The 144,179-nt window shown below is 38.0% G+C and overlaps 5 protein-coding genes and 1 non-coding gene across 9 annotated transcripts; all 6 read right to left on the bottom strand.

The window, feature by feature from the left end:
- Nucleotides 1-10,918: 10,918 nt before the first annotated feature.
- Nucleotides 10,919-11,024, bottom strand: LOC118484634. Its single transcript, XR_004873737.1, has one exon. It is a non-coding gene; the product is annotated as a small nucleolar RNA R71 (small nucleolar RNA).
- A 58,241-nt stretch (nucleotides 11,025-69,265) lies between these two features.
- Nucleotides 69,266-76,339, bottom strand: LOC110889820 (ADP-ribosylation factor GTPase-activating protein AGD5). 2 transcript variants are annotated; one of them, XM_022137380.2, is made up of 11 exons: nucleotides 76,008-76,339; nucleotides 74,736-74,794; nucleotides 74,552-74,642; nucleotides 74,380-74,434; nucleotides 72,973-73,063; nucleotides 72,695-72,887; nucleotides 72,097-72,283; nucleotides 71,806-71,984; nucleotides 70,715-70,969; nucleotides 69,797-69,855; nucleotides 69,266-69,717 (listed from the first exon to the last, which is right to left on the bottom strand). In XM_022137380.2, the coding sequence occupies exons 1-11, from the start codon at nucleotides 76,056-76,058 to the stop codon at nucleotides 69,513-69,515; spliced, it is 1,425 nt and encodes a 474-aa protein (XP_021993072.1). In that variant the 5' UTR covers nucleotides 76,059-76,339; the 3' UTR covers nucleotides 69,266-69,512. The 2 variants fall into 2 exon arrangements, with proteins under 2 accessions (XP_021993072.1, XP_021993073.1); XM_022137381.2 differs by having other exon boundaries at nucleotides 70,715-70,966; nucleotides 76,008-76,262.
- Nucleotides 76,340-81,653: 5,314 nt separating this feature from the next.
- Nucleotides 81,654-83,459, bottom strand: LOC110889821. The gene is made up of 6 exons (XM_022137382.2): nucleotides 82,868-83,459; nucleotides 82,648-82,725; nucleotides 82,461-82,495; nucleotides 82,313-82,368; nucleotides 82,058-82,156; nucleotides 81,654-81,972 (listed from the first exon to the last, which is right to left on the bottom strand). Exons 1-6 carry the CDS (start codon nucleotides 83,258-83,260, stop codon nucleotides 81,914-81,916), a joined length of 720 nt encoding a protein of 239 aa, XP_021993074.1. The 5' UTR covers nucleotides 83,261-83,459; the 3' UTR covers nucleotides 81,654-81,913.
- A 1,651-nt stretch (nucleotides 83,460-85,110) lies between these two features.
- On the bottom strand, nucleotides 85,111-88,933 carry LOC110889822 (transmembrane protein 184C). Of its 3 annotated transcripts, none has more exons than XM_022137383.2 (5): nucleotides 88,785-88,933; nucleotides 87,476-87,770; nucleotides 87,267-87,389; nucleotides 86,182-86,472; nucleotides 85,111-85,472 (listed from the first exon to the last, which is right to left on the bottom strand). In XM_022137383.2, the coding sequence occupies exons 2-5, from the start codon at nucleotides 87,722-87,724 to the stop codon at nucleotides 85,275-85,277; spliced, it is 861 nt and encodes a 286-aa protein (XP_021993075.1). In that variant the 5' UTR covers nucleotides 87,725-87,770; nucleotides 88,785-88,933; the 3' UTR covers nucleotides 85,111-85,274. The 3 variants fall into 3 exon arrangements, with proteins under 3 accessions (XP_021993075.1, XP_021993076.1, XP_035835557.1); XM_022137384.2 differs by having other exon boundaries at nucleotides 88,709-88,892; XM_035979664.1 differs by having other exon boundaries at nucleotides 87,476-87,786; nucleotides 88,785-88,892.
- A 21,048-nt stretch (nucleotides 88,934-109,981) lies between these two features.
- On the bottom strand, nucleotides 109,982-110,890 carry LOC118483988. Its single transcript, XM_035979824.1, has one exon. It carries the CDS (start codon nucleotides 110,888-110,890, stop codon nucleotides 109,982-109,984), a length of 909 nt encoding a protein of 302 aa, XP_035835717.1.
- Nucleotides 110,891-121,354: 10,464 nt separating this feature from the next.
- LOC110887907 lies at nucleotides 121,355-123,083 on the bottom strand. The gene is made up of 2 exons (XM_022135466.1): nucleotides 121,937-123,083; nucleotides 121,355-121,824 (listed from the first exon to the last, which is right to left on the bottom strand). The coding sequence occupies exons 1-2, from the start codon at nucleotides 123,081-123,083 to the stop codon at nucleotides 121,355-121,357; spliced, it is 1,617 nt and encodes a 538-aa protein (XP_021991158.1).
- Nucleotides 123,084-144,179: the final 21,096 nt, after the last annotated feature.

The following is a 144,179-nucleotide window of genomic DNA, read 5'->3' as shown; positions in this document are numbered from 1 at the left end:
AACTTGAGGTTATATCTTGAGCATATTGCGTTTTCTTGGTTTGATATGTTAGACACATGCCATATTTAAGGTTTATCTTGAATCATATGCTTGCCATGAGGAATTGATCACACTTTTTAACTTATGCTATGTACGTACCAAACTTGTATACTCGCCTTTGCTTTTGCATTGAATTGTATTTTTAAACATGTTACAGGTTGATGATGATCAAATGAAAACGGATAGCAAAGATGCCTAAATACTCACTTAGACGTTTAGGTTTAAAGTGTTGTATCAATTTTGTTTATGTTATGTTGAACAATGTTGTTATTTGCTTTTCTTGTAATGTTTTGACATTTATTTTGGAAATGAAATTTGGATTATTAAATTATTGTCACAAATAGCGTTATGATGTCTCGAGCAATCTTCACACTTCGTCTCATCCCGATGTTTCCGCCATTGGTTGGGGTGTGACAGATTGGTATCAGAGCCATAACTATAGGGAATTAGGGAAAGTAGGAATGCTTTAGCCTAGTCTATAGTTTTAGAGATTTATTCTTATGTTTTGCTTGAAACTACTTGCATGCTACCTTATTTGTTCTTATTTATTCCTTTTTTTTATCTTTTAAGCATATATGTCGCTTATGTGTTAACACTTGGCATGCTATATTTGCTTTATTATGTGCTAATACATGTTTTATTGTCCCATTCATTATGTGCTATTCTTAATATGCTTCATTGTGCGTTTAAATTTGTTTGTTTATTCCTTTAACATACTCTTTCCCTCATGCATTTTACTCGACTATTCTAAATCCGTAAACACTCGAGACGAATTCACCAAAATAGGCGTGAAACCCACAATTTGGTGAACGACTCTCAATCTACCTATTCTTTTTTTTACACGAGATATCGCGATTAAGCTAGGAGTGAAATCCACATCTTAATGGTAAATCTCAAATTTCAAGTTCTAGTGGACCCTCGTCAACACGTCGAAATTAAATTTTGACCCGACGAGTACCAACCACACTTAGGATACGAAATCGTCAAGTTAGGGGTGAAACCCGCACCTTGTCGACTAGTTCCACTCCTTGGCATTTTTTTCATAAATCCCGCCAAGTCTCGAAATTTCGATTGATTTGGGACATGTAGTAACCGGAAGGGTAAATACCGTTAACCGACTTGTCGGCGAGAGTATTTTACCTATTAGGCCAAAGCATGCTCCTCAAATTTAGAAGACTTTTCGACCACTTTGGTTAGTCAAAGTTCCGTTTGGAACACTCCAAACTTTGGTCAAACATGTGTTTCTATTGTTCATTTTATACGATGCAATCTTTCAACCTCGAGTTTACCTTTGATTTCTCTTTTCACACGCACAACATATCGAACCGTTTCGATACACTTATATATGCATGATTTTCATATAATTTAAATTCATATTCCTTGTAACAACTAGTGGAGATGTATCATCGAGATTGGAGTGACTTCCTTACCTTGACGATTGACTCCACCCCTCTTCCCCTAAAACGACCTCACCAACGAGTTAGGGGTGATTCCCTTACTTAGGTGACCGTTATCAAAACTCCTCTTTCAAAATATTTTATTATGCAAACTCGATCATGTTTTATACCTAAATCATTTATCATTATTCAAAATACCTACTTATACCGATTTCAAAATACATTGTTTATCAAACGTACTTCTTATTCTACCATCCATTTTCACTCAAATCATATACACGAGATTCTTAATCAGGTCTTAAAACATTTTATTTCACGAATTTCAAAACCTTATGAAATGCTACCTATCAATTAATCGGTCTAATGAATCTCTTGCCCATGAACTTCATATCCGACTTATTAACTAAAATACGCTCACATTATATCATCATACTAGAGACTTCCATTCTTAATCGAAATCAACCTAACCTTTCTCAATTACTTATAAGATCTCATGGATGTTATATGATCGTTTTACCAAATACTCTTTTCAACATCAATAAATCATTTGTTAAATTTATTTTTTTAAACAATCACTAAGTCCTTTTACTAAATTTCTTTTCTAAGGGTCGACGTTTTCACAAGAACTTTCAAAGTCCAAAATTTTCATGTTTTGATGCAAATGAAACAAACCCGTTATTTAAAAAAAAAAAAAAAAAAAAAAACCTTCTCTACAACGCTTAACTCGTCATCCAAATTTCAAAACACGTGGGCTAGAAGACTTCATGGGGACCGACAATTTTCAACATACGTGAACTCCTTTTTTTTAAACAAAAGTAGCATTTCAATCATTACAAAATACGTTAAGCATGACCAATGAGTACTTTATGTTCCTTTACATATACAAACTATATTCTACCTTTCAAACCAAGCTCAATCTAATTTTGATTCGACAAACTCAACGTTTTGTTTAAACAACTATACATGCACATAATCATACACATTTTAGTCGATATTTCGCGATAACATCATTTATATCGTTCGTATCTACATACTTAACCTTTTTTTTTCTCCGCAATGTCTCAACGTACACCATATACGCAATATTTATTTTTCATACCTACACCTATGTTCATACGTTTTATGCTTGTACTCATACACATACTACTTATACGTTTTACGCTTCTGCTTGTACACATACTACTTACACGTTTTATGTTTATGCTCATACATACATGCGTATTCATACTTAAACTTATGCTCATACTTTCATCCTTACTCATGATTCGTACATTCGTACCTATACGCGAGCGTAATCCGAGGGATTCGCTTACGTGGGTCCCATACATGCTTAAACATAAACATGCTTACATACGACATTCTTCTACGTACACATTCTTATTTTCAAATTCATGTATACCTTGATTCATACATAACTAGTACAAGCTATGTGGATCATACGACAATCAGTATAATCGCGGGTGCACACGGGATTATAGTGATAGACGTATGAGAACCATAGAGTGTACTACTGTGTATGGTAAGACACGGAACGTAACATGACCCCAAGTAACGAAACGGACGTAATGTGGTTAAAACATGGTGGATACGCCGCTGGTACTTCCTATATATAAGTGTTTTCACCATGTTACCAAACTTTCGTAAAACGTGCCATGAGAAATTCAGTGTGTTGCAGACCTTTTAGACCTAATACAACTTCACGCAACTCACAAACGCATTATATCCGATTATTCATGACGAGACTTCATCCTTAACACACTACGTTCATCTATCCAACACTTATTCTATTCACATACTTGTACTCTTTAAGAGTCATTCGTTCATTCTATACTCGTATTATTTTATACAAAACTCGTTCGCAATCCAGCTTGTTTAAACATTTGAGTCCTAACTTACCTCGTTACCTATAAAATAGCCTCCCTATTCTTGATTCTTGTGAAACTATACTTAGTATACCTCTATTGCTTTATTTAAAGTAACAAACCTTTTCGTTCCTCTCAATAAACAGGTTTTACGAAAGTATGATTTTTTTATACTATCCTTAAAAACTTCCCCTTGCAAATCTACCTTGACGTTCTCCAAAATTTGGTACTTTTCAAAACTTTCAAACTTCCCAAGTTTCAATTCTTAATGATCACCTTTATGCCAAAAACTCTTTCAAGCCTTCCTCTTGAATAAATTTCGGGACGAAATTTCCTAAAGGAGGGGAGACTGTAACGCCCTGCGTTTTCAAACATCCTACATTTAGAAACCTTACGTGAAATTCTATCTTTGGAAATCTTGTGTTCTTATAACCATTCTTTCATCGTAATCGTTGTAAAATACGGAACTTGCTTCGTAAATAAAACTTGTACATTACACTTTTTACCTAATTAAATCATGTTTTATTTCATATTTCACCTTGTTACAAGTTAGGGGAAACATTGTTGCATATTATTACACAACTTAATTAACAAAATTACTCATTATAATGTTTTAAAAAAATAAAAAAATAAAGAAATATGGCAGCCCAATTCAGCAAAATTCAGCCCCATATAGTTGGGTTTTGTGGGCTAGTTTCAAGGTGTAACCCCTTCTAAACACTTCCAAAGCCCAACCCATTGAAACCCTAATCCTTCCCCCTATAAATACCACTTATAACCAGCCTCCCTACCACTTTTGCAACCCTAAAAACTCTCAAAACATCCTCCAAACCGTAGCTGAAAGCAAAGGTTCGAGTAGATTGACACCCCTTCACGAAAATGAGCATAACTCACTCAATTCTTATCCGATTCACTCGATTCTTTTTCCTACTTGCTTGTATAATCATGGGGTTCGATTCCTAGACTTCTCCTTGGAGAAATCAGACCTGGAAATGCCCCGAAATAGTCCATAAACTTTCTGTTTGTTTTTATGTTCATCAAAAACTTGTTTAAATCTATGCAACTTGTGTCCAACACATCTCATACCTATGTCCTAATGCTTACAACTTATCCCATGGTTGGTTAAGCTTAAAAACAAGGTTGAGACATCTAAATCAGAGGTTAAAACCTCATAAACTTTCTGTTTTTAATTAGGGTTTTACCCACAAGTAATGTTCAAGTGTGAAACTTGTTGAATGTGTGATGGTTGGATTAGCTTGGGCTATCCTTCATAAGAATCCACTCATTACTTGATGTTTTGCTATAGATTAGTTGTTGTTAATACCTTGATACTTGTATGTTCATGACCCTCCTTGTTGTTTATAACAACAAGTGTAGTGGTGAACAATAGAGGTGCCTAAATGGAAGCTTGTTCTTCCTACCTCATGTATGTATTCTATGACACAAAGAGGTACCTAAATGGAGACATTAATCTCCTACCTCATGCTTGAATCATAAGACTTGTAAACTATATAATATCTAAGTTATTCTATATGTATACATCTAAGTAACTAAGACTTGATGATGACTTAATAGTTATTTGTTAAGTGGACGTTACATCATCTATGACCATGCCCTTGTTACGACTCTAATGGATCTTAGAATCCATGAAATCATACCAACTCTTTTGAGTTTCAATAGTGTCAAGAACAAGAGTTATGCGTACAAGATGATTATTTTCACCTATGTTACTTTCTATATATTAAAAACTCCGAATCTATAATCTTCCGTTATACGCCAAACTCACACACCTACGTTTCCTTGTGTAGAAGGACAAGGTGCTCCGAACTAATTCATATACAAACTTGCTCTCGGAATTTCAAGTCACCACTTGTAAACCGTGAGTATACTCGTATTTCCCCCTTTTTACTTTTACCACTTTTGGGGTGTAACATGTTTACCTATTAACTTACACATGAACACTTTGTTAAACACATGAACGTTCCTATAACATGCTTGTATACGTGATGACTTGATACTTTAAACTTGGGTTATTCTTATGTGTTGAACTTATCATTAACTTCGTACGAGCCAAACCTTGACATATGTAGCGCTATAGGATTAACGACCCGCCCGTAAACTTGAGGTTATGTCTTGAGCATATTGCGTTTTCTTGGTTTGATATGTTAGACACATGCCATATTTAAGGTTTATCTTGAATCATATGCTTGCCATGAGGAATTGATCACACTTTTTAACTTATGCTATGTACGTACCAAACTTGTATACTCGCCTTTGCTTTTGCATTGAATTGTATTTTTAAACATGTTACAGGTTGATGATGATCAAATGAAAACGGATAGCAAAGATGCCTAAATACTCACTTAGACGTTTAGGTTTAAAGTGTTGTATCAATTTTGTTTATGTTATGTTGAACAATGTTGTTATTTGCTTTTCTTGTAATGTTTTGACATTTATTTTGGAAATGAAATTTGGATTATTAAATTATTGTCACAAATAGCGTTATGATGTCTCGAGCAATCTTCACACTTCGTCTCATCCCGATGTTTCCGCCATTGGTTGGGGTGTGACATGAAGACCATCAGATTTAGTTTTGAGCTGATTCACGTTAGCGCCAAGAACTTCTACAGATAGACTACCTTCATTAGCTGACGAATACTGAGCTTCACGAATACAAGCATGCAGATCACTAGAGATACGAATAGCCTTAAAATGAGTTTTACGACTAAGAGCGTCGGCCACTACATTCGCCTTGCCAGGATGATAGCGAATTTCGCAGTCGTAGTCGTTAAGCAATTCCACCCAACGTCTCTGTCGCATGTTCAGTTCCTTTTGGTCAAAGATATGTTGAAGGCTCTTATGGTTGGTGAAAACCACACACTGTGTACCATACAGGTAGTGTCGCCAGATCTTTAACGCAAATACAACTACACCAAGCTCCAGATCGTTACTAGTGTAGTTTTTCTCATGTACTTTGAGTTGACGAGAGGCATAAGCAATAACCTTGTCTTGCTGCATGAGCACACAACCCAATCCACGGTTCGAGGCATCACAATATACCACGAAATCGTCACTCCCATTAGGTAGAGTAAGTACAAGAGCGTTACATAAAAAGGTCTTAAGAGTCTGAAAAGATTCCTCTTGCCCGGGACCCCAAGCAAAAGGTCTCTCTTTTTGGGTCAATTAGGTGAGAGGGACAACGATCTTAGAAAAGTCCAAGATGGATCGACGGTAATAACCCGCCAATCCTAGAAATGAACGAATCTCAGATGCAGACTTATGCGTACTCCAATTCTTCAGTGCTTCGATTTTAGACGGATCAACATGAATACCTTGCTGACTAACGACATGACCAGGAAATTGCACTTCATCAACCCAAAACTCACACTTAGAAAATTTAGCATACAATCGTTCACCACGTAGAAGTTCAAGTATCAAGCGTAAATGTCGAGCATGATCAGCTTTAGACGTAGAATAAATGAGAATATCTTCAATAAAGACTATCACAAAACGATCCAAATAGGGTTTACAAACACGATTCATGAGATCCATGAACACAGCGGGTGCGTTGGTCAATCCAAAAGGCATGACCACGAACTCGTAGTGTCCATAACGGGTGCGAAATGCGGTTTTGAGCACATCATCCTCGAGTACACGAAGCTGATGATAACCAGAACGAAGATCGATTTTTGAGAAACAGGACGCGCCTTGTAGTTGGTCAAATAGATCATCTATACGAGGAAGAGAATAACGATTTTTAACGGTAAGCTTATTAAGTTCACGGTAGTCGATACACATACGAAATGAACCATCTTTCTTCTTGACGAATAGCACGGGAGCACCCCACGGAGAGGTACTTGGGCGAATGAATCCCTTGTCGAGTAGTTCCTGTAGTTGGCTGGATAACTCTTGCATCTCGGAAGGTGCAAGACGATAAGGAGCCTTGGCGACAGGAGTCGCACCAGTTATGAGATCAATACGAAAGTCGACAGATCTAGGAGGAGGAAGACCAGGAAGATCTGAAAGACATCAGGGAAATCACACACTACTGGAACGTCGCTTATGTTCTTCCCCTTGCCCTTTTGTTCCACCACGTGGGCCAAGAAGGCAAGGTTCTATTTACGTAAGCATCTGTTCACTTGGGTGCATGACATCAACTTCAGTCCCTTCGAAGATCTTCAGGAAAAACATCAGGGAAATCACACACTACTGGAACGTCGCTTATGTTCTTCCCCTTGCCCTTTTGTTCCACCACGTGGGCCAAGAAGGCAAGGTTCTGTTTACGTAAGCATCTTTTCGCTTGGGTGCATGACATCAACTTCAGTCCCTTCGAAGGTCGGTCTCCATAGACATGCAAAATATGTAACACCCGTCATGATTTAATCGCGATTATAATAATATACTAAGCATTTTACATGGAAATGCGTCTATTCAAAAACTTCTAAGAGTTATTATACTTATATATTTAAACATTTCAAAAGATAATATCATTTGTCTACATAAGTCGTTTTAAACATAAATATATGACATCATTACGGAAGCTTCAAAAGAAGAGTGTTCGGTTCTTGACACTTGGCTTGACCATCATCCGGATGCAAACTATGTTCACCTACATTCAAAACCAACCTATAAGTTAGATTTGATATCTTTAAAACAGGTTAGAACGGGTACCATAATCAAAACAAGCGAAAATCAAACTTGTTTCAGCATTTTGGGTCCTCGCGGGCCGCGTAGGAGATGCCATGGATCCGTCGTGGGTCGCGACCACTATCGCGTGACGCGACGGTGTTTCTGATTCGGTGTCGCGCAACGTGACGCCTTGATTTCAATATCTACAAGGCGGTTAGATTAGTCATTAACAATCATGACTATTCCACCTTACTTATTTTCTATGTCGAAACTACTATTCGACTTCATAATTAGTTAACTTAACTTATCAAAAGTTAACTACTTTCGATCACATGATTTGCACAATTAAGTCTAAATCAACATGATATTTAGAGCTTTTATCGTTTCATATTTCGCATAATTTGCCATATTATTCAAATGTGCGCTTCACTCGAAATTTCAACAATTTAGCTTTCGTTTGGGCATTGACGGGTGGTCCATTGGACAACCCTTTGCGATGCTAAAACACAAGTTTATCCCCCATTTATGCGCGTAATTATCTTGAATTAGGTAACTACTGTTGTCTATGTCTCAGGTACGGCTTGGAGGCTTAAAGAGAGAAAAATGCAGCTTTGGAAGCTCTCGAGTCGAACGGGTTGGAGGTGCGGAGCAAAAGAAGAACAAAGCACAACATTCAGGCTGCCACCGTAAATTACGGTCCCACCGTAATTTACGGTGGACCTGAAACTCATTTGGTCTCCACCGTAAGGCAGTCTCTTTGGGCCGTAATACTTTGAAACTCACCGTAAATTACGGTGATGCCGTAATTTACGGTGGAACCTGACGGAAAAAGTGTAACTGCCACATTAAGTGTATTTTGATGGTGTCTTTTCATCATTCCTCATCATTGGACGTTTGTGAAACACTTTGGGGGCGATTTTGGTTGTCTTGGCTTGGTTCTAAACAATTGCTAACATTCGGTTTGGGTTTTCGATTTGTATGAACGTTGAATTGCTTGTTATGATGATTCACCAAGCTATGAGTGGCTAGAACTTTCGGTGATCATCTTAGGTGCAGGTTTCCTTTGAACTTTTGTGTGTTTATTTCTGAATTTCTAGAATGATAACTTGTGTTTGCTTGTTTATCATGGTGTATGCATAATTGTTTGTAGCGTGTTAATTGATATTGCAATTTCTAGTCTCAATCGTACGTTCTTGGTGCCGTTGGCAATCGAGATATCACGGGAAGGGTTAGGGTTGGTTATTGATTAATTGGTCATCGGGAAACAACCTCGCGTTTATATAATCCGAGTACTTTGTTCCCTTTTTATCACAACAATTATCTATACACGAGTTATGTCTATGTAACTCTTTCTAGTTAGAATTACACACAATTGTTTAAAGAAACTGAATCCTAAGATGGTCATTGTTTTCCTAATCTGTTAAACAACCAATTCAATTTGCTCTTAGTTATTAATTTAGTTTTCCAAAACCAATCAACTCTTGAATTTTAATTTCTGCAATTTTAGTTTAATAGTAGTTTAAGTACAAAGCTATACACTCGACATACTTTCCACTTACTCCCTGAGTTCGATACCCTCTTACCACTATCTATAGTTGTTTTGTGGGATTAAATTTGACTGTGACCACGACATCACGTCAAATTTTGGCGCCGTTGCCGGGGAGTAGTGCGCAACGTGTGTTAGTTTAATAGTTTTGTTTTGTTATTTTCGGGTTTACGCTGGTTGTGTTTAGTGTGCAGGTACTTCAGGTGTATGCATACTAGGGGCTCTCACAGGTCATCACCGCTATCGTTTGATCCGGAAATTGAAAGAACGCTAAGACAAAACAGAGTTTTAGTACGAGAAAACAAGATCATTGGTTCACCCACTTCACCCATCACACCGAGAAACATCATGGCTGATTCTCAAATTCCACCTACAACGGGTCAATCATCCTCATCCTTTATACCTACTTCCACCCAACCATCACCAAACACCACATTACCTAATACCACCGCTGAATTCACACCATCCAATGTCACCCAACCAATCACCACTCAAGCTGAACCCGCCATCACCTACAGCCCATCCACCACAATCCCACCATTATCCCACTTCTTTCCCCCAACTACGGATCAATCATCATCCACTTTCACAATTGCACCAAATTCAACCATTGTGCATACTACTTTTTAGACCACAACAATCGGGTTTTCAGTATTCGACCATCCCATTTGGGCAAACTTCGGGAATTCAAGGAGATGGTTATGATGAGGGATTTGAAGATTTTGAGGGGTATGATGATGATGGTTACGCTTATGGAGGTTATGGTGATCAAGGGGAGTTTGGGTATGTGCAAAGTCAATCCCAAGGGATGGCAAGTGTTGGTGGAATGCCTCAACAACAACTTATACCACAACACATTCGGCCAAGACCACAAGGGCCACCAATACAACAACCTATCCCATTGCAACAAGTCCGGCCACAACATGTACAACCACAATTCCAAAGACCACCTCAACGCCCACCGATGCGACAACAACAGTTTCAACAACCAATCGCACCACAAGGGCAAGTACCAAGGCCAAATGGTCCTATTATTCCAAGAGGTAGGTATGGTGTACCAAGGAGACACCTTAGAGAAAATGTGAGGGGCATCGAAGCACATTTTCGGCCGGTAATCACTCAAAACCCTTCACCGGTAGTCATTCCTCATAATGATCAAGGGCGAACATTTGAAGTAAGGACCAACTCTTTGCAAAGTTTACCAAAGTACAAGGGGTTGGCAACGGAGGAGCCTTACTTTCATTTAGAGGCTTATGACTCGATTTGCAACACTCTTGGGAGTCAAGGGTTTTCGGCCGACGATATTAAATTGGTGTTATTCCAATTTTCCTTGGAAGAGAAGGCGAAAAAATGGTTCTACACGTTACCTTCGGCATCCATATATACATGGGGGGAGATGCAACAAACTTTCTTGGATGAGTTTTACACCGCCCAAAAGACCAACGATGCCAGAAAGGGGTTGAGAAGCTTCCAACAACAACATGGTGAGATGTTTCATGAGGCATTCGAGCGTTTCAATATGATGATTAAAAATTGCCCTCACCATGGAATTGAATTGTGGGAGTTGATGAATGCCTTTCACGAGGGGTTGAGTGCCGAAGATGCACGTGACTTGATGTCTATTACCGGTGGGACTTTTGGAACAAATTATGAGAACGATGATTGGGAGTTCTTGGAAAGCATGGCAACTACATCAAAGAGGAAAGCTCAAGCCTCAAGAAGAGCCCGACCGATCACTACCCGACCTCAAGTGCACGCCATAGATGATGGTAATGTTCAAACCACTAACCAAATTTATGATGTTTGTGCTTTGTGTAATGAAATAGGTCATGCGGCTGAAAATTGCCAAGGGATGTTGGAAGGGCAATACGAAGAAGTCCATGCGGTTCAAGGTCAAGGTCAAGGAGGAGGTGGTAGGAATTACAATAACATGAACTCTAACACCTACCACCCCGGGTTGAGGAACCACCCGAATTTTCGATATGGGAACCCTTCAAATCAAGCAAACCCGAATTTTCAAGGTAGCCAAGGTAACTTTGGTTCACGCCAATCTTACAATAACCAAGGTGGATACCGAGGCGGAAATAACCAAGGCTATCAAAAACAATATCAAACGGGTCAAGAACAAGGGGGGTCTTCGGGTGGAAACGAGATGATGGAGATGCTAAAGAGCATGCAAATGGAGATGCAAAAACAGAACCAACTTGATGAAGTTCGAATGCAAAAGGATGAGGTTCGTGACAAAAGCATCCAATCACTAACAACCCAAATGGGTCAATTGGCAACCGACGTGGCGGAATTGAAGAAAGGCAAGGGTCAACTTCCAAGCGACACTAAGGTAAACCCTTCGCATGGTTCGTCACGAGGTAATGTTAATATTAATCATGTTAGTGTTTTGAGGAGTGGAAAAGAATTTAAAGCCAATTTGTCACCCGAATTGGTTGAGGGGGTAGTTGAGGATATCACGGGTAATGAAAGTGATGATGAAATTTCACCGGTTAAACCAAAAGAAACAATTGTTATAAAACCGGGTTTGGGTGAAGACGAAAAGAATGAAAAAGTTGAGGGTGAACCGAGTCAAGTCCCGTTTCCATCGGCCTTACTTGACCCGGGAAAGAAAAATTTTATTGTGTCGAGAGGTCCTCAAAAAGAAGAGATGTGGGACATGTTTAAACAAGTGAAAATAAATCTCCCACTTCTCAATGCAATAAAACAAGTCCCCGCTTATGCAAAATTCTTAAAAGAACTATGTACACAGAAAAGGCAAAACAAAAAGAAAGTGCCTAAGCGAGCGGATTTAACCGGGCAAGTGAGTGCGGTTTTAAATGGGGAGCTTCCTCCTAAGCTCCAAGATCCGGGCACGCCATTGATTAATATACAAGTTGGAAATTTTCAAATGGCTAAGGCGTTGCTAGATCTTGGAGCCGGAGTTAGCATTTTACCGGGGGGCTTATATGACCAATATGACTTTGGTCCGTTAGCAAGGGTGGAGACAACGGTTGTTTTGGCCGATTTGTCTCATAAGTTACCTCGGGGTATGGTTCAAAATGTAATTGTGAAAATTGATGAGTTTTATTACCCGGTTGACTTTTTAGTCTTGGATTACTCATCGGCGGACCCTAAGCAACAACAAAATATAATTTTGGGTCGGTCGTTTTAAGCACCGCACATGCTATTATTGATTGTAGATTTGGTACAGTTGATATGGCTTTTGGAAATAGAAAAATGCGTTTGAATGTTTTTACTAACAATTCTAATGCTAATGGTGTTGATGAGTGTTTCATGGCAGATATCGTTGACGGATGCAACCCGCATGAGTATGAGGAGGATGGTTTGGATATTTGCCTGTGTGATTTTTCTGAACAGGTACATGCTTATGCACTTCGGGTTGAAGAGGAAGCGCAAGATGCGATGGCGTTGAAAGAAGGTAGACCACCATGGACCCACCAGTTCGAGGGTCTACCGGTGGAGATTGATTCGGGTACGAAACCATCATTAGAGGTACCGCCAAAGTTGGAGCTCAAAGACTTGCCTAGCCACTTGAAGTATGTGTTTTTAGGGGATAATGACACTTTACCGGTCATTATTGCCTCTAATTTGGAGTTGACACAAGAGCAAGCGTTGATGGAGGTGTTAAAAGAGAACAAGGGAGCTATTGGATGGACGATTGCCGACCTCAAAGGAATTAATCCATCCATTGTCATGCATAAAATCATTACCACTGAAGATCCAAAGCCGACACGAGAGGCTCAAAGGCGATTGAATCCGAACCTACGGGAGGTAGTTAAAAAAGAGGTAATTAAATGGTTGGATGCGGGAATTATTTATCCAATTTCGGATAGTGATTGGGTGAGTCCCACCCAAGTTGTGCCTAAGAAGGCCGGCATTCAAGTAGTCAAGGATGAAAGTGGTGAACAAATTGCCACCCGACCGGTTACCGGGTGGCGTGTATGTATTGACTACCGAAAATTGAATGCCGCCACTTCTAAGGATCATTTCCCGCTACCATTCATTGATCAAACCATTGAGAAACTATCGGGTCAAAAATACTATTGTTTTTTAGATGGGTATTCGGGTTACAATCAAATCGCCATACACCCGGATGACCAACACAAGACCACCTTCACATGTCCATATGGCACTTTTGCTTTTAGGCGAATGCCATTTGGCTTGTGCAATGCTCCGACAACTTTCCAACGATGTATGATGAGTATTTTCTCGGACATGGTTGGAGAGTCGCTCGAAGTATTCATGGATGATTTTTCCATTTTTGGCACTAGTTTTGATGCTTGTCTCAACGAATTACAAAAAGTGCTAAAAAGATGTGTTGAGAAAAACTTAGTGTTAAGTTGGGAGAAAAGTCATTTCATGGTGCAAGAGGGCATTGTGTTGGGCCATGTGATTTCTGAAAGGGGGATGGAGGTGGATAAGGCAAAAATACGGGTAATATCATCTTTGCCACCTCCGAAAAATGTTAAGGGTGTAAGGTCGTTCTTGGGACACGCGGGTTTTTATAGACGTTTCATTAAGGGTTTTAGTGTTATCACCAAACCCTTATGCAACTTGTTATTAAAAGATGTCCCATTTGATTTTACTAACGAGTGTATGCAAGCTTTCACTGTTTTGAAGGAACACTTGGTCAAGGCCCCTATTTTGCAACCACCAGATTGGTCAAAGCCGTTCGAGATAATGTGTGATGCGAGCGACACCACTATTGGTGCAGTTTTGGGTCAACGGGTTGACAAGAAACCGGTGGCTATTTACTATGCAAGCAAAACTTTATCCGAAGCGCAACTTAACTACACCACAACCGAGAAGGAATTACTAGCGGTGGTGTATGCTTTGGATAAGTTTCGCTCGTATATTTGGGGAAGCAAAGTGGTGGTTTATTCGGATCATAGTGCGGTCCGGTACTTGATGGAGAAAAAGGACGCGAAGCCTCGCTTGATTCGGTGGGTATTATTGTTACAAGAGTTCGATCTAGAAATCCGAGACAAAAAGGGAAGTGAGAATGTAGTGGCGGATCACTTGTCTCGGATTCCGGTGGAAGGGACCGACGATGTGAGTGAAATTAATGAAAGTTTTCCCGACGAGCAACTTTTAGCCGTTTCCACTTTCGTTGCACCGTGGTATGCTCATTATGTCAATTACTTAGCCACGGGTGCCATCCCAAGTCATTGGACCAAAAAGCGTCGACAACAATTCATGGTTCAAGTGAAGCAATACATTTGGGATGAACCGGATCTCTTCAAGATTGGACCGGATCAAGTTATACGAAGGTGTGTGCCCGAAACAGAAGTGTTGGAAATTTTGACCCATGCCCATTCGTCCGCATGTGGGGGTCATTTTAGTGGGCATAAAACAGGCTATCGGGTTCTTTCATGTGGGTTTTATTGGCCCACCATTTTCAAGGATGCGTGTGAATTTGCTAGAAATTGTATAAATTGCCAAAAGATGGGTAGTATATCGAAGAGGGATGAGATGCCATTACAACCAATCTTGGTTGTTGAGATATTTGATGTATGGGGTATAGATTTTATGGGTCCCTTCCCGAATTCGAATGGCTTCTTATACATTTTGGTAGCGGTGGATTATGTCTCGAAGTGGATTGAGGCTATTGCAACACGAACGAACGACCATTCGGTTGTTTGTAAATTTGTTCAATCCAACATCTTTTCTCGCTTTGGAATCCCACGGGTTATTATAAGTGATGGTGGTTCGCATTTCAAGAACTTCAATTTCGGGAAATTATTGAAAAGGTATAGCGTGAACCACCGAGTTGCCACACCTTACCATCCGCAAACAAGTGGACAAGTCGAAGTGTCCAACCGTCAAATCAAAGAGATTCTCATGAAGACGGTATGAACGGATAGAAAGGATTGGTCGAGCAAGTTAGACGATGCATTGTGGGCATACCGAACGGCCTACAAGACTCCTATTGGCACAACGCCTTACCGGATGGTGTATGGTAAGGGTTGTCACTTGCCAATGGAGTTGGCGCATCGGGCACATTGGGCGATTAAGACGGTCAACGCGGATTATGATGAGGCGGGTAAGTTGAGAAAGTTGCACTTGAGCGAGATAGAAGAGATTCGAGATGAGGCGTATGAATGTGCATCGGCGTATAAAGATAAACTAAAAAAAGTGCATGATGCAAAATTGAGAAAGAAAACATTTGAAGTGGGGCAAAAAGTTTGGTTGTATAACTCAAGATTGAAAATGTTCGCGGGCAAGCTTAAAAGCAAATGGATGGGTCCGTACGTCATTCGGTGAGTTGGGAGATTTGGTGATGTAGACATCCGAGACGAGCAAACATTGAAACAACAAACGGTGAACGGTCACCGCTTGAAGCCATACTTGGAGGGGAACGACATCAACAACTTGGAGCTTGACAAAGCGGGCTACATCTTGCGCCCGGTCGATGAGGAACAACCATAAGAGGCCCAGGTTTGGTAGTGTACATAGTAGTGTTTTATTTTGCTTGTTTTGTATAGTTTGCACAATTGCCGTATTTCCTCGAAATCCGTGTTTGAAACAAGTGTGGGGACGTTCGGGTCACGAATTATTCTAACATTGTGTTGAGGACAACACCGGATTTTTGAGGGGGTAGGGTGATTTTTATAAGTTTTTGAAAAATTAAAAAACATAAAAAAAAATCGAAAAAATTAAAAAAAAAATATAAAAATTTTTCACTTAAAAACTCAATTTTTGGCGAAAGCAAGTTTGCCCAGTTTCCACCGTAATTTACGGTATTCCCGTAATTTACGGTGGGAATGGGAAAATTTGGGGCTTTACGGCATAAACCTACTGCTTTACGGCGGAGAATTGAAGTCCAGGTCTCACCGTAAATTACGGTGAGACCGTAATTTACGGTACGGTGAAAATTCCTTTCCGTCGTTTGGGGTTCCGTCTTATACATAAAAAAAATATATTTATATAATAAAAACACAAAATCACGTGAGTATACCCTGGCCACACAATCTTACTCTCTCTATCACCATCCATCTTCATCTCTCAAGATCCACAAGAACTTCTTCTTCCCCAACCTTCAATCCTCTATAACTCCTTCAATTCTTGTCCAAACCAAGTGAAATCGGAGTCTATCTTGACTAGTTTTTCACCTAGTTTCTGATTTTGACAAGAGATTTACAAGAAAACGCTGTTTTTGGGTCCGAATCCCAAACCCTAGTTCGAAACTTTTTGGGGGTTTTTGGAGTTTTTGTTTCACAAGCACTTGTGCATCTTCAAAACAAGGTATGGAAGTTTAATTTGTGTTTTTGGATGATGCATTGTGAAGATTGAGGTTATTAGTGATGTTTGTCATACCCTCTTGCTTGTTCATAGTGTTATTTGCTAATTGTTCTTGAACATGAATATGGTTGTAGATGTAGGATGTTTAGTAAAGTAGTGAACTTTTGGGGGATTTCTACATTGTAGAGTCACCATGCCCAAATTTTTGAAAAACTTATACATTGTAGTTCACTAACATCTACAACCTTAGTAACAAGCAAGTGTGGGGATGTTTTGGAGGAAGGAGCCTAATTTTGTTGTTTGCTTTTGTTGATTGTCTAATGTGTGTAGGAAAATGGTTAAGACAAAAGAAAAAGCGGGGTCTAGTTCATCATCATCGAAAGGGAAAGGCAAACAAGTGGAACAACAACCGCGAAAAAGGCAATATGTGGGTCGGATAAGTGAAAGCGAGAGTGGGAGTGAAGAAGAGATGGAGTTGGATCCACATGATAAACCGGTATGGGACTCGGGTCCTCTGGATGATCAACCCGAGGAGTGGCAGCCAACATTATATCATGATAGAATGAATAAGCTCAAGAACAAGGCAGCGGCCTTCATTTGTGAACGAGAGGTTCGGGAAGTGGAGTTCCAACAGCTTGGGGTGTTTGATAAGTTTCGGGCGCTAGGATGGGAATCGGCGCTTAAATGTTTCGATAAAGACAAAAGCAACTTGTTTATGACCGAGATACAAGAATGGATGGCGACCTTGAAATGTCACAATTTTAACAAGCCGTCACAGATGAAGTTGATTGGTGAGGTGCACGGGGTACCGGTGGAGCTGTCATTTGACACATTGAAGAAGCTCGGGAAGTATGATAATCTCCCGGCTCGTGATTACATGGTTCCCACTCTCGATGACCTCTTGCTTAAACCGGAGAAACATGTTCGATGGAATGATATGTTGGCAGCAATATTTTTACCCGGTACATACAGTGGTATTCTATACCGGAAGAATTTGAAGATAGAAGCTAAGTTGTTGCTAGCCATTTGTGTTCTCAATGTTATTCCGCGCAGAGGAGATAAGGAACAGGTGAGATATCCGGAGGTACCTGTCCTCTATTCGCTAATGCATGGGTCTCCACGTTTTCCGATACGCCATCTGATTATGCACCACCTATGGATATGCCGAAACAAGTATGGGAAGGACATTGTCCCATATTGTAGAATCATCACGGGGTTGATGAAACAGCAGAAAGCTCTTACTTCGGAGGATCGAGGGGTAACAAAGAGGCACCAACCATTTACGTTAGACAAAATGGGAAGTGGTTGGACATATACCCAATCGGAGCGGTATCACAAGTTAAAATCCGAGGGTCAAAGATGGAGAGCTCTTAAGGCGAATGCGAGAGATTTGTTACCGGGTGAAGAGGATGAACCCGAGAGTGAAGCAGAGATCCCAAGCGGGGATGAAGATTATGAGGAACAACCGCAAGGTGGGGTGAACTTGAATGTGGGTCAAGGGGGTCATGGTGGAGGTTACGGTGGTGTGTTTTACGATTATGCGCAACAGTCTTATGAGCCGGGTTGGGCTTATAACGGTACAATGCAAGAAGTGATTGAAAGTCAACGTCCTCCGGCATCTTTTTTGATACATGGTCGGGGTCGGAGAGGACGTTGTATGATCAAAACACGAGGAATAGTGCAAGTATAGAGCGGTCGTTAAAACATAGCTTTGATCGCCAAGAGTCGTGGAACCGCACATTGGTGTATTCCCGAGAGGTGGAAACGAATAATAGGTACTTCGACGATCAAGCGAGGAGGATGCATGCAGATTGGCATGCCGGAAGGCCGGTTGTTGAGGATCCACAACATGTGGATTATGCCTCATTACCGCCTTATGATGGTAGTGTCTCATATCCGACTCCACCACTTCACCACTCACAATGGATTGACCCGAGGCAGCAAGAGGGAGCCCAACAACAAGGAGGGAGTAGCAGCGGCGCGTTTGGATTTGGAGAATGGAATGACATGATGTCTTCCATTTTTGGACCTCCAGGACCGCGCTACTATTAGTCAGGTGGTGTTCTTTCTTTTGTATAATTTGTGCATATTTATAGTTTTATTTTGATTATGGTTGGGCGGTTGGGTGGTGTTTGATTGTTTTGTTGAGTTTGGGATGGTGCTCGTTGGTGGTGTCATGTGTGTTTAAAAAAAAGTAAAAAAAAATATAAAATGAAAAAATACAAAAAGAAATTTGTGGTTTGAGTGAAGAAGCTCTTGTTGATGTTGAATGATTTAGTGATCAAGCCTCCTAAAGATATACATTGGGGTCAATGTATCCCAAGTGTGGGGATGGGGGGAATTTTTGAAGATTTTGAAAAATTTGAGCCAAGCGAAGCGATGTAAAAATTTGAACGCCCTAATTTAACCCCAAATAATGCACCGGCAACCCTTGATACCTTTTTCATTCTTGGTGAGAATTGTAGCCACACTTGTATATAAATAATGCTTATCTTTGATGAGAGTGGCTACGGGTGGGGGTACATTAGAACTTGTGCTTGAATGCGATTTGTGTCCTTAGTTAGACATGAATGTAGAAAGGATAAGGGCATTTAGGTAGCCTCATCATTGGTGTGAGCGAGTGTGGGATTTGGGGGGTTGGACCTCATAAGTTTTATATATGAGCATGGTAGTGAGAGGGGCGGGGGTTTGGACATTTAGTTGCCCAATTTTGTGCCTTAAAGCCTATCATTTGCTACCCCTAGCTACTTACCTAAAACATTTGCCAAATTTGACCCGGTCTTTTAGTATTAGTAGTAGTTGTAGTAATGTGATGTAGATATATGATGCTTTATTGCATGGTTATTTTCTCTAAAAAGAAAAAAAAAACAGAAAAATAAACGAGAAAAAAAAAGAAAAAAAAAAGAAAGAAAAGAAAAAAAAATATGAAAAATGAAAAGAAAGGATGTTAGTTGTCTTGTATTTAGTAGTTAGTTTGGTAGTTGTTATTTTGTTTATTTGTGTAACAAAAAGACCGGGCCAAATTTTCGCTACTTCATATATATCCCATTTCCTACCTATACACCTAGCCACGTTACAACCTTGAAGTCCCTTTGATTTGCATTCATGTTTGGCACTTATAGGAGAAGGATCGATTTAGGTACAAGCCTATGATTGTGCAACCACCCGTTTGCCTATTGTGTGTCTAGCTTATCATTGCTAGTATTCAATTGTAGCCGAGAGGAGAGATTTAGAGAGGGGTGCATTGGTTGGGTGTTAAAAAGGGGTTAGTAAAAAGATTGCTTGTTTTGCTTGGTTTACTTTGATCACTTGTTTAGAAACTGATTCGATGAGTTGCTTTGGGACAAGCAACGGTTAAGTGTGGGGATGTGACGGGTGGTCCATTGGACAACCCTTTGCGATGCTAAAACACAAGTTTATCCCCCATTTATGCACGTAATTATCTTGAATTAGGTAACTACTGTTGTCTATGTCTCAGGTACGACTTGGAGGCTTAAAGAGAGAAAAATTCAGCTTTGGAAGCTCTCGAGTCGAACGGGTTGGAGGTGCGAAGCAAAAGAAGAACAAAGCACAACATTCAGGCTGCCACCGTAAATTACGGTCCCACCGTAATTTACGGTGGACCTGAAACTCATTTAGTCTCCACCGTAAGGCAGTCTCTTTGGGCCGTAATACTTTGAAACTCACCGTAAATTACGGTGATGCCGTAATTTACGGTGGAGCCTGACGGAAAAAGTGTAACTGCCACATTAAGTGTATTTTGATGGTGTCTTTTCATCATTCCTCATCATTGGACGTTTGTGAAACACTTTGGGGGCGATTTTGGCTGTCTTGGCTTGGTTCTAAACAATTGCTAACATTGGGTTTGGGTTTTCGATTTGTATGAACGTTGAATTGCTTGTTATGATGATTCACCAAGCTATGAGTGGCTAGAACTTTCGGTGATCATCTTAGGTGCAGGTTTCCTTTGAACTTTTGTGTGTTTATTTCTGAATTTCTAGAATGATAACTTGTGTTTGCTTGTTTATCATGGTGTATGCATAATTGTTTGTAGCGTGTTAATTGATATTGCAATTTCTAGTCTCAATCGTACCTTCTTGGTGCCGTTGGCAATCGAGATATCACGGGAAGGGTTAGGGTTGGTTATTGATTAATTGGTCATCGGGAAACAACCTCGCGTTTATATAATCCGAGTACTTTGTTCCCTTTTTATCACAACAATTATCTATACACGAGTTATGTCTATGTAACTCATTCTAGTTAGAATTACACACAATTGTTTAAAGAAACTGAATCCTAAGATGGTCATTGTTTTCCTAATCTGTTAAACAACCAATTCAATTTGCTCTTAGTTATTAATTTAGTTTTCCAAAACCAATCAACTCTTGAATTTTAATTTCTGCAATTTTAGTTTAATAGTAGTTTAAGTACAAAGCTATACACTCGACATACTTTCCACTTACTCCCTGAGTTCGATACCCTCTTACCACTATCTATAGTTGTTTTGTGGGATTAAATTTGACTGTGACCACGATATCACGTCAGGCATTTTAACAAACACCTAATGGGCATAATTTTACACCTTTACTAACTAGTTCATAACTAATCATTTTTACCAAGATTAACATCAAATTCATCCTCTATCATGTATGATCAAATACTCAAACTTGCAAATTGTTCAAGTGTCTTCCTTCAACTATCATTTATGATGATTTCTAGCACAAACATATCATCACCTTCACTATTTAGTCAAAACCCACTTTCTAGTTTACTTGTTAATCATCTTCAAGTAATATTACATCAAATTTTTCCGAACTCCTAACTAACAAAATTAAAAATACATAGACATTCAATTTCGACTTTGGATCATAACCCAACCATCTATTTGCAAGTAACCTACTTGTCTAAATTTTCAACTTTAACCAATCTAGGTTTTATGACATACCTTGTGATCCCCATGACTAGGTGATCGTTTCTATGTATTCATGCATCGATTTTGGCCTTGAATCAAGCTTCAATTTGATGATTTGTTGAGTTTTAGGGTTTGAGCTCTTGGGAGCACCCTCCTGGTCGATCTCCACACACGCACACACTCACCTTAAGTGTGTGTTGTGTTATATTATTTTTTGTTTATAAAACCCTTTTTCAAGTTATCCAACTTTGGTCCCTCATGTTTTGGTTTGTTATTAAGTAGGCTACCTATTTCAAGTTTCTTTATTATTTTAACAACACTCATTTAACTAGGTTGATATTCCTAGTTACTTAGTGGCTTCGGGGAAGTTATAACCCGTTTTTGTTTTAAGTCCCGTTAGCCCGGACCTTCTGTATACTTTGTTTTTCTCAAAGTATTTATCCTCCTTTTAATTAACATCAAGTTTATTTATTTAAATTCTAATATTTACCGGGTTAATTTTTACCACTAACGGTATTTTACCCGTCGTTACTGTCAACGTGGTTTGATTACCAAACCTGTTTCTGGGGTGTTACAAAATATCTCCGGACGGAAGAGGTAGACGAACAAACTTCTCGTGACAGGCAATCTCGGCATGGTTCTTACGCAACCAATCCATACCGATAATGACATCAAAACTACAAGTCGTTAAGAGTCAAAGAACAACCACAGAGTATAGAATCAACTAGAATAGACTTCCCATCGGCAATCTCCACCGAAAACGACTTAGGTAACCTAAAGCGTGCAGAGTTTAACAAAGATTCAAATTCCACGGACACAAAACTTCTATCGGCACCAGTATCAAATAGAATCGAAGCGTAAAGGTTATTCAAGAGAAACGTACCATTAACGACGTCATTGTCGTTACGAGCTTGATTGGGTTTAAGATTGAACGCTCGCCCACGGGCGGCTGGCTGCTGGTCCTGGTTCAGCTGAGGACACTGGTTACGGAGGTGAGTAGTATCTCCACGCTTGTAGCATGCACGAACAGCATTGGCTGGTCTTGGATTCTACTAAGGAGCGGGAAGAGCTGGTAGGGCTGCCTGAGCTGGGGCTTGCTGGGCTGGTTGAGCAGGGTTAGCTTGACGGTAATAGGGAGTCGTGTGACCATAGCGATTACAGTTGGTGCACAGACGACATGCAGAGGCAACAGGATGATGAAAGTTGCAAGTTGTACACTTGGGGTAAGACCCAGAGTACTGCTTCTTGACTTCAGGAGCTGCAGCGTTTGGAACAGCAGCAGCAGGAGTAGGTTTAGCAGCAGGGTTTGCAGTAGGAACAATAGCATTGCATCCTAAACCCTGAGACTTTTGCCTCTGGTTCTTGCTGCCACTTGGTTGCTGGGTAACTTGATGTGCAGACTTGGAGGGATCAGAGTTAGCAAACTGCTTATCACGAACGCGGTTGTTGTTGAGACTAGCTGCAAGACGGTAGACTTCTTCAATAGTTTCGTGTTGAGCTGCTTCGATAGAATCACGCATAGCAGGTGGTAGACCATTGGTGTACTTGGTTATCATTCGCTTAGGAGTAGAAACCAAGTGAGGAACGATCAAGCTGAGCTACTTGAAACTGGTAGTATAAGCAAGATTATCATCACCAATCTGCTTCAAGTGCCAGAACTCTTCTTCAAGCTTCAATTGTTCATGGGGGAAGGCAGAACTCGAGCATCATAAGCTCTCGCACCTCAGCCCATGGAAGAGCATAGGCTTCTTCATTCGAACGGATGTTCCTCTCATTTTCCCACCACTCCAACGCTCTGCCTTGAAACATTCCAGCCGCACTCCTAGTCTTTAGATGATCTAGGCACTCACTGTTGATAAAAGTGACCTCAATGCTGTCAAACCACTCAAGTATCGCGGTCACCCCATCACTGCCCGTGAAAGGCTTAGGGTTGCAAGAGCTGAACTTTGTAGGCTTTAGCTTCTCGGCCTTCGAGTCCATAGAGGATGGAGGAGTGTTTGATCCTTGGATCTCAGAGACGATCTTTGGCACGACTCGAGCAATCTGGTCGGCCATGAAGGACATCATCTTTTTCTGAGACTTTACCCTGGATCTTTTGAGAGTGTCGGATAGCTTTCGAGAAGAAATCTAAAGATCCAACAAGAGGATTGTGTAAGTCTAGATTCACAAAGCCTCACAATATAGATTCACTGTTGGTGCATATGTCTGTTGACTTCGTCTTATGTCTTGTATCGAGTCTTATAATAGAATAGATAGACCAGGACACGTTGTTCGAGAAAAACGGGAAACAGGGTTGAACAAGTCACTTCGCTCGAAGTGACCAGTTCGTGCGAAGTGGACCTTTTCATGCGGACTGAACCAGGTCGTGTGGATCAGTTCATGCGATCTGGTGTTCCCTATAAATAGTGGTCTTGGGTCTCTCATTTGTAACATTCTGATTCCAGAGACGAAGTGCTGCGAAGTTTCGTATGATCTGTAATAGCTTTCAAATCAATCTAAACGACAGTTAAAGTGATTCTAAGTGTTAAACAAGCTGCATACATGTCCAAATCATTGAATTCCGCCTCTGGTTTGGATTAGAATTCTTCTGATCGACTCATTAGGTCGAGTCCTCGATCTTACAAGTGGTATCAGAGCTCAGGAGGAGGAGTTCTTACCATTTCAGCTTGATTTTGAAATCGTTCGAGAATCACACCAGGTCGTGTGAAAGTCTGGCAGATCACACGGTTTGACCTCCAGTTCGCACGAAGTGAACACCAGGTCGTACGAAGTGAAAACCAGTTTGCAAAGTGTGGTTATCAGGTCGCACGGGGTGCTTGAAATTGTCTCAGGTCGTTTGGGATTGTTTAGATCGTTTGAAAATAGATCCAGGTCTCACGAAGTGACCCAGGTCGTGTGAAACATCTCAGATCCTGTGAACATTTCTAGGTCGTACGGATTGAAACATCTTATCAGATCGCACCAAAGTGATCCAGGTCGTTTGAAACCAGATCAGATCGTTTGAACCAGTTTGTGTGAATCTCAGTTCGTTTGAACCTCCAGCTCGCTTGAACATTGTGATTTTGGAAACCTTTTTACCGAAACATGGATAACGAGTTTTACAACGCGTTTGCTACTACTCCAGCTGCTCCAGTTACCATTGCTGAGACTGTTGGAATTGAAAATGAAACAGGAACTTTCCAAAAGCCTCTAAAGCTTATGTACATTGAAGACTTTAAAGGATGGCAAGATCGTTTTGAAAACTGGGTGCAAGCTAATAAGTTTGATGCATGGGTTTTGTTAGAGAAAGATTATACTTTACCGAAAGATGATCTTGAAAATAAAAAACCATTAAGTCAATTTACACCGGAAGAAAAATTAAGATACACCAGTGAAAAGATGATGATTAGCATTCTCCAACAAGCGGTAAAAGAAGATATTTTCGTTTTGCTTCAACATAAGGGAACTGCTAGATCAATCTGGAAAGCGTTGATTAAAAAGTTTAAGGGTAGTGCTGATATGATAAAAAAATAAACGTGCATTACTAAAAAAATCATTTGATATGTTTACAGCTTTTGAAGGTGAAACAACAAGAATGATTATTGAAAGATATTGTCATCTTGTCATGGAAATGAAAAGATTGGACATCAAGAAAGAAAATGATGGATGGGTTGATAAGCTAGCAGATGCGTTACCACAGAATGAATGGGGAACATATTTGTTGATTTTAAAGCATAACAGACAATTTGAAGATATAAATTTGAGCAAGTTTATCCAGAAGTTGGAAGAACATGAGCTAGCAATGCGAAAAACTGCTACAATGAGAAGTCCGAGTGCTCAACAAGATGTGAGTTTATACTATAGAGGAAGAAAAGTTGAGACCACTCCGAGTCCAAAGATTCAGACTGCGTTCAGTGCTGATGGTACTTCCGGAACAAATGCTAACAATACAAATCAGAGCAGTGGTTATTCAAGTTTTGAACCAAATTTTTCCCCACCAAGTTCTCAACAACAAAGTTCAACAAACTGTAATGGTCAAGTTTTGCAATGGAATGTTACATTGAATATTCAAAATGGTCAAAATTTCTCTCCAGATATTGCGAAGCAACACATGGCGTCACTTGCTACCATGTTAGAGTCGTATGAAAGCTTGGTTGCTGGACGAATTGGCAATCCGATGCTCACTAAAGAGGATTATGACCAGATTGATTCTGAGGAATTTGAGTTGATGGACATCAAGTGGTGTTTAGCTAGTGATTTGAGAAGAGCAGAAAAATTCAAACAGATCACCAGAAGAGATGATCTTCGTGAAGCTGCTACATCTCAGCTAGGTTTTGACAAATCGAAGGTTACTTGTTTTCGTTGCCGAGAAAAAGGGCATTTTAAGCGAGAGTGTACAAACAGAGAAGCAACCGGAAGACAAGATCCATTCGGAAACAATGATTATCATAAGAAAGCAATTTATCATCAGGTTGCTCAACAACCACGTACTATTGAAGAATCAAAGGGAAAAGCTTGTTATGGTCTGATAGACCAAGAAGATGAAAGAATTCCAAAAGATTTCAACTGGGATGATTATGATCCTTCTAGACCTTCAGTTTCTAAAGCATTTGTTGCTCGAATGTTTGAAGAAGAATCAGTCAAATCTAAGAACAGTCCGAGAAGAATACCGATTTTTAAATCATTAGGAAGTGATGTAGACACTGATGATGAGGAAGAGTATATTAATAAAGCTAGAAAACAATTGGATTCTTATAGTTTTAATTTGTTTTTTGCAGATAAAATTGAGATGTTGAAAGAGAAAAGGGCTGCTAGACTGAAGAGAGAATTGGAAGCAAGAAGGGTTGCTGAAGAAAAGGTAAAACTTGAAGAAAAACCGACACAGAAGGTTGAGGTTGAAGAGAATGAAATAAAGGTAGAATTTGATAAAGAACCGATGGTGATTGAAAAGGTGGTGGAGAAAATAGTTGAAAAAGTTGTTGAAGTAGAGAAAATAGTCGAAGTTGAAAAGATAGTTGAAGTTGAAAAGATTGTAGAGGTTGAAAAATCTTGTGCTAAGTGTTTAGAACCTTGCAAAGATTGTACTGAGAAAGATATAAAAATGGCTGAATTGGAAAAGCTCAAAGAGAACTTACTGCACAATGTGAGGAGCATAAAGGAGTCATATGATCTCCTAAGCAGCAAAGTGAACTTGTACAAAGGAGCTTGTGATGAAGATAATTAGATGAAAAATCTTTTGAAAGCAACAGTTCTTCAAAAGCAAACTGCAATCAATGGTATATTGAGATGAATGCTGAGCTGAAACAAGAATTGGTAGCAATGAAGATTGAAACCGAAAGAGTGAACAATTTACTTCGAAGTTATCAAAGTTCGGAGTATGTTATTGATCGCATCTATCCTGCCATTGCAGCTCATAAGTTTGCAGTTGATGAAGGAAATTCTGGTAAGAAAACTGGTTTGAGTTATAACATAGTACCAAATCCAATGTGGGATGGCTATACCCAAGGTGGCTGAAGCACTCAATCCGAATCTGAAATCCGAGTCTATCAATGGATTACCATATGATATTGATGTCACCTTCACAGCGTCTGACACTAATCATGAGTCCGAGTTAATTAAGAAAGTGGTCGATCAGGTGTTGGATAAAGATGAAGAGTCAAAGTCAGAGTCTAAATCTGAAAATTCGAGTTCATCGGACAAAAGCTCGAATTCACCAGTCAAAAGGGTTTACAATAAAGGTTTTCTTATGTCAAAAAATAATTTGAATGACGAAGCATTCAAAGTAGCATATACTTTGAATGATTCCGACAAATTATATTCTGATGAAGAATTTCCAATAAGAGGTGTTAAAACTGAAATGATTAACAAGGTTTTCAAATTAACTGAAATTAATATTTCTGTAATAAAAGATGTAAATCTTACTGAAAACCCTAAAAAATACACCTCAAGAGTTTAACAAAGATTAAACAAGAAAAAAGGTTACAATTCTGGTTCGGGTTATCGAAAGAAACCAAACCGTAACAGTAATTTCAAAAAAAAAAGGATTAGGTTTTGTTCCACCTGAAAATCATAAAAATGAGAAAACTTATAAACCAAAAACTAAATTTGTTTCTGGAGCAAGTTCTGAAGAGGAGATGGAGAAACCGTTCTGGAGACAGTCAAAAAAGGAGTTTCTCGCTGAAAGGAAAAAGAATATGTTGAAGGAATCTGAACAAAGAGTTGAAAGAAGAACCTGTTTCAGATGCCAAGAGGTTGGACATATTGCTTGGAATTTCCCAAAGTCCACCAACACAAAACAGGGAGTTTCTTCTAACTCGAAATCGAAAGGAAAATGTGTTGATAAAAAGGAACAACCAACAGAAAAATTTAAAGATTTCAAAAATTCGATTTTTGAAGTTGGTGAAAGTTCGAAACATTTTTATAAAGGAAGAGCCAATTTAAACAAACAAAAATGGGTTGTCAAGAATTCAGATGATAGTTCTGGCAATGAATCTGACTCGTCAAAGTCAGAGGAGCCACTTGCTGTGCAAAAAGATGAGAATTCCGTTCCAACAATGGATGATGAAAACTTTCCACCATTGTCAAATGGAAATTTGAAATCAAAAGTTGGTAAGATTGAGATTTCAGATCAATTCTTCGCTGAAAAGGAAGAATTTGATGCTGAAAAAGCTTTTAACGGAAAAGTGCTACATATTTTTGGGAAGATGGTTGATGGGAAGGTAAAGGGAGTGAAAGAATTTTATGAGTAAAAAATTGTTAAACCAGATGAGGATGGTTCACCCATGATCGATCAGGCATGGGTGAGATTCTTTAAAAAATGAAATCCTGACTTGCCGGAGCTCCCAAGTTGGTAATCGTGGAGCATGAATCGGCATCATTCTTGAAAATTAGTTTTGTTGATTTAACTTGAGTTAACTTTCATACAAGTGGTGAAAGAAAAGGAAAAGTGAACTTACAAGTGGTATTTTGAAAACAATGTGATGAAACCCCATGTTTGTGAAATAACAAACAAACTAATTTTCTGGAAAAACCATTTTGATTAAAACAAACTTAAGTGTTTTGAAATCATAATGGGAAAATTGTGACAACTGTCACTTTTCCGTACATTCCGTACACTAGCTGAACAGTAATCTATACTTAAATAATTGTGCATGATCTAGTTTACAAGACAAATGAAATTTTTATTACTGTTATATACATACAATGGCATTTCATAATACAAGGCTTTATTCGTTGCTACATGCAACACGAGATAGTTCAGATGATACACAGAACAAAATTGGCACCATTATTAGACAATATATATATATATATATATATATATATATATATATATATATATATATATATATATACTGACGATGTTCAGTACATAGACAGGCAATATTTTGAGGCCCTGTATGAGCTAGAGATGACGTATTACATTAGTATAGTGTGTAGGGAAGTAAGGACCACAAAACTGCATGCTTAAGTGATAGACAAAGTGCCGGAAAGTGCCTAAAACACACTAAAAGTGCAGAATTCTGCAGAAAATAACTAAAATTCAGCTATTTTCAGCATTTAAACATCTAATTATAATGCAGAAAAATGGTTTAATGGTCCAGAATACTTTCCTAAGTGTCGGGAATCGAAACTATCATAAAATATAACATAAAGCTCACTAAACTACGCTATTTAGCACTCTAACGAACCGGTAACCAACCGAACAACCGGACTTTACCCGGAACACTAAAATGTTACTAGAAACATTGTTTTAGTGTTACAAAGCTAGTTATGATACCCAAACATCATAACACCCCATACAAAATATCTAGAAACTAATACATGTAACATACACTTGAAATCTAACCAAATTCCCTAAATTACCATTACAACCTAATCAAGACCCCCCCCCAACCATACGGTTAGACAAGGGTGACCAACACATGATTTTTTTTTTGTATATTTTAATAGATATGTCTTGTACTTGGTGAACACATTAACCAAAGGATGAAGACTCGTTAGAAGTTTATTTGTTTACCCACAAGTGCATACCCATTCATTTCTTCATAGCTCACCAACACAAAAACTCCATCTTCTTCTTCTCCTTGGTCACGGCCGAAACCACCACCATAAACACCACCATTTTCACTTCACTCCCATCCATTCCCAAGTGATAACAAGGTGTAAGAAGCAAAATTAGGAGGTGTGGAAGCAACGGAACTTGAAGGACCTCTCTCTAGTGCTTTTAACCACTTCATCTTCATCTAGTTTCTTCCCTAGCTTCAAGCTAGTAGTAAGATCATCTAAACCCTTGTTTACTTCTATTTTGCTTGGTTAAAAGAAATATTATGTTGAAAATCATAAGAACATCAAAAGACATGAACAAGAACCATGATACATAAGCTTCCATATGATGAAACCTTGTGAAGTAATGTTGTTTAGTACATAAATGATATTGTTTAGTATGTGAATAATATTTTCTTGATGATGTCTTGAGTTGATGATGTTAATCACCACATGAATCTTGCTAGATGGTGATTTAACACCCAATCTAGCAAGTAGGAAGATGGTTATGTAACAACATCTTCACATATGGACATGAACTTGATAAACAAAATGATTTCTTGAAAAATAATCATTAAAGTGAGTTAATAAACTTGTTAACCCTAGATTTGTGAATGATTTTCTAAAAAGAACCAAGTTCAAAATATGCTTTTTTTAGAAGATCATGATTTTACATAAACCTATATTATTTTTGGTGGAAGAGCAAGTATAAGAACACTAGAAAAACAAGAAGGTTTAACAAATAAACATTTTTGTAAATTATGTTTACAAGTTGTAAACACCAAATCTTTTCAAGAATGAGATTTTAAAAGAAGTAAACACACTTTGGAGGGTAACTAAACCCACTAAACACCTTACCAAAGTACTACGTGTTTTCGTGAAATATCAAGTTCATGTTATTAAGTAAAGTGTATAGTTTATACACTTGATAAGTGAAATATTGTTTAGAGGGTGATTGTTGATTGTTTGAGTGATTTTCGGAAAAGAAATGATATGCTTGAAAGCATGGAAACCTCCATTTTCAGGGGAAACTATGGCAAAATATTCTAAAAAATACCAACACTTAGAAAATATTTTCTAAACAAGTGTTTACAAGTGTATTTTTAACTATGATTTTCCATATAAACTTTGCCATAGATTTTTGTAACAAAAATACAAGCATTGGAGGTTGGTTTTTACAAATAAAAATGGGTAAATATGCATTTAGGATATATATTTACATTAAAGACATTGTGTGTGATTATGTGAAATAGTTATATTATTTTAGGGAAAATAATATAACTTATAAATACCAAGAACTTACAACACTAAAATAATACCAAAAATTACATGGAATGAAATAAATAAGTTACACACTTGATATTGAAAAACCAAACGCAATAACGTAACTTACGAAATATTCCGAGAAGTACCGTTACGATATATTTTGGTAAATATTATTTTGGATACAAAAGAAACGAAAGTAAAATTTTTTTATTACAAAGTATGTCATATTTTCGTCAAAGAGGAAATATATTACCTTGGAAGTAAAAATATATTTTCTTAGAATATTTTAGAAGATATATGATTTTTGAAGAAAAATATATATTTTCTTGACGATACATTATTTTTGGACAATACAAGTCTACATATATTTTCTAAGTGAAAATATATTATTTTTACAAGAATACATGTATGAAATACTCCCATCCTTGGGAAGGAAACACGAAAACAAATACTTGAAAAGTATTATAACTCCCGATGACGTAAAGACATAAAGAAAACGTAACTTAAAACATGAATACAAAGGCAAGGCAAGGCACGGCCCGCTCGTCTAATAGACCCTAGCACATTGTAGGTAGTCGCATTGCTGACGAGACTTGAGTTACGAGTACTGAAGACGCAAAACTGTGAGTTCATGCTCCCCCTTTTCTTTAACTGTTTTTGGTTTTATAACTCTCGGGGGTGAAATACATGTTACAAATGCTTAAACGGTATGAAACGCCTATGAAATACTAGATCATGTGAGCATAGACTTAATACTAAAAATGCCATAAAGTCTTGGTGAAAACTAGTACCAAGCCATTAAAAACATTCATTAATTAGGGACGAGCGTTAGATCTAACGGGTACGGCCGAACCCCACTCATGGTCAAAACTAGTACCTAGTAGTGCTTCGGAGTCCTAGTTGAGGTTAATCGACACAGTCGAGGTTAAATCGACACAGTCGAGGGAAATCGACACAGTCGAGGGTAATCGACACAGACAAGGAATCAGAACGAGTATTCCGACAAGGAGTCATAACAAGTACTCCCCATGTCCTCACATGCCTTAAAGTTCTCGTAAAACATTCATGTTCATACACGTTTTTCATACCTGGTTACAAAAGAGTCTCTCAAAAATTTACAAGAATTACAGTACACAAACTAGACGCATGAACTCGCTCAACTTTATGTTGATGTTTTCCAAAATGACATGTATTTCAGGTAGCAGGATGGATCTTGGACGCCGGTGTCGTAACTAGAAGCTTAGATGTCATCCACTTTCGTTGTTTTGTAACCTAGTCGAAGGTTGTGTTTTAAAAACTTGAATAAACAATGTTTGTAATACTTAAATTTTATGAATGGATGAACATCGTTTCGATCATGTAGTTGTTTATTACGATTGAATGCAATGATATTAAACCAGTCACACATCATACGCTTCCGCAAAAGTCAGGGTGTGATAAAAATAGTTTGTTGTCATGGGGATTTCTGATTGTTTATGCCAAATGAATAGAGAATTGAAGCATTTCGCATCAGTTTGTCATTGTATTTGTACAGTTTATTGCTTTCAATTTCAAATTTTCCTTGAAAATCAAAAATTGAAACATATTTTTGATTTTAAGGGGAGTAAAAAATTTTAGAAATTTTGAAAATTTGAAAATTTGAAAAATCCAAAAAACATGATAAAATCTAAAAAGCCAAAAACATCGAAAAATTAAAAATGAGTTTTGTTGTGAAAAAGAGGAAATGATAGTACATCAGTAGACAATCACAGCATGCTAAAGAAATGGAAAGTCAAATGTGATAAACGGTCTCACTGACGATATGCCAGTAGATTTTTACACATTCAATAGAGTGTTTTCGAGATATAAATCTAAATAACGAATATCTTACTTATCTCGTGGGGAACATCTCTCGGATATATGGGTAACCCCCGAAATCTTGTTTAAAATATTTTCTATTTCTGACATACTAGGTCTTTGTGCGTGATGATGTATGGGATATTATACCGGGACTTCTAATTTTGCGGAAGCAATAGCCTAGTCCTCGTATAATATTCTGCACTGCTTTAATCATAAAGCCCACCCTCAGCATAAAGTGATGAAACATTGAAAATGCTAATCATGTGCTGTTGAAGAAAAGATCCCCAAACGGGACAGACCTAAAGACGAGCCATCATCTCTTTGTCTGAACGGAAGTTCTAACCGAGCTCTCATGGTCTCGCATTACCCGTTTACATATATCATTAGTGTACATTCACCTGTAAGACTGAATATAGGAGTCTGGATACAGGAGTATATTCTGAGGTGGGACACGCGAATAAGTTTAAGTGGTTAAAACACTAATCTCGTATCTCGAAACAATTGAACTTTGTGTGAAAATTTAAGTGGATAAGTATACTGACAATCTAAGTGAATCGTTTAAAACTTAAAGGGTTTAAAGCTCAACGGTGTTAGTGTTTTGTCTCAAAAACTGATATGATCCTCTTACACAAACTCACAAAAATATTGTCTGTAAATATTTCTTTACTGCTTTTCATTAAAAAAAAATCCAAAAAGAATGTGTTTTAGCATAAAATTTTGAAAAATCAAAAAGATTTTATTTCATCTTGTCACACCCCAACCGATGGCTGAATCATCGGGGCGCGGCACTGAGCGAAACAGATTGTCCAGAAGTTTCCATAACAATTATCATTACCAATCAATTTAAAGTAACATGTCCCATACCATGCCTCAAAAGGTAAACAAATTATTACAGACAAATTCTAGGCAAGTAGTGCTATTCCGACAACTCAGATTTTCAAATAGAGCAATTGTTTATCTGCTTCTAGAGACTCCTGGTTACATTAGTACAGACAACTATTTGTTGGCCTCTAGAAACTTATTATAGCCTCGTTTTCCTAGCAGATTAGCGTCCTAATTACCTGTCACATACGTTAAAATAAATGTCAATACACATAGTGTAAAGGTGAGCATACAAGTTTGATAGTAGCATATAGAGTTCGAAAATAGTTTACGCATAACTAGCACGTACACAGAGGAAAACAAAACATGTTAATTATCGACATGGATCTATCGATACCAATGATTGCGGGTTGACTGCCCAAGGCAGTTCGTACATGATCACCACTGTAATCCATGCAAATAATTGTCCTTAACAACTCCCGTGTGAACGGGTGCTGAGTCCAAACTATAGTACTATCATCGTTAAGGCAGGTAAACAGCATTCCACGTGTAAACATAACAACAAGCATTCATTTAGTCACGTAATACATGCAGTAACGGTTAGCATTTAAAGTATTACGTAGTGTGTTTGATTTTAATTTTGTATATGTAACGTATGTAACACCCAAAAGTGCATAAAGCAAAAAGGGGTCGAGTATACTCACAGCGGTTGGATGGATTGAAGGGAGCGCTTGAGAATAAGGTTAGCCTGAATTGTTCGATAGCATAATGGTAAGTGGCACGTAAAACGGGAATAAGCGTTGATGAGTCGAATGGTAGTTCGGTCGAATGGTAATCCGATCGGACGACCAATTCGTGCGGATGATAATCCGTTCGGATGGTTATCCGGTCGGACAGTAGTCCGGTCGGATGACTATTCGAGTGGATTGTTTCTTCTTATGAGAAGGATGTGTTTGTGTATGATGGTTTGACTTTTGAAGTTTTTGTTGTAGCATTTGAAAACATTGAAGTATCTCTACCTTTCAGGTCGGTCGACCGGACGGTAGTCCGATCGGACGGTAATCCGATAGGTTGACACTTCTGTGAGAACAAGTTCACTGCAGGTTGTCACTCGATCAGACAGCAGTCCGGTCGGGTGGCATCACTAGTGCATTGAACATGTTGAAAAATCGATTAAGTGTTAAAGTCAAGTATCTCATGATTCGAAGAGTAATCTGGTCGGATGACAGTCCGATCGGATAGCAATTCGTCAATACTCAACTTTAAATGAGGTTGATGAAGTGTGGGACCCAAAGTGTCGGTCGTTCGGGCGACCGGTCGCTCGGATGGCTGTCCGGACGGATAATAGTCCGGTCGAACAGTCACTCCGTGATGGTCGTTCCGTCTGTCTTTCCCTTGGTCATTTTGATCGTTTGTAGTTTTATCGAAACGCTTTGACAACGTGTCAACCAACAGAACCCCGTCTCGAACCTGGTAACCTGACCGAACAGGAATCACCCAACGTTCAGCCAGTTAACCGGTTCAAGTCGGTCGTTCTTGATTAACCCGAAATCGGTGGTCTCGCGGATAGGATTCTGGTCTTGAGCCAATACATTACTAGGAACAAGTCGAGGTTAGAACTAGGTCTGAGCCTACCGGTTTTGAGTGAACTGAGTGTAAAAGAGTTGAAAGAAAGTTGGAAAAATTTCTTTCAATCCCTTTCACCGTGAATATGTTTAGATCTATGAAAGATCTTTGTTTATTTATGTGGAAATCGGTTAGATTCAAGTTGTTCTTGAAAGATTGAAGCCCAAAACATGAAATTCTTCAAGAACACATGATGACATCATCCTATAACCCTTGAATCTTGGTGATTTCACGGTTAAAAGTGAAGATCTAAAAGATAGAAAGGTGTAGGAGTGCGTGTAGATCAAGAAAGTACAAGATTTATTGAGAGATCTTACCTGGTTTGAGAGAAATCGAAGAAAAGGTGAAGAACACGTGCTGCTCGGACAGAGGATTTCCAAAAGTAGAAAGTTTGAAAGTGACATGGGTATTTATAGGCTTCCATAAGAGGAAAGGGTGGGTCGGCCGGATGGCACCACACCCGGAGGACAGGTCGGTCGGATGGCACACCGACCGGATGGCAGCCCGGTCAGATGGTAATCCGGCCGGCTGGCATCTGGTTTGAGCGCGCGGCACGACGATTTTAGATATTTCGATTTCAATTGCGAGCGATGCGAATGCGCCTATTCAAATTACTTTTAATCCCAACTACTCATATCGGGCACTGTCTCTTCTCCACTAATTATCAAACTATATCAACATACAATCATCCTTAATTCGTGTTCGTTTTGCGATTGCGATTCGATTGCGATTGAGTTTGATTGCGATTCGATTGATTACCACACATAACATAAATAAACACGCACAAGTAACACATAAGACACACACACACGTATAATAATCACCAAAATGCATAATTCAAGGTTGCGAGCGCGATGTTGATTAGATTAGATTGATTAATGTTTAATTGACTTTATCGCATTGTTACTTCCTATTATTCACAGTCGTAAAGCGATTCGTATTGATAAATATACTTCAATTACTGCGATTACAATTACTTACTCCACATAATACAACTAACGTAACATAAAATAGACTATATACAGTCAAAGAAGTCAAAACAGGAACTGACCAATGAGAGATAGATTGCAATTAGCAATCTTTTCTTCCTTTGACTTAAATCTTGACTTTGACTTTGACTTCCGAAACACTGGGGTGTTACATATCTTATTTTCGACAACTGATGTTGAAAAGCTGATTTTCAAAATTCCGAGTACTAAACATGATGAACAACAGTGTGTTGGAAGAGATTGTTTAAAATGAGAAATGTTTTGAAGCTGATTTTAGTGTTAGTTAATCAAGGTCATTAATTTGAACTTGATATAACTATTATTAATGTTGAACGTTATCTACAAGTGGTTTCTAAATTTGTTAAATCTTAACAATTGTGAAATTTACTTTTGGATAGAGATTTGTGCAGATCCACGTGTCTGATCCTGTTGCCACGGAGAGCCAGGAATCATTCCTAAACCTGTGAAAGTGCTATGTCAAATTGCAATCCCGGAACAATTTAAGGGGGAGTCTGTTAGCAAAGGGGAGTCTGAAGACGTAAGAGCCAGTTTCCGATCCTGGAACAAAGCTCAAGATAGAAACTACTGATGCTGATAAACAAGAAGAAGAGAAAGAGAAAGATTGAAGGATGCTTATAGTCTAAGATACTTTGGAAAGAGCGAAGACCGATCAAGACTGAAGACTCGTCAACATCCAAGGGGGAGTCTGTTGGTGCATATGTCTGTTGACTTCGTCTTATGTCTTGTATCGAGTCTTGTAATAGAATAGATAGACCAGGACACGTTGTTCGAGAAAAACGGGAAACATGTCTGAACAAGCCACTTCGCACGAAGTGACCAGTTCGTGCGAAGTTGTGACAACTCGAATTTCCAAGATTTCTTTTTCGCATTTATTGCACGTTCATTGTTTGTGTAGTTACTTATTTGCACAATTAGTTGCTATGGAATTGTATACGTTTTGATACAATGAAGTGTGTTGTGTGTTTGTGCATGGTTATGTGTTAATTGTGAAAGACCTGTCTAATACATAAACTTGGTGGTGAAACTGTGAAATTGTTTGAGATGGTGCACTATTGTAAAATATAATAATTAAGGGTGTATAGAGTTATTAGTGAAACCTAAATTATACTTAACCCTAAATCATTCACTAAATCTCACACAAAAATCCAAGCACGTACTTTCACTTCTTTGGTTCTCTGGCAATCATCACATCATCATTGGCAAGCTATTCATCACTTTCGATTCCACATTTTCTCTAGAATCAACACAAGGTAAATGCTTATTGTTTATTGATTGCTTGATTATTATCAATTCTTGATTCTTGATTATGTGTTCATGAAAACCCTAGTTCCTCATATAATATTCTGTGATTTTGATTTGATTCTGGATAATTGTGATTATGATGATGATTAGTTGCATGCTTGATAGATTATTCTTGTGATGATTGTTGTTGTTAAGCATTGGTCGATTTGTTATGAATCTGCCGTCGATATGAATGAAATTAGGGTTTGCTTGAACATAGAAAGCGTAACTGTTATAATCGCAATGAACTTACGATTAATTGTTTGTCTGAGTTTGTGAATGATATAATGCATGTCCGAGTTTTAAAGAATGTTGTCTGAGTTTTGAGGTCCGAACTATTAAACATGAGGATGTAGTCTGAGTTTTAAAAAGGGACATGCTTGATCCGAATTTCGTATAAACTATAATCTGAGTTTTTATTAAGTGTTGTTGGTCCGATTTTTATTGAATGGAGTGACTTGTCCGAATTTTTGAAAGGTAAGGGGTCAAGTCCGATGTTTATGTTTGTAAGGTTGTCTGAGTTTTGGCCCAAGATCTTGTCCGAGTTTTATGTGAGTTTCTTGGCCACTCCCATAGTCCGACTTTTATCCCTAGAACACAAGGGGTCCGAGTTTTACCCATACCCTTGTCCGACCTTTTACACCTTGTAGGGGTCCGAGTTTCTTGCTACACTTGCGTGTCCGAGTTTTAAGATAATGGTGGTCCAAGTTTATGAGCCCACCCTCACTTGGTCCGACTTTTGAACCCCCCACACTTCCTGTCCGACTTTTGAACAGGGGAAACCCCCCCCCACACACTTGTCTGAGTTTTAAGAAGGGCAAGGCCCTGTCTGATTTTGTGTGTGTTAATATGAGGCCCTGAGATGTATGTTATATAATGTTCAAGCTGTAAAGATGTGTATGTCACTTGTTTAAGCCGCAAACTCTATTAAACCTGTTAAGCTTATTAACGATGATAACATGTTAAGTATGTTAACAGTGGCAACTAGGTTAACATCCACGTTAGATTAAACTGTGTAATCAAAGACGCGATGCATGAATTATGTGAATACGATTAACTGTTTACGTGATGTATGATTCTGTATATGATCGTATGATACTGAATGCAACTGTATGATCTTGCATGCATGAATCGGTCTATGTGATATCATCCTGTACACAATAAGCACACTAAACACAGTTGCTTGAATATCAATGACTTACAAACCCTAATTTGATGCAAACACTTACATCGTATCATGTGCAACATATCCTAGGTCGTGTGTAACGGACTTAGACATTTGATAAACCCTAAAGCATAGCATACCGAGCAAACCAAGGTGAGTTCACACAGCCAAGGCATGGGGTTCCCAGGGTGGGAATGGGATTGATTTATTTATTTGTACTTCTCTAGATAATGGAACGTAGTGATATGATCCTCGGGTGAGGAAGGTGATTGGTTAAGATACTGCTAGACTAGTGATGCTTATAGAACTGATCTTCGCACACACGCCGGGATTGGCTGCGATAATATGACTGATCTTCGCACACATGCCAGGGTTGGCTGTGATAATATGACTAATCTTCGCACACATTCCTAGGAAGGCTGCGAACTATACACTAAAACTTCGCACAGGTGCCGGGTGGCCGCGATACAAACATACCTAGTCTAGAATACTTGAGAATTTTCCCTAATCTTCGCATACATGCCTAGAGGGCTGCTATACGAACTAATACGGTACATGACTTAATGAACGAACACAAGGCTTACTATACCATTACAATTACTGAACTATAAACTGTGAACTCGCTCAACTAGTTGTTGATCCTCTGTTACATGCCTTGCAGGTCGTTAGATACATGGAGCTTGCACAGGGAGGAGCAGGTCGTTGTGGAGCATGGATCGTGGATGCCATGTTAAAACATTTAAACATTTGAACTTATGTTATACATTGGGTTTTCATACTTATGCTTCCGCTACACTTTGAAACTATAATTATGTTTTGAACACCTATCGTATTGAATGATTGGTTTGCATTTATTTGACTTGATATTAATTACATGTTCAATATGATTGGTGGCTTGATCCTGGTCCGTCATGCTCCCAAGCGGTGATATTCCGCGTGTGGATTTTGGGGGTGTGACAGATTGGTATCAGAGCCATTGGTTATAGAGAACTTGGTTTTAATATGGGAAAACATTTTTATTAAAACCAGACTATAACCAGAACAGTGCTCTCAACGATCCACAACGACGCTTCGCTCCACGTGCAAGACTCAACATCCTAGGTAATAAGGTTTATGTTTATTGCCTACATGCTAGAATTACATAGAACTTTGCTCGTAGTATGCTTAAATTACATTGCTCACTATTTGTTATTGCTTGAGAACACCTATGTGCTTACACTCTTCTGTCATCGCACTACTCGTGAACCATTCTCACTTACACTACTTTTACTATGAAGATCATGTCTGGACGTGTGAACATGACTCAAGACCAGTTGACGGCACTTATCAATGAACGAGTAGCTGCGGCACTTGCAGCTGCAAACGCAGGAGGTATACCCTGCAGTCGTAACTCATCCTAGGATCTTTAGATCCTACGTTCCTAAACAACTCTTATGTTTAACCTCGTTCTGTTCCTACACATTAGGTCAACACGCTCATCAGCCCGTTTGCACTTTCAAGAACTTCATGGACTGTCGTCCAAGCACATTCAGTGGCACCGAGGGGGCAGTGGGACTCCTCCATTGGTTTGAGAAGCTAGAGTCAGTATTCGAAATGTGTGAATGCCCTGAGGCTCGCAGGGTGAAATATGCCACCGGTACTTTGGAAGGAATCGCGTTAACTTGGTGGAACGCGTAAGTACAGATCCTAGGGTTGGCAGCTGCTAACGCCACCCCTTGGAATGATTTCAAGGAACTGATCAAAAGGGAATACTGCACACGGGAAGATATTCACAAGTTGGAAGATGAATTTTACCATTTGAAAATGACTGGGTCAGAAATTGAAGCCTATACTAAACGGTCGAACGAGCTGGCCGTGTTGTGTCCCACTATGGTGGACCCTCCAATTAAGCGCATTGAGTTGTACCTCAAGGGATTAGCGCCAGAGATCCAGAGCCATGTGACATCAGCTAATCTTGATAACATCCAGGCTATTCAACGCCTCGCTCATCGCATCACAGATCAGGCAGTGGATCAGAACAGGCTGCCTAAACGTATCAGCGCTACTGCTACCGTTACCACTTCTGCTACGCTTGCTACTCCCAGTGACAACAAGAGAAAATGGGATGGGGATTCTAGCAAGGGATCAGCTTCAGTTCAGTCACAGGTTCAGCAGCGAAAAACTGACAGTTATCAGAGTCCCAGTCAGCACTCTTCGGGCAATCAGGGGCAGGGTGGATATCGAGGAGTTCACCCATTGTGTAATAGGTGCAACAGACACCACAGTGGACGGTGTCGTAAGGAGCGTTGTCAGAGATGCCTCAAGTTAGGGCATGAAGCTAAAGACTGCAGGAGTTCGCGACCTGCAAATCAGAATCAGCAACACCCACCACCAGCTCCACAGAACCAGCATCAGCAGCAGCAACAGCGGGGCAACAGGGGATGTTTTCAGTGTGGGGCTGAAGGTCACTTCAAGAGTGATTGTCCCCAGTTAAACCAGAACCAGAATCGCAACAACAACAACAATCAGGGAAATGGCAACAACAACAACAATGGTGGGAACAACAATGGCAATGAAGCAAGGGGTCGTGCATTTGTGTTGGGGCAGGGTGATGCCAGAAATGATCCCAACGTAGTCATGGGTAAGTTTCTTCTTGGCGACTTTTATGTTACTGTATTGTTTGATTCGGGTGCGGATACAAGTTACGTGTCATTGAAAGTTAGCCAAATGTTAAAACGTGCACCAACTCCCCTAAACACCAAACATGTCGAAGAGTTAGCTAATGGTAAAAGTCTAGAAGCAACACATATAGTTCAGGGTTGTAATCTTATCCTCGCTGGTCAGACTTTCTCCATCGACCTTATTCCTATAGTTCTGGGTAGTTTTGACATCGTCGTCGGCATGGATTGGTTATCCAAGCAACAAGCAGAGATCCTATGCAAGGAGAAGATCATTCGTATTCCTCGTTCGGGTAAGGAACCTCTCGAAGTTCAGGGCGACAAGAGTGGTGCTGTGGTTGGCATCATCTCTTTCTTGAAGGCACAGAAATGTTTGCGAAAGGGTCACACTGCCATTTTGGCACTAGTTACGGATGCATCGACAAAAGAGAAAAGAATAGAGGATATCCCAGTTGTACGCGAATTTCCTCAAGTGTTTCCTGAAGATTTACCTGGTCTACCGCCTCATCGTCAGGTCGAGTTTCAAGTCGAGCTAGCTTCAGGAGCAGCACCTATAGCTCGCGCACCATATCGTTTAGCTCCAACTGAACTGGAAGAACTTTCAAAGCAACTACAAGAGCTCTTGGATAAAGGCTTCATTCGTCCAAGCTCTTCGCCTTGGGGAGCTCCAGTATTATTCGTGAAAAAGAAGGATGGCACTTTCAGGATGTGCATCGATTACCGCGAACTGAATAAGGTCACAGTGAAGAATCGCTATCCTCTTCCTCGTATAGACGACTTATGCGACCAGTTGCAAGGGTCGAGTTACTATTCCAAGATTGATCTAAGGTCAGGGTACCATCAGTTGAGAGTCCGGGATGAGGACGTCTCCAAGACAGCATTCAGAACTCGCTACGGTCACTACGAGTTTCTAGTCATGCCATTTGGGCTTACGAACGCGCCTGCAGTTTTCATGGATCTTATGAACAGGGTGTGCAAACCCTATCTTGACAAATTCGTCATTGTCTTCATCGACGACATTCTGATCTACTCCAAGAGTCAGGAGGAACACGAGCAGCATTTACGTCTTATCTTGGAACTTCTTCGAAAGGAACAATTGTACGCCAAGTTTTCTAAATGCGAATTCTGGCTTCGAGAAGTCCACTTTCTAGGCCATGTGGTGAACAGGGATGGGATCCATGTCGATCCATCCAAGGTAGATTCGATCAGGAACTGGCCTGCACCGCGTACACCAACAGAAATACGCCAATTCTTGGGTTTGGCGGGATACTACAGACGGTTCATCAAAGATTTTTCAAAGATCGCACAGCCGCTTACTATGCTGACACAGAAAGGTGTCACCTACCGTTGGGGAGATTCCCAGGAAACCGCTTTTCAGTACTTAAAGGATAGGCTTTGCAGCGCGCCTATTCTCTCATTGCCAGAGGGCACGGACGATTTTGTGGTCTATTGTGACGCATCGATACAGGGGCTTGGTTGTGTATTGATGCAGCGGGATAAAGTTATTGCCTATGCTTCGCGGCAACTCAAAGTTCATGAACGGAACTACACGACACACGATTTAGAGCTGGGAGCTGTTGTTTTCGCGCTCAAGATATGGCGACACTACCTGTACGGTACCAAGTGCACTATCTACACCGATCACAGGAGTCTCGAGCATATCTTCAAGCAGAAGGAATTGAACATGCGTCAACGACGATGGGTCGAGCTACTTAATGATTATGAATGCGCCATCAAGTACCATCCAGGCAAAGCCAATGTTGTGGCTGACGCTCTCAGTCGAAAGGACACTCTACCTAGACGCGTACGAGCCTTGCAGCTCACTATTCAGTCCAGTCTTCCTGCACAGATACGAACTGCTCAGATGGAAGCATTAAAGCCCGAAAACGTCAAAGCTGAAGCCTTACGCGGCTCAAGGCAACGAATGGAACAAAAGGAAGACGGCGCCTACTATGTAACGGGGCGTATTTGGGTCCCACTTTTTGGCGGTTTACGCGAGCTGGTAATGGACGAAGCTCACAAGTCACGCTACTCGGTACATCCAGGGTCGGATAAAATGTACCACGACATCAGAACTACATACTGGTGGCCTAGCATGAAAGCCCACATCGCTACTTACGTCGGCAAGTGTTTGACATGTGCAAAAGTTAAAGTGGAGTATCAGAAACCAGCGGGCCTACTTCAGCAACCCAATATACCGTAATGGAAATGGGAAGAAATTTCCATGGATTTTGTTACAGGCCTACCCAGATCCCAGCATGGGAATGACACCATATGGGTGATCGTGGATCGACTCACCAAGTCTGCACACTTCCTGGCTATAAAGGAAACGGATAAGTTCTCCACTCTCGCAGACATCTATCTTAAAGAAGTTGTTTCGAGGCATGGGGTGCCCACCTCCATCATTTCGGATCGAGATGCACGATTCACGTCAGAGCTATGGCAAGCGATGCATAAATCTTTCGGCTCACGGTTAGACATGAGCACAGCGTATCACCCTCAGACGGATGGGCAGTCTGAGCGAACGATCCAAACTCTTGAAGACATGCTTCGGGCATGTGTTATTGATTTCGGCAACGGCTGGGAAAAGCACCTCCCTTTGGTGGAGTTCTCATACAATAACAGCTATCACACCAGCATACAAGCCGCTCCATTCGAGGCATTGTACGGGCGTAAATGCCAGTCACCTCTCTGTTGGGCAGAGGTGGGGGATAGTCAGATCACGGGTCCGGAGATTGTAGTGGACGCTACAGAAAAGATTGCACAAATACGACAACGCATGGCGGCAGCACGCGACCGTCAGAAAGCATACGCGGATAAGCGTAGGAAACCGTTGGAATTTCAGGTCGGGGACCGGGTTTTACTAAAAGTCTCACCCTGGAAGGGTGTGGTTCGTTTTGGCAAACGGGGCAAACTAAATCCGCGGTATGTCGGACCGTTCGAGATCATTGAGAAAATAGGCAAAGTGGCCTACAAGCTAAACCTACCGGCTGAACTCCGGTGCAGTTCACAACGTATTTCACGTGTCGAATCTGAAGAAGTGCCTGTCAGATGAGACCCTCATAATTCCTTTTAAGGAACTCACTATCGACGAGCGGTTGCAGTTCGTCGAGAAACCTGTAGAAATCACGGACCGGGATGTTAAGGTCCTCAAGCACAAGAGAATCCCTCTTGTTCGAGTTCGTTGGAACTCCAAACGTGGCCCAGAGTACACCTGGGAACGCGAAGACCAGATGACAGAAAAGTACCCCCAGTTATTCGGAACCAATGCAATCACTACTGAGACTGAAGCTACTACTGCGGAATTTCGGGACGAAATTCCAAATCAACGGGGGGATGATGTGACACCCCAGGAAAATCAGTAAACGATACAACTCACCTAGCTTCCTCAGTAACCGCATGCTAAATTTCGGGACGAAATTTCTTTCAAGTTGGGGATAATGTGACAACTCGAATTTCCAAGATTTCTTTTTCGCATTTATTGCACGTTCATTGTTTATGTAGTTACTTATTTGCACAATTAGTTGCTATGGAATTGTATACGTTTTGATACAATGAAGTGTGTTGTGTGTTTGTGCATGGTTATGTGTTAATTGTGAAAGACCTGTCTAATACATAAACTTGGTGGTGAAACTGTGAAATTGTTTGAGATGGTTCACTATTGTAAAATATAATAATTAAGGGTGTATAGAGTTATTAGTGAAACCTAAATTATACTTAACCCTAAATCATTCACTAAACCTCACACAAAAATCCAAGCACGTACTTTCACTTCTTTGGTTCTCTGGCAATCATCACATCATCATTGGCAAGCTATTCATCACTTTCGATTCCACATTTTCTCTAGAATCAACACAAGGTAAATGCTTATTGTTTATTGATTACTTGATTATTATCAATTCTTGATTCTTGATTATGTGTTCATGAAATCCCTAGTTCCTCATATAATATTCTGTGATTTTGATTTGATTCTGGATAATTGTGATTATGATGATGATTAGTTGCATGCTTGATAGATTATTCTTGTGATGATTGTTGTTGTTAAGCATTGGTCGATTTGTTATGAATCTGCCGTCGATATGAATGAAATTAGGGTTTGCTTGAACATAGAAAGCGTAACTGTTATAATCCCAATGAACTTACGATTAATTGTTTGTCTGAGTTTGTGAATGATATAATGCATGTCCGAGTTTTAAAGAATGTTTTCTGAGTTTTGAGGTCCGAACTATTAAACATGAGGATGTAGTCTGAGTTTTAAAAAGGGACATGCTTGATCCGAATTTCGTATAAACTATAATCTGAGTTTTTATTAAGTGTTGTTGGTCCGATTTTTATTGAATGGAGTGACTTGTCCGAATTTTTGAAAGGTAAGGGGTCAAGTCCAATGTTTATGTTTGTAAGGTTGTCTGAGTTTTGGCCCAAGATCTTGTCCGAGTTTTATGTGAGTTTCTTGGCCACTCCCATAGTCCGACTTTTATCCCTAGAACACAAGGGGTCCGAGTTTTACCCATACCCTTGTCCGACCTTTTACACCTTGTAGGGGTCCGAGTTTCTTGCTACACTTGCGTGTCCGAGTTTTAAGATAATGGTGGTCCGAGTTTATGAGCCCACCCTCACTTGGTCCGACTTTTGAACCCCCCACACTTCCTGTCCGACTTTTGAACAGGGGAAACCCCCACACACACTTGTCTGAGTTTTAAGAAGGGCAAGGCCCTGTCTGATTTTGTGTGTGTTAATATGAGGCCCTGAGATGTATGTTATATAATGTTCAAGCTGTAAAGATGTGTATGTCACTTGTCTAAGCCGCAAACTCTATTAAACCTGTTAAGCTTATTAACGATGATAACATGTTAAGTATGTTAACAGTGGCAACTAGGTTAACCTCCACGTTAGATTAAACTGTGTAATCAAAGACGCGACGCATGAATTATGTGACTACGATTAACTGTTTACGTGATGTATGATTCTGTATATGATCGTATGATACTAAATGCAACTGTATGATCTTGCATGCATGAATCGGTCTATGTGATATCATCCTGTACACAATAAGCACACTAAACACAATTGCTTGAATATCAATGACTTACAAACCCTAATTTGATGCAAACACTTACATCGTATCATGTGCAACATATCCTAGGTCGTGTGTAACGGACTTAGACATTTGATAAACCCTAGAGCATAGCATACCGAGCAAACCAAGGTGAGTTCACACAGCCAAGGCATGGGGTTCCCAGGGTGGGAATGGGATTGATTTATTTATTTGTACTTCTCTAGATAATGGAACGCAGTGATATGATCCTCGGGTGAGGAAGGTGATTGGTTAAGATACTGCTAGACTAGTGCTGCTTATAGAACTGATCTTCGCACACACGCCGGGATTGGCTGCGATAATATGACTGATCTTCGCATACATGCCAGGGTTGGCTGCGATAATATGACTAATCTTCGCACACATGCCTAGGAAGGCTGCGAACTATACACTAAAACTTCGCACAGGTGCCGGGTGGCCGCGATACAAACATACCTAGTCTAGAATACTTGAGAATTTTCCCTAATCTTCGCATACATGCCTAGAGGGCTGCGATACGAACTAATACGATACATGACTTAATGAACGAACACAAGGCTTACTATACCATTACAATTACTTAACTATAAACTGTGAACTCGCTCAACTAGTTGTTGATCCTCTGTTACATGCCTTGCAGGTCGTTAGATGCATGGAGCTTGCACAGGGAGGAGCAGGTCGTTGTGGAGCATGGATCGTGGATGCCATGTTAAAACATTTAAACATTTGAACTTATGTTATACATTGGGTTTTCATACTTATGCTTCCGCTACACTTTGAAACTATAATTATGTTTTGAACACCTATCGTATTGAATGATTGGTTTGCATTTATTTGACTTGATATTAATTACATGTTCAATATGATTGGTGGCTTGATCCTGGTCCGTCACGCTCCCAAGCGGTGATATTCCGCGTGTGGATTTTGGGGGTGTGACAGAAGTGGACCTTTTCATGCGGACTGGACCAGGTCATGCGGATCAGTTCATGCGATCTGGTGTTCCCTATAAATAGTGGTCTTGGGTCTCTCATTTGTAACATTCTGATTCCAGAGACGAAGTGCTGCCGAAGTGTCGTATGATCTGTAATAGCTTTCAAATCAATCTAAACGACAGTTAAAGTGATTCTAAGTGTTAAACAAGCTGCATACATATGTCCAAATCATTGAATTCCGCCTCTGGTTTGGATTAGAACTCTTCTGATCGACTCATTAGGTCGAGTCCTCGATCCTACATTCACACACGATAGATTAAGACTCAAGATTCAGCAAGATTCACATAGATTAAAGTTTCAAGTTTCACATAGATTTCCAATAGACTCAACACCACAACCCATGACCTTCGCATGGCACGTTGTACGAAGTTTGGCAACATGTCAAAAACGCTTATATATAGGAAGTACCAGAGGCGTATCCACCATGCTTCGGGCACATCGTTTCCGCCTCATACTCGGTGTCATGTTACGTGTCGCAAAACACACTCATCATCATCATCATAGATTCACATAGATTCCAATAGATTCCAATAGATTCAATAGTTTCACATAGATTCCAATAGATCCCAATAGTTTCACATAGATTCAATAGATTTCAAAAGTTTCATATAGATTCTCGTAGATTAGTGTTAACAATCCACAAACAACGAAATCCCGCATGGCATGTGCTACGGAAGTTCGGTAACATGACGGAAGCACTTATATATAGGAAGTACCAGCGGCGTATCCACCATGTTTTGGACATGCCACTTTCCCTTCGTATTCTATGCCATGTTACATTTAGTGTCTTACAACCACAATAACACATAGATTCATCAGATAGCTTCACATAGTATCATAGTCGATTAAGATTCCCACATATATTAATCATCATGAATAAAGCTTCATAAATTTAGTTTGATCCTGAGTTTAGAGTTAACGTTTTAGATTGCGGACAAACGTGCGTATTCGTGTAAAAAGTCTCAAAATAAACAAAGAATCAAGATAACCGAAGAATCAAGTTTAAAACCACACATAAAATCGTGATAACATAAAAGATAGGCTCATAAAACATAGGATTGTTCCGGATAGAGGAATGGTGACTAACCAAAGTGATTCGAACCCCTTTCGAATTGAGGTAACGTGTCTTGACTTACTTAGACAAATACGTCATCGATGTTAGCCTACGATATTCGTCCTTTTGGTCATTCCTCGTCCCTAATTGATTGGGAATTTCGAGACTTTGGCGAAGCATAAAAATATCAAGGAGTGGGACTAGTTATCAAGGTCTGAGTTTCACTTCTAACTTGACAACATCGTACCCTAATAGCGTTGGTACTTATCCGCAGATAAGACCTACTAGAATAATATGGAGATTTTCCATCAAGGTTCGGATGTCACTCCTAACTTGAGGGCAAATCTTGTGCAAAATACAAACACTGGTTAGCAGTGTTTTCAAAGTATCAAGTGTATATTGTATCAGCCTTAGGAAAGGCGTGTAAGTTTAACAGGAAAATGTGATGATGAAGCAGATACGGTAGAATGTATAAGTCTTAAACAGCAGATAAGAATCAAGATTCCTAGAACTATAGACTAGGCCAAGTATCCCTACTTATCCTAATTCCCTATAGTTATGGCTCTGATACCAATCTGTCATACCCCAACCGATGGCGGAAACATCGGGGTGCGAGCTCTAAGCGTTCATATTGCTCATGAGATTCCATAACAATAAAAGTTTCAATATAGATTAATCAAGATTCATGCATAAATTTGTCTAAAACAGCATCACCAACAAAAGATTCAAAATACAACCATCAAACATTGTTCAAAAGTCTAGATTTAAACTAGGTGGGTTTGTAAGCATCAGCCCTAGCTTGATTTCCATGATTAGCATCCTATCATCCTGCAACATGTATTAAAATAGAGTTAGTACAAAATGTACCGGTGAGTATACAAGTGTGAGTAATAGCATAATAGTTTAAAACAACTCATGTCCATCGTGTAAATGACAAAATAGTTTCAGCCATGCTAGTGTTCGCAGTCCAACAAGTGATAGCCAAGTATCCCGATGCTTTAGTGTTTTCCCAAGTCTCAAGGAAAACTAGAATTCTCCTAACAATACCCCCGAGAATAATGGGGAGGTGCATCTCCTATAGCGCTACTATTGTTAAGGCGGAACTACACACCCTGGATTAAACGTCCACATTGCAAATAGAATACAAGAATCACAAGTTTCTCATACAGATAGGATAGAGTTTAGTTTCCAAAAGTCTCAAGTATCATAGTTTAATAGAATACATGATGCATCCCAAAGTTTAAAGCAAAAAGGGATCAAGTATACTCAGGGAGCTCTTTAGATTTAGCCTGATTAGATTACAACAGATAAGTGTCGGACCGAAACGCGAGCTAACACAAGTGTCGGATCAGTCACTGGATCGGATGGTTGTCCGATCGGATTGCCGTTCGATTGAGGTGACTGTTGTGAGTGAGGGACGGATGGCCATCCGACCGGATGGTCATCTGATCGAATGGTCAGTCGATCCAAAAGATTACCAAGTTTCAATCAGGTTGCCTCGATCAGATGGCTATCCGATCGGATTGCCACTCGATCATGGAGGTTTCCAAAGTTTCAAGTTTCTAAAAAGTTTCCAGGTGTTGAAAGGTTCTAAGGCACATTGTCACTTTGATCGGATGGCTGTTCGATCGGATGGCTATCCGATCGGATTGCCATTCGACGATCAAAGATTCAAAGTATCAAAGTGTTTAGGGTTAAGAGGCAAGTGTCACTTGATCGGATGGCTGTTCGGTCGGATGGCTGTTCGGTCGGATGGCTATCCGATCGGATTGCCACTTGATCGGGTTGTCCTTGTCCCGTTCCTAAACTTGTAAGGTTTCTAAGTTTCTGATTTAAACGGTGACGACTTGGTACGTATTGAGACAATGGTAAACACACCAATGTACAGCCATTCTGATCGGTTGGGAATCACCCCTAGTCCGTCCAGTCATCTGTTCTTGGCGGTGTTTATGTCGGAATCCGTACTCCGGTCATCTTCTCCGACGATAATCCATTTCTAAGCCGACTTAAGACTAATCATCAAGTCTTCAATCCGTTCAGATCCGGATCCCACCGTTTTAAGTGAAAAGTTTAAGAATAGTTGAAGATAAACATATGTTTTAGCTAAAAAGTTTAGATTTAGTCAAGATTCAGTGTAAACTCATGAAATTCCTTAGATCTGTGCTAATTCTTGGAAGGAATGACATCACACCATAGTTTGTACAAATCACAGTGATGACGTCACTCTCAAGAGCTCAAATCTTCAAGATTTCACGGTGAAAAGTGAGATTTCAAAGGAGAATCATGTAGAGAATAACATGTAGATCAAAGTTGTACAAGAATCTAGTGTAAAACGTACTGAAATCGCCGAGAAATGAAGAAAAGTAGGAGTGCATGCGTCTTGGTCGAGTGAGGTTGTAACATCAGTGAGAATGATGTGACAGGCCTATTTATAGTGTGAGAGAGAGGGAGTGAGGCGGTGTGCACGGGTCGGATGGCACCTTGGTCGAATGGCCATCCGATCGGTTGGTCATCCGATCGGATGGCTATCCGATCGGATGGATATCCGATCGGATGGTCATCCGATCGGATTGCCATTCGGTCAATCCCATCTTTTCCGTTTAACCGTCTTTGGTTCGTTTTGCGAGTTAGATTAAGCGTTGCGTTGCGTATCATTTGAAAATAGTATCACATAACTAGATTACATTATTAACACAAAGGTTTCCAAGTTTTATAGTTTCATAGTTCCGCCAGTGACAAGACTCCAGTCCCTTGTTCAACCAAGTCTCAAGTTTCACGAGCCTCAAGAGTCAAGCACCGAAGTATCAAGAGTCAAGAATCTAGCTTCCAAGTATCAAGAATCATAGAATCAAGTAACATAGAATCATAATATCATAGAATCAAGTAACATAGAATCATAATATCATAGAATCATAGTTTCCATAGTATCATAGTCTCCAAGTATCAAGTATCAAGAATTATAGCATAAGATTCACCAAGTATTAAAGTATTAAATCACATAGTTTAGGGACTAAACGTGTCAAATAGGTAAAAGTCTAGGGACGCAGACGTTACACTAATGCCACTAGAAAAAAACGAAATTATATCTATACCTTATAAATAAGTAACTAGTTGCTTTAGTGTCACAATTTTGTAAGTTCCCTGATACTTTTTCCCGATTCTCGTATTTCACTAATTTATATAATATTTCTTAATTTAAAAAAGTTTTTTTTTCCTAAATCATACCTTATCTCAAATATTATTTTATAGTTCCTAAATACCCACTACTATTAAATTCATGATTGTAAAACAAGGTCTCGACGGTCGAGTACTCGCTACAAGGTAGGCTGCCGAGGTCCGAATACTCTTCGTATAGGCAGTATACTCCCTAAGTACTCTTCGCCTAGACCGAGTACTTCCCGAATACTCTCAAATCCGACTAGAGAGCGCCTAAAGACTTTTGGAATCAGGATTAAACTCATGTAGTAGATAGGTTTCTAACTGTCAAAATGGTACAGATCTAAAAGCAACTACTAAAGATTATACACAACTACTAAAGAAACAGCAGAAAATAGCGACAAAACGTGACCAAAACTTTATTATTCAACCCAAACCAAAAACGCCCAACCGAAACCCTAGATCTTACACAGTAAGATCTGTAACGATTATGAACAATACAACGATCAACTGATGAAATATCAGTTGATCAAATATAGGAACGATACAGTAATACAAAGATCTTCACACAGATCTTCAAGATGAGATCAACAAGATCTCTAACAGACTCCAAGCTTCGAGAGCAACAATAATGAACAATAACAAATTCTGGTGATGAAAGGGATATTTTACGCAACAGTAATACACCCTTTTATACCCAGATTTAACAAACTTACATCCAGACCCTTCTAAATATACACATAAAACCTTGAAGTTAATAAGCTTCCATAGCAGCCCCTAACAACTTACAGCAGCCACCTCCATCTTCATTTAATATTCCAGAATAGTCCCTTGCGAATAATAACCTGTACTAAACTCAACCAAAACATAAGAACCTCTTGTAATAGCAATAACAGTAATAACAAACTAATACAATTCACATTGAATGATAATATTTCAACATCCCCCCACCATTCAACTGTGAAACATATCAACTAACCCAAGTTTAGTACAAAATTCTTGATGTTGTATAACACCGAGTCCTTTTGTAAAAAAATCTGCAAGTTGACTTTCTGAGTCAACTTTTCTGGTACAAATAACGCCATTTTGAACTTTCTCTCTTAAAAAATGTAAATCAAGTTCAAAATGTTTGGTTCGTTCATGGAAAACAGGATTAGCTAATTTGAAAACAGATAACAAATTAACACCATAATCAAGAACAAAGAAAACGTCATGTAAGATAACTCCATCAACAAGTTTAATGTTACCAATTTTAGACACTTTGGCACTAGTTCCATTAGGATGTGAGACTTTTAAATCAAACTCAGAAACATCTATACTATTAAACATATCTTTGTCCGTGTTAACCATATGTTGATTTGCACCCGAATCAACAATCCAGTTATAATCAAAACCAAAATTTATACTACTGGAACAACAGACAAAACCAGCATTAACATCATACACACAGTTAGACTTACCTCCCATATTGGAACTCTGAGGATCAGACCCGGTTTTCTCACTCACAAGACTTAACAGTTTGGCAATCTGCTCAGAAGAGAAAGGAGACATAGAAGAACCAGAAACCAAGTTTGACTTATTATTAGTCGACACATTTTTCCCAACCTGACCAACCCTTTTTTTAAAACTTGGAGGATATCCTACTAATTCATAACATCTGTCAACGGTGTGACCTATCATATTACAGTTAGTACATTTTAGATTAGGATTAGGTCCTCTAAATGGTTTCTTCTTAGAATTAAATGGCTGATTAGCCTTAGAAACAAACGAAACACTTTGACTTTTGGAACTACTACTAGTGTTTCTATGAGACTCCTCCCTAGATACAATCGAGAAAGCAACTTTGATAGAAGGCAACGGTTCTCTTGTTAACAAGTTTGTTCGTATAGGCTGGTATACATCATCCAAACCCATAAGAAACTGCATTAGCTTAATTAGAGTTGAAAAATCATTATAATCTTTTGCAGCATTACAAGAACATGTGGGTAACTGAACCATTGCATCAAACTGTTTCCACATGGCATTTAGTTTATGATAATATTCAGAGACAGAGCTCCCGTTTTGAGAGATACAATTTATTTTTTTATATAAATCATAAACAACAGAACCGTCAACCTTATCATAAGTCTCTTTCAAATCTAACCAAACCTTAGATGCAAGTTTAGAAAAAACTTGTCCTAAATATAATTCCTCAGAAACAGAATTTAGCAACCAAGTCAACACAACTGAATTGCATCTATCCCATTGACTACTTAGAACAGGATCATCAGTAGATTTTTTACGTTTACCATCTATGAAATCAAATTTATTTTTAGCTTCTAAAGCTAATCTCATAGCCCTAGACCATACCTTGTAGTTTTCTGTACCTTTTAATTTTATTCCAACTATAGTCAAAGAACTAGAATCACTTGGATGCAAATACAGTGGATCACCTATATCCAGTTTGCTAATTAAGGTCTGTGAAGTACCTACACCATCACCCATGATAATAGAGCACAAACAATACACAAACCAAGTAACAAAAAAAACAGACAACACACACGGGCGAAGCTGAGTCAGGGACCAGATTCCAGGTTCGTCACTCAGAGGTGCCTGGACAGGCCTTTACTCAGGAGCCACTACACAACTAAAAAACCTAAAACACAAACAAGACAAGACAAACAGAGAATAAAGAACAAGAAATACAGAACACGCAACCACAGATAATAAACAAGTAATACAGATCAAACATGTAGGATCGTATGCTGACCCAAACGAGTTGTTCAGAGGCTTTCTTCTTGGTTTCAGGTGCGGAATTACAAGAAACTAAGGTAGAAACAGCAGGCAAATCACTTTAACTACTTGTTTTACTACTATCAAACGTTTACAGATCAAATCTCGCACCGGCAGAGCTTCGGCACGATTTCTACGCAACGTTACAAATGGAATCGCTCATTGGACTATATATAGAGCACTGGGACCGCTTATTGGACAGGCCCAATAAGCGGCCCATGACATTGGAGCGGTCCAGACAACATGTTATACGAGCGGTCCAAACATCATGTCAGACGAGCGATCCAGGTTAGTTACCGTTCGAGCGGTTCACATAAGTTGCCACTCGAGCGATCCAACATGATCACTCGAGCGGTCCACTAACCTAATGGTCCTAAGAGCGATCCAACCTCTAATTTGACTCTATAAGCGATCCAACATCTAAAACCTATACATTTTCACTATTTTTAGTATTACGTGCCCAGATCTAACGTTCTAAGACATTGACTCGATACAAGACGGAATCAGCAGATGTAGTGCACCAACAGACTCCCCCTCAGATGTTGATGGAGTCGACTATCGAGTCACACCATGCTGTCTTCAGTTCTTCAGTCTTGATCAGTCTTCGGGCTTCTCTCTCTTTATCATTCTATCATTCTAAGACACGAACGAAGATGTAGTCGACAGACAACTGCACCAACAGACTCCCCCTTGAATGTTGACGGAATCTTCAGTGAGAGTCTTCAAACATTCACAACTCTTCAATCTTGTTCGGCCTTCTTCAGGAACTCAGCCTGGAATAATATCTTCTTCAGGAATTCCTTCCTGGAATCACATGCCTGGATCATTCTCTGGCTCTAACTTTCATCAGACTCCCCCTATCATAATGCTAGGATCTCTGTCTGGAAATCGTTATCACCATTGAAATCAACTCCTGGCTTTCTCTGTTTTAAGCTCTCCTCTGGTTCTGATGTGTCTCCTGGCTATTCGTAGCAACAGGATCAGAAACCTACAAAACTCAACCATACTATTACAAACTAATACAATTTGCAATTCAACTTAATGAATTAACTAATCGTATAAGAAAAATTATGAAGATCAAACTGTAGGTTACCATTCAACTTATTTATCAAGTTAATGAACCAAATTTGCATTTCAAATCTTCACAATCTAACACACTCTCTCAAATCACAAGTTCAACATGTTTAGCACTTGAAATGTCAAATATCAGTTCTTCACACTCTGTTGTCAAAAAATCTTTTTGTAGTTTTCAAATGTCAAACAAAAATGAACACTATTTTTGAGAGATTGTGCAAGAGGATCATATCGGTTTTTGAGACATATCACCAACACCGTTGATCTTGATTAATCAGCAAATGTTAAAAACAAATTTACTTCTGATTGTCAGTATTGTTGTCCACTTAAACCTCTACACAAATTTTCAATTGATTCAAGATACGTATTTAATGTATTAGTACTTAAACTTATTTGAGTGTCCCACCTCTTGAATATACTCCCGTATCCAGATCCCAATATTCTGATTTACAGGTAAGTATATTACAAATGATATCTGTATATAAATTAGGGGAAAAATGCGAGAACTGAGGGATCTCAGGTCAGAACTTCCATTCAGCAGAGAGATATCAGCTTCGACTTAGCAGTGGGTCCCCTTTAGAGGATCTTTTTAGCTACAACAACTGATCATCAATTTTATTGTCTAATCAGCTGAGGGCTTTATGCTATGTTTCAAGCATATGAAGAAAGTATTAGCCAGGGACTAGGTTAGAACTACCGTTCAGCAGAAGTCCCGGAATAATACCCCAGACTTCATTTGAGTACAAGAACCTAGTATTTCAGAATAAGAAACCTTTCAAACGAGATTTCAGGGGTTACCTATATATCCAAGTAGTGTTCCCCACAAAATAAGTAAGTTTGATTTTATGTTTATATCTCGAATACAATTTACTAACTGTGTGAAGCCTACTGACACATCATTAGTAAGACTCGTTTAAAAACAATTTTGACTTTACAAATCTCTAGCATGCTGTGATAGTCCACCGATGTACTATCATCTCCTCTTTTTGCAACAAAACTCATTTTCATTTTTCAATTTTTTAAAGTTTCAAAATTTTATTACTCCCCCTAAAATCAAAATATGTTTCAATTTTGATTTTCTGAGAAAAAAATTTGAAAACAAACTATACAAGAAACTTGACAACATAATGTGAATTACCTCAATTCACCATTTTCGTGCAAAACAATCAGAACTCCCCCTCACAACAAACTATTTTCCCATTGCGATTTCAAAACACTTAAGTTTGTTTTAATCAAAATGGCTTTTCCGGAAAACTTAGTTTGTTTACCAAACAGTTTAGGTACGGGGTTACTTCATCATCTTGTTTTCTACACAAAAGTAGGAAAATCCAAGTACAAGTTAATGTCCTTGATTTACCATATGCAGTCCAGAATCCTCTGTACCACTTGTAAAACATTCACAAACACAACCAAACCTCTTTACCGTTTGCATGATTGACGTTACCGAATAAAATTCAAGAAAGATGCCGATTCATGATCCACGATACCATCTTGGGATCTCCGGCAAGTCAGGTTTTTCATTTAAACAGATTCACCCAAGCCTGACGGTCCTTGGGTGATTTCGAATTCTTGTTCAACAATGGTGGAAAATTTGCATCATCCATTGCTAAACCTGAATTCTCCTTTTTTACCTCAACCAAAAACTCCTCTGGTTTTAACGAACCAGAATCATTGCCTGCAGGTGGCTTGTCTGACTTTGATCTGTCAGATTCATCGCCGACCTTTTCCTTCTTCTTCTCCTCTTTTGTCCTCAGATTTGTATCTGATGAATTCTTTTTGCTCAACTTTGCAGATGAAGGAGTTGATTCATCAGAACTATTAATCTGTTTGTCCCGTGAACCCGAGGACAAAATCTTCTCGAGATACTCTCTCGCCTTCTTCCTCTTTTTCCTCAGTCTGTCTTTCTGCCCCTGTGAAAGTTTTACTTTCTTTTCTTGAGTTGACTGTTCTTGAACTTTAGGTTTCAAAACCTTCTGTTCCTGGGGCTTGACTTTGACTGGAATCTTTGCCGTTTTCGGAGAATTAACCCTCAATCTTTCATTTGATTTCCTTGGGCAATCTCTGGCAATGTGCCCTTTGATGTTGCAATTAAAGCACCTCCTGGTCTCATAACTCTAATACCGGCAGTTAACAGCAATGTGTCCATGATAGCCGCAGCTGTAGCACACTCTGTTATCGTACCTATCACCATTTTTAGTCCAAACGCTCAGATCAAAGCATTGTTTGGCTTGGTGATACTCCTTCCTCAACTCTGCTTGATTTGGCGCTTTAGCACTGTGGTCTTTCCTGCACCCAACAATTTTTGAATTTTCATTCTCTACCTTTTGTAATATTTCCTTTTGATTGGATGATTGTACTGATGAGTTTCTTTCTTCATTTTTAAATTTTTGTTTCTGTTTTACAATCTTTTTCCCAGGTTTTTGCTTAGAACATTCTCCCTTTTCAGTTGATTGCAAAACAGTTTTTTGAAATTTTCCTCTTAATTTTGAAATTATTTTCTTTTTCTTAATTTCAGCATCAGACTCAGTCTCAGACTCATCTGCTGAATAAAATTTCTCATTTTCATCATCAGTTTTCTCATCACAATCTTCAATTTTGACTTTGTCAAAATTTGTTACTTTTTCACTTATCGGAACTGAATTGATTGGTTTTGGACAGGGAAACCTCAAACTGTCAGATTCAGTCACAAAACCTTTCAATTTCTTCTCAAGTTCATCAATTTTGTTCCTCGAATTCTCAGCTTCACTTTCAAGCTGAGATATTCTCCCAAAATGAGACTTGATTGTTTTCTCATTCTCAATCTTCAAATTTTCAAGAACAGATTTTTCATCCATCAAAACTTTTATCTGTTCCTGAAATTTTGATTCATTCGTTTTCAGGTTTTTGTTTTCCAACTTGATCCAGAAATCTTCATCTTCTGATGATTTCTGTTTGCTTTCAAGCTCTTTTTCCAACTTTTTGATTTTCACTTGAGCGTACTCACCTTCTTTTTCAAGTTTGATAATTTTCTGAAGATGGGAATTTATCATTTTCTGTTTTTCAATGTTGTTTTTACTAAACACATTTCTCCCATCTTCAAGAATTTTCAGTTGATTTAGAAATTCCTTTTCACTTTTCGATTTTTCAATTTCAAGATTCTTAATTTTCTCTCCAAAAACCTTTTCTTTTTCTTTCAATTTCTTGTCTTCAAATGTCAAACTGTTCAAACCAGCCAACAGTTTGTCATTTTCAGCTTTCAACTTCTCACAAATTTCCTGAACCATAAGAATCTGTTTATCATCAGCTTGTTTCTCATCTTTCAGCTTCTTGACTTCGGATGTCAAACTTTCCACATTCTTCAATAGTTTGTCATAGTCAGTCTTGAAGCTGTCACACTTAAAGCATACTGTTGCATTCTTCACAGATTCTTTAGCTTTTGAAGTTTCTTCTTCTTTTTCCCTGAATGTACCTGCACAAAATATTTTAACGAAATCAAGAGGATTTCCATTATTATCAATATAACAACCTCGTTTGAAATCGTATTTCATCACATATTTTGCTCCAAGACATACACATATTCTTTTATCTATTTCACCAATCACATTCAAACTTAGATTCTCTAGGTTTCCTTTTATTTTGTCAATCAATTCTCTTTTATTTTTATCATTCTCATAACTATGTGTTTTGAGTTTTTTAAAAAACTCTGATGAATTCAATTTTGATATCCCAGAGAAACCAGAATTCGATCTTATATTCGTCAAAATATCATTCCATTCTGTAGGTAAAGCATCTGCAATTTTTGATACTTTTTCTCCATCTGTCAACCTTATCTCATATTTTTCCAATTTGCCCAGTAAATAGTTAAATCTGCTTTCCATCTCCTCCAAAGTCTCATTCTTTTTGCACAAAAAATTTTCAAGCCGCATAATCCATATCTGTTTATCATCTTGTTGTTCATAACTACTATACACACCATATCCGTCATTTAATCTTTCAAGATGATAGTTCTCCTGTTCATCAAACACCATCACCATGTTTCACTAAAATCCGATACGTATTTGTTGACTAATACGCGAACCAGGTGTGACAGGAAAAAAACAAACCAAACAACAATTTTGCCAAATAAGCGGTCCAGATAAGCGAATCAGAATCGATCCGGATAAGCGGTCCACAACTAGTCCAAATAAGCGATTCAGACTTGATCCGAATAAGCGGTTCACAAAAGAATTGAATTTGAAGCGGTCCAAGATCAATCCGTCCGAATGAGCGATCCAAGATCTTGTCCGGATAAGAGGTTCAAAGAGCTGTTCGATCGAATGAGCGGTCCACAATTTCAAATCCAAATTTCACCCACTTAAAATTCGAATTTTGATTTGAAACTTTCCAGGATTTGTAACGGTACTATTGCGCACAATCCCTGAGATTTTGACTGAATTCCGACCGTGAAATCTTTCCGAATCAGAAAAAGAAGGTGTGGAAGTAAGAAAAAGTGACAAAAACCAGCTAATTTCTGCAGAGAACCTCCTCCTGAGCTCTGATACCAAGTGTAGGATCGTATGCTGACCCAAACGAGTTGTTCAGAGGCTTTCTCCTTGGTTTCAGGTGCGGAATTACAAGAAACTAAGGTAGAAACAGCAGGCAAATCACTTTAACTACTTGTTTTACTACTATCAAACGTTTACAGATCAAATCTCGCACCGGCAGAGCTTCGGCACGATTTCTACGCAACGTTACAAATGGAATCGCTCATTGGACTATATATAGAGCACTGGGACCGCTTATTGGACAGGCCCAATAAGCGGCCCATGACATTGGAGCGGTCCAGACAACATGTTATACGAGCGGTCCAAACATCATGTCAGACGAGCGATCCAGGTTAGTTACCGTTCGAGCGGTTCACATAAGTTGCCACTCGAGCGATCCAACATGATCACTCGAGCGGTCCACTAACCTAATGGTCCTAAGAGCGATCCAACCTCTAATTTGACTCTATAAGCGATCCAACATCTAAAACCTATACATTTTCACTATTTCTAGTATTACGTGCCCAGATCTAACGTTCTAAGACATTGACTCGATACAAGACGGAATCAGCAGATGTAGTGCACCAACAAAACAATCACAAAAAAAAACAAGAAACAAACAACAACAAAATAAAGTGCCGGTCCTCACTACCCCGACTTCAACTAATCAACAACATGAATGAAAGAGAGAGTATAGGAACAATCTTACAGCGGGTGCAAAGTCTTCAAAAAATAATATCAGATCTGTAGTTTTCAAGAACTACAGAGTCTGATACAGAAAACCACCAAACAAACTTCAGGTTAGTTTGCCCTGAAACTTCAAAGGTTTCAGAGACTAACGCAGAAGTTGAACCGAGAAGATACACAGAAGTCAACAAACCCTAATTTTAGGGTTTCGTTCCGCAACAATAAGAACACCACCAGAGACACCAGATCTGAGAAGATCAGCTACCAGAGATACCAGATCTGAGAAGATCACCAATCATTCACAGTTTCCGAGAACAGAAACCCTAACAAGAAAAACAATGAACAATCAGAGACAATACACCGAATAACAACAAAACAAACGAATCAGGAGCTATAGAGCTCTGATACCATGTCAAAATGGTACAGATCTAAAAGAAACTACTAAAGATCATACACAACTACTAAAGAAACAACAGAAAATAGCGACAAAACGTGACCAAAACTTTATTATTCAACCCAAACCAAAAACGTCCAACCGAAACCCTAGATCTTACACAGTAAGATCTGTAACGATTATGAACAATACAACGATCAACTGATGAAATATCAGTTGATCAAATATAGGAACGATACAGTAATACAAAGATCTTCACACAGATCTTCAAGATGAGATCAACAAGATCTCTAACAGACTCCAAGCTTCGAGAGCAACAATAATGAACAATAACAAATTTTGGTGATGAAAGGGATATTTTACGCAACAGTAATACACCCTTTTATACCCAGATTTAACAAACTTACATCCAGACCCTTCTAAACATACACATAAAACCTTGAAGTTAATAAGCTTCCATAGCAGCCCCTAACAACTTACACCAGCCACCTCCATCTTCATTTAATATTCCAGAATAGTCCCTTGCGAATAATAACCTGTACTAAACTCAACCAAAACATAAGAACCTCTTGTAATAGCAATAACAGTAATAACAAACTAATACAATTCACATTGAATGATAATATTTCAACACTAACCAAATTTATTCCTTTTAGTTCTCAAAAAAGCCACTTCTACATACAACCCCTGCACAAATTATATGTGTATATGTATGCTTGTATGTATTAAGATATTGTCATTATGGCTAGTGATGGTCTAGTGGAGTTGGGCACAACAATGAAATTAATCTGGAGGTCAGGAAAAGGTACTAGATTCAAGTGTCGCAAGAGGCAAGAATTATTGGAAGTTTTTGTGGCGGTGCCTAGGTCATATCCGGGTTGGTGGAATGGTGATGGATTATGCCCGATTTTGAAAAGACTCCTCTCTTGTTCAGTTGATTGTTAGAAAATGTCACTCATTATGACTTGATTGTTGGTCGGGTATCATAAAACTCAACTTACAAGAGGACCACAAAAGTCGACACAAGTAATGGGAATCTCAAATTATGTTTGTGGGTGTGAGTAAGCATGTTTTTAATTAATTAGTTTATGATTTCTTCAAATAATTTAAAAAAAGGAATCGTATTTATTTAACACATATCGTGGAAGGAAGCGCTAAATTATATTTGATTAGGTAAACGTATATCATAACAGTTAATTAATTGAATTAATTAAGAAAACAAAAATATACTGAATTAGATTTCACTGATTAAGAAGAAGAAGAAGAAGAAAAAAAAAACACATTAGTGAGGGAGATATAGGTGATTTAGTGGTTACATTTATTTTAGAAATATGGGCAATAACAATTTTTATAAAGGGTAGTTTTTGAAAAAGCTATAAATAACCATTAGAGAATACGAAAAAAGCTCACCTCACTCCCTGGACATATACCAAGGGTTGAAAAACAATCACTAAAGGAAAACAAGATATCCTAACAGGCTGAACAAATGAACCATGAACCATGAAGGCATGAACCAAAGAAAAACAAGTACAAATATATTACAAGCTAAAACCAAAAACAAAAGATAATCATTAGTTCATTACTTAAGACCATGTACCATAAATCATGTTGTACCAGTGTCATCTGAATGAACCTCCTACTATGTAGGATGCCTAAAAACCACCCATTGGAACAACAAGGATGTTTCCACTTAGGGGAGGCGGGGCGGTCCGTGATGGATCCCCCGTCACGCGTTATTTTATCACGCACACCGCCGCCACATGTGTTATCACGCGTGATGTTTTCAACGAGTGGAAAATATAACGCGTTGAAAGTTTGAACGAATTTGAACGTTGGACATTATTCGACCGTTGAATAACGGTAAGTTTATTAAAAAAAAAAAAAAAAAAAAAAAAAAAAAAAAAACCTTTAAACCTTTTATATATATCTCCATTTTAAACCATTTTACACACACCAAAAACATAAACCCATTTCACACAATCTACATCTTTCTCAAATGGAGTTCCCTACGGATTCGACGTTTCCGATGTCTAGCGATAGCGATACCGAGTCGTCTTCCGACAATGAGACGCTAAAATATTTTGTGTCGGTGTATAACGAACTTGATGCCGAGTCGTCCCGCCCAAAGAAGAAGATGGTAGACCGTGATCGTATACGTGCCAACGAAGTGTTAATGAACGATTATTTTGTGGAAAATCCGCTCTACAATGCCGAAACGTTTAGAGATCGGTTTCGTTTACCCAAAGAATTATTTTTAAAGATTGTTGGAGACATCGAAGCAAGCGAGGAATGGTTTCAAGAACGTTACGATGCGAGGGGCAAACCAAGTTTCACGCCGATACAAAAATGCATGTCCGCCATTTGCTAACTAGCGACAGGTAACCCTCCCAATCAATATGATGAATACCTAGCTATGTCGGCCAGAACTTCACGTGAATGTTTGCATTTTTTTGCAACGCGGTCATTAAGTTGTATGCTAAAGAGTTTTTACGTAAACCGACGAGCCACGACATCTCACGTATTTATGCCGCACATGAGGCTAGATGGCATTTTCCGGGATGCTCGGTAGCATCGATTGTACACGTATCGAGTGGAAAAATTGTCCAAGAGAGTTGCGAGGGGCATATGTTAGGGGAGACATCAAAAGACCAACCATCATACTAGAAACGGTGGCGTCGAATGATTTATGGATTTGGCATTCGTATTTCGGTGTTCCCGGTTCAAACAACGACATCAATGTGTTGCACACGTCGCCGTTGTTTCAAACCGTAACGGATGGTACCGCACCTTCCTCTCCTTTCTATGTTAACGGTCGACATTACAAACGCGTCTTTTTTCTTGTGGATGGTATCTACCCGTCATGGTATGTTTTTGTGAAAGCTCCCTCATTTCCTGTCGAGGCTAAAGAAATCGTGTTCAAAAAATTGCAAGAATCGGCAAGAAAAGATGTTGAGAGGGCATTTGGTGTTTTAAAGGGTAGATGGGGTATACTACACCGACCGGTTCGTGCGATGAACAAGAAAGCAATACATAGCATAGTGTATGCATGTATCATATTGCACAATATGATGATCAAAGAAGACGGACGTGCAATATCCCCGGATTGGGTGCCGGATCCTCCTACACAAGTTCAAGTTCCACAAAATATCCAACAAGAATTGCGTAATGAAGAAACTCACTTTCGGTTGAGATACGATTTAATCGAACTAGTAGGTTCTCTAGGTTTAGAGTTTCATGAGTCGGACGAGGAGTAGGTTTTTTTTTTTTTAAATTAGTCTAAAATATTTCTAGTATGTTAAATTGAAGTAGTATGTTTTAATTTTAATGAAATTTATAATTTTAGTGTTTTATTGTTAATTTCTAATTTAAAATAAAAAATTTAAAAAAATGTAAGTGATGGAATTCTATCACTAGTGACCACCCCCACTACATTTCTATCACTAGTGATAGAATAGTGGATGATGACATGGTATGAGTTGATTGGATATTGTGAGTGATAGAATTCTATCACTAGTGACCACCCCCACTCCCCTTATACTTAATATCCAATGAACATGAAACGCCCGTAGAATTGTTACAAGAATGTCTACGTGACCGGGAATGTCACCATTAACAATCAATCAATCGTACCCCTTTGTATAATCCCAAACATAACCAAACTATTGGTAAAGTCACCATTAACAACCTCCACCAAAACCCAAGCAAAGGCCACTTTGCATTAGACTTGTATCCGTGCCACCCTATCAAACACGATAGGCCTACCAAGTTGTCTATTTACGAGTGATCGAAGTACAATACACGTAGAACATACATTTTTTATACATGTGGTATATTTAATTCCTACTTCTAGTAAAGGATTCCAATGAATGTCACATAACGTTCTTTATTTAATTTATTATAATAATAATAATAATACTAAATCATGATTCTTCCGTTTTCATCCTTATTTTTTCTGTCATTCTTACATTAAATAATAATATTAAATCATGATCATCCCGTTTTTCACTCCAATGAAATAATAATATCAAATCATAATATCCAACGTATCTCTTTTATATTTAATATATTTTTTTTACTAAAAAGTTTTTTTTAATTTTCTGTTTATTATTCAAGATCATGTAATACACAAGCTTCGAACCTAATAATAAATAAAAAAAACAAAGTAAAATGTTATAATAAATAAATAGTATATCATCTTCATTTTTAGAAAACGCATCTTGATGATTAAATGTGTTAACGGATTACATTATACGTGTAATACATGTGTTTATCAACTCATGCAATACACGAGTTTTTAAAAAATGTAACTATTTTATTACTTGGTATATAAAATTATATTTATACAACTCGTATAATACACGGGTTCTAACCTGATATTAATATATTCATGACATTGTTTAATGTTAATTAACAACTTCAGATAATTATCGTGATTGATAATAAAAAGTATAATAACATAAATGAAATGACCACACGGTTGTCACATGTGGGTGCTCGCGAAAAGGGCATGTGTATTTTCCATTTCTCACGCCAACTTTTACTCTCAATATTCTGTTTTTTAAACCTACCTCTTTGCATTTCAAAAATAACTAACATCACTAACTTGACTTCGGAAGTCAAACTCATTACTTTTCTGATATTTTAGGGAATATTATATTTTAATAATCCAACTATTTGCTATTGACCGTCAACAGTCTCAACTTTAAAAATAACTACTGGCAGTCCCAATTATTTACATATTGGCCACTAATGGACCCTGACTAACAGAACCCTAACGCCGTTAGTCTCTGGTCGCCAGAAAACCGTTTTTGTCCGGAAAACTCATATTTGGCCAGAAAACTCAACATTTTCGTTCCAAACTTTGTAACCTTATTAAGGACCTTTACAAACCTTTTTTCTAGTAAAAGCCCCAATAATTTAAGTCACCGGAAAACTTCTTTTTCACCGAAAAACTTCTTTTGGACGGAAAACTCAACTTTTTAGCCGGAAAACTCAACATTTTCGTCCCAAACCTCTTTGTATCCTTAAATCGGACCTTTAGAAACCTTTTTCTGTACAAAAACAGTTTTCTGACGACCGAAGACTAGCGGTGTTAGGGTTCTTGGTGGCCAATATGTCAATAGTTGGGACTGCCAGTGGTTATTTTGTAAGTTAGGACTGTTGGTGGCCAACGACTAGTTGGGATTATTAAAATCCATTATTCCATATTTTAAAGACTTTTGAAACTAGTGCCTGAACTCCTTAAATATCGATATTTTTATCTAGCATTAGGTGTGACTATCTGGTCCGTTTTCATTGGATTCGGATTATTCAAATTGGGTTGTTAGAGTTTAATTTTTTTTTAGAACTGAATTGAAAATCGACCGATTCAAATCTAGAAACCCGTATTTTGATTGAAGTTCGGGTTTTCTTACTTCGTTTCGAACAATGAACACCTTAATCTCACTACAAGGCAAAAACTGAATTTTAAAGAGTAAACATGAATTATGTAACCATCCCTTATACAAGTTTGTAAATATGTGAGGTTAATACATTGAAAATAAGACTTTAGTTTCATGCGCATAAACGCACCGTGTAAAATTTAATATACTTTCGGGTTAAGTTATTCTACAAAGGCTTCTAATTGTAAGAAGTGTAAGAAGAATTTATAGAGTGACAAGTGTCCAATAAGCTAAACCTAAACCCACTACATCACCACAAAAAACCTAAACACCCACCCCCACCCCACCCCACCACCACCCAAAAACCTAAACCCCCCTCCCACCACCCCCCCCAGGCAAAAAAAACAAAAAAAAAACTATACCTCACCAAAAAACCCCAAAAAACCTAACCCCCCACCCCCATCCCCCAAAAACCTAAAAAAACCTACCCCCCCCCCCAAAAAAAAAAAAAAAAACCTAAAAAAAAACTAAACACCCACCCCCACCCCCCCCCCCCACCCAAAAACCTAAACCCCCACCCCCTCGGCAAAAAAAATAAATAAATAAATAAATAAAATTGGGTGGGTGATGTAGGTGGGGGGGTTTAGTTTTTGGTGGTGGTGGATGTTTAAGGTTTTTTTTTTTGTAGTGGGGTTTTTTTGTGTAGTGGGTTTTTTTAGGTTATTGGACACTTGTCACTCTATAAATCCTTCTTACACTTCTTACAATTAGGATCCTTTGTATTTGATCCTAATCCATATACTTTCATATGGTTAAACTTTTTTTAACATTAAATTAAAGATTAAAGATACTAAAATCTATTAATTTTTATATTTAATGTTTTTAAAGAGAGAGAAAGTGATGTGGATGAGAGAGGGTGTGAGGTGGAGGAGAAAGGGTATAGTGATGTATGTGAGAGCATCACCAATAGAGGTGTTTTTAGGTGGTATTTTTTGGTGCTAATGTGGCATCTGCCCAACCAATGAGACCATTTCTCTCACTTGCCCCTCTCACAAACGCATTTTTTCTCTCTCTCGTCTCTCATCTCTCCTCTCTCCTCTCTACACTCACACTCATCCATTTTTTCTCGTTTTTCCTCACCAACATCTTCACACCCTCTCTCCTCCACATCACTTTCTCTATCCCTAAAAGCACCAACATATTCCCTTATTGTGGATGCTCTGAGGAAAAATGAGAAAAAATGGAGGGAAAAAGGTTATGTGAGTGTGATGTAGGAGAGAGGAAAGAGAAGAGATAATATATGTTTTGTGTTGTGTGAGTAGGGCAAGAGAGAGAGATGGGTATTGGTTGGGCAAGTGCCAACTAGGCACTAGAAAAAAACATGAAAAAACACTTTTTATTGGGGATGCTCTTATATACTATCTTGCTATTTGTATCAACAGTGATATACTGAATTGAGTTTGAAAATTACTTATTGACTTATTGGCTGATTCAAAAGGCTAATAAGTTAAAAAGTGTGGCTATGCTAAAAGGCTTTTTATTTTGTTTTTTGAAAAAAAAAAAAGTAAAAATTGTTTTTCAAAACCCATTTTTATGTCCTATTTTTAGTTATTTTACTTTTCTCACCATAAAAGCTAAAATAAACACTTTTTTGAAAACTCATTTTAAAAAAGTCACAAGTTAAATAACACTTTTAACCCAAACAAAACACTTTTAGAATTAAATAAGCAATCCCGAACACCAAGAAAATAAAAAATAAACATCGGTTAGTGGTTATCTTTCACAATAGATTTAGCAGAAGTACATTGATTTAGTTAACCAGAACAACTAAACAAGCATTAAAAAACAAGCTTACGATTACACATTAAGCTATTGAAAAGTCAAAACTACGTGTTAGTTTTCATGAAAATATTTTGATGACCTATGCTAAAAGTCAATTCTACGTGTTGGTTTTTCATGTAATTATGTTACCCGCAACAAATATAGGATAAACAGCACATCATTTCTAGATTTCTCTAAGCATATTCTTTTATACGATGATTTCATGAAATTTCCAAATGTCAAAGTCAAAATACACATAATTGGGGTTAGGCCCAAAATTAAACAAAGTGATAAGAGCCTAATTGAACAAGGTTTATAAACCAACTTACCAGACTTTTGGCCCAAAAAGTGGTGAAAAAAAAATACTAATTTCGAACCGAAATCTATGAAAAGAAAAACCATGAATCGGTATAGAGGAACTGGTTCCATAGCCCACACTACCTGCTGGTTATGACCCTATGAGTTGAAATTAGTTTCACTCGGCTATACCTGACCCGAACTGATCAAAACCCGAAAATCTCGGAACATGAACCTAACCCAACCGATAACTTCTCTTTCCATAAACCGGTTCCATAACCTAACCCAACCGATAACTTCTCTTTCCATAAACCGGTTCCATACCAGACCCGTTTCCACCAATAAATTTTTAACCGGGGGCCCATTGCTCTTTCTGTAAATATCTTTTAATATCAATAAACTTTTAACCGGGTCCGTCCCCTTTACCCAAAAAAAAAAAGTTTTCTAGTAGTTCAAACTAAATACCCATAATGACCAAATCTAAAAATATGGGTTTGCATTGTCTGTCAAGTGATTAAACCAATGATTAATGATTAAGTGGTGTGCTCCACGACCAAAAGAAGGATTAAACCAGCAATCAAGTTATCTATACGCGTTTGTATAGATGTATTTATTCTAGAAAATCTAGGAATTGTTGCTAAAAAGGTGACTATCAAATCACATGCCATGGAAAAAACAAGGCTAAACGTGTAGCAACCCATGTGATTTCTTCAATTATTGAAGAGACAGAGTAAAATAGGTAGAGCATAATCTTTCATTATACATAAACAAAGAAAAACAACATACGTCGAAAAAACTAAAACCGGAAATAACAAGTAAAAGAGAAGAAACCATCCTCATGAATGTATCACAAAACAGATGAAATGGAAGTAAAAGTTGAAAACTGTATCCTCTACAAATGGTTTACAATCCCTGATACAGGGAAAATAACTTTTTTTTTCTTTATGAATTGCGCGCTTTATCATATACTTTAACTACCGCTCAAGGTTTTGAGAACATCCCTTGAGTTAACGACGAGAAATCATAGTCTTTTGCTGACTGGGAGGGGGAAGCAGATGGTACTTGAGTCGTAGACTGTGGTTTGGATGCTCCGGAGGGACCCATGCTGTTGAAAGAAGAAGTTTGCCCCATAACTCCAGGTGGCGTCATGCCATTGGTGCCGCTATTCAGGCCCATTGTGTACATGCTGATTATACATTTATACCAAAGTATAAATAAGCTAAAATTTTCAAAAATTTAAAAGCGTAATTAAGAAAGATTTATACCTGGATGTTGGAACCGGAAAAGAATTCGCAACTGGATTTGCTGCTCCCATGTTTCCCATCTAGTTAAAATAACGCAAATTATATGTGAAATTTATAGCAAGCAAACGCTCTTTTATCCAAATACTGTTTTTTCGGTATTTATTAATGCGTAGAATATATTTGGAAAGTTGAATAGAAAGAAATACCTAGACACAATTATAACTAATTTATTGATAAATCTGACTTGGGTTATGTTTCATCTCTAACGGTCAAACGAGTTGCATATAATTAGAATAAAAACTAAAAAGGGCACACTTTAAACGGGTTAAAACCTCGGAATCCATTCTATTCAAAATTTAAAGTAGTACTAAAATAATATAAATTTCGAACCATTACTGATTCCATCTGTTGATGGATAAACTTCTAGACTATGCAGTTAATGAGGTAAAATATCGGATATGGTGGGATATCGGCAATTTTAATATCATGCAGAATTTATATAAATAGCAATTTAACACCGACAGTTCAGTATATTCTCCTACCATTAACAAATTAACCTTTTGCAACTTGCAAAACACTAACAACTGTAGCAAGTAGAACTGATTAAGACTTAAAACACCAACATTTAACACTAACAATTAACAATTAAGACTTGAATCACTAATAGCAGCAATAAGAAGAAAGACAAATGGTAGAACTAAGAAGAAAGGTACTAATATCGGGAAAATCGGTGATGTACCGGTCACATATCGCCGATAATACCGGTACCGATATTTTACATGGGACCGATAACTGATATATCACCGATATTAACTGCATAGCTTCTAGACAAAAAGTATTTCACATGAACCCAAACCTGATTCGTACAAAAAATGACCCGCAACCCGTCCATTTTGCGATCTGTACATGAACCCAAAACGCAGTAAATGAATTGTATACCTGCTGCAAATATTTATCTAATTCAACTTTTCCGGGAGCTGGCATCTGCATTCCTGGGATTTGGTACCCAAAATTTGGCCAATTTTGACCAGACACGTTTGTAGCGCTACCAGCGGATCCTTGTTGTTGCCCATTCCCGACTAAATTTGGCAACCCACCTGATTTAGCTGCAGCAGCCATAAGTAGGTACTGCTGTTGAGCTAGCATAGCAAGTTGCTGCTGATGAAGAGCATACGGTGATGTATTATTACTCTGCTAAAAAAACGTAAAAACGAAATCAGTGCGCATTATCATCCACGGTGATTATACAAAGAAAAAAGAACAATACTATTCACCAATTCAAAAGATATCATAAATAAACTGCCAGAATAGACTTTGTTATGGTAAACGGTGAAAACAAACAAGCTGATTGTGCACTGGTTTCGAACCTTTTATAAACAATTAGTTTTATATATTACGACAAAATTCATATTATTTCAAGAAGAGTAAAATGTCATTTTCGTCGCTAAGGTTTGGCCAGTTTTGCGACTTTCGTCCAAAGGTTTGTTTTTCCGAAACTGGATCCAATAGGTTTGAAATCTTGCCATTTCATCCGGCGCAATAACTCCATCCATTTTTCTCCGTTAAGTCAGGGGTACTTCCATCTTTTTTGTTAACTTAAAGGGAAATTAAGTCTTTTTCAGCGGAATTTGGTCTTTTTACATAAAAAAGAAAAGGAGCGAATTGCCCTTTAAGTTAACAAAAAAAAGAAAATACCCCTAACTTAACGAAGAAAGATGGATGGAGTTAACGAGCTAGATGAAAATGGCAAGATTTCAAACCTTTGACTCCAAATGCAGAAAAACAAACCTTTGGACGAAAGTCACAAAACTCGCCAAACCTCAGGGACGAAAATGGCATTTTACTCTTTCAAGAATAACAGCATCTAACTTTTGAATACAATTATTTAAGAGATTTCAGGGATTAAATGTACATTTTGGACAACTTTTACCACATTAACCAACTCTTGTTAGAAGAGAACACGAGTCAAATCGGCTCAGTTACAAGTAAACGGATCGAAATGGCAAGAAGAGAAAATAAAACACGTATACCTTCTCAAAAAGACTCATAATATCATTTTTAACATCTTTTTTAGGCTTCTCTGATGCAATAGGTAGTGAGACAGCAGGTGAATCTTTAAACAGATCTTCTATTCCCGATGCAGGCTTGGGCTTATTGTCAACGGGTTTTGTAACATCTGTGGCCCCTGTAGTTGGAACTTCTACAGCAGCTGCAAACGCAATACAATAAAAGTCAAACACCATCTGTAAGTCAACTCTGAAAAAGTGAAAATGCAGTGCTGGATGATATAATAAAGTGAAACAGGAGATATGCGAACATACATTGAAAGCCTGCCCATAAATCATCTGTAGAAGAAGCTGCTTCCGGAACTTTCTCAGTATGAACATCGTCCATTGACAGCATGTCAAAAAGATCAGTAGCAAACTCAACTTTGGGAGGAGTGACAGTTTCAATAACCTCCTTTGCCACCTCAGCAGAAGGAACCGACGCCTCAGCTTTTTGTGCCACCTGTTAATTCGAAATTTTTTAATAACTTTCTCAATCTAGAAGATATAACAAACACAAAACGAACCTAATATCTCAAGAAACTGTTAATAACATCACTGACATACGTATTAATATTAAAATCTTACGTCAAATTCTCTTTTTAAGTTATAATTATGGCAAAAAAATACACACCCAATTTAATTTATGACATAAAACATATGTAAATAATAAAATACAATATAAATGGGTTAAACGGGTCAACCCAACAACCCGACCGGTTTAGCTAAATGGGTTCGCGTGTTCAGCCTGAAACTGACCCGAGCCCGTTTAGACTAAACCCAAACCGGCAATTTTCGTGCTAGGTTTGTGTCGTGTTTTTGAGTCGTGTCAGAAATTCACACCCCCAAGTTAAATGATAACAAGTTTACATACATTTTCTGGTCCTTTTGGAGGCACACGAAGATTGATTCTTGCAACAGGTGTGTTGCTTTTGGCGGTATGTGTTTGAAAACTTTTTCTTTCACTAGCGGGACTCTCAGTGGGCTTCACCGGCACTTTTTCTTCTTGCGGTGCAGGAGGTGAGATTGGTCTTCCACCTTTAGCAACCCATCGCTTGTCTTCATATCTGTATAAACCGTACGAGTTTATAATATAGACCATGACGAATATGAAAATAAAGAGGTATCAGATAACTAAATAAAAATACGTACTTAGCACGAATGAAATTCTCAATGCCGACTCGATCATAATTTGGTGGCAGCTCTGCCTCCCAGTAACTATTTGACTTCTCATTTCCCATAGCTGAGAAAAAAGGAACACAAATTCATGTGAATAACTTTAATAAATCCCTCTTTAAATACATTCTTGTAGGCCTATAAACGAACTGAACGTCCATGAACCACTCATGAATTCTTTGGCGGGAAGTTCGTTTATTATAAACGAACAAACATGAACACAATTTTTTGTTCATTTAATTAAACGAACGAACATGAACACACGTTTTGTTCGTACGTTTATCTTTGTTCATTTAAATTTTAGATAAATAATAAGTAGTTATATTTATAAAAATATAAATATAAAAAGAGGCTTTTAACTACTTACATATATATAACTAATTAGTAACAGAATTACAGAACTTTATAGTAATAATAAATGAGCTTTCCAATTGAACATATCGTAATCAGGGGCAGACCTAAGTGTCTACCTGGGTGGGCGAGCACACCCCTTGAGAAAAAAAAGTGTATTTTTTAGGCAAAAAACCCGACCGTACCCCTTGAGAATATGCTTGAACCACTCATCCGCACCCCCAACAAATAATTCCTAGGTCCACCACTGATCGTAATTGATCACCATCAGCATCATCATCATCATACTCGGTAAATCCCATCAATAGCAAAGCTAAGGTAGGGTCTGAGGAGAGTAAGATGTAGACAGCCTTACCTCTACCCCGTAGGAATAGAGAGGCTGTTTCCAGTGAGACCCCCGGCTCGATAGTAGTTTTGATCAAGCCTTGGACATAAGGCATATAACACTCAACAATCGGGACAAAGGCCGATTAGTGCATGTACCCCTTGTCTTTCGGCTATCAACGCCACCACATGATGCATGCATGATTAACGTCCACCGCTTTTAACGTTATTTTCACGGAATTTGTAAAATAACGTTAAAGTTAGTGCAATTTCACTTTTTCCCCTGAGCACCCACACATATATTATATAAAAAACCATGTAACTGAATCATGTACATTTAAACCACTAATTTAGATGTGTTTTTGGATGAACTGTGATGTGTTACACTAGTTCATTTTTGTTCATTAATGTTAAGTTGTGTTCGTTTATGTTTGTTCCATTATGTTCGTTTATGTTTGTTCCACTATGTTCGTGAACTGTTTGTTTAGGTTTTAAACGAATGAACATGAACGAACAAGAACATGCCTATTTTCTTAATGAACGAACATGAACAAAAAAATGTGTTCTATTATATGTTTATGTTCGTGTTCGTGTTCGTGTTCGCTTAAAGATAAATGAACAAACACGAACATGCCCATGTTCGTGTTCGTTCGGTTCGTTTACAGGCCTACACTCTTGAACACAGAAAATAGGAGAAACATGTCTTACATTGGATGAATGCAACCTGTTCAGGAAGCCATGTGTCCAGTGTAGCCGATCTCACCTGGGAAGAAGTGCACCAATAGATAATGAGAGAAAAAATCTTTGTTACAGCCACATCTACATACAATGCTAGATGGAAATGAAGGTCTCGCATCAATCAGAATAATAGTTTTATTACCTTTGATATGTGGACCCCAAGGCTTCGGTGGATACCAGAACACTGCATGCATATAAAGATGCCTAAATTCACGCTAGCCCATCGAGGACCTCTGCCATGGAAAGGTCGGTATTAGCATCTTATGACTGATATAGCTAGATAATAAATACACTTTGATTGATAATGTCATAAATGCATCACTTACTTGGTTTTGCAATCAGCACACTCCCTATTCTCCGGCAATTTAAGAAGTCCTTCTAGTATCTGAAAACAAGGAATTCACGTAACCGTTTGCACAACCGTACACATAGAACATTACTTTGAACAAAAGTATAGAAATTATATTGTTTTCACTTTGCAAGTTAATAAATGTAGACAATTTAACTTTTAAATCTATAACGTTCAATCTCGATGACCAAATCTACAAACGAATGACGTTTAAATTCTATAGTCTCTATCTTCATTATCGAATTATATCATTTTGTAAGAAATAAAGTTATAGATTGTAGTCAGCCTCTTGATTCACCCTTTCCTTATGCAACAAATGCAATCACGCGTGTCTTTCAAACAATTGAATCAAAATCATTCAAATGATCATTTAGCGCTGACGGTCGCTCTCTTATTACACTTATTGATTCAAAAGTTCCGATTAATCACGTTATCCATTGGCATAGCCCATGTATAGTAAAAGCTAAGTGATCAACAACATATACTAAACGTATGGAAGGAAATCCTCATAGTGTAGTTTAGTTGACTATATATAAAATATGATCTTCCTAGAGATCACAGAACTCTTAACAACTAAATTCATATAACTTTCTCATAGAGAAACAGCTTGCCAATCATGCTGATCTAATTACTTGTTATATTACGAAAGATACGATGCAAAGATGCAATTCACCCCCTTGTCCTTATATGACCAATGTAAGCACGTGTACCGTTCAAGCAATTGAATCAAAATCATTCAAATAGTCTTTTAGGTCTTAACACCCACAAATCCACAATCGTTCTCTTATTACATTTATTGCCAAACACGTCTAACCAATCACATAATCCACAGTCATAGCATAGCCCATTTAATAGTAAAAGCACAGATGCTAAGTGATCAAAAGCATTTTTTAGTAAACTTATAATATAATCCTCTTACCTCAAGTAACTAAAAATAATAAACGATCCGCCTATAGATCACATAATTCTTAACACCTAAATTCAGATAACCTTCTCACAAACAAACAACTTGCCAATCATACTAATCTTAAACTCTTAATAACTTCATCACTGTCTAATCAAAGCTTCAGATCTCTAAATCTCTAAAATAGATGATAAACGACAAGTCGACAAACGAATCGAATCACCAAACAAACAGATTCAACAATCGTTACATCACAAGTACTCAAAAGTAGATCAAAAACAGATCAAATAATCGTAAACTAACAATTTAACCTAAAAACACATAAAATGAAACACAGATCAAGACCTTTCGGTGCCTAGCATTGAGCTCCTTGGAGACGCCAGCTTTCTCGTTCATATCTGCGGATGAAATTTATAAAAAATGATAATAATCGGTTGCGATTGAGTTTGAGATAATGAGATGATTGAGATCTCTCCTGATTTCGTCGGATTACGCGGCGGTGAATTGGATCGCCGGAGACGACGAAGGGGAGAGATCGGGAGGAAGATGGAGAAGATGAAGATATTTTGGGTGGTGGTTTTCTGACTTGCGGCGTGTGTGAGCGTGTGAAGGGAGTTGCTAACTGGGTATGGGGGAGTAGTGGTTTTGGGTTTACACGTGTGAAACAGGTTGCTCCTAATGGGTTTACCTTGGTGTTTGTCTTTTCTATTTGAGAAAAATGCCCGGATCGTCCCTGTGGTTTCGCATTTTTTCACCTATAGTCCCCAACTTTCTAAAACTACCTGAATAGTCCCCAACTTTTCATTTTTTGTTCCCGGATAGTCCCTGGGTCTAACTTCAGTTTGTTTTCTCTGTTAAATGAGTGTGAAACCTTTCCTTTAAAAGGTCAAACCACAGGGACTATCCGGGCATCTTCTATATTTTTAGAGAAAAACCACATCACCACACTTCATCTTCAACCTCCACCCACCATCACCCTCCTTCACCCTCCACCATCACCTTCTTCTCTTTAATTTTCTTTGAAGAAACCCTAAAACACCCAAGTCAAATTTCAGCAACAGTTAAGCAAGAAATGAAAACTATTAAGCAAGAAAAATATATATATAAAATCAAACATATAGCTGTGTTATCGCTATATATAAAATCAAAGATAAAAAAAATATGAAAACTATTAAGATGATGAGATAAGGGTTTAAAGACCCACCTTTCATTTCTCTGTTTTTCATCAGTCATTCACGAAGACAAGCATATAGCGATAACACAGCATAAAGCTTACAACTTTCTTCAAAGAAACCAGCTCTTCTCTTCAGGGTAACTCTCTTCAGGTCGTCGGAAATAATAATAATCATCATCATTATCATCATCATCATCATCATCATCATCATCATCTCCGAACGGTAAACGAGGCGTCGGAACGAGGGTGTGGGTGACTGTCACCTGAACGGCAGACGGGTAACAACGCCGCCGCTGCCTGATTTTTTACCGGAAGTAAGGGTTTAGAGGTTGAGTCGAGTGAGTGTGTGCGGCTCGTTGGAGACACCGCCGACAGCCGGTCGGTGTGTATACTAGAGAGGACTCGAGAGGGAGGAAGCAGGGGTGAGTGTTTGTCGGAGTTCGCACCCCGGCTCCGGTCACCGATCGAGCAGTCGAGAGGGTAAGAGAAGGCAGGCAATGATATTGTGTTTTTCATTTGTCTGTATGGGTGAAGCCGGAGCCGACCCAGGAGCAAAATCAAGTTCTCGGAAGTCGGGTTTATTGGTGGTGTCGCCATTGCAGGTGAGTGAGTTCCGAAGACGATCGGAGAGTGTGGTAAACCCTAAAGGGTGGAGGAGGGTGATGGTGGGTGGAGGTTGAAGATGAAGTGTGGTGGTGGTGGGGTTTTTCTCTAAAAATGAAGAAGATGCCCGGATAGTCCCTGTGGTTTGGCCTTTTAAAGGAAAGGGTAAATTGGTCATTTCACACCCACTTAACAGAGAAAACAAACTGAAGTTAGACCCAGGGACTATCCGGGAATAAAAAATGAAAAGTTGGGGACTATTCAGGTAGTTTTAGAAAGTTGGGGACTGTAGGTGAAAAAATGCGAAATCACAGGGACTATCCGGGCATTTTTCTCTTTCTACTTTTTTTTTCAATGATTTTGAGATAATATTGGTTAAAATAATCCGTTAGTGTGATCTTACGGATCACTTGATTAAACCTTACCAGGGCGTAATTAGTTCCCGACAATTAAGATCTCTTTTTAGGTACCTTTAAAAGAGAATGCAAAGATTTTTAATATTCGATTATCATAATCAATGGTATTGATCATAAGAGTAGAAAACTCTTTAAGAATGCTAATTGACTAATTCTCTCATATGCCCCGCTTGCGGTATGCTCATATAATGTATATATGTGTGGGCGCTTGGGTGGCAAAAGTGAAAGTGCACTAATTTTAACGTTGTTTTACTAATTTCACGAAAATAACGTTAAAAGAGGGGATGGTTAATCATGCATCATGTGGTGGCGTTGATAGCCGAAAGACAATGGGGTACATGCACTAATAGGCGTTTGACTCAATTGTTGAGTGTTATGTGCCTTATGTCCAAGGCTTGATGCAAAACTACTATCGAGTCAGGGGTCTCATTGGAAGCAGCATCTCTATTCCTACGGGGTAGAGGTAAGGTTGTCTACATCTCACCCTCCCCAGACCCTATCTTAGCTTTGCTATTTGTGGGATATACTGAGTATGATAATGATGATGATGATGAATTAACTATTCTCTCAAGTAATCAATTAATACCAAGTACCATAACGAGAATTATGGCTTCATCCTCTTCATAAAAAGATGACATCCTCACAAGTAGGTCTTACTGTATTTTCATGTTTGATTATGTTACTAATTCAATAAACATGATTTAGGGTTCTATCATTTTGACTCATATTCCCTACGAGCTTTCATCTTTTAAAAAGTTGCATTACATCTTTGACCGAAACTTGATGAAAGAACTCATTTTCAATGTAACAAATGCAAACATCGTTCATGTATTCATCACTCGTCCTATTACGCAATTTCGTCTTCACATGCTTCATTGGAGAAAAAACTCCTTTCAACACTAGTCGTTGCAACCGGTAAAACTAGTGACAACTTTATTAAACGATAGACCAACGGATAATCAATGTTTATGCTTGTTTCTACCATTCTTTTGGCAAGATCACTTACCCGTTCAAGTTGTCAAACCGCTCATCCTTTTTCACATTACTAATGTAGTGGTCGGGCTGATATAAGCTTGTCTTTTTCATCAAAAGTAAAGACATTAAAATTACAACACGGATTTATACACATGAGCAAATCAGTGGTTACCTCATTAAAACGATTTCTAAGCTCTTGAATTTGCATATCGAGAACCGTGTTGAAATTATTAACCACATAATGGTGACGATTGATGATGTTGATCTTCCTTTTTCGATATTTTGGGTCAACATACACGCAGTGGCGGACCCATGAATTTTTCCATGGGGGTGAGGAACATTTTTAAAGATTTTAGGCCCATAGGTATATAAGAAAAGAAAAGAATCGGTTCATATCGAGTCGGATCGGGTCAGTTCGGGTCGGGTCATGTAAAACAAAAAACATCAAGCTAAAATTTATATAGTCATCAAAAACACGTCAAGCGTCGTTAAAAGCATATTTAAAATGTCGCCCTACGGGTTTTCATTACTCCATAATTTTCAGTTTTACTTTTCAAGCCCTAGTAATTGTTGGTTACTTGTATCTTATAAGTTGTAACAACCAAAAAATCATCTAAACAACAAAATCACCCTACTAAAGTCTAAAACAACAAAAAGACATCAAAAGACATAAATTTCAAACCTTTTTATCGTCTCTATAACTCTATTTCTTCTAAAAACAACATAAATCAACAATATAACATTAAAAAACCAAGGTACCTTGTATTGTTTGGATTCCGGTGGGTTTGGCGGCCGGATATTGATGAATTCCGGCGAGAACTTGGGGGTTTGTTATTGTTGCCGTCGCTGGGCAGTGGGAAGCTGGGGATTGCAGACGAGAGAGAGCGGGAGAAAGACTGAAACAGAATAGGAAGAGGCAGTTTGGGTTGGGTTATTTTATTATACTTCAAATTAGGTTATATATTTTTTTTATAGAAAATCAATGTCTAGGTTATATTTTTATAAAAGTAAGTGTTTATTACAATTTATTTTTATAAATTAAAAATATTTTTTTTCTAAGGGGGCAGTTGAAAATTTCCAAGGGGTGCGGTCGGGATTTTACCGGAGAATTAACAGTAAAAAAATTCAAGGGGTGCGGCCGCCCACCCACGAGTGTGGGTAGGTCCGCCCGTGCATACACGTCTTCTATGTTAACCATTTCAAACCATTAAACTCATCGAACATGTTGCTTGTACCGTCATATCCTTTGCCTCTAACCCTACCTAAACTCAAACTGTAACGAGCAAATAATTTATCAATTGCAGATTTAAGAGATAACGCAGTTGTTTTCGTAACATGAACAATGCCAATAAATCGTTCCTTCACAAATCCTAATTTATCGACATATCTTAAAAACACAACAATTTGTTCCTTTTTAGAAATGTCCCTTGATTCATCAACCTAATATGGAAAATACATCATCACCAAGTTCTTCAAATATCTTCTTTAATACTTTTTCAGCAAAACAATTACAAATGTCTTTTTGTATTGATGGAGCCGATACATCATCACCAAGTTCTTCAAATATCTTCTTTAATACTTTTTCTGCAAAACAATTACGAATGTCTTTTTGTATTGATGGTGCCGTCTTTTGGTTATTCCCCGGAGCATTTTTTAATATAACATTATCAATTTCTTCATTAATCTCCCCGAACAATTTTAAAAACTCTAAGAAATGTCCTTTACAGAGAGATCCTTTAGACTCATCATGACCCATGACCCTGAAAAGGTAAACAACATTCAACAAACCTTTGGCAAGTATAACTGAAGTACATAGTTGGATTCTATATTCTTTTTTTGCTTATAAATACGTTTTCAAGACCCACATTTACATATTGAGCTTCTTTAAGTAAGTATTCCCCTTTTTGAAATGCTTTGCTATGAAAACTATTGCATTTACCAACATGAGTATCAAATCTTGAGATTCTTCACTCACAAATGCATCATTTTGTCCACTTTCTTAAACACGTAACAATATAAGTAATACACTTTATCTGTTATGGCACTATATTCTAACCACTTTCTATGTTTACCATCGTACCATAAAACGTCTTAATATACCACCGAAATATGTTTGTGGAAATTATACCCTCTTTGACATGGACCTCAAGCAAATACATTCGTCTAAATTCTTTTTTGGGGTGATGAGATGAAATTGGTTTTCTTTGGTAAGTTAGCGTTGTATTGGGTTAGATGTTGAATAAAATTTACTCACTTTATTATAGAAACACGACACGGCGCGGGAGTGGACAATGCAACTTAAGAAGGTTATGAAGTCAAGCTACTTCAGCAACACTTGCAATAGCTCTAGATTTAGCTTCCACACTAGTACGAGACATAATACGACGCTTACAAGGCCAGCGTTAGTGTAAAATACAAGAGAGACGATAAAGGAAGGATGAATATGGAAGTCATGCATAAGGGTGTCCCGAATATATGCTTGAGTATACGTTTTATGCTAGCATATGTGATTCGCAAGCGTAGTACTGAATGTAAATGCAAGCCTACAAAACATCATAGGCAGTATCAGGGCGGGTAAATATCAAATATTATATGACGACTTTGTATAAGCATGGCAGCAAGGCGGTCATATCATCAGAACAAGAATATCCAGATACACGTCATATCTGTTGTTAAGAGTTAAGAGTCTTCTAGATACGCCACACGTAATTGGGGGAAAATGGACCTACCCAATAGGCTGTTCCATATATAGAACCTAATATAAACAACCATATAGGAATACATTCAAGTTTATAAACAAGCCAAGAGCGAAAAACAACAATGTTGACAGCAATGTGATTGGTGGTCGATATGGATTATGGAAACATGATTAAACGTCTCGTCAAAGTCCAAACCACGTGGCAGGCAACGTGTAGCAAGCGTCATCAACAATGACCCCCTATAGACACTCCCATATCTAAAGAAACAAGTTCGAACTGATACATTTGTTTTGGTTCTAACAACTACCTGTGTGTTGTTTTACAACAAATTATATAATACATATTGACAAGTTAACAAAATTATATGAGCTCTGACATGTATATTTATTCGACATCCTTAACCTCGGCTTCAACATCAATAACAGCTCTAGATGAAGCCTTCCCTGCAGAAATCATGCAGATATATGAAAGAGTAAAAAATACAAATCTCAAATTATCAAAAGCGAATGTTTCACCAAATTGGATTACCTTTCTTTGATTGCGAAAACAATTCGCTGAATGTTTCACCAAATGTTGTAGATTCCTTGTAGGTTTTCGAAGGATCCCTTACAAACTCGTCACCCACCACTGAAATCCAATATATATTCAGTTATAAGAAACGATCCCAATTACAGAATACCATCAAAGATGAGGTCATGAAAAAAGACTCGTTTCAACCCGAGCCCATTTTGGTCAGAACCCATTTCAACCCGTTAGGCCGTTACCCGACGTTGCATCTTTTACCTGAAAAAGGTTGACTGCAATAGGGACAAAGCTGTGGTTCATCATTTAACATAGACCTGCAACCAACAATACAACAACCGAATCAGAAACAAGATTCCATACAAGCTCTCGAAACGAGAATCATAACAATCTGGGTCAAGGTTCTTACTTAAAAACTTCAAATTCACTTTCACAATTCCGACACTGCACAAAAATCAAAAGGGTACCTCAACATTACTTCCAAAACAAACAACTAATTGCCCAACTAACTCGCAAAAACGACTACGAATTATTCGCTATAAGATATATTATACATAACTCTGCAAATTACAAAGATTGTTATTAGTTAATCTTACTTTAATCTCAACCATATCTCTACTTGCCCACCAAATAAGAGCTCCAAAACCCACAACTGGAACAATGACCACAAAAAGCTGCCATTAAAACTACAACATATTAGCATGAACTAATAAATCAACAATCTTGAACACAATTACTTAAAATTCACAATCTTTATATCAATCTTTGAACTTAAAATGAAACTAACTAAAATCTAAAAATATAACAAATACATACCCCAAAGGAAACAATAGCATCAAGAATCCAACCAAGTTGACCAGTCATAGAAAGATAAGTCAACCCAATAGCCAAAAGAACATTCCCCAAAACCCTTGATGTCCCGCCGTCATCTTTCCCGCCGCCGCCGCCGCCGTTGAATTTAAGGTTGTTAAACCTAACAAGAACTACCCTTTTCTTCTTCTTTATTCTCTCATTAAGCTGATCTTTATTTAGTGACAGTTTGCCACTGGATTCAAAACCCAATCTAGTACCTTGTTGATGGGAGAAACAAACATATTTTTTCGTGAAATAAGTAAAGGGTTTTGGCAATTTTGTGGAGGAAAAGGTTGTTCTTGTGGGTTTGTAATATGTGAGACTGGCGAAAATTTGTGGGATTATTGTCGTCGTCATTGAGAAGGTGAATTGGGTTTATGGAAATTGAAAATGGGTCATGGTTTTCTTGAAATGAACTTGTGGCGTGTAACTAAAAAGGATATCTTTTTCTTGGAGTACGGAGGCCTATGAATTATTAGAAACTATATATTTCATTTTCGGCTATCTTCTTTGCGTTGTCTATTTCTCTTTTTTACGGTGTGTCCACTGTTACCTGCTGGGAGGTTGTTCGAGTACATCAAGGCTATCGGATACTTATCGGTGAAAATCGGTCTAGTCTAAAATCTCTTGAATGAGCAGATTTGTGTTGTTTTAGATTCTCGAGCTTGTATTCTTAGTTGGTGTCGTTGTATCTATCTCCTAGCTAGTTTTTTGGTTTTTATAAATTTCGTCATTCAAAAAAAAAAAAAAAAAAAAATTAGCCCGCGAGATGCTATTAGTTGAGAATTACTTTCGGACTCTTCTCGTGACATTGTCTTGGCCCATCTCTCTCTTTCACTCTGTCACATTGGTTTAAGGATGTTCAGGCTGGTGGAGGGAGGTGGGTGTGGTATAGCGCCCCCTGTCACCTCATCATTTTTGGTGCCCCTCCTCCATTTCTTGGGCGGTGTAAACAAGCCCAGAGGCTCGAGAGCTACTCGTGATCGGCTTGGTTAAAAGCTCGAACGAGTCGAGCCTTAACGAGCCCGAGCCTGAGCTCGAGCCTGAAATACAAAGCTCGTTTAGGCTCGCGAGCCCAAACGAGTCTAAACAAAATTTTAGTTTTTTATATATAATATAATAATGACGATGATAGCATTGGTGAGCCGAGCTTTGGCTCGCTTAATCGCTGTTGAAACGAGCTCGGGCCAAACTTTTAGCTCATTTGAGATGGTTCTCGAAATAGCTCGAGCTCGGGGTTTTACTCGCGAGCCGAGCTCGAGCTCAGAGAAGTAGGCTCGAACCGAGCCGAGCTCGAGCTCGAGCTTCATAAAAATATAACGAGCCGAGCTCGGGCTCGGCTCGTTTACACCCCTAGGCGCTATCCTTGACCTCCGCCAAAGAGATAGCTGGCGTGAAATGCTACATTTGGTGGGACCCATGTCTCTTGACCAATTAGATTTTGCTTATCTTTGTCTTGGTATTTAATTATGGGGACGTTATGAACTTGGTGGGGGGGCTTAGGTTTTATCCCACACCATCATTGTTAAAGGGGGCACCATTTTTATCTTAAAATCTACGTGACGCTTAGGTCGCATAATAAAGCCCCTAAGGGCTTTATACCACATCCATCAGCCTCACAGGCATCTCTGTTAGAGATGGTATTAGAACAGTCACTTTAACAATAGGTTTTAATCATTTCTTTTTTGGAAGTATTTAAAGGCAACTTTATAAAATTTGTAGTTGATTGGGTTATTTTAGGTAACAATAATTGAATCAATCACCATTATCTTGGATATTAACATATACCAAATGATAACTCATGCTTTGTTGACATTCACAATCTGATGGCACTCTGCAGCGTAGTAAAGTCGTCATGAACCGCGTCATGGAAGAATGTAATAAGTACTCTAAAATACTCTTAACCCTACAAGTTTCGTTTATGCCTTTGTTTGACACATCTACATTATTCCTTTCAAACACGCAAAAATATATAAACTTTATGGTATCAGAGCCTTTGGGTCTATCCCGCCCTCCACCTCTCCTTGGCAATCTTTGTTATCCATGGGAGTGAACATGAATTTTCCTTATTTGTCTTGTGATCCACACGTGTTAGTTATTGTCAAGTATGAACTTTCTTGATTTCATGTTAAATTCAATACTTATTTAGTCTGTATTACATATTATTATTTTATTTCATGAATTGCATCACACAATTGTGAAGATAATGCCATAAACTCATAAGTTACTCTTCACTCAAAACTTATAATACCTTTAAACTAATCCAAATACAAGCCCTCATCATTACAAGAGGAGATTGATCATTATTATAATACATATGTTTTAAGCTCTTACATAAATACCATAACGCCCTTGATAAGAATATATTCAATCACTCTTTCTTCTTTTCTTTCACATCAAGATCCTTGTATGGTGCAGCAGAGTACGCATACAGCTGAAAGAATGCAAAAAACACCATCTCCACAATCACCAACGCGTTTTGCAACGCTTGCTGGATATGTGCCACATCGAGCCAGAAGTGTTCTGATTTGATTATGCCAACTGCCGCAAGACCACTCAAGACAATTCCCTGCAAATGATAAATCTTAGTTTGTAGGAGGCATGAATTTGAGGTTGGTAATCACAAGTTAGGGGATTTTACACCAATTTAGGTTCAGATTGTTGTAATGACGCCAGTTTTTAAAGTAGTCACTTTCAAAATGCACATCAAACACCCTAGTTGTGCCCCAACATACCATCGGATTGAATCCAAAATTTTGAGTAAACTGTCATTTTCGTCCCTGAGGTTTGGCCATTTATGTGACTTTCGTCCAAAAGTTTGTTTTTTCCGCATCTGAATCCAAAAGGTTTGAAATCTTGCCATTTTCATCCAACTCGTTAACTCCATCCATTTTTTCTCCGTTTAATGAGGGGCGTTTCCATCTTTTGAACAAAAAAACGCTATAAGAAATAAAGATCCACCTCTGTTGACTTTGTCACCACCCAAACCCTGACAAAGTCAACAGAGGTGGATCTTTATTTCTTATAGTGTTTTTTTGTTAAAAAGATGGAAACGCCCATCATTTAACGGAGAAAAAATGGATGGAGTTAACGAGTTGGATGAAAATGGCAAGATTTCAAACCTTTTGGATCCAAATGCGGAAAAACAAACCTTTGGACGAAAGTCACAAGAGTAGCCAAAACTCAGCGACGAAAATGACATTTTACTCCAAAATTTTAGATACAATCATGAAGACAAGCAATCAAGATTTTACTTGTAAATGAGGTGAGAATTATACCTGCCAAAAACAGAAGAAAACGATCCCTTTGACACATAAGAACTTGGCGAGTGGCTTATGTGGTGCCAATTCTTTAGCAAATACATGATAGAAGACCACAAGTGCGTATAACGCTAAGGAAACCGATACATTCAAGATCATAGTGATTGTCCAGCTAAGCCAATCGGGATATATATCAAGCAGTTGCAAAACTATCATCAAAACAGAGCACACAGGACGGATCACTACAAACTGCCATGTCCAATACTTGAGGAGCTTTAGGTTTTGATGGTTCAAACGAACTGAATGAGGCTGCATTCAATTAATAAATATGTCAGTAAAAGACGTAGTAATATGAGGCGGCAGTTTCGACCCGATTACTTATTAACCGGTTGGTTGTGTGATTTTTGTATCGCAAACAGGTCAAATGGGTCAAACGGGTGGGTGACAGTCCCCCAAAGAAACTTTTAGACACGGATGGTCCCTGTGGTTTACCGAAATTTTGGATTTGGTCCCTAGGTCTCCAAAAGTACATAGATGGTCCTTGTAGTCTGCACTTTGTAACGCATTTAGTCCCCAGCTAACAAATCTAAATGTTTTGGCATGTCCAAATTAAGGGAATAAATGTGTTACAAAGGCAAACCACAAGGACCATCCATGTACTTTTGGAAAAAAGCTTTGCAAAGTACAAACCACAGGGATCATCTGTGTACTTTTGGAAAGCTAGGGACAAAATCCTAAATTTTGGTAAATCACAGGGACCATCCGTGTACTTTACTCGAACCTTTAATTGCATACAACCTCCTAAATCGTTTAAGTTAAGCATTTAGGTCAATATTGTTGTAATTATTATGAACACATTAATTATCAGAAAAATTATAAGAATAGACAAAAAAGTGCTAGTGGGTGATACCAACCCGACCCGTTTTGTCACGTACAAAACAACGTCCGTTTTGACATGTTATTGACCCACCCATCTTAGCACCTCTAGATAGTAACCTTGTCGGTGTATTTCATGTAAAATATGCACATGCCACTATTAGTTCAGTCATTATATGCCTAAAAACCATATAACTGACAAATTGAAACGAAAAATGTAACTTTACTTGAAAAAGTGTCATCGGGAACGAATGATGAATCTCTCTTCCTTTGATCTCATCCGGGACGATGTTCTTGCTAATAGATATATTCAAATACGTGTACAGCAGAGCCAAGAACTTTGCCATCACCTGCATTTCATAAAACAAATCGATAAAATTCTCGAAATAGTTTGTTGCCCAACATTTAAAATCACAATAAACATGTTGTTTCTCACCAGACCCTCGTAGCATTCTTTGATCGAATCCAAGAACACAAAAAACGTCTCGCTACCACGAATATCAAGCAAGCCAACGTAAGAATCAACGGCATAAATGGGTGCCATGAGAATTATCACTAGAATCGCCTTCTGTTCTTTGGGTTTCTTCCAATGAGAAAGATGATCACTAAACAACTTCAGTGATAAAAGGACGGTAATCGCCACAAGAGCTCCGGAACCAAGCAAAGTCTCTTGTTTATGAGTCATTATGGAGTTTTTTAACACTAACCGGTTGGAAAAATCAGCAGCAAACCTGCATATAAATGTTACTGTTCTCAATTTCAAATTTATATTTGGGGACTGGGGAATCTATTAAACCATAAACTGTGATTATCTTTCATAAACGAAAGAATATTATAAAAAAATGTTTACAGGTCATAGTTGTTAATGGCGAATAACGACAATTAGCAATAAGGTACCTATATGCTACATAGCGAATAACGATAAATAGCGGGCAACTATTTTATAAATAGCGGGCAGCTATTTTATAAATAGCGATACACTAGAATTTTTTTTTTTAATTGTATATGTATATTATATCAAAATACCCTGGTATATATGCTATTTTACATTAAAATCCAGCTATTTTATAGCTATATATTTAATTGCTATTTATATTTAAAAAAATAAAATAAAAAATAAAGTGTCGCTATTTTCGCTATCCATCGCTACAACCCAAATAGCAACACTGGACCTGTACACTACGTAGCGCGCTATAGCGATGATCGCTATTGACAACTATGTTACAGGTTTGGTTTGGGTAAACGGGTATGTATTTTTCAGGTATTCGGGCTGCGCATCATCTAACACCACACCGGCCCCATAACCACAAAAATTTCTAAAATAGTCTCGTACCCGAATACCCGTCTCAAATGTTTGGGGTCCGTTTGGTAGATCTACAATCAATTAACTAAAGATACTACAATCATTGCTTATCAATCTTCAATTTACAAGAACTGGGTATGCAAGATAACCTAGTAAGTTGACTAGAGTAGACTACAGTCTAATTAACCAAGGCAGGATAAAATGATTTCAAACAAACAATCAAGTAAATTACTGTTAACAAGTTCAATATTAAGATCAATCTTGAGAGCATAAAGATCGAAAAGAAGCAACTAAAGCCAGATTTTTACACAGATTGTTGATCTTTAGTTAAAAGAAAAAGTTCCGAATTATAAAAGATCAAGGTACCTTCGAATACGAAGAGAAATGGGTGTTAAAAATCAAGATTAAAGGTGATTGATTGAAGAATTAATGAGTGTCGTACCTGCTTCTGCTACGGAAGTATCAAGGGTTGGGGGTCTAGATTGTAAAGATCACCAATAATAATATTATATATCGACTTTAGAGGGTAGGTGATAAAACGGGAATGGGTAGATCGGATGGGCGAATTAAAAAGATATTTTTTTAAAGAAAGTAGTCAAGCACACCTTACTTTTTTTTTTTTTTAACGGTATATGGTTAGAATGTTGCTAGTTAGTATATTACTATCACCAAGTTAAAGGTTGTTTGTTTACCTCTTAGTAAGGCTCTTAACGATTCAGATATCTTACTAGTTCAGCACTTAATGGTTCAGACTGTTTGTTTCGCGAGTAAATGTTTGAATGGTTCAGACACTTGCCTCTGAATGGTTAAGCATTATACTAAGTCTGAATGGTTAAGACTTCTAATCTGAATTGGTCAAACATTTTCCTCTGAACGCTTAAGAATTATATTGGCTCTTAATGGTTCAGACCTCTTATTGGTTCAGCATTTAATGGTTCAGAACTTTTATTGGTTCAACACTTAACCATTCAGAAGTTGCCAAACAGCCCCTTAGTATTAAAATCTTCTTTGCCTGAATTTGAACTAGGACTTTCAAGAGAAGCAAAGTTTCCCACCTCCCTCTTACCACTAAGTCAAGAGATCATTAGTATACCTTACTTTGTTATCAGTTATTTCATCTGATTTATAGGGCGTATGGAAGGGGAGACCTTAGGTTCAAGTCCAACAGACGACATAGAATAAAAGAAATTTAACGTTAAAAATACAGGTGTATGGATCTGGAATACGTGTGTATAATCTTTTTCATTGTGTGTGATGTGTTGTTTTTTAAAACCTCATGCTATATACGGGCTATAGCGTATGTGATCACATTTGCTGTGACGGGTTCATGATAGGAGGACCAAATTTCTCTCCATTTTTAAATTTTTAAGGCAAATAGTAAAAAAAAAAAAAAAAAAATCTTCCTTTTTCACTCTCACTCCATATTAGCCTCCCAGTCCAATTCGCCTGTTCCCCAAATTTTAAACAGTGGTAGGCAAGTCCCTAAATTTAGGGGCCTACTATTCACCCCTAATTTATTATTGAAATTCAAAGGATTATGCAAGAGTTAAACTATTATAGAACATAAATATTTAATAGGTTAATAAGTTTATTTTTTAAATATGAGACTAGCTCATTTAGTGGAGGCTTTTATCTCTTAGTCGGAGGTCTTGAGTTCAATCCAAAACAAGGAGTATTTTATGATTTATTTGGTGTAATATATGAGTATGTAAGTTTTGTCATTAAAAAATAATAATAAGTTTATTCTTAAAGAGTTTATATGTTTATAAACTTTTAAATTTGTTAAATTAGTAAGTTTAAGGTTTTATAACTTTGTTATAAATACAAGTAAAGAAAATTAAACTTGAAAGGAAAAACAATCAAACGGCCCTTATCCATTCGTTACGGATACTCTGAACTGTATAAATATTAATAATTATTGTTTTCAATATTACGTAAAACGATATCAACATTACTTGTCCTTTTATATAAATCGTTTACGTGATTATTAGGATATTCGGAGCATATGTCAGAGTACCCGAGCTTCTCCGCATGCGGCATACCACCTTAATCATTGTTTTTCACTTTTTTTAACGACAAAACGCTTTATATATATACTGGGTTAGAACCCCGTGTATTACACGGGTAGAATAAATGTAATTTTATATATTAAATAATAAAAAAGTTATATCTTTATGAACCCCGTATATTGTATGGGTTAAATAAATGTAATTTATATATTAAATAATACAAAATAGTTATATCTTTAAAAACCATGTGTATTACACATATTAAATAAATGTAATTTTGTATACTAAATACTAAAAACGTCGTATCTTTAAAAAAACCTGTGTATAATCGGGTTGAATAAATCTACCAAATAATAAAAATATTACATCCATAAAACCCCTGTATGTTACACGTGTTGAATAGATCTAAAAAAAGTTATATCTTTAAAAACCATGTGTATTACACATATTAAATAAATGTAATTTTGCATATTAAATACTAAAAACGTCGTATCTTTAAAAAATCCGTGTATAGTCGGGTTGAAAAATCTACCAAATAATAAAAAAAATTGTATCCTTAAAACCCCGTATATTACACGTGTTAAATAATTCTAATTTTACTTAGCAAATGATAAAAAGTTATATATTTAAAACTTCGTGTATTACACGTGTTATATAAATGTAACTTTGTATAGTAATAATAAAAAAAATTATATTTTTAAAAATCCCGCGTTTTACACGAGTTAAATAAATATAATTTTGTATATCAATTAATAAAAAAACTTATATTTTTAATAAATTAGGATAATATTTAATCTTAATTTATTATTTATATATTTAATATAAGATAAGTAGGAAAGAGAGGTATTTATTTTAAAAATATATTAAATTAACAATTTAGATTTGAGGATAATTTTTTATTAAAGTATGATAAGATTTAATATTAATTTATTATTTATTTATTTAGTTAATATAAGATAAATATAGATTTGATGATACCTTCTATGAATGACACGTGTGCAAAACTTGGTTTCTTTTATTATAGTAGATAGATAAAAAGTCAGCAAAAAGCTGAGATACAATACGACAAAGCGAAAAAGCGAAGCAAGCAAAACGAGACTATTACATCTAAAGCCGATGAAGCCGACAAAACTATTAATCATTGTTTTTCACTTTTAAAAGTTAAAACTACCCGAATGCATATAGGGTGGAAACCGATAAAGCCGATCATCAACTTCAATATAGGAAACTACAAACGATTTACCAAACCGAGGGCAGTTTTGTCAACAACCTGTTGAAACGGACTGGCCCAAACCGTGTATGCTTTTTTTTTTTTTTTTTTGAACGGCAAACCGTGTATGCTCTTATTTGACAAACTTCCGTGTTCCCATTGGCATACTAATTAATTAATGTAAACGCTACTGTGGGTCATACACATGGCATGGGATCATGAGATGGGATCTCAGACTAACTGAAACAAGCGCAAATCTTAATATGCCACATCTACTTTAAATCTTGATATGCCACGTCTCCTTAAATGAGAGGAGCCTACCAATTTCCCCATCCCATAATTAATTGTTATTATTATTTTTAACAGCCAACGTAACGGTATTTTATTAGAAACTAGCAACAAGCTAGACACTACACATAAAGCAAACCCGAAACGCACCAACAGGGAACTATTATTATTATTATTATTATTATTATTATTATTATTATTATTATTATTATTATTATTATTATTATTATTATTATTATCTAACTACTATAATAAAAGAAACCACTTTAGGGACACTTGTTATCATATTAGGTCATCTCTTATAGATAATTATTATTTTAATTTAATTTCTTCTAATTAATTATAGATAATCCTCCTACAAAATATTATTTAATTTAATATCTTATATTAGGAAAATTGGTATTTAATAAACCAACCTTTAACTAGTTGGTAAATAATAATCCAACCTACAGAATTGGTATATAATAATCCTACCTATCAACATGTTGGTACTCAATGAACTTCCGTTAATTTTTTTTAACTGAAGTTAGTTTTTAAGTTTTATTTATTACGCCAACAACCCCTGTAGTTATAATTTACTAGTTTTAAGTTTTATTTATTACACAAACAGACCCTGTAGTTATAAAAAATCATAAAAATTCTAAAAAATCATAAAAAATCAAAAAAAAATCTAAAAAATATATAAAAAATATATAAAAAATCATAAAAATTTTAAAAAATCAAAAAAACTCTAAAAAATAAAAAAATTCTAAAAAATCATAAAAATCCTAAAAAATCATAAAAATCCTAAAAAATCAAAAAAAAATTCTAAAAAATAAAAAAAATCTTAAAAAAATCCAATAAGCAACAACACCACCACCACCATATTCATCTTCTCCACTAACCCATCTCACAAAACCCTATTCAATCCACCAATCGTCTATTTTCAAGAAATACCCACATGGATGTGGTCGCTATTGACTCCTCAATTTCATCGTACCAAACAACCCCTAAACTTAAACTCCCCATTTTCAGATTACCATCAAGAACACCCCCACGAGTCTTACATTGTACCCCTCTTCGATTCAGCCCCAAGATTGCTCTAACAAACTTTTACGATTCAAGATTCACCACTGCTGTTCAAAAAGACAGAGGCTTGAGATCTGTTTGGGTCAAAAGTAGCAGCAGTCTTGACAACCCCTCAACTTTGGGTTCCAGTTTTCTTGAAATCTTGGTTAAAAAAGGTTTGATTTTGGGGGCTGTTTGTTGTGTGTTGGGATGCAGAGGGGTTTTGGCTGCGGAAGGGGTTTTAAATGGTGGGAATTTTGTGGGTTTGGAGCAGGTTAAAGGGTCTATGGTCAATTATATGCCAAAAGTTTTGATGGTTCTTAAGGTTTTGAAGGAACAGGGGTTGATTTTGGCTGCACTTTTTGGTTTGTCTGTTTTTTTTTCTATGGCTGAGACTTCAATTACAACTCTTTGGCCTTGGAAGGTATTAGTTAATGTTTTTTTTTGTTGTTTGCACCTGGTTGACAAGATCAAACAATCACAAATTTCTAAGTTTTTTGTGCATTTTAGTTGAATATTTTAGATTTTTTTTATTTTTTTTAGGATATTTATGATTTTTTTGGATTTTTTAGAATTTTTTTGATTTTTAGAGTTTTTTTTTTATTTTTTAGAATTTTTATGATTTTTTATATTTTTTTTTGATTTTTTAGATTTTTTTTATTTTTTAGAATTTTTTTTTTATTTTTATGATTTTTTATAACTACAGGATCTGTTTGTGTAATAAATAAAACTTAAAACTAGTAAATTATAACTACAGGGGCTGTTTGTGTAATAAATAAAACTTAAAAACTAACTTCAGTTAAAAAAAATTAACGGAAGTTCATTGAGCACCAACATGTTGATAGGTAGGATTATTATATACCAATTCTGTAGGTTGGATTATTATTTACCAACTGGGTAAAGGTTGATTTATTAAATACCAATTTTCCCTTATATTATAGATAACTCTCCTACTAAATATTATTAGTTTAATATCTTATAAATAATTATTATTTAGTTTAATCTCCTTCTCATTTATAATATTATTTATTTGAATTAATTATATTTGAACGTTTTGTTTAGTTTGGTATAAAATAAATTTTACAAAACTTAAAATAAAATTAACTAATATTATTTATCATTTTACATTTACGGAGTTTTAAATAAAGTGTTAAATTTATTGAGACTTCGTTAACAAATTTTGCAACAGCAGAATAATCTATTTTTATCACGAAAACTAAACTTTGTATTAATATATTAAATATTTTTATTTTCACTGTATAAAATTACATTTACTCGACCCATGTAACACATGGGGTTTTTTAAGATATAACTGTTTATTATTTGATATATAAAATTAGATTTACACAATTCGTACAATACACGGGTTTTTTTAAGGATATATATTTTTTATTATTTAATACAGAAAATTACATTTATTGAAAGCGTGTAATGCGCATATTTTTAAAGATGTAATTTTTTTATTGTTTGGTATATAAAATTACATTTATTCAACCCGTTTAATAAATGGGGTTTTTTAAAGATGTATTATTTTATTATTTGATAAACAATATTACATTTATTTAACCTGTGTAATACACGTGGTTTTAAAGATATAACTTTTTTATTTTGTATATAAAATTACATTTATTCAACCTGTACAATATGGTTCTTATAGATATAATTTTTTATTATTTAATATATAAAATTATATTTATTCAACCCATACAAAAATGAGGCTTTAAAGATATATTGTTTTATTATTTAGTATATAAATTTTTTTATTCAACCCCGTTATTACACGTGGTTATAACCTAGTTATTATTATATTTACTTTTAATATATAATTTATATGGTTAAAATACCTATTAATATATAGCTATCGTACAACGTATAACGTATATGTGAAGGATCAAATAAAAAATTGATTTAGCTTAACTAAAATAAGAGTCTTTAATTTTTCTAATTAATGATTAAGATTAATCGGGGATTTTTTTTAATCTTTAATTTAACCATCATATTGCTATATAAAAATGAAAAAAATACGAAAATTGTGTTGTATTTTCTATATTGTATAACATTTTTGTATTAGATTTTTATGCTATATTTTTGTGTTGATTTGTTTTATTGAAAGGCAAAAACTTGTTCCATTAATAAAGCAAACAAGATAGCCAGAAACTAGTAGCAGATACAGGTCTTAAATGAGAAGAAATCAACACAACATATATAAAGAACACTCCATCACACCCAAACTAAAAAGTCTAATCTAGCCCTTTGCTTAACCCATAGCGAAGCGAAAGACTTAACATCTTCAATGACCATATGTACCAATGGCGATAAATTTGCAAAGATCTTGTCATTTTTAACCCTCCAAATACACCAACATATTACGAGGATAATTTCATGTATCTGTTTCCTTTTTTATCATTCTCTATAATGATTTTGTAGTGGTCTAGAAGGTCTCGGATGGAGAAGGAGAACATGTCTAGGACTTCGCACCATTGGCTAGTAACTGACCATATAAGGTTAGCATGTAAGATTAAATATGTATTATGTTATATTTAATCTAGTAGCCATTATAATCATTTACATTATATAGATCAAAATATATAACAACCTATTAAATAATTAGTTGGTAATTGTTGATGGGCCTTATTATCCTTATTAACTAATTAGGGTTTCCTCTTGGGTGCATATATAAGGAGACTTATGTAGAGGTTCTAAGGTTAGACACATAACCTAATTACTCTCATAACATCAATCGACCTCCTCTCCTCAATCGAACACCCTATTCGGTTTCTTCATCACCATCATTAGATTGCACCCTAAGGAGGAACTCGACCAATCTGACGAACATGACGTCTACTTCATTCTCTGACTAGGTTAATGCCCGCGCGATGCGCGGCTTCATCCAAAACCATATTATTTACTTTGAAATATAATATTTTGTACAAACGCATACATTGGAAGAAAAAAAAAACAAAAAACAATTCAAATGCCGGAAAAAACTTCCTTGTAGACTACATTTGTTGTTTTACTCGTTACATTCCCATCTTTATCTAGTATAAGCAACTTCACATCGCCTCTGCTTTTAACTCTTGATATGTCACACCCTGGCTTTTGCGAAAGCGTGGGTTAATTTGGTGTGACTTCTTAATACCATAGCAACAATCACAGCATCACTACATGATTTAAAACATAAGATGTTCATCCATTCATTAAGACAAATACTACCACAACATCATTGTTGGAAAATGTCGACACTTACGATAAATTACAAACCATACTTGTTTAAAACATGTTTACTAGACACAACAAAAGACTTGAAATAAAAACTTGGTTTAAAGACATGTAACCCGTCCAGGCAAGGGATTACACCTCATAAACCAACTACCCCGGATGACATCTTTATTCAACGCAGCTTAACATGCATGCAGACACTTGCCAGATCCTTTAGTTTCCTGAAATACATGTAGTTTGAAAAATCAACAAAAGTTGAGCGAGTTCATGTGTATGTGAGTCTGTATAAACCTTTGAAATGCGTCTGTATGTATGAAAAACCCTGGTATGTAGCAATTAAGGAAAAATAAAAGAGATCACAAATGGGTTGCAAAGCCACTGGTATGTGTGAAACGGTGCAGGAAGTACTCAAACCTAGAAAATTTGTATCGGGCCTCTGGCTGTAAGACACAGTCACCACTATGGGCCTCCCCGGCCTAATGGGTGTGGGCTCGCTACACCCAAATAAATCTATCACTCATGTCCCTCGGTCCTACGACGAGGATTAATAGCCTTAAGTGTTGTACCCACCTTTCACATGATCTAAGCGTCTAAACCCTCCTTAAGCTAACCATACCATTTATAAAAGCGTCTGTAAATTGAACATGTATTTCACCCCCGAAGTATAAAACTGAAAACAGTTAAAAGAAAGGGGGGGACATGAACTCACTGAAGTGCGTCTTCTGTATCGTCAACTCAAATTTCCGCAGCTAATCATGACTACCTACAGTGTACTAACGTCTATTAGACGAACGGGCCGTGCCTTGCTTAGGGTTTAGTGTTTTGAGTTGCGTTACGTTGGTGTTATACTTGTTAAAATAATATTAATTATTTTAACTTAACTTTGCGTTTAGGAAAATAGTTAGGCAACTATTTTGTATCCATACTTCTTAATTATTTTGTATGCATTTCCTTCCCGAGGATGGGGGTATTTATACATGTATTTTGTGATTTAGAGTATTGACATTATATATACTTTTAAGTCCCACTTTAGAATATATAATATTTTATCTATCAAAAATGATATGTCCCAAAATATATATATTTTTCCAAAAATACAAGTAATCACACAAGAGTTTTAGTAATAAATATATACTCTAAATATATATTTATCAAATTTTATTTACAAAAATCATCATCCGGTCACTTTAATACTTTTGTAATAAAATCATGGCGAAGTTTATTTCGAAAATAAAGTTAAAAATTTATTTGTCAACACTTGTTAGAAAAATATTTCTAAGTGTTGAAATTCTAGAAAAATTTCGACAGAGTTTCCTTTGTAAATGGAGGCGTCCATGCTTACTGTCGTATCATTTTCTTTTCAAAATCAATCAACAAACAATCCTTTAAACAACTTTACATTACCAAGAGCAAAAATATACTTGTTACATAATATTCATGAACTTGATATTTCCCGAAAATGCGTAGTAACTTAGTGAAGCTTTTAGTAGGCTTAATTACCTTCCAAAGTGTATTTATTTTGTTAAAAATCACTTTCTTAAACGAGTTACGTTTTCACAACTTGTAAATAATATTTACAAAAATAAACTTCTTGAACTCTTCTTGTAAATAAATGTTCTTACACTTATTTTGCTTCTAAAAATAATGTAAGTATATGTAAAGTCATGATTTTTTTTTCAAAACCGCTTTTCTAACTTGGTTTCTTTACAAAAGTCTCTTGTCATTCTTTGATTCACAAGCTCATCAACTTACTAGTTAATCTATATTTTGAAAAGAAATCCTTTTCATCAAGTTCATGTCTTACTAGAAAGTGGTTATTTTTGCAATACATAACCATTCTCTAATCTTGTTAAATCATATTACTAAATATTATTTAACAAGATTCATAAGGTGATTAACATCACACATCCAAGATTCATCATAAAAATAACAACATACTCATAACAATATATTACTAATCACATTATGTCATCTTCATGTTTCAATCATAAGTAAACTTTATGTCTAACTTTTATGTTTATGTTTAGTGTTCTTGTATTTTAGTTGTAACATAAGCATCATACTACAATGTTAACCATAAAAATAAGATGAATAAAGGTTTACAAGAACTTACTACTAGCACTAGGCTAGGGTGGAATCTTAGTGAAGAAGATGAGAAAAAGATGAAGAACAAGCAAGAACAAAGCTTCTTTGAAGCTCCACAAGATGCAAACCTTCTTGTATCAACCTCCTACACTTGAATGAGCTTGTAAAATGGAAGATGGTGGTGTGAAAATGGTGGTGATGGTGGCGGTTTGGGTGGAGCCGAAAGTGAGAGGGAGAGAGTGAGGTGAAGGAGTGTGATCTATGGAATGACAAGTAATCTAGAGCTCCATACTTATAGGATGTTTTTTTCAATATTTTGGTTATCTCAACAAGCAACATCAATTAAAATATTAGGTTATAATCTAGGAGAAGATTATGAGGAATGGTGAAAATGTTGGGGTGGGTCCACTTGGGACCGAAAATCGGTTGGGGGGGGGGGTTAAGGTAAAGATTTTGGAACTAAAATGTAATTGTTAGTTAGAATGTAAGTAACTTGAAGTTATGTGTTAGTTATAAGGTTTTTAGTGGGTGTTATGGCAAACGGGAATCATGACTAGCCAAAAATAGTAAAACAGTGTAAATGACAAAAATTTAGTGTCCCGGGTAATGTCCGGTTATTCGGTTAGGTACTGTCCCGTTAAAGTGCTTAATTAGTCCAAATAATGTTTTTTATATATATTTTTGCAACACAATTTATCCCCGGAACTTAGGAAAGTATACAGGACCACTCTGCCATATTTTTGCACTCTCTAGCATTTTACAATGCTGAATTTTAATAATAAATACAGAATTCTGCATTTATAGTGTGTCTTAGGCATTTCTCGGTACTATAATTATCACCTAGTGGCGCAGTTTTATGGTCCTCACTTCCCTACACTCCCTACTAGTGTAGTATCCTGTCTCTGGCTCATACTGGCCTCAATGTAGTGTCTGTCTATGTGCTGGCATTGTCAGCATGTGTCTGAGTTATCCGCTCACTGTGCTAACTGTGCTTTGTGCATCAGGTTTGTCACTAAGAGTCTGTATGAAATAAATGGAGTGACTGTATGTAAAGTGATGCACATGTATGTATGTAACATAAATCAGTAAGCAGTTTAAAGTGTCAGTTGTTATCAAGCACAGTCATTAAGCACATAATTAAAATTAATTAGTTGTACAGTACCTGTAATTGTGAGGGTTGTCACATTCTCCCCCGTTAAGAAAATTTCGTCCCGAAATTTTAAGTTCTGCTTCTAGTTGCAGAGGTCTTGGGGAATAAATGTGGGTACTTGGCCTTCATACGATCCTCACGTTCCCATGTGAATTCTGGCCCATGTCTTCAATTCCATCGAACTTTGACGAGTTTGACACTACTCCGGCATGTCTTGTTAACCTTCCAATCAGTGACCTCAACAGGTTCTTCAACAAAGTGGAGTGTGTCGTCGATATGAACCTCGTCAGTAGGAATGACAACTGTCTCTTGAGTTGGACTCTTTTTCAGGTTCGATACATGGAATGTATCATGAACGCCATTAAGTTCAGCAGGTAAGTCCAATTTGTATGCTACAAGCCCAATCCTTTGCAGGATTCTGAAAGGGCCTATGTAACGCAGATTCAACTTCCCACGCTTCCCAAAGCGTGCCACACCCTTCCAGGGTGAAACCTTTAACAAAACCATATCCCCAACTTGAAACTCTAAAGGTTTCCTCCTTTGGTTTGCATAACCTTTCTGTCTGTCACGAGCTGCCTTGATGCGCTCTTGAATTTGAAAGATCTTGTCTGTTGTTTCTTAAACTATTTCAGGACCAACCAGCTGTCTATCACCCCCATCAGCCCAGCATAGCGGTGATCGACACTTGCGTCCGTAAAGAGCTTCAAATGGCGCTGCTCCAATGCTTGTGTGGTAGCTGTTGTTGTACGAAAATTCGACCAATGGTAAGTGTTTGTCCCAGCTACCACCCAGGTCTATTACACATGCTCTCAGCATATCTTCCAATGTCTGAATTGTTCGTTCACTCTGGCCATCAGTTTGTGGGTGAAACGCAGTACTTAGATTCAACTGTGAACCAAAAGCTTCTTGGAAGGACTGCCAAATCCTTGACACGAAGCGTCCATCCCTATCAGAGATAATCGAGAGAGGCACTCCATGGCGTGCAACAATCTCCCTCATGTATATTTCAGCAAGTTTACTCGTGTTTTCTTTCTCCTTGATTGGCAAGAAGTGTGCAGACTTTGTTAGACGGTCTACTATTACCCAAATTGTATCATGGCCCTTGGGCGTCTTTGGCAATTTCGTTACGAAGTCCATGGAAATCTGTTCCCATTTCCATTTGGGTATTTCAGGTTGCTGTAGAAGACCTGAAGGCTTCTGGTACTCGGCTTTAACCTTGGCGCAAGTTAAACATTTGCCAACATATACTGCAACATCGCCTTTCATCCTAAGCCACCAATAGAAATCCTTAAGATCTTGGTACATTTTATCCGCTCCTGGATGAATCGAGTATCGTGACTTGTGAGCCTCATCGAATATAACCTTTCTCAATCCTCCAAACAGAGGAACCCAAATTCGTTTCATGAAACACAAGATTCCTTCCCCGTTTGGTACCAACTGCTTCTCCATCCCACGGAGGTATTCATTCTCGATATTCCTTTCTTTGAGAGCTTCTCTCTGCACGGCACGAATGTGCAATGAGAGGTCTGTCTGAACAATCATTTCCAAAGCCCTAACCCTTATGGGCTTAATCCTTTCCTTTCGACTCAAGGCATCGGCGACCACATTCGCCTTCCCTGGATGATACTTGATCTCACAATCATAGTCGTTCAACAGTTCTACCCAGCGTCTTTGCCTCATGTTGAGCTCTTTTTGATTAAATATGTGCTGTAAGCTTTTGTGATCAGTAAAGATTGTACATCTCGTGCCATACAAATAATGTCGCCAGATCTTCAGCGCAAATACCACCACGCCTAATTCCAAGTCATGTGTGGTATAATTTTTCTCGTGTACCTTCAGTTGGCGCGAAGCATAGGCTATAACTTTCTGTTGCTGCATCAACACGCAGCCTAAACCCTGACGCGAGGCGTCACAATATACTACGAAGTCGTCCGTGCCTTCGGGTAGAGCTAAAATCGGTGCGTCATAAAGCTTGTTTTTCAACAACTGAAACGCTTCTTCTTGCTTGTCACCCCAATCAAACTTCTTGTCTTTCTGTGTGAGTGCGATCAGAGGTTGAGTGATTTTAGAGAAATCCTCAATGAACCTTCGATAATAACCAGCCAACCCTAAGAACTGTCGAATCTCGGTTGGCGTCTTTGGAGTCTCCCAACTCTTGATTGCTTCAATCTTTGTAGGATCCACATGGATTCCATTTCCATTAACCACATGTCCAAGAAATTGGACTCCGCGTAGCTAAAACTCACACTTTGAGAACTTAGCGTACAACTTCTCCTTTTTAAGTAGCTCTAAAATAGCTCTTAAGTGCTGTTCGTGCTCATCCTTCGTCTTCGAGTAGATCAAAATATCATCAATGAATACGATTACGAACTTGTCGAGGTACGGCTTGCAGACTCTGTTCATTAAGTCCATGAAAACTGCTGGTGCGTTTGTTAACCCAAACGGCATAACCAGGAACTCGTAATGTCCATATCGAGTTCTAAAAGCAGTCTTGGGAATACTTTCCTCTTGTATCCTTAGTTGATGGTAACTTGATCGTAAATCGATCTTTGAGTAGAAACTTGAACCTTGTAGTTGATCGAACAGGTCATCAATCCTTGGCAAAGGATATCTATTCTTGATTGTCAACTTATTAAGCTCGTGGTAGTCTATACACATGCGAAAACTACCGTCTTTCTTTTTAACAAACAAAACCGGAGCTCCCCAAGGTAAGAAGCTTGGTCTGATGAATCCCTTGTCTAACAGCTCTTGAAGTTGTGTCGACAACTCCTGCATTTCCAAAGGTGCAAGTCTATAGGGTGCCTTAGCTACAGGCGCGGGCCCTGGAACTAAGTCAATGTGGAACTCGACTTGTCGCTGTGGTGGCAATCCTGGCAAGTCTTCTGGAAAGACTTCAGGATATTCCTTCACGACTGGGATGTCTTCGATCTTTGGTTCAGCGGCTTCCTTATCAACGATATGTGCCAAGAAGGCAACGCATCCTTTCTTCAAACACTTCCTAGCTTTCAGGCAGCTAATGATCCTCAATGGCGTATCGCACTTTTCTCCATGAGCTACAATTGTCTCTCCATCGGCCATTGGGATGCGAATGGTCTTTTCGTGACAAACTACCTCGGCTTTGTTGCTAGACAGCTAATCCATCCCTACTACCACATCGAAGCTCCCCAATTTGATTGGCAGTAGATCCAAATTGAACTCGTGTTCTCTCGATTCGATCACGCATCCTCTGATGACTTCATTTGTTTCAACTAGCTTTCCATTAGCCAGTTCGATCGAGTACGGAATGTCTAATTTACTAGCAGTTAACCCAAGCATATTCTTAAATTCTAACGATACAAAGCTATAGTCGGCACCAGTATCAAACAGAACAGATGCAAAGCGTTGATTTATAGGGAACGTACCAGTGACAACATTCGGGTCCTGGCGTGCTTCCATTGCCCCTATGTTAAATACCCTTCCACGAGCTTGGTTGAGCTTTGGGCATTCCTTTTTAAAGTGTCCGACTTCTCCGCAGTTGAAACATCCCGGTCCTAGCATGTTACCATTACCACCTTGAGCATTGTTTGCTCCCCGATTCCCAGTTTGGTTTCCAACATTTCCCCGTTTACCATTTCCACCATTGCGGTTCCCATTTCCGTTTCCACCGCGATTGTTGTTACCAAAACCCCTATGACCATTGTTTCGACGACCAGCACCTGTGCCAACCCAGCAAGTATTCTTCGAATGGCCCTCCTTACCACAAGACTCGCATTTCCGCAACCTACACTGACCTGAGTGATGGTACAGGCATATGTCACATTTGGGCAAGGCGCCCATGTAACCCTTCCCTTTGCTTTCGACACCGGTTTTGGCCCTGGCCGGTGTGTTTGATTCACCCTTCTTGCCAACGCTGCTAGTTCCTTGCTTGAAGTTGGAATATTTACATTTGTTTTCACCAGACGACTCCACATGAGTCTCCTTCTTTTTCTGATCACCATTAGAAAACTTGTTCAGCCTGATGGCTTCTTCAGTCAGTGATATGCTCAGATCGATGGCTTTAGTAATGGTTGCCGGTTTTGACGTTGTAACCATGCTCATAATCTGAGGTGCTAATCCCCAGATGAAACGTTCCACGCGCTTGAATTCGGGCGTGACCATGTACGACACTACATGGGACAGATCATGGAACCTTTGAACATACTCGACGATTTTTGGGCCTTCCATCTTTAAGTTCCAAAATTCTGTTTCCAATTTCTGGATTTCAGCTCTGGAGCAATACTTCTTGCGCATCGGCTCTTTCAGTTCAGTCCAAGTCATGGCGTATGCTGCAGCCTCTCCTAAGGTTTGAACTTGGAGATTCCACCATGACAGGGCACCATCAGTAAAAAGCCTAGAGATGTATGTAACTTGTTGTCCTGGCGCACATTTGCTCATTCTTATTGTCGTTTCAGTCTTTTCAGTCCAACGGGTAAAAGCCACGACACCTCCAGTGCCATCAAAGTTTAGCGGCTTGCAATCTAAGAATTGCTTGAAAGTACACCCTGTACAAGCAATGTCATTTGCAGGAATTATTAGCAATTGCACATGAAATGTCCAAATATCGTGTAATGTGTCTCCAGTGACTTATCATTACCATTTGGAGGGTTGTTGTTGTTGGCGGTACTTGTGTCATTTTGGGAGGCCGCGTATTGGGCTATAGCTGCGGCAATTATCCCTTGGAGTTCCGCCTGGGTAGTAGGCATGCGTACTTCGCGTCGTGGGGGCATCTTCTAAAAGATGTTTCATGTTGGTCAAGTCATAGTAGGTATAATAAACATGCATATATAGTAACATTCATCATCGACATAACATCTCATGTTATAATCATAAAACAAATAATTTAACAAAGCATGTAATGAGAATACTGCGATTGAGCTTTTATATAATCAAGACCACCATACAATGTTTACAAGTTTTTCCAAATGTATCGCACAACCCAAAAGAGACTAAGGGTCACAATGCCCTTGTCTGAACTGTCTAGACAAATACAACAAGCAAATATCAAATATCTAGAGCCATGATGTCAAAATGTGGTCTTCAAAATGTTGTATAGTCTGGCTCAATCGCTGTCTTCTCATCAAAAGTGATCACTACCTGCAATAGACCAAAAGTAGCTATGCTGATGGCGGCGGAGGAGGTGGAAAGTGAGAGAAAAGCAACCGGCGCAAATGCACCAAGTCCTCCTCAAGAGCATAGGCGAAACGCAACAGGTAAGCAACCTGCTGGTCAAGAGGAAGGAAACGAGTATCTGAGTCAGGGAGTGATGGAAAAGGAGCGTGTGGTGCTGCAAACGGGGTCTGGCAGTGGCATGGAGGACGTGGAGCTCTCTCCAACTCCTGAATATGTCGACTCAGGGCGTCCTGCTATAGCTGCAGTGACGTAAGTATATCCTCTGTAGTGTATCCGACGTGAAATGGGTGATAAGGGTCGGATAATGGCATAACATGGGGTGATGACCATAGAAATGGCTCGCCCATCGGAGCTGAAACTAGATAAGTAGTGTGTGGGGTAGATGTAAACGGTAAAGTAGTATGGGGAAACTGAGACATGACAGGTACAGTAGACGAGATGGGTGGAACAAAACCAGGATAAGAAATCGGTGGCATAAACTGGTTATCTCCTGACATAAATGGTATGTGATCAAAAGGCTGCCTCGATGATCCCTCCCCAGGTCGTGGCGGAGGAATGTCCTGGAGGAAGGTAATCGGAAGATCGGTACGCTGGACGTCTGTGGTGTGTGGTGTGTGGTGTGTGGGGGAAACAACGGAATATCGAGTGGTGCAGTAACAGGTGCGGTAGGGGGAGTGACTGGGATCACATACGAAGGGTAGTCATCCTCCTCGCTCCACCCATTACGGGTGTCCGCGTATCGAGGGTCTATGTGAGTAGCAAAAGGTGCATGATCAGCATGCACAGGGGCTGAATCGGGAAATAATGGCGCAATGACTGGTAACTCAGCAAAGACGGGGTCAGGCAGAGGTGCCATGACTGGAATCTCCACGACTGGTGGTGGTATGACAGGAGCATTAATAACTGGTGGTACAAAAACGGGAGCATCTGCATGAACAGGGTCAAGAGCAAGAATGGGCTCCGGAACTATATCGGGCTCTGGATCGACAGGAGCAGGCTGATGATCAGCAGGCATATCAAGAATCTGATCATCCGGGAGAACAGGAGCCTCAACAGGCTGCTCCTCGAGGACCAACTCGTCCTCCTGGTCTAAATCGTGATCAAATGGAAAAACAGGGTTAAGCTCGTCCTCCATCTCTATATCCTCATCATCGTCAATACGAGGGAAGAAACCGAATCCCAACGGGGGAATAGAGGAATCTACCGACTCAAAAGAATATGGGACTGACAAACCAGAATGAGCCTCCATATCAGGACTCTCAACCAACAGAAGAGCGACATCATCAGCAATCGGGGCCCCGCCCTCATGGTCGTCCTCCGGGGGACCCTCGAAAAGATCGACGTCGTCATCTGACACTACATCAAGTGGCAAATCCTCGGCGGGAAGTGCAGCGAGTGGAATAGGAGCAGGCATCTCCGCAAGAGGTGGACCCCCAACTGGAATGCCATCAGCTAGCTGCATGTCGTCACCGAAATATGGTAGCGCGAAGGGCTGAAATCCGTCATCGTTTGTACTGTCCGTGTCCGATGTGTAGACCTCCGGGTCTGAGTGCATCGGGTCGTCAGAATCTATCGGCACTGGGTCAGAGACCCTACTCTATGAAGACACAGTGTCTGTAACAACACAACCACAAAGTGTGCACACACATCAATAATAGTCAAGTAAGCATATAAGTCACAATTAATATATGCAAGTAATCATCCTAGTCTTCCCCAGACTATCCCACCCAGCCTCTCAGACTGAACTCCCTAGCCTCTCAGACTACCCTGGTCTCTAAGACCAACCTCCCAGTCTCTAAGACTGAAACCTCCCTCAGTCTCTAGGACTGAAATATAAATTTTGAAAAGCGTATTTGTGCCTTTTTGTTTGTAAAAATGTTTTGTATCCTGGATCTGGACGTTTAGTGTATGCAATGTAAAAATGTTTTCGTGAGAGCCCTAGTGATCATAGTCTAGACTCGAGGAAGAATCCTAGTTCGCTATGATCGAGGCTCTGATACCAAGCTGTCACACCCTGGCTTTTGCGGAAGCGTGGGTTAATTTGGTGTGACTTATTAATACCATAACAACAATCACAACATTCACTACATGATTTAAAACATAAGATGTTCATCCATTCATTAAGACAAATACTACCACAACATCATTGTTGGAAAATGTCGACACTTACGATAAATTACAAACAATACTTGTTTAAAACATGTTTACTAGACACAACAAAAGACTTGAAATAAAAACTTGGTTTAAAGACATGTAACCCGTCCAGGCAAAGGATTACACCTCCTAAACCAACTACCCCGGATGACATCTTTATTCAACGCAGCTTAACATGCATGCAGACACTTGCCAGATCCTTTAGTTTCCTGAAATACATGTAGTTTGAAAAATCAACAAAAGTTGAGCGAGTTCATGTGTATGTGAGTCTGTATAAACCTTTGAAATGCGTCTGTATGTATGAAAAACCCTGGTATGTAGCAATTAAGGAAAAATAAAAGAGATCACAAATGGGTTGCAAAGCCACTGGTATGTGTGAAACGGTGCAGGAAGTACTCAAACCTAGCAAATTTGTACCGGGCCTCCGACTGTAAGACAAAGTCACCACTATGGGCCTCCCCGGCCTAATGGGTGTGGGCTCGCTACACCCAAATAGATCTATCACTCATGTCCCTCGGTCCTTCGACGAGGATTAATGGCCTTAAGTGTTGTACCCACCTTTCACATGATCTAAGCGTCTAAACCCTCCTTAAGCTAACCATACCATTTATAAAAGCGTCTATAAATTGTAACATGTATTTCACCCCCGAAGTATAAAACTGAAAACAATTAAAAGAAAGGGGGGCATGAACTCACTGAAGTGCGTCTTCTGTATTCTCAACTCAAATCTCCGCAGCTAATCACGACTACCTACAGTGTACTAACGTCTATTAGACGAACGGGATGTGCCTTGCTTAGGGTTTAGTGTTTTGAGTTGCGTTACGTTGGTGTTATACATGTTAAAATAATATTAATTATTTTAACTTAACTTTGTGTTTAGGAAAATAGTTAGGCAACTATTTTATATCCATACTTCTTAATTATTTTGTATGCATTTCCTTCCCGAGGATGGGGATATTTATACATGTATTTTGTGATTTAGAGTGTTGACATTATATATACTTTTAAGTCCCACTTTAGAATATATAATATTTTATCTATCAAAAATGATATGTCCCAATATATATATATTTTTCAAAAAATACAAGTAATCACACAAGAGTTTTAGTAATAAATATATATTCTAAATATATATTTATCAAATTTTATTTACAAAAATCATCCTCCGGTCACTTTAATACTTTTGTAATAAAATCATGGCGAAGTTTATTTCGAAAATAAAGCTAAAAATTTATTTGTAAACACTTGTTAGAAAAATATTTCTAAGTGTTGAAATTCTAGAAAAATTTCGCCAGAGTTTCCTTTGTAAATGGAGGCGTCCACGCTTACTGGCGTATCATTTTCTTTTCAAAATCAACAAACAATCCTTTAAACAACTTTACATTACCAAGAGCAAAAATATACTTGTTACATAATATTCATGAACTTGATATTTCCCGAAAATGCGTAGTAACTTAGTGAAGCTTTTAGTAGGCTTAATTACCTTCCAAAGTGTATTTATTTCGTTAAAAATCACTTTCTTAAACGAGTTACGTTTTCACAACTTGTAAATAATATTTACAAAAATAAACTTCTTGAACTCTTCTTGTAAATAAATGTTCTTACACTTATTTTGCTTCTAAAAATAATGTAAGTATATGTAAAGTCATGATTTTTTTTCCAAAACCGCTTCTCTAACTTGGTTTCTTTACAAAAGTCTCTTGTCATTCTTTGATTCACAAGCTCATCAACTTACTAGTTAATCTATATTTTGAAAAGAAATCCTTTTCATCAAGGTCATGTCTTACTAGAAAGTGGTTATTTTTGTAATACATAACCATTCTCTAATCTTGTTAAATCATATTACTAAATATTATTTAACAAGATTCATAAGGTGATTAACATCACACATCCAAGATTCATCGTAAAAATAACAACATACTCATAACAATATATTACTAATCACATGTCATCTTCATTTTTCAATCATAAGTAAACTTTATGTCTAACTTTTATGTTTATGTTTAGTGTTCTTGTATTTTAGTTGTAACATAAGCATCATACTACAATGTTAACCATAAAAATAAGATGAATAAAGGTTTACAAGAACTTACTACTAGCATTAGGCTAGGGTGGAATCTTAGTGAAGAAGATGAGAAAAAGATGAAGAACAAGCAAGAACAAAGCTTCTTTGAAGCTCCAAAAGATGCAAACCTTCTTGTATCAACCTCCTACACTTGAATGAGCTTGTAAAATGGAAGATGGTGGTGTGAAAATGGTGGTGATGGTGGCGGTTTGGGTGGAGCCGAAAGTGAGAGGGAGAGAGTGAGGTGAAGGAGTGTGATCTATGGAATGACAAGTAATCTAGAGCTCCATACTTATAGGATGTTCTTTCAATATTTTATTTATCTCAACAAGCAACATCAATTAAAATATTAGGTTATAATCTAGGAGAAGATTATGAGGAATGGTGAAAATGTTGTGGTGGGTCCACTTGGGACCGAAAATCGGTTGGGGGGGGGGGGGTTAAGGTAAAGATTTTGGAACTAAAATGTAATTGTTAGTTAGAATGTAAGTAACTTGAAGTTATGTGTTAGTTATAAGGTTTTTAGTGGGTGTTATGGCAAACGGGAATCATGACTAGCCAAAAATAGTAAAACAGTGTAAATGACAAAAATTTAGTGTCCCGGTTAATGTCCGGTTAGGTACTGTCCCGTTAAAGTGCTTAATTAGTCCAAATAATGTCTTTTATATATATTTTTGCAACACAATTTATCCCCGGCACTTAGGAAAGTATACAGGACCACTCTGCCATATTTTTGCACTCTACTAGCATTTTACAATGCTGAATTTTAATAATAAATACAGAATTCTGCATTTATAGTGTGTCTTAGGCACTTCTCGGTACTATAATTATCACCTAGTGGCGCAGTTTTATGGTCCTCACTTCCCTACACTCCCTACTAGTGTAGTATCCTGTCTCTGGCTCATACTGGCCTCAATGTAGTGTCTGTCTATGTGCTGGCATTGTCAGCATGTGTCTGAGTTATCTGCTCACTGTGCTAACTGTGCTTTGTGCATCAGGTTTGTCACTAAGAGTCTGCATGAAATAAATGGAGTGACTGTATGTAAAGTGATGCACATGTATGTATGTAACATAAATCAGTAAGCAGTTTAAAGTGTCAGTTGTTATCAAGCACAGTCATTAAGCACATAATTAAAATTAATTAATTGTACAGTACCTATAATTGTGAGGGTTGTCACATGATAACACAACATAAAGCTGACCATGTGAGAAAACTGGATATTTCAAATACAATCCAACCGTCGATAGAGATTGTCCTTGACTTTTATTTATAGTCATTGCAAAACATACATTTATAGGGAATTGTCGTCGTTGAAGACTTGATAGGAATTCTTTTATCCAACGGTGTTAAACTGATTCGTGGAATAAACGTTCTGGTCCCTCTGTTACCTCCGGATATAATCTCCGCCTCTATAACATGTTTATAAAGTTTAGTAATCCGTAGTCTCGTACCGTTGCATAAACCTTTTTGTTGATCGATATTACGAAGCAACATTACAGGTACACCAACTTTAAGGACTAATCGATGATTAGGCAGACTAGAAATTTTTAAACCATTTAGAACATCGAGAGAATATAGTCTCGCATTTGCTTCATTCTTTCCTTGATCAGTTTGACAAATACTATCAGAACTCAGATACTCTACTTCATCGCCAGGAAACGAAGCAAGCAATTTTTCATTAATTTCTTGAACAACCTCATTTGTTGGTGCCAATATAGTTCTTTCAGCAAAATAATCTTTATCTTTGTACAATTGAAGAAGCGAAGGATATACAAAGTCGATCAGATCTGACATAGGATCCTCAGAGCACTTGATTAACAAATCTTCAGGAATATCTATAACCACCTCACAATCATCACTGTCACCAATCTTTCCCTCGCCCAAGTCAAGCAACCAATCCGCAAAAGCTTTAATCTCCTCTATATCAGATGCGTTGGCTCCTACAGTTAACCTCATGTTTTTGGTTAACGTAAGGACCTTGCAAGTACTCCAAATATACGATGACGTGATTGAAGCATTAACGGTATCTCGCCTACTGCCATTTGGTACAACCGGAAGTATTTGTCTAAAGTCACCACCGAGCACCATAACTTTTCCACCAATTGTCATCTCACATTTGAAGATATCTTTCATTGTTCGGTCAAGTGCTTCAAACGCATGTTTATGATTCATCGGTGCTTCATCCTAAATGATCAATTTCGTTTTCTTCAATAAATGAGCGACGTCATCATCCGGTTTAATAAAACACATCGAGGTTTGTCACACCCCCAAAATCCACCCGCGGAGTATTACCGCTTGGAGGCGTGACTGACCAGGATCAAGCCACCAATCATATAGAACAATGTAAATGGTAAAAGTAAATGTAATTTAACCAAACCAATCCATATGAAAGGTGTTCAAAACATAAGTATAAATTCAACGTTTAGCGGAAGCATATGAGTAAAAGCCCAACATAAATAAAGTATGTAATGTCATAATGTTTAATCAAAGCAATCACGATCCTTGTCCACAACGACCGCGCCTCCCAGTGCAAGCTCCATGTATACCTAACGACCTGCAAGGCATGTAACAGAGAGTCAACAACTAGTTGAGCGAGTTCACAGTAAGTAAGTTCGTAACGTGTGGCTCTATTAGGCCGATAGTATGTTCTATTGGTGGGGGCTTCCCATAGTTGCATATACACTAGACTATTTGTATCCATAAGTGTTCTTCTTAACCCGAGAACAGTAGTACGTACAAGGTTTACGTAGGTTTTACGTAAGTGTCTTTCACAAACCGAGGACAGTGGTACGCGGGGGTTTACGTAGGTTTTACGTAAGTGCCTGTCACAACCCGAGGCAGAAGTGAGTATAAGTTTACGTAGGTTTTACGTAAGTGTCCTTCGCAACCTAAGGACAGTAATGAGTACAAGTATACGTAGGTTTTACGTATGTATCCTGCGCATCCAAGGACGATGGTAGATAGTCTAGTAACAATGTAAGTACAGGTATCTATTCAATCTCATTCCTTCAGTCCCATTCCCAAACCCCGGGAATCCCATGCCTTGGTAAGAGTGTGAACTCACCTTGATTTGCTCGGTTTGTTATTGCTTCTAGTGTAAATAAATGATTAGGTCCGTTACACCCGACCTAGGGTACATTGCACATAAACTCGATGTAAGTGTTTATATTCAATTAGGGTTTACAAGTCCTTGGTATCCAAACAACTGTGTTCCGTGTGATAATTGTTTACCGATTGACATGCCAAAGATTGCACGGTAACATACAGTAACATACAGTAAGTAACATACAAAAACATACATACAGTGGTGGCAGGATAAGTGTTTTTCATTCAACATTTACTTGATTCTGTTAACAACTCAACAAACTCGGACTGTATAAACATTAACAAAGCTCAGACTACACATCACTTGTAAAGTTCGGACTATATATATCATATGAAATTCGGACTATGTATCTCAAATGAAAGTTCGGACCTTGTATCATCAAAAGTCGGACTACATATATTACATGTGAAATTCGGACTACACGTCCTCCACACAAGGTCGGACCATACATTATTCATATAATTCGGACCCAAGACATCAACAAAGCTCGGACCACATGTGCTTTGACAAACTCGGACCATTTGTTGTTAATAAAACTCGGACTAGGGATGGCAATCAAACCCGAACCCGTTGGGTAAACCCGAAACCCGACACATTTGGGACGGGTTTGGGGTCGGTTAATCGGGTTTGGGACGGGTTTGGGAATAGTTTTTATTTTTTTCGCGGGTTTGGGACGGGTTTAGGATTTAGAGATATACCCGTTTACCCGACCCAGTTACCCGATAAAGTGTACTCGTTTACCCGATTGTATACCCGATATAATTTCTTTTATATTATTAAATATGTATATGTATGATACATCCATTTTCTACACATATAGGTATTCTATTCCGTATATGTTGTAGTTATTTGATATATATTTTTATAATGACAATACAAAATGTAACCGGTTAGTAGTTACCCGATAAATACCCAATGGTTTTTGAGATGAGTATACCCAACGAGTAATTTTCTTAAATTAACGGGTTTACCCGAAACCCGCGGGTATACCCGATACCCGATGGGTATTTACCCGCTAGAAACCCGACGGGTTTTGGGACGGGTTTGGGACAAGCTTATCTAACCGGGTTTGGGTTTGGGATTACCTAAACCCGGCCCAAACCCGACCCATTGCCATCCCTAACTCGGACCACACTTTCCTTATCAAAATTCGGACCAATCATTCATTCTTTAAAAAAATTCGGACAAGGCATATAAGCATAAAACTCAGACAAACATTCCATATAAAAACTCGGACCAATACCCCCTTTAAAAACTCGGACCATGTTAATCATTCATAAAAGAATTCGGACCTTATGCATTACAAATAAAACTCGGACTATATGTGAAATCAAAAGTCGGGCCCACCATCAATCATGCGAACATTCAAATTCAGTGTATCAGTTACGTTTTTACGATCAAGAAACCCTAATTTCATACATTGGCCAGTGCTGTAATCCAATTAACAATCAACAGTCCTAACATATCATGCATCTCATTGTCAGGCAAGTGATTACACAACTAATCATAATCATTTCACGATAATCAGAATTGACCAATAAACACAGAATCATTATATGTAGAACTAGGGTTTTGCATGAATCACCTAATCAAGGATTAACAACAAATAATCATTAAACGTTTACCTTTGATTGATTCTAGATGAAGAGAGATCAAAAGTGATGAAGAGCTTGCCACCAAGGATGATGAAGAAGATGATTGTAGGAGAGAATTGTAGAGGGAGATGTGAAAGTACGTATGATGATTGTGAGATGATTTGTGAGGGAGGTTAGGGTTAAGAGTTACTAAGCATTTCACTAACTACTCTACTCACCCCCCTAAGTATCATCTTTTACATAAAGCACACCCATCACAATATAATTTACAGTTTCATCACCAAGTTCATGCATTTGTCATAACATTCGTAAAATAGCACATAACCATGCAATAATCACAATACACTTTATCAAATCACAACGTATACAGTTACAAAGCAAACCAATTGTGTAAGTAAGCAACTACACAAACAGTGAACGTGCAATAAATGCGAAAGTGGAATCTCGGAAACTCGAGTAGTCACATTATCCCCAACTTGAAAGAAATTTCGTCCCGAAATTTAGCATGCGGTTACTGAGGAAGCTAGTTAAGTTGTATCGTTTACTGGTTTTCCTGGGGTGTCACATCATCCCCCCGTTGATTTGGAATTTCGTCCCGAAATTCAGTAGTAGCTTCAGCCTCAGTAGCAGTTGCATTGTTCTGGAATAACTGGGGATACTTGAGTTCCATTTGATCTTCTCGTTCCCAAGTGAACTCTGGGCCACGACGGGAGTTCCAACGAACTCGTACAAGAGGTATTCTAGTGTTCTTGAGGACCTTAACATCCCTGTCCATGATTTCAACAGGTTCCTCGACGAAATGCAACTGTTCGTCGATAGTGAGTTCCTTCAAAGGAACTATGAGGGTCTCATCTGAAAGACACTTCTTCAGATTCGACACGTGGAAAACGTTATGAACTGCACCGAGTTCTGCTGGTAGGTTCAGTTTGTAGGCCACTTTGCCTATTCTTTCTATGATTTTGAACGGTCCAACATACCGCGGATTGAGCTTGCCTCGTTTACCAAAACGAACCACACCCTTCCAGGGTGAGACTTTGAGTAGCACTCGATCCCCAACTTGAAACTCGAGTGGCTTCCTGCGCTTATCAGCGTAACTTTTCTGACGGTCATGAGCTGCCACCATGCGTTGTCGTATCTGTGCAATTCGTTCAGTAGCATCAACTACCATTTCTGGACCTGTGATCTGACTATCCCCCACCTCTGCCCAACAGAGAGGTGACCGGCATTTACGTCTGTACAATGCCTCGAATGGAGCGGCTTGTATGCTGGTGTGGTAACTGTTATTGTACGAAAACTCTACTAACGGGAGATGTTTTTCCCAGCTGCTGCCGAAATCAATAACACACGCCTGAAGCATATCTTCTAGAGTCTGGATAGTGCGCTCAGACTGCCCATCCGTCTGAGGGTGATATGCTGTGCTCATGTCTAGCCGTGAGCCAAAAGTTTTGTGCATTGCTTGCCATAGTTCTGAAGTGAATCGTGCATCACGATCTGAAATAATAGAGGTTGGCACTTCGTGCCTCGAAACAACCTCTTTCAAGTAGACGTCTGCTAAGGTAGAGAACTTATCCGTTTCTTTGATAGCCAAGAAATGTGCAGACTTAGTGAGTCGATCCACGATTACCCAAATAGTATCATTCCCACGCTGGGATCTAGGCAAGCCAGTAACAAAATCCATGGAAATTTCTTCCTTTTCCACTGTGGTATCTTGGGTTGCTGAAGTAGTCCTGAGGGTTTCTGGTACTCCGTCTTGACCCTCACACAGGTCAAACACTTGCCGACGTAAGTTGCTATGTGGGCCTTCATGCTAGGCCACCGGTACGTAGTTCTAAGATCGTGATACATTTTATCCGAACCTGGATGTACCGAGTAGCGGGACTTGTGAGCTTCTTCCATTACCAGTTCTCGTAAACCGCCATATAGTGGGACCCAAATACGCCCCGTTACGTAGTAGGCGCCGTCTTCCTTCTGTTCTAATCGTTGCCTTGAGCCATGTAAGGCTTCAGCCCTTACGTTTTCTGGTTTCAATGCTTCTACATGAGCATCTCGTATCTGTGCAGGAAGACTAGACTGAATAGTAAGCTGCAGTGCTCGCACGCGCCTAGGTAAAGTATCTTTTCGACTGAGAGCGTCAGCCACAACATTGGCTTTGCCTGGATGGTACTTGATGGCACATTCATAATCGTTCAGTAGTTCAACCCATCGACGTTGCCGCATGTTCAATTCCTTCTGCTTGAAGATATGCTCGAGACTCCTGTGATCGGTGTAGATAGTGCACTTGGTACCGTACAGGTAGTGTCGCCATATCTTAAGCGCGAAAACAACAGCTCCCAGCTCTAAATCGTGCGTCATGTAGTTCCGTTCATGAACTTTAAGTTGCCACGAAGCATAGGCATTGACTTTATCCCTTTGCATCAATACACAACCAAGACCCTGAATTGACGCGTCGCAATAGACCACAAGATCGTCTGTGCCCTCTGGCAATGAGAGAATAGGTGCGTTGCAAAGCCTATCCTTTAGGTATTGAAAAGCCGTTTCTTGTGTATTACCCCAACGATAGGTAACACCTTTCTGTGTCAGCAATGTAAGCGGCTGTGCGATCTTGGAGAAGTCTTTAATGAACCGTCTGTAATAACCCGCCAAACCCAAGAATTTGCGTATTTCCGTTGGTGTACGCGGTGCAGGCCAGTTCCTGATCGAATCTACCTTGGATGGATCAACATGAATCCCATCCTTGTTTACCACATGGCCCAAAAAGTGAACTTCACGAAGCCAGAAGTCGCATTTTGAAAACTTAGCGTACAGTTGTTCCTTTCGAAGAAGTTCCAAGATAAGGCGTAGATGCTGCTCGTGCTCCTCCTGACTCTTGGAGTAGATCAGGATGTCGTCGATGAAAACAATCACAAACTTGTCTAGGTAAGGCTTGCACACTCTGTTCATAAGATCCATGAAGACTGCCGGTGCGTTTGTTAGCCCGAATGGCATGACTAGAAACTCGTAGTGGCCGTAGCGAGTTCTGAATGCCGTCTTAGAGACGTCCTCATCCCGGACTCTCAGCTGATGGTAACCTGACCTCAAGTCTATCTTGGAGTAGTAGCTCGACCCTTGCAACTGGTCGAATAAGTCAGCAATCGCGGCAGAGGATAGCGGTTCTTCACTGTCACCTTGTTTAGTTCGCGGTAATCTATGCACATCCTGAAGGTACCGTCCTTCTTTTTCACGAATAACACTGGAGCTCCCCAAGGCGAAGAGCTAGGACGGATAAAGCCCTTATCCAAGAGCTCTTGCAGTTGCTTTGACAGTTCTTCCAGTTCGGTTGGAGCTAATCGATACGGTGCGCGAGCTATAGGTGCTGCTCCAGGAGCTAGTTCAATCTGGAATTCGACCTGGCGATGAGGCGGTAGACCAGGTAAATCTTCAGGAAACACTTGAGGAAAATTGCGTATAACTGGGATATCCTCTATTCTTTTCTCTTTCGTTGATGCATCAGTAACTAGTGCCAAAATGGCAGTGTGACCCTTTCGTAAACATTTCTGAGCCTTCAGGAAGGAGATGATGCCAACCACAGCACCACTCTTGTCGCCTTGAACTTCGAGAGGTTCTTTACCAGAACGAGGAATACGAATGATCTTCTCCTTACATAGGATCTCTGCTTGCTGCTTGGATAACCAATCCATACCAATGACAATGTCAAAACTACCCAGAACTATAGGAATGAGGTCGATGGAGAAAGTCTGACCAGCGAGGATAAGATTACAACCCTGAACTATGTGTGTGGCCTCTAGACTTTTACCATTAGCTAACTCTACGACATGTTTGGTGTTTAAGGGAGTTGGTGCATGTTTTAACATTTGGCTAACTTTCAAGGACATATAACTTGTATCCGCACCCGAATCAAACAATACAGTAACATAAAAGTCGTCAAGAAGAAACTTATCCATAACTACGTTGGGATCATTTTTGGCATCACCCTGCCCCAGCACAAATGCACGTCCCCTAGCTTCGTTGTCGTTGTTATTCCCACCGTTGTTGTTTCCGTTGCCTTGGTTATTGTTGTTGTTGTTGTTGTTGTTGTTGTTGTTGTTGTTCTGGTTTCAGTTTAACTGAGGGCAGTGTCTTTTGAAGTGACCTTCAGCGCCACAATGAAAACATCCCTTGTTGCCCTGTTGCTGATTCTGTGGTGTTTGCTGCTGCTGCTGATTCTGATTCGCAGGCCGCGGGCTCCTACAATCCTTGGCCTCATGACCCATCTTGAGGCACCTCTGACAGAGACCCTTGTTGCACTGGCCACTGTGGTGTCTGTTACAGTTGTTACACCTTGGGAGGTTCCCTCGATAACCACCCTGCCTGTGACTGCCCGAAGATTGCTGACTAGGGCTCTGATAGTTGTCAGTCTTTCGCTGTTGCACCTGAGACTGAACTGAAGCTGAACCTTTACTGGAATCCCCCTCCCATTTTCTCTTGTTGTCACTGGGGGTAGCAGGAGTAGCAGAAGTGGTAACGGTAGCAGTAGCGCTGATGCGCTTAGGCAGCCTGTCTTGTTCCACTGCCTGATCCGTGAGGCGATGAGCAAGGCGCTGAATATCCTGAATGTTAGCAAGGTTGGCCGATGTCACGTGGCTTTGAATTTCTGGTGCCAACCCCTTGAGATACAACTCAATGCGTCTGATAGGAGGGTCCACCACAGTTGGACACAGAACGGCCAGCTCGTTTGACCTTTTAGTATATGCCTCAATTTCCGACCCAGTCATCTTCAAATGAAAGAACTCCACTTCTAACTTGTGGATGTCGTCGCGTGTGCAGTATTCCCGTTTAATGAGCTCTTTGAAATCATTCCAAGGGGTGGCGTTAGCAGCTGCCAACCCTAAAATCTGAACTTGCGCGTTCCACCAAGTTAGCGCAATTCCTTCAAGAGTACCAGTGGCGTATTTCACCCTGCGAGCCTCAGGGCATTCACACATCTCAAATACCGACTCGAGCTTTTCGAACCAATGGAGGAGTCCCACTACTCCCTCCGTGCCACTGAACGTGCTTGGACGACAGTCCATGAAATTCTTGAAAGTGCAAACAGGTGGCTGAGCGTGTTGACCTGTTGTGTATATAAGAACAGGACAAGGTTAAACACAAGAGTTGGTTTAGGAACTGTAGGATCTAAAGGTCCTAGTGTGAGTCACAACTGCAGGGTATACTACCTGCTTGTGCAGCTGCAAGTGCCGCAGCAACTTGTTCGTTGATAAGAGCCGTCAACTGGGCTTGAGTCAAGTTAATACGTCCGGCCATGATCTTCATAGCAAATGTAATATAAGTGAGAGAGGTTTGCGAATAGTGCGATGACAGAAGAGAGTAAGCACACAAGTGTTCTCAAGCAATTACGAATAGTAAGCAATGTAATCTAAGCATACCACGAGCAAAGTTCTATGCAATTCTAGCATGTAGGCAATAAACATAAACCATATTACCTAGAATGTTGAGTCTTGCACGTGGAGCGAGGCGTCGTTGTGGATCGTTGAGCACTGTACTGGTTATAGTCTGGTTTTAATAAAAACGTTTTTCCCTTATTAAAACCGAGTTCTCTATAACCAATTGCTCTGATACCAATCTGTCACACCCCCAAAATCCACCCGCGGAGTATTACTACTTGGAGGCGTGACTGACCAGGATCAAGCCACCAATCATATAGAACAATGTAAATGGTAAAAGTAAATGTAATTTAACCAAACCAATCCATATGAAAGGTGTTCAAAACATAAGTATAAATTCAACGTTTAGCGGAAGCATATGAGTAAAAGCCCAACATAAATAAAGTATGTAATGTCATAATGTTTAATCAAAGCAATCACGATCCTTGTCCACAACGACCGCGCCTCCCAGTGCAAGCTCCATGTATACCTAACGACCTGCAAGGCATGTAACAGAGAGTCAACAACTAGTTGAGCGAGTTCACAGTAAGTAAGTTCGTAATAGTAAGTTTGTTCGTAACGTGTGGCTCTACTAGGCCGATAGTATGTTCTATTGGTGGGGGCTTCCCATAGTTGCATATACACTAGACTATTTGTATCCATAAGTGTTCTTCTTAACCCGAGAACAGTAGTACGTACAAGGTTTACGTAGGTTTTACGTAAGTGTCTTTCACAAACCGAGGACAGTGGTACGCGGGGGTTTACGTAGGTTTTACGTAAGTGCCTGTCACAACCCGAGGCAGAAGTGAGTATAAGTTTACGTAGGTTTTACGTAAGTGTCCTTCGCAACCTAAGGACAGTAATGAGTACAAGTATACGTAGGTTTTACGTATGTATCCTGCGCATCCAAGGACGATGGTAGATAGTCTAGTAACAATGGAAGTACAGGTATCTATTCAATCTCATTCCTTCAGTCCCATTCCCAAACCCCGGGAATCCCATGCCTTGGTAAGAGTGTGAACTCACCTTGATTTGCTCGGTTTGTTATTGCTTCTAGTGTAAATAAATGATTAGGTCCGTTACACCCGACCTAGGGTACATTGCACATAAACTCGATGTAAGTGTTTATATTCAATTAGGGTTTACAAGTCCTTGGTATCCAAACAACTGTGTTCCGTGTGATAATTGTTTACCGATTGACATGCCAAAGATTGCACGGTAACATACAGTAACATACAATAAGTAACATACAATAACATACATACAGTGGTGGCAGGATAAGTGTTTTTCATTCAACATTTACTTGATTCTGTTAACAACTCAACAAACTCGGACTGTATAAACATTAACAAAGCTCAGACTACACATCACTTGTAAAGTTCGGACTATATATATCATATGAAATTCGGACTATGTATCTCAAATGAAAGTTCGGACCTTGTATCATCAAAAGTCGGACTACATATATTACATGTGAAATTCGGACTACACGTCCTCCACACAAGGTCGGACCATACATTATTCATATAATTCGGACCCAAGACATCAACAAAGCTCGGACCACATGTGCTTTGACAAACTCGGACCATATGTTGTTAATAAAAATCGGACCACACTTTCCTTATCAAAATTCGGACCAATCATTCATTCTTTAAAAAAATTCGGACAAGGCATATAAGCATAAAACTCAGACAAACATTCCTTATAAAAACTCGGACCAATACCCCCTTTAAAAACTCGGACCATGTTAATCATTCATAAAAGAATTCGGACCTTATGCATTACAAATAAAACTCGGACTATATGTGAAATCAAAACTTGGGCCAACCATCAATCATGCGAACATTCAAATTCAGTGTAACAGTTACGTTTTTACGATCAAGAAGCCCTAATTTCATACATTGGCCAGTGCTGTAATCCAATTAACAATCAACAGTCCTAACATATCATGCATCTCATTGTCAGGCAAGTGATTACACAACTAATCATAATCATTTCACGATAATCAGAATTGACCAATAAACACAGAATCATTATATGTAGAACTAGGGTTTTGCATGAATCACCTAATCAAGGATTAACAACAAATAATCATTAAACGTTTACCTTTGATTGATTCTAGATGAAGAGAGATCAAAAGTGATGAAGAGCTTGCCACCAAGGATGATGAAGAAGATGATTGTAGGAGAGAATTGTAGAGGGAGATGTGAAAGTACGTATGATGATTGTGAGATGATTTGTGAGGGAGGTTAGGGTTAAGAGTTACTAAGCATTTCACTAACTACTCTACTCACCCCCCTAAGTATCATCTTTTACATAAAGCACACCCATCACAATATAATTTACAGTTTCATCACCAAGTTCATGCATTTGTCATAACATTCGTAAAATAGCACATAACCATGCAATAATCACAATACAATTTATCAAATCACAATGTATACAGTTACAAAGCAAACCAATTGCGTAAGTAAGCAACTACACTAACAGTGAACGTGCAATAAATGCAAAAGTGGAATCTCGGAAACTCGAGTTGTCACAAGGTTTCTATTAAATTTAAAGGTATATGAAACCTTGAATGTGCAGTACGTCCACCAGGTAACAAAAGAGATGCAATTCCACTTGATGCAACATTTAGTACAATATCGCCTTTACATCTAATGGATGCAGATAATGTCTTCCAAATAAATGTCTTACCAGTACCTCCATAGCCATATACGAAGAACAAACCACCCGCATTACTATTAACTGCTTCAATTATCTCATCAAACACTAAACGCTGCTCATCGGTTAGGCTGCTTAAATTATTATCAAATTCAATGGCAGTAGCGCTTACATCGTACCTAAGATCGTCAGCAATTAAACGGTTGTCTGCTGAATATATTGATTCACTGTCGGGTTGAGGCATAGACGGAAACCGACTTAAACTTGAGTTGTTACGTAATAAGTAACGCTCAATTTCCAGCAATGTTAGGTTCCTTATTTGTTCTTCTGGAAGAGACAAACCTATTAAATTTATGTAAATAAATTTTTAAAATTCTTGTAAATAAAAAATGAAATTAATAAACACTAATCTGTAAGACATAACTGTCAAAATATTAAATAACAATTTGCGTACCTTCGATCCTCAAAAGCTTTTGCTGATTGTATAAAATACCATCCGCAAGGTACTCCCATGTGTTTTCCCAAACATGTTCAGGCTTTGATAATGTATTAGACGCTAACATTGTAGCAAACAGATTACGAAGATAGTAACCAGAACCTGTGTAGTACGCCTCTTTGATAGCTTCTATATACTCCTTGTCGTCGTCTAAAAGGCCTCTAGCGTAGCACGCATCTCTAAATGTTGGGAAGACTTGTCCATTCACAGTACGAATGTCTTCAAAAGACTTAGGACCTACTACCTTATTAAGAAGAATTCTTAAAAAGTATGCCTCGCCCATAGAAGGATTCACACAATGAATACAACCAATGGTTTTGCCTATTATGCGTTTATCCCATATCCTTTCATCCTTTTTCCAAACAAATTTAGTTGGGAACTCAACGTAAGTAAGGGTGCGCGCCAATGGATCTTTTTCTTTCTTTTCCATCCACCCCAAAAACATCGTAGAAGAAATAGATGGTTTTTGTAGAACACTATCAAGTTCGTCGTCAGGGCCGTATACAATGTTTTGTTTATCAGGTAGATGAAACAGAAGCCTGATTACGGATGGATAGCGGTAATGAACATCAAATGCAAATATGCGCCATGAAGCTTCGCATGCCGAGAGATATCTACAATCGTAGTACTCTTTGATTTCATCTTTTCGATCTTCAAGCTGACCTTCATCAGCATTTGGTACAAAACCAAATTCTGCCCTATCTGGTCCTTTGTTAATGTATTTAAACAAATACTTAATGGACGCAGCCTGGTTACACCATTTGACGTTAATGTGTGCTTGATAACGTCTCAATAGGGTTTTGCTATACGGAACCACGCTTCTGTTATCAAGCTGAATACCAGATTTCTCAACAAAAACACCTGAATCGGCTCGTCTATAGACCGGATAACCCTTCGAATCTAGAGAAGTCTTATCACAGAACTTCTTAGGAAATTTCTTCGAACAGTTACCGTCGACCATACACGGACAATTTGGTTTTGCAACACCACAAGGTCCGTGAATCATATAGTCGCTGACAAGAGTATATAGATCTGGTTCTAAGTTTTTGTCAGGTATCTCGGCAGAAATGAACTTGTCAACATGCTTAACCGAAGGAAGTGTCATCATTTAAGAACAGACAGATATGCGCATGCGGTAGACCTCGTTTCTGAAACTCTATGGTATAGACAACCGCAATAGGATAATTAATATTAAAATACTTATTTTCAAAGTTATGGTTATGAGCGTAGCATACCAAAAAAAATATAATAAAGTAATTGATTTAAATGGATGCTTACCTGCCGATGCATTGCCGAATAAAGATTTCTCTCGCAAGTCTTTCATGATTGCGTCAAGCTTAATTTTGAACAATCGACATAAAATGTCCAGTCTATCCTTGGGATTAATCTTCGTGTCCTTCAGAAATCTTTTAATCTCCGGCCATTTAGGATTACACGTGATCGTAATGAAAAAATCAGGGTAACCAAACCATTTACAAATGGTCATCGCATCATAATAATTCTCCCTCATATAATGCGATCCACCGGAAAACGAAGACGGTAGTAGTACGCGTGTTCCAATGTTTGACATATCTGGATTACCATTTTGTCCAAGCTTTTTAAGGTTATCATATGTCTCAGATCTCAGTTTTTTTGCTGCAGACGTATGAATAGTAATCGTTCACTTTCAATCATCGTATATACGTCAACCAAGAACTGTTGCAAAAGTCTTCGAGCATTAAGAATCAAAGAGAAATGATTAACTCTATCTTGAACATGGTAAGCAAAATACTCTCTCATTGTACATTTTGACTCTTTCTTCTTCGTCGATGCCCTTCCTTCTCTATGAAGAATATCAACCCGGTAACCATCTTCACCAAAAGGGAAAAGCAATGGATACTGAACCGCGAGATACGAAGGATGAAGCTCGCTAATACGTTGTAGACCATCTTTCTTTGACTCAACAACTACATCACGATTATCAAGAGCTTCCTCAATGTTTCCAACAATAAGCGCAGCAACTTCGGACGACGTCGGTAGGTTGTATGTACGACCATCTTTAGACCTATTTGCCTTAAGCCGTAATTTTAAGTTAACTTGAGGATTATCAACAAACCGATCTCGTACACGTCTATATGTTTTCACCAGCTCATTATTTGAATCTAAAATCACCTTAAGGTACTCTATGAGTTCAGTGTCAAGCAAATCAGAAGTTACGGAAGCTGGTTTGTTTGAGTTACTGTAAAGCAATTGTAAGACAAAAGCGAAAGTATCAGTAAGTGTTTATATAACACAAAACCAAAAAAAAAATAAAAATAAATAAATAAAGAAATGGTTTCCAGGGATACCTAAATACGGTTTTGTGATTACAAACTTCATTATCTGTGTCATATATATAAAGCTGCGCAAACTTTGGTTCACCACCTTCTTTAGGAAGAGACTTCCCAGTGTATGATAATTCTCGCCACTAATTCGGTATACATACGGAGCATTTCCTCTATTAATTTTCGAATCAACTTTACCACCCATTGAAGTGAACGAAAACATAGAATTAAAACGACGAATATTCAGTAAGAAATGCTTGCTCTTGTCGTCTAAACTCTTAAAAAGACTTTGATATTCCAGACACGTCTCTTTAAAATTAGGAAGATGTACTTCTCCATAAGCACAACAAAGCATATAAGTTGTTCTTCCTGAGTAAACCTTTCCTTTTCCAGCCTCAACTTTCCACAACTTAGCATTACATATGTCGCATACAACTACTTGATCACCATGATCCAAATAATCTATTATTGAAAAATAAAAAAATATATCATTTTGTGCTATTGGATATGGAATTAATATAATGACGTTCTTCAAGTAGAACTTAAAGTAGTAAGTGTGTAAGGTACTTACTGTTAGAAATTCCTTTATATGGATCTTCAGCTAATTGTTGAGGAATAATATGATCGTCGGAAGATAAGTCAACCATTGGAATAAGATATACATTTCTACCCTGATTAGTAGAAAACCTTTGTTTACCTCTTTGTTTCCTCTTTACACCTATATTTTGATACCAACGAAAAATAATAAAAATGTCAAAATCAAAATAAAGAAATGTGAAAATACATAAATACATACCACCAACCTGAAGTAGATGCTTCAGAAGGAGTTGTTAAAGGTGTGGTTGCGCAAAAACGTGGATCGATGGTATTGATATAAGGCAATGAACGCATTGGTGTTCCGATCCGGCATTCATTTGTATTGAATGCTGAAACATTGAATGACCGAGTAACGTCTTTTGAAATGGAAGATTGCTTACTCACATTATTTCTCTTATTATCCAAATGTAATTTCCTATATTTTCTTCATTCAGCTGATTGTTGATGCTCAACATCATTAGAAACAACTGAAAAAAAAATATGGATATCCATAAAATATCAAATTATACAATAAAATTTGTATTTATGTCTAAAAAACCAAAGAATTTACCATTTGTAATGTTACACAAATTATAATTGAAAAAAATGTATTCATGTGTAAAAAATTATAGAATTTACCATTTGTAATATTACCCAATGGACTTCTTCCAGTTTCAACTGCATCAAAAAAAGTCTAAGTTACCGTATGAAACATGTTTATGTATTACATATGACAACCGTCACTTTTCCGTACATCCGTATACTATTTAAACAGTAATCTGTACTGTAATAATTGTGCATGATCTAGTTTACAAGACAAATGAATTTTTGATTACTGTTATATACGTACAATGGCATTTCATATTCGTTGCTACATGTAACACGATATAGTGCTAATAATGCACAAAACAGAATTGGCACCATTATTAGACAAACAAAAAAAAAACACTGACGATGTTCAGTACATAGACAGACGATATTTTGAGGCCCAGTATGAGCCAGAGACCAAGTGATACACTAGTATAGTGTGTAGGGAAATAAGGACCACAAAAATGCTTTTCTAGGTGATAGATAAAGTGCCGGAAAGTGCCTAAAACACACAAAAAGTGCAGAATTCTGCAGAAAATAACTAAAATTCAACTATTTTCAGCATTTAAACATCTAATTATAATGCAGAAAAATGGTTTAATGGTCCAGAATACTTTCCTAAGTGTCGGGAATCGAAACTATCATAAAATATAACATAAAGCACACTAAACTGCGCTATTTAGCACATTAACGGAACAGTATCGAACCGAACAACCGTACATTACCCGGAACACTAAAATATTACTGGAAGCATTTTTTTAGTGTTACAAAGCTAGTTACGATAATCGAACATCATATTACATCTAATAAACATTAAATACATAAAATACCTAACTAGCACCATTACTTTCCAACTAAATTAAGTAACTAACCATTAAAAGTTACACTTTACCCCCCCCCCCCCCCATTTTTGATGGCCGGTTAGGGGACATGGGTCCCACACAATATTTACTTAATATATTTTACTAGATCTTGTTGGAGAATATACCAACATTTATGCCATATGCCATTTGATTGTTGGAAAATAATACTTATAACCACAAGTTCATGCCTCATTCTCATACTTCACCATAAATACCCAATTCCTTCTTCTTCTTTCCTCCATGGCTACGACCCAACACCACCACCATACACTCTCCATATTTAATCCATCTCCATCCATTCTAAGCATATTCTAAGATGTTTGGAGCCTATCTAGGAAGGTTGCAAGCAACGGAACTTGAAGGACCTTCACCATTTGCTTTTATCCACCTCATTTCTTCTCTTGATCATCCCTAGCCTTGAGTTAGTGGTAAGAACACTAATCTTTCTATTTTACATCTATTTCAAGTGGTTAAAAGAAGATACATAATGATAATCTTGAAGAACACTAAGAAACTTGAACTTGAAACATGAACATAAGCTTGAATACATAAGAAATCTTAATGTTTATGTGTTGTTATACTTGTTGATTGTTGTTTACTCATGTATTTGATGTTGATCATCATATGATCTTGCTAGATCATGATTAAAAACATAATCTAGCAAGATGAGAGGATGAAAGTGTTAAAGATTAATGAATCATCCTCACAAAAGTCATGAACTTGAATGAATAAATTGTTTTCTTGATAAGTGATGAACAAGGTAAGTTTAAAGTCTTGTTGATCTAAAACTTCAAGAGTGATTTACCAAGAAACCAAGTTAAAAATACAAGTTTTACTTAATCTTGGATTTTAAATGAATGAACCTTATTTTTGGTGATTAATAAGGTGTAGAAACATGTGTGTAACAAGAAAAATTCATAAAGAAATATTTTTAGAAAATGTGACTACAAGTTGTGAAGATCTATTTTCCTTAAAAATGATGTTTTTAAAGAATCAGTCACACTTTGAAGGGTAACTAAAGTTACTAAGTACACTAGTAAGTTACTATAATTTTTTACAAGGTTTCAAGTTCATGACATAGTGTAAATTTCATATTATTGACATATGATAAGTGTTGAATGATTTGTTGATGATTGGTGATGATTTTACAAAAGAAAATGATATGCTTGAAAGCATGGAAACCTCCATTTTTAGGGGAAACTATAGCAAAATTTTCTAAAAATACCAACACTTAGAAAATATTTTCTAAACAAGTGTTTACAAGTGTATTTTTAACTATGATTTTCCATACAAACTTTGCCATAGATTTTTGTAACAAAAATACAAGCATTGGAGGTTGGTTTTTACAAATAAAAATGGGTAAATATGTATTTAGAATATATATTTACATTTAAGACATTATGTGTGATTATGTGAAATAGTTATATTATTTTAGGGAAAATAATATAACTTACAAATACCAAGAATTTACAACACCAAAATAATACCAAAAATTACATGGAATAAAAATATATAAGTTACACACTTGATATTGTAAAACCAAACGCAATAACGTAACTTACGAAATATTCCGAGAAGTACCGTTACAACATATTTTTGGTAAATATTATTTTGGATACAAAAGAAACGAAAGTATGATTTTTATTATTACAAAGTATATCATATTTTTGACAAAGAGGAAATATATTACTTTTGGAAGTAAAAATATATTTTCTTAGAATATTTAGAAGATATATGATTTTTGAAGAAAAATATATATTCTCTTGACGATACATTATTTTGGACAAAACAAGTCTACGTATATTTTCTAAGTGAAAATATATTATTTTGGAAATTACAAATACAAGAATACAAGAATACATGTATGAAATACTCCCATCCTTGGGAAGGAAACACGAAAACAAATACTTGAAAAGTATTATAACTCCGGATGACGTAAAGACATAAAGAAAACGTAACTTAAAACATGAATACTAAGGCAAGGCACGACCCGCTCGTCTAATAGACCCTAGCACATTGTAGGTAGTCGCATTTGCTGACGAGATTTGAGTTACGAGTACTGAAGACGCAAAACAGTGAGTTCATGCTCCCCCTTTTCTTTAACTGTTTTTGGTTTTATAACTCTCGGGGGTGAAATACATGTACAAATACTTAAACGGTATGAAATGCCTATGAAATACTAGATCATGTGAGCATAGACTTAATACTAAAAATGCCATAAAGTCTTGGTGAAAACTAGTACCAAGCCATTAAAAACATTCATTAATTAGGGACGAGGGTTAGATCTAACGGGTACGGCCGAACCCCACTCATGGTCAAAACTAGTACCTAGTAGTGCTTCGGAGTCCCAGTCGAGGTTAATCGACACAGTCGAGGTTAATCGACACAGTCGAGGGAAATTGACACAGTGGAGGGTAATCAACACAGACAAGGAATCAGAACGAGTATTCCGACAAGGAATCAGAACAAGTATTCCGACAAGGTCCGATCGATTATAACTATCCAACGATAGTCCGGGTGCTGCTCGAATTGAGCTTGTACTTTGATTATTTGTCGTGATTTCGACTTGAATATTAGAGTGCTGTTCTAATTCGGACTATGCTCTGTTATTCATTGTGAATCCGACTGAATTATCGAGTATTGCACTGATTAATCGTTGTGAGGGTTTAATCTCGTGAATTGACGTAACTGCTGTATTAGTTACTAACCTGCCTGTGTGTGCATTGTGTTAAACTAGGTTTAATCAAGGCTAATCAGTAGGCTTATATCTATTGCTCGTTAATCTGCAATGTGAGTCATTCTTCTTTTAAACTATTTTCTCACAGTTTGTGAGTAAGTTTACAAAACTCCAAGTTATTTTCAAAGGTTATAATTATAGGGATTAAGTCTATGTAATCACCATATTACAGCCGGTATGTGGGGTTTTGTATACATTACTTATTTCCCGTCACACTTGGACAAACGGGTGGCCAAGGGGTGATCTGACCACAGTCACAGACACCATTGGACAAATGGGCTAGCCAATGGATGGTCGAGTGACAAATACTGTGGGTAGTTGGTTTGATATTAGAAACATTGTAATTCCCCTCAATACTGTAATTTATAACTAACAGGTCGTTTTTAGAAAAACGGAATGATTCACTCAGTATTTCCCCGCTGATAAAACCTTTTCCAAACATGTTTCAGGTGATCTGTGTGATCCAGGAAAAGTGCAGTAAAGCACTACAAGCTCAGAAAAGTGGCTCACTGTGAATAAATAAATAAAACATGTTTTAGCAAATAATGATTTCTGTGTGGAATCAACATATTGTAAATTATGGGAATTTATCCCTAAAACTTTGTATAATATATTAAACGAGCATTTTTACGGTGAAAAGATCCTGTAATAAAAGACTTCCGCTGCCGCATAAATCAGATACCACGGGTACCACTGGACTGCTCGCGGCTCCCGATTCCGTCCAGGGTGGGTCGGGGGGCGTGACAGAAGGTGGTATCAGAGCTAATAATTAATAACTATTGAGCCACTGATCGAGCCACTGATTTAAGCCTATTACGGAATTAAGTATTTGACAAAATACTTAATCCTACTAGTTATCATTCTGTGATTATTTGTTGTATTAACTAATTATTTGTTAGTTATAGTATGGGTAAACAAAAGCTGTTTGCTATCTACCACAAATTAGATATTGCATCTTCTTCTAAAAATCCAGTAAACCTAGAAGAAGGAATCTTTGTCCGCAAGGCAAATTATGAGAATCCTCTTTCCCCAGAGAAAAGGGATTCGATACTTAAAAAGAGTCAGGAGAAAAAGAAACCCCGAACCAAGAAAGTTAGGTTTAACCCAGAAGTCCAAGAGTTGGGTAATAGTACACCTTGGGAAGATAAAATAGACAAGAAATAGGCAAATCTCTATATGCTAGCTACTGTAGCAGAAAATGCCAACCTCTAAATATCCGATAAGTTGGGTCTAGTAAGAGAAATCACAATCCAGTAAATAAATAAAATCCTAATGTGTTTATTTCTGTTGTCCTTTGTATAAATTAGTATGCAATAAAACTTCAGTGTTTGTTTGTTAAACTTTGTTCCAAAGTTTTAACATTGCATTCTTGTATTTTGCATATATACTATGCAGCATGAATGAGATATCGGAAGCATTTCAGAATCTCAACCTATATCCAGTGCCTATCGAAGTCTCTTACGACTTTACTGGTTACATTGCTGACATAGAAAAACCTGTGGAATTCAAAGCTCCACCGCTGGAAAAAGCCAAACCTAAAAAGAAAAGAAGATACGTAGGGTGGAGGAAAGTACGCCGTAGGAAACCAACCACTAGGAGACTTCCTAAAATAGAAAATCCTATGAGCATGAACAAGGGAAAGGAAATAGAAACTGGAGAAAGTTCGAAACCACCAGAAAAGGAATTAGGAATAGACCTAAAGAAAAAGGGAATAGAGATCGGAGAAAGCTCTAAACAGTCTGAGGAAATCACGTTCCAGGACGAAATAGACCGCCTACTGGATAATTGTGATGTTCTAGAGCCTATCAACGATAATTTCTTCTCTTATCCTGCTACAGCCCAATTCCCACTAAACCTAGGACCAGCTATTCCAGACCCACTAGTTCACACCAGACCATTAGGCCAAATGGAGGAATGGTGGACTAATGACTGGCAATTCCAAAATATAGTTAATAGTCCCTATAGTTTTCTCCCACAGTTTGATCCAGAACCTATCCCTAATCCGCCAATGAGCTATGAAAATTTAGCTGAGTTACGTCAGTTTGGTGAAGAACTGATAGGCACCGGGAATAGGATCCGGGAAATGGGGGAGCAGATCTCTTGGAAGTACGACGAGAGGGAGCGTCGTTACTGAAACTGCCAGTAGACCAAAAGATAGGAAGGGCTGGAAAAAGTTTGTCTGTATTATAACTAATATAGTAAAACTGATTCTGTAAAATGGGCAATAAAACTTTGTAAGATACGGTGTGTACGGAGGCATATACAATATACAATAACAAAATGAAAGTCGAGAAATCGACAATTTTGGTTATGTTTGTATGTTGTAGTAATTGATGTGTTCATCTGTGCTAAATTTATTATTAATAAGTTAGACACTAATAAATTCCTACTAATTAGCAGATGGAAAACGCTAACAATGAACCAATTAATGAAGTAAATCAATCTGAGCAAGAACCGGAAGATCAATATATAACCCGACAAGATATTGAGCACTTTATCGCCCAAGGAATAGCCCATGCTATTCCAGAAATTGTGGCTGCTGTTCAAAAACCTGCCGAACCACAACCATTACATCCTAGTAAACGTACTCTGGAAGATAACGGCAGTAACAACATAAATGGAGGCGGCAATCATAACGATCATGATCCGCAACAAGTCCCACTTCTAAAAAGAATAAAAGCTGCAACATCTGGTTGCACTTACAAAGAGTTTCTTGCTTGCAAACCCACTGAATTTGCAGGTAACGAAGGGGCAACTGCAACACTGCACTGGTTAGAGAAAACCGAAGCAGTAATTGCAATAAGCAAATGTGCCGAAGAGGATCAAGTGATGTATGCATCAAATCTGTTCAAAGAAGGAGCACTAGAATGGTGGAACATGGTCCTCCAGGCAAAAGGAAGAAGGATAGCCTATGCCATGAGTTGGGAAGAATTTAAGAATCTTGTAGAAAGAAAATTCTGTCCCGAATATGAAAAAGATCAAATGGCAAACAAATTCCTAAGTCACCGCATGACAGGGGTAGATTGCCGGGGCTATACTTCGACATTCTTTGAATACGCAAGGGTGGTGCCAACACTGGCTTCGCCAGAACTGGTACTCATTTCCCGTTACATCTGGGGGTTAATTAGTGAAATCCGAAACATCGTTAAAGCTGCGAGACCTCGTACCATTGACGATGCGGTAGAATTAGCTAACACCCTAACGGATGAATTGGTACGCACAAGAGAGGAAGATCGTAAGAAGGAAATAGCTCAGAAGATTACCCAAGGGTTTCGTATGGGTAATATCAAGAAAAGAGGAACAGGGCAATCCTCATCACCTCCTTTCTGCAGAAATTGCAAAAAGAAGCATTATGGACAATGCAATATAGTTTGCAATTTTTGCAAGGCAAAAGGACATCGTGAAGAAGACTGCAGGAAGAAAACAAGAATTTGTTATAACTGTAGAGAAAGGGGACATTTTCAATCCGAATGTCCTAAGCTAGCTAAACCAGTAGACAACAAAGCTAAACCAGCTGAAGGAGCAACCAAGAAGAATGTACACGCATTCCAGCTGACCACTCAAGAGGCCGAACTCATTCCAGATGTGATAGCTGGTACGTTCCTAGTACATGACATATTTGCAAAAGTATTATTTGACTCTGGTGCGAACCAAAGTTTTATTAATACTTCATTTTGTCAAGCTCTTAAGTTACCTTTAACCACTCTTAGGCAAATTTTCACAGTTGAAACCGCAGAAGGAAATTCTGTGAAAATAGATAAAGTCTGGCAAGAAGGAAAAATAGAACTATTAGGCCATAAATTTTCTGCAAATCTGTTACCAATGAATTTAGCCGGATTCGATGTAGTATTAGGAATGGATTGGTTAATAGCCAACCATGCACGAATCCTATGTGATAAAAATGCAGTAGAAATTCAAACCCCCACAGGAGAAGTAATTTTAATTACTGGAGATAAACCTCGAAAGCCACTGAAATTTATTTCAGTAATGGAAGTGGTAAGCTATTCGAGAAAGCAGGAAATGGTGTATATGATTTCAGTAATCATTAACACTAAAGATAGGGAACTTCAGGATATTCCAATAGTCTCAGAATACCCAGATGTTTTTCCAGAAGAATTACCTGGATTACCACCTGATAGAGAAGTAGAATTTAGAATTCATTTAATTCCAGGTACTGCACCAATAGCCAAAGCACCATATAGATTAGCACCTACCGAAATGCTAGAATTGAAAAAGCAATTAGATGAATTATTAAGCAAAGGATTCATACAACCGAGTTCATCCCCTTGGGGTGCACCGGTATTGTTTGTGAAAAAGAAAGATGGATCGATGAGAATGTGTATCGATTATAGAGAATTGAATAAGGTTACGATTAAGAATCGATACCCACTACCTAGGATTGATGATCTTTTTGATCAATTGCAAGGAGCTAGGTATTTCTCTAAGATAGATTTAAGATCTGGATATCATCAGTTGAAGGTACAAGAAGAAGACATACCTAAAACTGCCTTCAGAACTAGGTATGGTCATTATGAGTTTACAGTCATGCCCTTTGGATTAACAAATGCCCCAGCAGCATTCATGGACATGATGAATCGAATCTGTAAACCATACTTGGATAAATTTGTGATCGTTTTCATCGACGACATACTTATTTATTCCAAAAGCCAAAAAGAACATTGTGAACACTTACACGTTCTCTTAACTTTGTTAAGAAAAGAAAGGCTTTATGCCAAATTCTCGAAATGTGAATTTTGGCTACAAGAAGTACAATTCTTAGGTCATGTGGTAAATCATGAAGGTATCCATGTAGATCCTGCTAAGATAGAAGCTATTACAAAGTGGAAAGTCCCACAAACAGCTATGGAGATAAGAAGTTTTCTAGGCTTACCTGGATACTATAGACGATTTATCAAAGATTTTTCTAAAATAGCCGTACCTTTAACTAAGTTAACCTGTAAAGCTGCTAAGTTTGAATGGGGACCTAGACAAGAAGAAGCCTTTAAGATTTTAAAGCATCGATTGACGAATGCACCAATCCTAGCTTTACCAGAAGGAACCGAAGATTTTGAAGTATATTGTGATGCTTCAAAATTAGGCTATGGATGTGTGTTAATGCAACGCAAGAAGGTAATTGCGTATGCTTCTAGACAATTGAAAAAGCACGAAGAAAATTATACGACTCATGACCTAGAACTAGGAGCCATAATTTTTGCCCTTAAGATATGGAGACATTATCTGTATGGAAGTAAGTTTACTGTTTATACAGATCATAAGAGTTTAAGATATATATTTGGGCAAAAAGAGTTAAACATGAGGCAAAGAAGATGGATGGAGATGCTAAGCGATTACGACTGTGATATCCAATATCACGAAGGAAAGGCAAATGTAGTTGCAGATGCCTTAAGTCGTAAGTACCATGAGAACAAAAACGAGTCCGTGCTCTGAGGATTAATCTACAAGTAGATTTAAGGGCACAAATCAAAGAAGTTCAGAAAACAGCAATCAAAGATGATGCTGAAGGAATGAAAGGTTACCTAAAAGAACTAGAACAAGGAAATGATGGAATTTGGAAATTCCATAAGAAACGAATTTGGGTACCTAAGCGAGGAGAGTTAAGAAATAAGATTTTAGAAGAAGCTCATAAATCTAGGTATACCATGCACCCAGGAAACAATAAAATGTACCAAGATTTAAGGAATAATTTCTGGTGGATAGGAATGAAAAAGGATATAGCCGAATACGTATCCAAGTGTTTAACTTGTTCACAAGTTAAGGCTGAACACCAGAAACCCTCAGGATTACTACAACAGCTAGAAATGCCTGTATGGAAATGGGAACTCATAACAATGGATTTTGTTACCAAGTTACCCAAAACCAAAAGAGGTAATGATGCGATTTGGGTAATCGTAGACCGATTAACCAAGTCAGCTCATTTCTTACCAATGAAAGAAACCTTTAGCATGGAAAGGTTAGCACAACTGTACGTGGACGAAGTAGTATCCCTACATGGAGTTCCGCTCTCCATTATATCGGATAGAGATAGTCGTTTTACTTCTCATTTTTGGAAAAGTTTTCAGAAAGCAATGGGAAGTCGACTAAATCTAAGTACTGCTTATCATCCACAAACAGACGGACAGAGTGAAAGGACAATACAAACTCTAGAAGACATGCTCCGGGCATGTGTAATTGACTTTGGTGGTAATTGGGATAGCCATTTGCCATTAATTGAATTCTCCTATAACAATAGTTATCATTCAAGCATCGAAGCTGCACCATTCAAAGCACTGTACGGACGTAAGTGCAGAACTCCAGTATGTTGGGCAGAAATCGGAGAAAGTCAATTATCAGGTCCTGAAATTGTACAAGAAACTACTGACAAGATAACTCAGATTAAAGAAAGATTGAAAACGGCTCGAGACCGTCAGAAGAGCTATGCAGACAATCGTCGTAAGCCTTTAGAATTCCAAGTAAGAGATAAAGTACTTTTAAAAGTCTCTCCTTGGAAAGGAGTAGTACGATTCGGTAAGAAAGGAAAGCTAAGTCCAAGGTACGTTGGACCATTCCCCGTGATTCAACGAATAGGATCAGTAGCTTATCGTTTACAATTACCAGAAGAATTAGCTGGAGTACATGATGTATTCCATGTATCCAATCTCAAGAAATGTTTATCAGATGAATCCTTGGTAGTCCCTCTTCAAGATGTAGAAGTAAACGAAAAACTAAAATTCATGGAGAAACCATTAGAAATCGAAGATCGAAAAGTCAAATTCCTCAAGCATAAACGACTGGTATTGGTCAAAGTCAAGTGGAATTCAAAGAGAGGACCAGAATACACTTGGGAGCTGGAATCAGAAATGAAGCGAAAACATCCTCATCTCTTCCAATAAATCTCGAGGACGAGATTTTTCTTAAGGTGGGGAGGATGTAACAACCGTCAATAAAACTGGTAATTAGAATAATAATTATCCAATAAGAAAACCCTAATTAAAACAACCAAGTAATTTGGCGTAAACCCTGAAATTGCCGGAACAATCGGAATCAGGATCAGGGCCCCTAAAACTCGAGGGGGGGCAAACCCTAATTGATAATTATCTTTATTAAAACGTTGCACAGTTCTTATTTGTTGAAAATGTTGATTCATCAAGGCTATAACCGAACTCAGCTAGGCTAGGAAATAGGCTGAACCCTTTACGGACCGTAAGGGTTGGTCCTTACGGACCGTAAGCATACCAGTCAGCCTTACGGACCGTAAGGGTTAAGGCATACGGTCCGTAAGCAAAGCGAAATTCTAGCTATAAATAGCCGACCTTGGCACTTAAACTGTGAACTTAAAACGACGTAAAACTTCTGTGTGTACGTCGAGTTACATGCAATACAGTTCACAACACACACACACACGATCACGAGGTGCTGCCGCAATCAGAGTAATAACTCGATTGCTATTACGATTCAACGTCCGATCGATTATAACTATCCAACGATAGTCCGGGTGCTGCTCGAATTGAGCTTGTACTTTGATTATTTGTCGTGATTTCGACTTGAATATTAGAGTGCTGTTTGAATTCGGACTATGCTCTGTTATTCGTTGTGAATCCGACTGAATTATCGAGTATTGCACTGATTAATCGTTGTGAGGGTTTAATCTCGTGAATTGACGTAACTGCTGTATTAGTTACTAACCTGCCTGTGTGTGCATTGTGTTAAACTAGGTTTAATCAAGGCTAATCAGTAGGCTTATATCTATTGCTCGTTAATCTGCAATGTGAGTCATTCTTCTTTTAAACTGTTTTCTCACAGTTTGTGAGTAAGTTTACAAAACTCCAAGTTATTTTCAAAGGTTATAATTACAGGGATTAAGTCTATGTAATCACCATATTACAGCCGGTATGTGGGGTTTTGTATACATTACTTATTTCCCGTCACACTTGGACAAACGGGTGGCCAAGGGGTGATCTGACCACAGTCACAGACACCATTGGACAAATGGGCTAGCCAATGGATGGTCGAGTGACAAATACTGTGGGTAGTTGGTTTGATATCAGAAACATTGTAATTCCCCTCAATACTGTAATTTATAACTAACAGGTCGTTTTTAGAAAAACGGAATGATTCACTCAGTATTTCCCCGCGGATAAAACCTTTTCCAAACATGTTTCAGGTGATCTGTGTGATCCAGGAAAAGTGCAGTAAAGCACTACAAGCTCAGAAAAGTGGCTCACTGTGAATAAATAAATAAAACATGTTTTAGCAAATAATGATTTCTGTGTGGAATCAACATATTGTAAATTATGGGAATTTATCCCTAAAACTTTGTATAATATATTAAACGAGCATTTTTACGGTGAAAAGATCCTGTAATAAAAGACTTCCGCTGCCGCATAAATCAGATACCACGGGTACCACTGGACTGCTCGCGGCTCCCGATTCCATCCAGGGTGGGTCGGGGGGCGTGACACGTGCCTATACACGCGTAACGATAACGAGTGTTAACGCGTGGACCATCGCAAAAGTCCTTTCCATGACGGAGGTATAAGGACAGCAGTATCCCCTCCTTGATTGATCATCTGCTTGGACGAGAGAAAACTGGGGTAACTGTGCAAGACAATTTACTATTACGGGGGCCCACGTAATAACAACTTGTAGTGCATGGAAATCCTGGTGGACTCTGTGGGCCAAGCTTACGATCACTGCACAAAAATAAACTCTAGGTGTTCATACCTTCGAATGGTAGGACAATACCAGGAGCAGTGCTTTAGCACTTTATAAAGTAGGAAACATGTCTTGCCTACTTCATGTCTACCCATGTGCGAGACATTTGAGAAACAATATTTAAACAAAAGAAAAGGAATAACATTCAGAAAGAAGCGGCGACGTTACACTCTCTATCACCCCTACATGAACATTCCCATCTCTGGGAAATTATACTCATCAGTAAAGCTAAAGACCTAAGAAAACCAATGTAGCAGGAAATAACTAAAACTTGAATGACCAAGGCATTATAATTGCGAGTTCATTATGTTAGTACAATAACGTCTGTAGCTTCTGTCAGCATGTAGTCATGTTTTGTATATTTGTGAATAGTTTAGGTTTGTATGTATGTCTGTAAAACAAGTCAGGATATGGCACGTTATTTTGTTAAGTGCTGACATTTGTTGACCATGCTAACCAATCGGCTAGCCCAGCCGATCGAACAGGCCAATCGATCGAACATGCCAACTGATCGAACAACATGTTCGATCGGACAGCAGGTCAGCCGATCGGCTAGCCCAGCCGATCGGCCAGCACTCACTCTATCCTGACTGTGCCTATATATAGCTATTCGATCAGCTCATTTGTAACTTTTGATACTTTTACTCTCTGGCTAACTCATGTCTGTCTGAACTCTCTAAGGAGCTTGTACACTTTCACATTCAAGTAATAGAAGATCAGATAGTAATTCAGAGTAGAATTTGTTCTCGTATATCTGTTGTGTGATTACATGAATTCCGCGCATTAATCATATCTGATTCAACTTAGTTTCCGAAGAAGAAGATCCTATCCGAGGGACCAATAAGTGGTATCAGAGCATCAGGAAGCTGATTCGAGATCTACGAAGACGAATTCACCAGAATTCGAAGCTGTATTTGCTGTTTTAGAGACGAATTCACCGGAATTCGAGCCGTATTCGCTGATTTAGAGACGAATTCAACGGAATTCGAGCTGTATTTGTTGATTGGAAGACAAATTTCACCGAAGATTTGTCATTTCTGCCGATTCATTTCAAATTTCACCAGAAATTTGACAGATTCTTCTACTTTCTACTCAGATCTAGTTTTATTTTTCACTTTGTCATCATAAAATCAGAAAAACTTAAAATTGAGAGTGAATTTATGGTTAAAATTTAATAAATCTGCTATAGATCGATTCGCAATCATCAGAAGTATAATCCTTCAAGTTTTTATAACAAAATTCAAACTAAAACTTGTTCAAATTCATCAAAAACTGTGAAAAACTGTTCTTGTTTGCTGATGTCAGCCGTTCGAACGACTTAACTGTTCTTAGAATTCCTGACATCATCAAATTGGTTGTGTAACCGTTCGGACATTTTCAGTTAGATTCTATTCAGAAAGTGTTGCTGACATCATCAGTGTTAGCCGATCGAACAAGCTAATCGATCGGACAGCATTGTTGATATTTGATAGTTGTTGCTTACGTTATATTGCTAGCCGATCGAACATGTCGATCGATCGGACAGTAATTGATTACTGATTACTTTCTTCTGTTTGTCATTCGATCGAACTAGCTAACCGATCGAACAGGCTAACCGATTGAAGGTGTGCTGATCGATCGAACAAGCCATTCAATCCAAGTGCATTTGTGTTAGATTTTCGAAAATCACAAAAATTTTTCTAAGTGTTTGTTAACTGTTTCAGGTACTTTGAAAATGGAGGAATTCATGAATCCTTTTAGTGAAATGTATGCATTCGCTGGAAACAGTGGAGATGATTCAACAAACCGATCAAATGAAAATGCTCCAAACGCAAGAAAGATGTTATCCGATGCACTAAGTGTAGAAAGCGCATATGGAACATATAATAAGCCACCAAAGCTGTTAGCAATCGAAGAGTATAACAGGTGGGCAAAAAGATTTGAGGAATGGTTAAAAGCTTTCGCTTACCCCAGCTGGAAAAGCTTAAAGAACGGTTTCAACAATGGAAGAGAAGACTTTGAAAACATGTCAGAAAGTGAAGAAATAGAATATTTTGTGGCTGAACAGAAATGTATAGCTTTGATAAACCAATCAGTGAGAGAAGATATAATCTCATTGATTGAATATTCAAACGCTAAGGATCTTTGGGAGAAATTAAAAGTTAAATGTGTGGGTACTGTAGAGATCATCAAAAACAAAAAGAAATTACTTAAAAAAGAATTTGATCTGTTCGGATGTCTAAAGAATGAGCCTGTTCCGAAAATGATTGAACGTTTTGGGCATCTAAAGCTAGAATTGGCAAGACATGGGGTGATATATTCTCAAGAAGAGCTAGTTGACAAGCTGTTTGACTCTTTTCCGGACGAAATGGATTGGCAATACTTTGCATTGATGATCAAGAATACAATCAAGTCAAATGAGCTGACGGTTGATTTGCTGATAGAGAAACTAGAAAGTCATGAGCTGGAAATAAAGAAAACACATAAAGTCAATAACTCTTTATATCAGCAAAATGTGGAACTTTATTATCCAAAGAGCATGATTCAAAAGACAGCATCTCCCAAAACAACCTTCACTGCAGAAAGTTCACAACCAAAGAATCAAGAAACCTCACACAGTGGTTTTAATGGAGGAATGTCTTCTAATACCTCAAGTCAAGGACCATCAAGTACTTCAAATCAACAGCAATCAGCACCAAAGAATGTCTTTCAATGCAACATCGCTGTTGATTTGAAAAATGGTCAAAATTTCAGTGAGGAGTCAGCAAAACAACAGATGGTTTTTTTAGCATCTGTATTGGAGTCATATGAAAGTCTCGTAGCAGGGAAGATAGGCAACACCAACTTGACAAAAGAAGATTATGATCAGTTAGATCTGGAGGAGATGGAACTGATCGACATAAGATTGTGCATGGCAAGTGCAGTCCGTCGGGCACAACGTTTCATGGAGAAAATGGGGAGAAAGTCAATTGGCGGACCGTCTACCAAGTTGGGTTTCGATAAGTCTAAAGTGACATGCTTCAAATGCAAACAAAAAGGTCACTTTAAACGCGAATGCAGAAATGAGTATGCTGACGACTCTGCTAATCCATTCCGAGAAGATTACTACAAGAAAGCCATTTATCATCAGAATAAATCGGAACCTCCTAGGCTAAAGCAGATTGAAGTAAAAGAAAAAGAGAAGTCTAGAGCTCTTGCGGTCATTCATGACGATGAAGGATATGACTGGAGCGAGATATTGCCTGAGGAAGATGTAGTTGGTTACGCGTTCGCGGTAACAAAGATTATTCCATTTAAAGACAAAAGAATGGAAGAAGAAAAGTTTGTGAACAGAAGAATGAAAGCCCAAACAAAAATAGGCAGAATCTATAACATTTACAAAGAAGCAAAGAGGGCTAAAAGATGGGATGCAGACAGAGAATGCTACCTTGATCCTCAAGGAAATATCGCAGTTGATCCCGATACCATCAGTGTTCATGCAATCATTCAGCAATATGCTGAAGAAGAAGAAGCAAGACAAAAAGAATGGTGGGATGAAGGTGAAAAGAAGGTGGAAGAGAAAGAAGAAAAGGTGAAGATGGCAGAAAAGAAGATTGATGATGGATTGATAGACACATCACAGGAGCTCACAGCTGAAAATCTAATGAAAATGGCGGACAAAGTTCTTGCTGCAAAGGAACTGGAGGTAGATACTAGTTCTGGAACTGAGTCAAAAAGCCAGGTCAGTCAGATTAATACAAATCAAGCGTCAGGAAAGAAAGTCAAAAGCGAAAGTGACTGCAAGAATTGGAGGAAAAACTGCAAAGATTGTAGTACTATCGCTTACCTTAACAACAAAAAGGTCTGACAAAAAGAGTCAGAGAGGTAGAAAACCATATCTTAAACCGAGATAAATTGCTAAAAGCTTCAAACGATCGTGCAAAAGAGTTAACTGAAAAAATTGAAAGTGATAAAAGTGACATAGAAAGAACTAAGAAAGAAAATGAAAAACTCATTCATGAAAATCGTCACATCACTGAAAATTTTGAGAAGCATAAGCGAACGGTTAAAGATTCGGATGAACGAAATGGTAATACAACAAAAGAGAATATTCAACTGTCGGGTGTGTTAAGGGTGAAAGAAGAGTTAATCAATAAACAATTGGATGAAATTGCTAAACTGAAGCTTCAATTTCAAGAAGCGAAAATTGAAAATGAACGCATCCAATTAAAATTAACCAGCTACAACTCCGCAAGTTTTGTTTTGCAACACATTGTTCCAAAACCCATCGGGAAAAACAAAGCTGGCGAAGATGTATTTTCGGACGGAACAGGGGTGGGATATCATCAAGTTCCACCACCCGTTTTAAACAATTTTTCAAAGAAAAAGTCCGGGTTGGTTAATGATGAAGAAAATTTAAAAGAAATCAAACTTCCAGAGTCAATTGATGTCACATTTTTGACATCGTCATCCGATGATAGTGTTCAGACTGATATTGTTAAAAGCATGGCAGAAAGTGTTTTGGAGTCTGATTCAAATGAAGATGATGGATGTTTCTTGGATAAATACATTCCGAAACAAAAATCCAAGAACCACTTAAATGAAGAACCAAATCTTGTCATGTACAAGATGTTGGGTTCAGATAAGTTGTTTTCGGATTCTGAGTTTCCCATTGAGAATGTAAATGTGAACAAATTGACAAACGTTTTCAAATTAGTCGAAGTTGAGTTATCAGAAGTGAACAATCTGAATCAAACAAAGAGACAAATGAATTTTGAGAAAGATAAAGCTTACTACAAGAAACCTGTTGTTCCACCGCGTTTTTACAATAACAAACGAAACAATTGGTCGGGTGGTTATTAGGGGGGTAAGTCTTATCAGAAGAAGAACATTCAAAACAAGAAGTTTGTTGAAAAGAAAGTGTTTGTGAACAGTTCGAGTTCATTTTCTAATGAAGAACCTAAAATCTTTTCAAAATCAAACAAAGAGTTCTTTGAGGAAAAGGCCTCACAACCTCAGTCTGAAGGCACAAGTCGGGTAGCTGACACCAGAACATGCTTCAGATGCAATCAAGTTGGGCATATTGCACGAAATTGTACCAACTTGAAGCCTAAGACTGAAGTCGTTGAGAGTCAAAAGAAGAAAGATGATGTGAAGGGAAAAGCTCCATTAGTTGTTGAGAAAAAGATTTTGAAAAATGACAACATCAAAGTCAAAACAGAACCTATAAAGAAAGTGGTAACTAAAAATGACAAATTTTACAAACAGGTCGCAACAACTCAACAAACATCGAAGCCAAAAATTGCTAAAGTGAGAGCAAGTGGTTCAAAACCAAAGGTTTCTGAAATGGAAAAACAATCATCTTCTATCACACCGGTAAAGATGAGTGTTCCTTTGGATTTTTATGAAAAGCTTGAAAAAGAAAAATCTATTTCTGAAAAGAAATAGGTGGCAAAGAAAGACCAACCATCTGGTCAACCTCAAAAGGATGAGTTTTTCACATACAAAGAGGTTGAGGTTGAGTCTAAAGAAAGTTTGAAATTAAATGATAAAAATTTTCCGCCACTTTACACAGCAAAATCTCACATCAAACTTGAGTTACCTAAGTCCAAAGAGGCTTGGGTAGCATCAAAATCTGTTTAAAGTGTGCCTGACTTGCCGGAGCTTCCGTGATCGCGAAGCATGAATCGGCATCTTTATTAAAATTTTTAATCATGTTTGGTTTATGTGCAGGATCTTCCAAAACTTGTTTCGAGATGGATCATGGATAGTGGAGCTTCCAGACATATGACAGGGAAGACTGCGTTGTTGTACGATGTAAAGAATATTAATGGAGGATATGTTGGATTCGCAGGTAATCAAGGTGGTAGGATTGTTGGTGAAGGAATGTTATCCAATGGGATTGTGACGTTTGAAAGAGTTAATTACATTGCTGAGCTGGAGAATAATCTGCTAAGTATCTCCCAGATCTGTGACAGGAAGTATACCACTCACTTCACTAACAAAGAGTGTTTGATTTTAAAACCGGGATTTGTTGTCCCTGAGGAGTGGGTCATCATGAGGGCACCAAGAGTCAACGATCTGTACGTGTTGGATATGAGTATAGCAACAACAACCACGGGTCAGGCTCATTGTTTTGTGTCAAGAGCAACTGAGAAAGAGTCAAGATTGTGGCACCGAAAGATGGGGCATATACATCTAAGAAAAATGAATCACTTGGTGCACAATGACTTGGTTACAGGAGTTCACATCAAAGGTTTTCATCTGGAAGGGGAATGCATTAGTTGTTTAAAAGGCAAGCAGAAGAAAAAGTCGTACCCCAAAAAGCAAGTCAATTCAGTTTCACGACCCTTGGAAAGACTTCACATGGATTTATTTGGTCCTGTGAATGTCAAAAGCATTACAGGAGATTACTATTGTTTGGTCGTCACTGATGATTATTCCAGATTTTCTTGGGTATCTTT

The sequence above is a fragment of the Helianthus annuus genome, chromosome 11, assembly GCF_002127325.2.
Source record: "Helianthus annuus cultivar XRQ/B chromosome 11, HanXRQr2.0-SUNRISE, whole genome shotgun sequence".
Lineage (NCBI taxonomy): Eukaryota > Viridiplantae > Streptophyta > Magnoliopsida > Asterales > Asteraceae > Helianthus > Helianthus annuus.
This window is presented reverse-complemented; position numbering and strand designations above follow the sequence as displayed.

Excerpts from the sequence above, each read along its gene's own strand:
- LOC110889820 (XM_022137380.2), bottom strand. The coding sequence starts at position 76,058 with ATGAACGAGAAAGCTGGCGTCTCCAAGGAGCTCAATGCTAGGCACCGA. Across the intron at positions 74,435-74,551 it reads TTGGGGTCCACATATCAAAG|GTGAGATCGGCTACACTGGA; the intron begins GTAATAAAACTA and ends ACTTCTTCCCAG. Across the intron at positions 70,970-71,805 it reads TTATGAGTCTTTTTGAGAAG|CAGAGTAATAATACATCACC; the intron begins GTATACGTGTTT and ends ACGTTTTTTTAG.
- LOC110889821 (XM_022137382.2), bottom strand. The coding sequence starts at position 83,260 with ATGACGACGACAATAATCCCACAAATTTTCGCCAGTCTCACATATTAC. Across the intron at positions 82,496-82,647 it reads GAGATATGGTTGAGATTAAA|TGTCGGAATTGTGAAAGTGA; the intron begins GTAAGATTAACT and ends ATTTTTGTGCAG. Across the intron at positions 82,369-82,460 it reads AGTGAATTTGAAGTTTTTAA|GTCTATGTTAAATGATGAAC; the intron begins GTAAGAACCTTG and ends TGTTGGTTGCAG.
- LOC110889822 (XM_022137383.2), bottom strand. The coding sequence starts at position 87,724 with ATGACTCATAAACAAGAGACTTTGCTTGGTTCCGGAGCTCTTGTGGCG. Across the intron at positions 87,390-87,475 it reads AAGAATGCTACGAGGGTCTG|GTGATGGCAAAGTTCTTGGC; the intron begins GTGAGAAACAAC and ends TATGAAATGCAG. Across the intron at positions 85,473-86,181 it reads TTTTCTTCTGTTTTTGGCAG|GGAATTGTCTTGAGTGGTCT; the intron begins GTATAATTCTCA and ends TATCATTTGCAG.
- LOC118483988 (XM_035979824.1), bottom strand. The coding sequence starts at position 110,890 with ATGAATCATAAACATGCGTTTGAAGCACTTGACCGAACAATGAAAGAT.
- LOC110887907 (XM_022135466.1), bottom strand. The coding sequence starts at position 123,083 with ATGACACTTCCTTCGGTTAAGCATGTTGACAAGTTCATTTCTGCCGAG. Across the intron at positions 121,825-121,936 it reads AAAGCTTTTGAGGATCGAAG|GTTTGTCTCTTCCAGAAGAA; the intron begins GTACGCAAATTG and ends TAAATTTAATAG.